Below are 144179 nucleotides of genomic sequence, written 5' to 3' on the forward strand. Positions count from 1 at the left end.
AAGAGCTGTATGGTTGGTTTTTATATATATATAAATTTATTTTATTTATTTATTTTTGGCTGTGTTGGGTCTTTGTTGCTGTGTGTGGGCTTTCTCTAGTTGCAGCGAGCGTGGGCTACTCTTCGTTGCGGTGCGCAGGCTTCTCATTGTGGTGGCTTCTCTTGTTGCGGAGCACGGGCTCTAGGCGCGCGGGCTTCAGTAGTTGTGGCGCACAGGCTTCAGTAGTTGTGGCTCGCGGGCTCTAGAGCGCAGCCTCAGTAGTTGTGGTGCACGGGCTTAGTTGCTCCGCGGCATGTGGGACCTTCCCGCATCAGGGCTCGAACCCGTGTGCCCTGCATTGGCAAACGGATTCTTATCCACTGCGCCACCAGGGAAGTCCAGGGATAAGGTTTTATTGTCCAGAATACATTGAAAACCTCACACATCAGTAACAAAAATGCAAACAACCCAGTTAAAAAAACAACGAAGGACTTGACCTGCTGGAAGTCAAAGGCACAGTCATATATTTTCAATTTCATGCATCGAAATGACATACTGATATTTTACATGAAGTTCACCAAAGATACACCGTCCAGGTAAGCATGTACAAAGCAACCCCGTAAGTAACCATGACCCCTTACAAAGTTGGGAAAGAATGCTAATCTTCTAAGAAGTTACGTTGCTAGGGTCAGAAGAAAGGAAAAAAAAAAAAAAAAGGATCTTTATGGTTGAGCAGGCATCCCATCTTTGAGGAGGTCTGGTTAATATATAAGGCAGATGCTCACTGCCCACTAAAGGGGAGGGAGGGAGGAGGCCCAAAAGGACAGAGAGAATTTTACATTTAAATTTTATTGTCCTGCCTCAAAATATACATGTATTTCATAAAATGGTTAAAATATAGCCTGTACATAGGATGGAGCAGTATTTAGCCATAAAATGGAAGAAAGCTCTGACATGCTGCAATGTGAATGAACCTTGAAATTATTACGCTGAGGAAAAAAGCCAGACACAAATGGCCAATATTGTATTATTCCATTTAGATATATAAAATGTCCAGAATAGGTAAATCCAGTGAGACAGAAAGTATTTTAGTGGTGATCAGGAGGTAGGGTTATCATGGATATAAAATAGTCTTATAATTTGTTTTTTTAAATGAAGATATATTTCACATACTCTATTTCACATACGCTCACACTTTTAAGTGTAAAACTCAGTGGCTTTTTGTACATCGCACAGCTGTGCAACCATCGCTATACAATCTGAATAAGGAAATATAGACTTCTACATTTCAAAATTCACTTGGACTGACTAAAGCTTGATCGGACACAAATTTCTTTGCAGTGTAAAATGCACACCTGAGAACGGTGACATTTCACACCTGTGTATGTGCTGAGGCTGCAGGGAGGCTGGGGCCTCGGGGTCCGACTTCCCACGGGGGAAAGGTCCCTGGCTCTTGGGTTGCTGATCTCAAGCCCCAGAGGCAGGAAGCGGGGACGAAAAGTGGGACCTCCCCGTGTCAAGGGTCACACTTCAAAACCTAGCCTGACCCTGCCTTGCACGTGTTGACGTCACTGAGAGTTTGGTTCTTAACGGGCACATTCCCCCGGTGACTTCTCCCCGGGCAGTGTCCTGACTCCGGAGTTCACGAAGCCCTATGTCTCGTCTTATCTCATCCTCGCTCCGGATATGGAGCGATCCGCGGGGAAACTGAATCTGGGCTTCCAGGTGCAGGAGGAGGACACAGGGGAGCCGCCCAGCTGCGGGCAGATGCCACAGGGACCTCCTGGCTGGGAGCGGGTTCTGCACGGAGCCCAAGTCCCGGGCTGGGGAATCAGCCACGCGTGTCCCTGTGGCCTGTCACTCGGGGCAGGAGCGGGGCCTGGTTGAACTGTCCAGTCAGCGGCGACTGGGCGGGGTCCCGACAACCAGCCAATCAGGGTAGGAAGGGACCAGGAGGACTGCACATCGGGGCGGGGGCGGGGCAAGGGTTACCGTCCAATCAGGGCGCGGGCCCCGGAGCGCCGTCCAATGAGGGCGGGCGACGGGCGCGTTCCGAGCCCCCGGAAGTTTCTCTCAGCGGTCCGCACGGTGGTGCGAACTTGTCCCGCGCGGCCTCAGGTGTCGCGTCCCCGTCGGTCTTACCTGACCAGGTCGGAGGGTCGCCCGGAGGACTCTTCAGAGAACCCGGAAGGAGGCGGAGATGGTGAGTGCGCGGCCCGGGGTCCGAACAAGGAAAAAGCTGGTTCGAACTGGTCGGACCTGCCGAAAGAGGCAGTCTGGCCAGGGTCTCCCCGCGTCCCACCCACCCCCGTGTCCAGACCCAACTCTCCCCCTCGGCCGCGGGGAGGGGACCCGGCTTCCAGTCCCGGGGTCCCTACTTGACTCTCCCCCTTGGCGGCGGATTGGGGTCCGGGCATCCGGACTGAGCCCTTGGCGGAGTGAGCTTGCGAGGGAGGAAAGGACGGTCAGGAGCTGGGGGCGAGGGAGGTCTTCCCTGGATCTGACGGGTAAAGTCAGGCCCGGACTTGGCAAGGAGACTGAATTGCAAATACTGTTGCGATAGCGCCGAGGCTCGGATCTCAGAGATATGTCAGCCTCTCCAACCGCACAGAAAAAGGCTTTTTCTCTTCTGTGTGAGGAGGGAAGCTGGGCGAGTGAGGGCGGTGCGCGGACTGGGGGTCAGTGTGGCTGGACTGGACAGGGTCCCCTGGGTCTCCTATTCTCTGGAGAAGCTGACCAGGGGCTTGTTCGGAACCTTAGTGCTGCTCAGGTGTGGGGCCGACCCAGAGTTCTCTCCTCCTGTGGGGAGGGAGCCTGATGATGTGCTTAAGAAATGGGACGGGGAAAAGTTGGTGGAGCCCAGATGTGTGAGTAGGTCAGGAGGGCCGGACCTCCTAATGTCAAAGGTCAGAGTCAAACTGGCTCTTGCTTTGTTATAAAGCAGAAACTAACACACCGTTGTAAAGCAATTATACTCTAATAAAGGTGTTAAAAAAAAAAAAACTGGCTTCTGCAGTGCCTGTAGTGGTGTCACAGTGTATTTGTTCTTAAAGGAAGGGCACAGATCCACAGTGACATTGCCCTCCATCCGTCCCCTGACCCAGGAGTTCCCCAGGTCCTCCTCTATCATGTTCAATAATAATCAGTATTGAGGCTGCAAAGAACAAAGCGGTTTATTTGGGGGTCTTAAGAATTTCAATTTGGGGTACACAGGTTCTGGTAAAACCAGAGTGTTCTGGGGAAGAGAAAGAGTCAGGGGTTTATAAAGCACAAGCCACAAGGTTGTTAAAGTTGTCTGGCAGAAATTATGATTGACTCTGACAGACGCGGAGGAAAATTCAATTAACCATCAAATTAAGAAGAAAGGGAATTTTATTCGAGCCAAACTGAGGATTATAACCCAGGAGACAGTCTCTCAGAAGCTCTGAGAACTGTTCCACCAGTTAGAAGTCGAAAACACAGTCATGTACATTTTTGAGATGAAAGATCGTACATCAAAATGACATACTGACATTTCACATAAAGTTCACCGAAGATACATAGTCCAGGTAAGCACGTACAAAAGGAGCAGTAAGACAGAAGTTACATTGCTAGCCTCAAAAGAAAGGGAAAAGTTTGATCTTTACGTTTGAGAAGGCGTTCCTATCTTTGAAGAGGTGTGGTTACCGTGTAATGCATATGCTTAAACACTAAGTGGGGAGGGAGGAGTTCCAAACAGACGGAGAGAGCGTTTTATGTTAAAATTTACTTGTGCTTTCTCAAAGTATAAATTTCATTTCATCACACAGGGAAGGAAATATTTGTCCTTAAGGGATAGGCTGTCACGAGTTATTTAGGGGAAGGGTCCAATAAGTATCTTGACTTTCTGGGTCATTGGGCAGATGTTCTGGATGCCTGCGTTAAGGCAGTAAGTGGTCAAAAGTTCAGATTCCATCTGGGCTGAGACCTGCATAAACCCCACTTCCTCAGTGGCCTCCTGGCTCCATTTTAGAGCGCTCTCTTAGCAATACTGACTCCGTTTTGATTTTCCTTTCACACCTGTCCCCTCGTATCCCAGCCCCCGGACTAAAGGGCAGGGACAGCCCTGGACAGGTGGGGATACTAGGAGGGGAGACTGAGTCAGCACTTTTCTGTTCAGGAGAAAAGGTCTGCAAGCTTTGGGCTGATGCTGTGTGGCCAGGAGCAGATTCTGCTCCTAGCCCAGGATCCTGGCGGCCAGGTGTGGCGTCCCATAGAAAGCCAGGCGGTAAAGGGCTGAAGGCACTTCCGCCCTGCTCCGGCACGTGACCTACAGCTGGCCCTTCTCTCAGAATCAAGCCTGCAACGTTGTCAATCAGGGCCTGAAGGAGGTCCGTCCAATCAGGGCGCGAGGGATGGAGCCTCATCCAATCAGAGCCGGGGGCGGACGCATCCCCTCCTGCGGGGACGTCGCTCTCCGCTTCCTGGGCGTCCAGCGCGCCTCATGGGGTCCAGGTGACCCGTCGCTGTCCCTCTCACCTGCGCGGGCGGTCGGGCCGCAGGGCCGCAGAGAGGACGCCGTGAGAACCGAGAGCGGGACTGAGATGGTGAGTGCGCAGGACATGCGCTATGGCCCGCTGGGGCTCGTTCCAACTGGCCGGAACGGGCCGCGGGCCCCGTCTCCCTGTACTCAGTCCCCACTCTACTCTCTACCCTCACCCACGACGTGGATCAGGTGTCCTGTCCCATCCACGCGCGGGGTCTGAGCGCCCTGATCTGTTCCTGGGCCGGGAGGGCAGGGGGTGGGGTCCGAGGGAGCACCAGCGGAGCGGACGCTCAGGCGCTGGTGGGGAGGGGACCCGCCCTGGACCTGACAGATGAAGTCCAGCCCAGACTTGTCAAGGAAGGAGCCTGTATTGCGAATGCTTTTGCGATAGCGCCGAGGCTGGGATCTCAGAGAGGTGCCAGCGTCTCCAACCACACAGCAAAGGGCTTTTCTCTTCTCTGTAAGGCGGGTGAGAGCAAGGCTGTTTTTCAGGATCGGGCCTCCCAATGGTCAGCGCATTCTCGGCCCAGGTCTGCAAGGGCTTGTTCTGCAGCTCAGTGTTGCTTGGGGTGGGGCTGCGGGGGGGGGGGTTGAGGTGGGGGAGAGACCCAAAATCAGGGGCCTGTGGGTGAGAAGCGTGATCAAAGGTGGGCTAAGAAATAGTCGTTGACCTTAAAAATAAAAGTCAGTTATTTACCAGCAAAAATGGGTTTATTTGGGAACAAAAAAGAATTGCAATTTGGGACAGACAACGAATAGCAAAAGCCATATGCAAGTCAAACGAGCTTATTTATTGGAGAGAAAGGATGGAGTTGAGAGAGGTTATAGTACTGAAGCAACTTCCATTGGAGAAAATGGAGAGTTCAGGGTGATGCTGGTTTCTCGTTGGCTAGTTGCTGGGGTAGCCAGTTTCTTGAGAAGATGCCATGCATGTACATCTTTTCCTATTGTGGCCTGCAATTGGTGATTCTTTCTTGTTTTCAGTTGTTCTGTTGGGGTCTCTAACTGACACTTGTTCCTGTAATTGATGTCAGGTGGTACTGGCTGAGGCTCCCCCTTCTCCCCACCAACATCTTTTTTAGTGAGTTTTCTCTGAATTTTCACATGGCCATTGAGAATACTTGGTCAAGCCTGTAGCATAAAATAATCTAAACTTCAAAACAAGAGACCTTTATCCAAATGAGTCCCTGCAGGGGGAGAAGGGTCTGTTGCACCAGGCACAGGGGCTCTGCAGGAAAGGGGACATCTGACCCTAAGATCTGCAGGCATCTCAAAGAGTTGGGCAAAGAGAGTTTTTCTCTTATACAGAGGAGTAAACAACACCAGGAGGGACCAGGTGTGATGCTTGGATAGCAGATCCCTGAGGCCAGCCTGTCCTTAGGGGTCTGTCTGCTGGTTGCGGTGAGGCCAGGTCAGGGGGAAGGAGAGGAGCTGAACCAAACTTTGGCCAACAAGCATTTGTTCTGCTTGGTCAGTGGGGGGAACAGTTCCGCTAATCACTGATGAGGTGGAGATGGGGCTTTGGGGGGACTGCGTCTGGCCTTGTCCTGGATAAACAAGGGGCCTCCGTGTGAGTCTTATCTGAGTCAGGTGGGGCACGGGGGCGGTTTCTTGCAGGCTGCTGTTTTCCAGAAGACCAAAGGGTGGGGGGTCCTTTCAGCTTCCATCGAAGTTTCCAGGAGCACAGGGCTCAGGGAGGGTTCAGCATTGTCCCCTGACACCTGTGAGCTGCCTCCTCTGGGTCCAGCTCGGCACTAATAGCTTCCCCTAATCCAGCTTCCGGTTTCAGCAAGTGTAAAATTCTGCATTCTTTCTGCCTGGTTTCTTCTCCTTAGTGAGGGTAGTAAGCATCTCAGGTCTTTGCCCTTTCCTGCTGACTTGTATTATTCTGGGCCTTTGGGCCTTAACCAGAGATGCCTCTGGGGAGAAGTGTCTCAGTACAGAAAATGTTTTCTCTTCCATTAGAATTTCAGGAAATGCAGGCAGTCCCATCCCTTCATGTGAAATGTGTGGAGAGATGGATTTAAAAGATTCATAGGAATCGTAGTGACTCTTCCATGCAGGGTGCAGAGTTCTGACACTGTCTGATTCTTGTCTACTTCCTGTTATTAGCTGGTCAATAGAGATGAATGGAAAGTCTGTGGAATGTGACCAGTGCTACTGAGACTTGCTCACTTCTTTTTAGATGAGTTACAGCTTGTCATCATGAGCATATTAGTGAACTGATGCCTGTCTTCTGAAAGGGATGAGCAGTATCCTGTTCCTCAAATCATAAAAGTGCCCCAGAATTTCCCTAGGGGAAGGAAGGTGGCCTTGGGTCCTGCTGTCCACCCTACCCCCCTCCCACGCCGGTGGCCTCCAGACCATAGAACCACCACAGAAGGAGCTGTTTATGGCATGAGCATGGGGGAGGGGATCCACCTGCAGGAATGCTAGGGGTGGTTTGTCCTCTGAGGTTCTGCTGCCCTCAGCTGTTCCCTGACCTTTACTTTTGGCTTCATCCAAGGGAGTTGATGCTCTGAGTGTGATGTGTGCAACCTGAGTGAGTCTGTGAAGGTCAGACGTGGAGAAGGCTCCTTGAGCTCAACTGCTATTGAGAGGGTTGATGAATTGGAGAGTTCCTCTGGGTCAGAACTTCAACTTGAGCATTTCCTCCTGGGTGAGAATTGAGACCCAGAAGGAGGGGGCATTTCCACACTGAGAAGGGCAGCACAGGCGTGTGGAGCTCTGAAGCTCAGTCCCTCCCCCTGCCCTGGGGGTACCCAGCCAGGCTGTGTGTCAGCAGGGGGATCCCAGCCCCCCAGCTCGGATGGCTTTGACCTTGTGACTTGGGGTTTCCTTGTGCACCATGGGCAGCAGGCTGCTGATCTGAGCGGCTCACACTTGGTTGCTCTTCCGTTTTGTTTCTTTGATGGAACCTTGTGTCATGTGACTCAGTGTGAGTACTGAAGACTTTTGTTCCATTACTGGAAGGTGTAGATTTTTATTCCCTTGGTTGGCTGGTAGCACTTCCCAGTGAGCGGCCCCCAGGGTGCCGATCATCCTGGTCTTTTTGTTATTCTTTGCAGCTTTACATCTGTCCTTCATCACCAAGCATCATTTTGTTTGATTTTGCTTCTGCTGAATCTGCAGTAAGTGAACATGACCCGTACCACACCAGTAATGGCACACAGAAGGCTTCTCTGTGGTTGTCAGCCCCAGGCTGTTTCACACGTGCTGGTGTCAGAGGTCACCTGGTTAAATCCTCCATCCAGTCGTGTGAGGCTTGAGTTGTCTCATGTTTAATTTTGATTTGTCAGCACTGCTGTTAAACTCCTTGATTTTGTCTCCAAGTGCCAATGCAATATAAATTTTTTACATGTGGAAGGAAAATTGTAGGATTGTAGATTATGGATATTTTCAAAATACTAGGAAGTGTGGATGGAGGGCTGGAAACGAGTGTTTATTCCACGTCATTTCCAGTACGTGGAGATTTGGGGATTCCAGCTTAATTTTGTTCATCTCACGTGTGTAAAATGGGATCTGCTTGTGATTGTATATTGGTCTTTACTGATAATCATTGAGTCTGAGCATTTCTTGTAAGTGGTGGTTCATCTTCTGTGAAATAGTTTTCAGTTGTTTTCTCACCTTTAATTCATTTGTATATTTATTGATTTTTTATGTGTTATTTACATACACTGGACATTCATCTCTTTTCATTTCTAGGGGTGGCAAAGATGTTCTCCCAAAGTCTGGGTTATCATTTCTTTTTTTAAATATTTATTTATTTATTTATTTGGTTGCACCTGGTCTTAGTTGTGGCAGGCGGGCTCCTTAGTTGTGGCATGCGAACTCTTAGTTGCAGCGTGCATGTGGGAACTAGTTCCCTGACCAGGGATCGAACCCGGACCCCTTGCGTTGGGAGTGCAGAGTCTTAACCACTGCACCACCAGGGAAGTCCCTATCATTTCTTTTTATTCTACACTTCATGGACAATTCTTAACTTTAATAGACTTGAACTGAATTTATCCATCTCTTCCGTTGTAGCTCTTTTTTCTTTTCATGTATAGGAAAACTTCCCCCGACTCTCAAGTCATGAGTGAGTTTGCCTGTAACTTCTCAATGTGTTCTACTTTCTTCTTTCACAGTTAAGTTCACAGTGAATTGGTTATTGCATGTGCAGTTACTAAGGAAAAAGATTTCTTATTCCCCTGTAAATACCCAGTGATCACTGCCCCTCAGGTCAAAGTGTCATCATCTGGCCCCTGCCCAGCAGCTTATGCTCTGGCGTCGATCCACTTGACAAAAACAGGTGGGCCTGTTTCAGTGCGCTGTTTTTCCATTGGTGTATTTGTCCATCCCTCTGTTAACACCATCCTGTCTTAATCACTGCAGTTTAAAACGCTTCAATGTCTGTTACGGAATATCCCACCACCTTGTTCCATAGAAAATTTTGGCTAGTTTTAGAAATTTGTTTTCCATTTCAGTTTTTAGAAGTAGTTTTTCTTTAAGTTCAAACAAAACAGAATCAAACCATCCCCAAAACAAGCCAATTTTAGATTTAATGGAATTTTCTTAAAACTCTTAACCTGTTTGGGAGAAGCTGACATCCTGGTCTCTTTTCTGTGGATATGTGCCATCCCTCCATTCATTTCCTTCTCGGATGGTGTTAGTCAATAATGTTTTGAAATTTTTCCATTAAATTGTTTTATATTTTTTATTAAACATATTTTAGAAAGAAAATTAATTTTAATGACAATTAGTTTTAATTATTTATTTATTTATTTTTGACTGCGCTATGTGTCATCTTAGTTCCCCGACCAGGGATCGAACCCATGCCCTCTGCAGTGGAAGCTCCAGTCTTAACCACTGGACAGCCAGAGAAGTCCCCTAATGACAGTTAGTTTTAAAAGTCTATGCTAAGAAAAGTCTATTTAAACTTTTACATTTCTACTGCTTGTTTCTTTTTTTAAATTAATTTTTAAAACTGAAGTATACTTGATTTACAATGTGTTAATTACTGCTGTATGACAAAGTGATTCAGTTATTTCTTTTTTAAAATATTCTTTTCCATTATTGTATGTCATAGGATATTGAATATAGTTATCTGTGCTATACAGTAGGACCTTGTTGTTTATCCATTCTGTATATAAAAGCTTACATCTGCTCACCCCAACATCCCACCCCATTCTACCCCCAACTCCCTCCCCCTTGGCAACCACCAGTCTGTTCTCGTTGTCCGTGATTCTGTTTCTGTTTCATAGACAGGTTCATTTGTGTAATATTTTAGATTCCACGTATAAGTGATATCATATGGTATTTGTCTTTCTCTGTCTGACTTACTTCACTTAGTATGATAATCTCTAGTTGCATCCATTTTGCTGCAAATGACATTATTTTATTCTTTTTTATGGCTGAGTAATATTCCATTGTGTACACATACCACATTTTCTTTATCCATTCCTCTGTTGATGGACACTTAGGTTGTTTCCATGTCTTGGCTATTGTGAACAGTGCTGCTGTGAACATAGGGGTGCATGTATCTTTTTGAATTATAGTTTTGTCTGGATATATGTCCCAGAGTGGGATTGCTGGATCATATGGCAATTCTATTTTTAGTTTTCTGAGGAATCTTCATACTGTTTTCCACAGTGGCTGTACCAATTTACATTCCCACCAACAGTGTAGGAGGGTTCTCTTTTCTTTTCTCCACACCTACTCTCCAGGGTTTGTTATTTGTAGACTTTTTAATGATGGCCATTGTGACTGGCATGAGGTGGTGCCTCACTGTAGTTTTTATTTCATTTCTCTAATAATTAGTGATGTTGAGCATCTTTTCATGTGCCTGTTGGCCATCTGTATTTCTTCTTTGGAGAAATGTCTATTTAGGTCTTCTGCCCATTTTGGATTGGGTTGTTTTTGTAGTTGTTGTTGAGTTGTATGAGATGTTTGTATATTTTGGAAATTAAGCCCTTGGTCGCATCGTTTGCAAATATTTTCTCCTGTTGTGTCGGTTGTCTTCACTTTCCTCTATTAATGATTTTAAAAACCAAACATGTACGGCAGATCAGCATTAGAGAGATTTCTGTGTCTATTATTACCAAGAGCTCAGAGTGAGAAATATGTTTGCATACTTGAAAAGACTCTGAGCAGAAACAAGACTTGAAGTGTGGTTTTATGATAAACCACTCAGAAAACCTCAGTCATCCAATACTAAAAACACAGAAGATAAACAGGCATTTACTAAACTCATTGTCTCCAGCACTGCCTTTGGTCTAGGCAGTTTATTAATCTACTTTCTTTTACTTTTTTTTTTTAAAGGGAACTTTATTTTTATTTTTTTATTTTTGGCTGCGTTGGGTCTTCGTTGCTGCGCGAGCTTTTCTCTAGTTGTGGCAAGCGGGGGCTACTCTTCGTTGCCGTGCGCAGGCTTCTCATTGCAGTGGATTATCTTGTTGCGGAGCATGGACTTTAGGTGTGCGGTCTTCAGAAGTTGTGGCACATGGGCTCAGTAGTTGCGGCACACAGGCTTAGTTGTTCCGCAGCATGTGGGATCTTCCCGGACCAGGGCTCGAACTCGTGTCCCCCTGCATTGGCAGGCGGATTCTTAACCCCTGCACCACCAGGGAAGCCCTATTAATCTACTTTCTATCTCTATAGATTTGCTCATTCTGTGCCTTTCATATAAGTGTTATGTGGAGTCTTAATGTTCTTTAAGTTTATTGGTTTTGTGCCACCGATCAGCACAACATTCCTCTTCTGGCAAATAATATTCCATTTTGAGATTATATTGTGTTTGCTTATCCAAATCACTTGATGATCTTTTGAGTTTCCACTTTTTGGCTGTCATAAGTCATGCTGCTGTGAATATCTGAGTATTAGTTTTTGTGTTGGTGTTCGCTTTCACCTCCTCTCTTGGGTAGATAGATACCTAGGGTGGAATCGCTGTGTTATATGGTGACACTGTGTTCATCATTTTGAGGATCTGCTGGACTGTCTCCCAAAGTGGCTTCACCATTTTACCTTCCCATCAGCAGTGTGTGAGGTTCCAACTTCCCCACATCCTCGCCTGCCCTGCCTTGCCTTGTTTGTCCATCTTATATCCATCCTGGTGGGTGTGAAATATCTGCCTGTAGCTTTGGCATTTCCCTGGTGAGTAACGTCCAGCATCTTTTCATGGGCTTATTGGCCACTTGTATTTATTCTTTGGAGAAATGTCTGCTCACATTATTTGCCCATTATTTATGCATTATTTGTTTTTCTCTTGTTGCCCTTTATTTTTTATTGTTGTCCTATTAGTTTTTTAAAATGTATTTAGAATACAAGTTTCTTATCAGGTGTGTGATTAGCAAACCCTAGTCGCAGCCTCAGGCGAGGCAGCCTTGCCTTCTTTGTAGCTGATGTATTTAGAATTTTTTTATAATTTAGATTGTCAGAATATATTTTGGATTAAAATTCTAATTTATAAAAATAATTGCTTGCTTTGTATTTCAGGGGTCTGGTGTCATCCATACTGTCCTAAAGATAATAATTAGGTGCTTTTTATTCTCTGTGTTAAAGTTACCTTTGGCCCTGTTGCTGTCAGATCGTTCTGCGACTCTTCTTTGTGGATCATTTTCCTTGATTTCTGGGCACATGATTATTTATCTGAAAGGCCCTGCTGGCTTGACAGATCCTTCAGGAACCAGGGCTCCTCTTACCCCACAGGTGTCCCAGGCCCTGGGCCCTGGCCTGCGTCTGTGCCCTCGGTGTCCACCTCATCCTGGCAGGGGGTCGTGTCTCTGCCTCTGTCGGATATGAGGGGAGTGGCCCAGGATTTTACATGCTGTTCAGTCCAGGCGAGAGTTCTTCAGATGCAGCGGCCCTGGAAAATCAGTGTTCACGACCTCCTGACAGTCTGCTCCTGTTCTTGGAGTTTCAAGGAAATAACTTTTGACCAAACCAAGTATTTCCTTCTTATCTGAATGATGATTTTATTTTCAGTCTTTACCATCTCAGGTTCTGCTCTCTCACTAAAAACAATTTTTTAAAAAATTGAAGTATAGTTGATTTACAATGTTATGTTAGGGGACTTCCCTGGTGGTCCAGCAGTTAAGACTCCGAGCTTCCACTTCAGGGAGCGCAGGTTCGATCCCTGGTCGGGGAACTAAGATCCCACATGCTGGATGGTGCAGCCAAAAAGTTAAAAAAGAAAATTGTGTGTTAGTTTCAAGTGTACAGCAAAGTGATTCCCTTACACACACACACACACACACACACACGTATGTATATATCTATAGTCTTTTTTTCCAATTCTTTTCCATTATAGGTTATTACAGTATATTGAATATAGTTCCCTGTGTAAATCCTTATTGTTTATCTATTTTATATTTGGTAAAAAACAGTTCTTTTTAATCATGTGTCTATAAGTCTACATCTATTGTTGCTGTTACACGTTGCTTCAGTTTCCAGCACTTACCATCACTGAATAACCTGCATTTGATTGGCTTGTGTGTGTTCATTTCCCACAAGAGTGTAAGCTCAGGAGTCCTAGGAATTGAGTCCGGTTCCTGACTGTCGGCCTCCCCATCCTCCCACACACGGGGGTGAAGAGGGAGCCTTGCTGACATGGAACCTGTGGCTGTTTCAGGACTCGGTGGTCTTTGAGGACGTGGCTGTGAACTTCACTGCGGAGGAGTGGGCTTTGCTGGACCCGGCTCAGAGGAAGCTCTACAGAGACGTGATGCTGGAGACCTTCAGGAACCTGGCCTCCGTGGGTGAGGACGGCTTCCTCCCTGCACTTAGTCTTTAGGGAAGAAATATTTCTTACAATGTTCTTTCTTACTGGAACCAAGGAATAGGAATATGTTGAAAAACAGGCAGACGTGGTCCCCACCTTTATAGAACCTACCTAGAGTCAAATAGCTTTTTCATGACAGTAAATATTTCTATATTTTTTTAAAGTTTTTTCCTTTGTGATGAGAACTCTTTTCTTTAAAATTAATTAATTAATTTATTTATTTATTTATGGCTGTGTTGGGTCTTCGTTTCTGTGCGAGGGCTTTCTCTAGTTGTGGCAAGTGGGGGCCACTCTTCATCGCGGTGCGCGGGCCTCTCACTATCGCAGGCTCTCCTGTTGCGGAGCACAGGCTGCAGACACGCAGGCTCAGTAATTGTGGCTCACGGGCCCAGCTGTTCCGCGGCATGTGGGATCCTCCCAGACCAGGGCTCGAACCCGCGTCCCCCGCACCGGCAGGCAGACTCCCAACCACTGCACCACCAGGAAAGCCCAATATTTCTATATTGAATTGATTTTTATTACTCTTGATCAGAATCCTGAGGCTCCCTAATTGTATAAATGTGAGCGTGGTCTCCAGTGTCACTTTGGGGCAGTGAGAGCAGCGTTACAGTTTCACCCTGTGAAAGTTACACTGTGACCAGTACACATTTGACCTGATAATCTTGCTGCAGTTAAACCCCAACTCACCCATCCTCAATGACATGAGGACCAGAGAATCGGCCCATCTCATGGAGGGCTTGTTGTCCTCCATCCTCCCCATGAGGAGCTTTTCTCCACGAGCAGGACAGCAGCCACGCACCATCTGATCTCCCAGTGGCAGCTGGGTCAGTGGAGATAGGCTTCCTCTAGGGCCTCTGTGCCTGCGATCACCAGGAGGGCAGACCTCTCGGGAGGAGCAGGTTCTGGATCAGGGAGAGATATTTGGACATACCTGTTAGAAACGTTAGAAACATGACTCAGTCTTTGAGAAAGTGATGTTTGTCATTAACCTGGCTTCCCTGTTGGACTTTTCATCCATCCTTGCCCACTTGAGAAGTCTTTCTGTAGCTCCTTTTATAAAGGGAGCATTTGGGAATGTGCATTTTGCCCAGTTTCTTCCTGCTTTGCTTCTCTGGTAATATTGATCTCTACATCAGTCTCCATTCTTTTTTGAGGTATTTCTTAATGGACAGGCTGCCATTTTGACTTATTTTCCCTACCATTGCCAAAGTTCCAAATAGATGAGGTCTTCAGAGTTTTTCTTTGCTTGAGTGTTAAATTAGGTTCTGGACCCATTTCCGTCATGTGTGATCTGTGTGTTTGTGTGTTTAGGCTCCTCACAACTGGTCAACTCAATTCTGACAGCATCTACCCAGTGGTAGCCTCAGATTCCACAGCTTAAGGGTTCGGTCCTACAAGACTCACCCCTGGTCTTCACCCGCCCTCATCTGATGCCAGTTTCAAGCTCAGGTTGTTACCAGTCCTTGTGACCAACTGGCTATAAATGAGTGACCCCCGTGACCCCCTCCTCAGGTTCAATTAATTTGCTAGTACACTCACAGGACTCAGAGAAACATTCACTTACTTCATCACCAGTTTATTATAAAAGGATATAACTCAGGAACAGTCACATGGAAGAGATGCATAGGGCAGTATATGTCAGAAGGGCTCGGAGCTTCCATGCTGTCTCCAGGTGTCAGTCTTCCCATTATCTCCATGTTTTCACCAACATAGATGCTCTCTGAACTTCTTTTTGCTGGGGTGGAGGAGGTTATGGAGGCTTTATTACATATGCATGATTGATTAAATCATTGGCCATTGGCAAGTGATTGAAACTCTGGCTCCTCTCCCCTCCCCAGAGGTGCTGGGGTGTCCGGGGGTGTGGGTGGGACTGAAAGTTCCACCCTTTAATCACATGGTGTCTCCATTTGCAACCAGCCCCCATCCTGGGCTGCTTTCCAACAGTCACCTTCATGAATATAAACCCAATTGTGACAGAAAGGGCTTGTTATGAATAACAGAACACTCATTTCACCCTTCTGACCCTGAAGCATTTTCTGGAACTGAGGACAGGAGATCAAATATTATTCCATTGCTTTTATCACTCAGGAAATTCCAAAGGTTTTGGGAGCTGTGAGCAGGGAACTGTGGATGAGGACCTGATTTATGTGAGAAGTGTATGTTGGTCATCTGAATGACCAAATATATATGTATATATTTCTTATAAATCACAATATCACACATATCCTTCCTTCCTTTATAAAAGTATTTTACATTTTTGAATCAGCGTATGGAAAAAAAGTACAAATGGCCTCTTTCCTTTATCCCACCATTTCTTTCCCAAGGATTTAGTTATGTTACCAATTGTTACAGGTTCTTGCCCTCAAGTTAAAACCACTAGATCAAGTGCTCACTGGGATATTTTGGAGACTGGACTATGCAGTGAAGAGAAAATAGTAAGATTCACAAGAAATGATTCCTGCTCTTTTTTGGGAGAAAATTGGGCATTTCATAACATGAGAGATCAGCGTGTAACCCAGGAGAGGCATTTGAGGTGAGTGGCACTCCCACAAGGAGAAGGGGGATCTCGGCAGAGTGTTAGACTCACTTGAAATTAAAGAAAAGGTATAAACCTAGCTAAACAATTGTGTACTCACAGAGTTTTTATAACACATTACTTTTATAAATGTGATATAGACATTGAGCATCTGAAACTTAGTTCAGTAGGAAATTTCAATGATCAGGAAACCCAATATGTAAAAAACACTGAAAGTTATGGCTCTATTTGAGCCCTCAGCTGGAGCATTAAACTTGTTCAACTTTTGTCACAATGCAGAGAGTGCCAGAAACATGCCAATTCAGTGCAAATGGCAAATACATAGTCAAAATAATCATTAACATCCATCAATAAATTATTAATAAAGAAATCATTATTATTAATCCCTAATACTGTGCTTCCTACTTTGAACAGAAATCATTTGGTGGAGAGTCTCTGTGAAGGTAAAGAAGGCCATCAATGTCTAGAAACCCAGAACCAGAGTACACATCTTACTGTGCATAAGGGTTATCTGACTGGAATTCAGCCCTGTAAATGCACTAAGTGTGGAAAAGCCTTCAGGGATTGTTCTTTCCAGAGGAATCAGCAAAGATCTCACACCGGCCACAAACCTTATCCATGTGAAGGATGTGGGCAAACCTGCAGCTGTGTCTCATACCTAAATCCTCCTGGTGGAACAGACATTGTAGAGAAAACTGATAAATGTCCGGATGATGGGAGAGCATCTAAGAGATATGTGAAAAGTCATAGTAGCAAACAGTCTTTAGAGTATAAGAAATCTAAAAAATCATTCACTTGCCCGTCATCTGTTCAGCGACATGTAAGAGGTCATTATGGACAGAAAATCCATGTGTGTGAAGTATGTGGGAAATCCTTCAGTTATTATTCCCAGATTGCACGGCATGTGAGAACTCACACTGGAGAGAAACCCTATGAATGTAAAGAATGTGGGAAAGCTTTCACTCGCATCTCACACTTCCGAGAACATGTGAGAATGCACACTGGAGAGAAACCCTATGAATGTAAGCAGTGTGGCAAAGCTTTCAGTTGGTGCACTTACCTTCGAGAACACATGAGAACACACAGTGGAGAAAAACCCTATGAATGTAAGCAGTGCGGCAAAGCCTTCCCCTATCTCAAATCCCTGCAAGGTCATGTGAGGATCCACACTGGAGAGAAACCTTATGTGTGTAAGGAATGTGGGAAATCCTACAGTTGTCCCAAATACTTTAGAAAACATGTGAAAACACACAGTGGAGTAAAACCCTATGAATGTACAGAATGTGGGAAAACGTTTATTACTTCCTCATCCCTTCGACAACATATAAAAACACACAGCGAAGAGAAGCCCTATCAGTGTCAGCAGTGTGGGAAAGCCTTCAGGTATCTGATATCCCTGCAAAGACACATGAAGACACACACTGGTGAAAATTCTGAATACAAAACTGGGGGGAAGCCTTCCTTCTCCCTTAAAACCTCATTGTAAATGGAAGCAATCACATGGAGTGAAATCTTATGAATGGAAAGAATGTGGAAAAACCTTCAGCACTTCACTTATTTTGTAAATGAAAACTCAGGGCACTACAGAAATCTTTTGCTATAAACATGGTTTTTCCTTTGTAAGTGCCTCATCCTGAATAGGGATCCCAGTGTATTAATTTCTAGTTCATGTGGCTGATCTGAACACTTAAGATAATTAACTATCCCTCCATGTCCCTTCATCTATACCTCATATAAAACTTGTCTCGTTTCCATTACAGTGTCTTTTGAACCCAGGGATGTTAAGTGGTTTTTGGTTTTGGGGTTTTTTTCATGTGCAACTTGGTATAATTTTAGATGAAAAAATTTTTGATTCTTACGTCCCATTGTTTTCCTAGTATGTGATCATGAGACCTGTATTGTTGAAATGTCTTTCCTGGTCTACTGTTACAGATACTGGAATTTTCTGGCTCAGTGTTTACCCTCCCCTGGAGTATTAAACTGAAAGGTGTGTCTTTTCCATGTTTCCTTGTTGCATATATGTCCTCACAGAAATTAGTAATTGTGCAAGGTCTTGGAGGACCTTCTGTCTCATCTGATTATGTTCATAATTTGACCGCTGTTCATGTCCGTGATCTTGGTTGGAAATTGGACATGATGCATGGAGTTAAGAAGAGTGACTTGCTGGCATGAAGATGAAAGCTCCTGTCCAGACAGTTCTACTGAATTGTGTTGTCAGTTTGGGTAAGGTGGGAAATTGTATATCCAGAGTCCTTCTGTTAGTGGTTCTGAGGTAAAGTTCATGGGAAGAAGATGCATGAGGTCTGGAAAGCAGAAGTGGGGAAGCCATGATTCTTGGGTCTTCTGTACCATCAGGAGACAGAGATGCATGGCAACCTGGTGAGCCTGAGTTCCAGCACCGTTTTCTGACTTCTGGCTCTGCCCATGTGGAACAGCCCCCAACCAGACATGTGTTTGACGTTAGTTCCCTGTTGGGCAGCAGATTCCACATTTGTCCACAAGCTCCCTCATTATGGATCTTCTTTGGTTTTCGAGTGCGCACAGATCCTTGCATGTTCCTATGGCTCTTTGGTGTCCATCAGCCTACTTCTTCAGGCTTCAGAAGATCACCTAGTGATTTACTCATATCCTGTGACCCCCCCCCCTTCATGTCTGATGATTCTCATAATTATGTGATTTCTATAAGAAGCATCTTGTTCCTTTAGTAGAAAGGCTGTTTCCTTCCCACCCAAATGCAGGAAACTTACTTCCCTGGTTGCATTGTTGAAGCTGCACTGACCCTACATTTGTTGTTTCTGGATACTTCTGTGATTGCAGTAAGCACTTTTGAATGTATTTGGCCTATTGTGAGCGTTTTCTCTCTCTCTCTCTCTCTTTTTTTGACTGTGTTGGGTCTTCGTTGCTGCGCATGGGCTTTCTCTAGTTGAGGCAAGTGGGGACTGCTCTTCTTGCTGTGCACAGGCTTCTCGCTGTCGTGGCTTCTCTTGTTGCAGAGCATGGGCTCTAGAGCACAGGCTCAGTAGTTGTGGCAATCGGGCTTAGTTGCTCCGTGGCATGTGGGATCTTCCCGGACCAGGGATCAAACCCGTGTCCCCTGCATTGGCAGGCGGATTCTTAATCACTGCACCACCAAGAAAGCCCATGTTTTCTCTTATAGCTGACTGCTCCCTAAGCCATAAACTTTCTATATTTACTTACCTTGCATATATATATATGTGATTACCCAGTGTTTAATTATTTCATTTTTTAAATGTTTTGTTTGTGTTCATACTTGATAGACCAGAGTTGTCAATAATTATACAATAATCAGAAAAACAAGCTGCAAGTTGGTGTCCAACAATCCCCTATGCATTGGTCCGTCTGTCTGCATGATGGCTCATAGTACTGAGAGAAATAGCTTCTTCACCTGTACCTTCCAAATCTCTTGCAAATTAGGCTATTGGTGAATTATAACCCGAAATTATAAAGACGATTCTGGGAAGTATACATCCCAGCCTTACCCACAATGAAATAACACAATGCAATAGAACCATATCTACCTTTCATTGACCTTTCATAAGTAGCACAGTAGCGGCTAGAGAGATATGAAGATGGAGATCGTATATATATATATGTATAAAATATAAAATATTTCTGATTCCGGGAAACAGTATAAGCAGAACAGTAAAATAACTATTTCAGATAACACTGGAAGTTGATACTTAAATGGATTATAAAATATATAAAAGTATACATATACCGAGTTCAGTAGTGTCCCCCCAAATTTTATGTCCATCTGGAACCTCAGAATATGATCTCTTTTGTAAATAAAATCTGATTAATGGGAGACAGTAGGTCCAAAATGGAGTCACTTGTGTTAGGCAGCCAACAAAGACTTAATAACGAACCAAACTGCAGCTTCAACTTTTCCCAGGAATGTGGCCTTTAACCAGTGAACCTGGCATTTCCTGATCTACAGTAGGAGGTATTCCACTGATAGACTGCCCACGCTTCTGTTCCCCTCAGAAGGGTGACCTTGCCTGAAACAATGCACTCTTTGCTAATAACTTTCCTTTTTCTGTCCCTTCTCTGTTTTTAAAAAACCATTATTTCTGCAGGTCTTTGGACGTCCTTTCTGCTTGCTAGCTGAAATGCTGCCTGATTCATGAGTCGTTTAATAAAGCCTATTAGATGTTTAAAAGTTACTCTGTTGAATTTTTGTTATTTAGCAGATTTGGTGGCAGTGATAGGATCTGAGGTGAACTTCTGATGGCATTTGGGGACAATGAGAAACACAGATGTGGTACAAGGGAACCCTTTGAGTTCACTGTCTTTCTCATTATCTCTGAGGGCTATGGGTAAGTTCCTCTTGGTTCTGATCTCTACTCTCTTTCCCTTGAGCTCTCACTCTAGTTGGCTTTTTAGTTTGCAATTTCCAGGTGTTTGAGTGGAAAACCCCAACCCTTTTTTCTGTCCCAAGATCCACATGGGGACTGTTAGTGGCAGCTTGCAGTTCCCCAACCATGTGGAGCCCCCATTCCACAGTCCCCATTTATTGAGGTTTGCTGGATCAACCCTTTCCCTACTCCACAATTCCACAGAAATTGCTGGTGGTGCACACAGGGCCTTCTCTTGGGAAGTCTGCAGTAATTAGGGTTGGCTGTGACCAACACAACCTGCTGCACCTGGATCAACATTTCTGGGAAAGTTGAAACTCAGTTACGTGAGCTCACTGAGTAAGCCCCTTGGCTGAAAGAGGTGACTCTTTTGGTGGGGTCTTTCTTTGACTTATTTGATTTTGATTGGTTTGGGCCATGGGGAACGTGGCTCTAAAGTGTACTCTGAACATTGGGCATTATCTTCTTTCCACTAATAATAATACGTTTTCTGGTGCACTGTATCCCCTTAAGAGTCTTTAATATGTGTTCATAGCTGCGAACCACCAAGCAAATGATCTAAGACTGGAATGTCAGAAAAGAAACAAGAGAATGACCAAATTTAAAATGGAAACCTAAAGCTGTGACCTGTGAATATCACAAGGATTAAGCAAAAAGTGTCATGACATATGGATACCACACAAAGGATCAACAAAATTCACAAAGCTGTGAGAACTACAGGGTAGCAGCTGAGTGGTGCTAATGCCTTAAATTTTGAACACATTTCTCAGTAAAGCTGAGACTGGTCAGAAGAGGGAAATGTTTAAAAAAGGAAACTACAGGCCCCAAATGGAGTCACTTGTGTTAGGCCCCAGCCCCACTGCAGCAAACCAAGTCTTAATACCTAACTGAATAGCAGTGTCAACTTTTCCCAGGAATGTAACCTCTAGCCAGCCAACCTGGCATTTCTTGGTCAACTGTAAGAGGTACTCCACTGGTAGACCCCTTCGGTTTCCCTTAGGAAGGTGACTTTGCCTGAAACAATGCATTCTTCGACGATAATTTCTTTTTTTCCACCTCATTCTTTCATTTTCTGTAGCTCTTTGGAGCTCCTTTCTACTTGCTAGATGAGATGTTGTCTAATTCATGAATCATTTAATAAAGACCATTAAATCTTTTAAATATGATCAATTGAATTTTTGTTTAACAGTTCTTTTCAGATATACTCAACACAAGTTCATAACAGATTGGAGTAGGTCCGGTCCAACGATGGACGTCCTTTTAGAAAGAGGGAACTTTGGACACAGAGACCTGCACAGAAGATAGATATGTCCTCACCACATGAAGTAAGAAGGAGCAAATTGGCATGATCTGTCCACAATCCAAGGAATGCAAAGGGTTTTTGGCAACCACCAGAAGCTAGGAGAGAGGCCTGGAACATTCTCCCTCACAGCATCCAGAAGGAGCCAGTGCTGCCAACAGCTTGATTTCGGAATGTCAGACTCCAATGCTTTGTTAGGGGATCCTGAGTAGACTAATATAGTTCTTAAGGCAGCAGTAGGCCTTAGGTATTTGTAGGATAGCCAGAGGCTGGTGCACCTGGAGCAGAGTGAAATGATGGAAGAATAGCAGAGGTGAGAGGAGAGTGTGAGGGTGGTAGGCACATCATGTATTGATGCACTGGCCTGCCCTGGTGCACTGACATTGGCTGTGAGTGACATGGAGCCTAAAATTGACCAGATGAGGCAGCTTCACAAGACCCTTCTGTTTCCTTGAGAACAGGCACTAGGATGATGTTGTCAATCAAGGTAGTATGTCAGACTGGGTCGGTAGCAGTGGCAGTGTTGTATGGGGTTAGAGCCCAGACATAATTTGAAATTCGGGCTATTAGAATTTCTTGATGGCTGGAAGTTTGGGTGAGAGGAAGAGTCAGTGGTTCCATTATTTTGCACAGAAAAAACAACAACGACAGCATGATTGAGGTGCTATAACTGAGATGCAGGTTGTCATCCATGGAGAATAGTGCTGGAGTGTGATGAGTCCAACTCTAAGTGTGTCGGAATGGAGATGAGATCAGGACAAGCTGAAGCAGAACATAAACCAATAAGACTTATTAGGTTTACTACAATTTAAATTTTTTTCAAAAATGTCGCTAGAAACATTGGTCCAAAGAGTGAAAGTAACTGCTAACAGTTGAATCAATACGTGAAAATGGTATTGTCCTACAAGGGTATGGATGACTAACCATTTTCAAAAGAAAGATATTTGATATAAAATTGTATATACTATTTATGTTTTCAAAGAACCAGCTGTGAATTTCATATATCTGTTCTATTGGTTTTTTTTTTTTAAAGTTATTTTATTTATGTATTATTTATCTATTCATGGCTGTGTTGGGTCTTCGTTTCTGTGCGAGGGCTTTCTCTAGTTGCGGCAAGCGGGGGCCACTCTTCATCGCGGTGCGCGGGCCTCTCACTATCGCGGCCTCTCTTGTTGCGGAGCACAGGCTCCAGACGCGCAGGCTCAGCAATTGTGGCTCACGGGCCCAGCCGCTCCGCGGCATGTGGGATCTTCCCAGACCAGGGCTCGAACCCGCGTCCCCTGCATTGGCAGGCAGACTCTCAACCACTGCGCCACCAGGGAAGTCCCGGTTTTTTTTTTTTTAAGTCTCTATTTATTTCTGCTCCAATCTTTGATTTCTTTCATTTGGCTAACTTTGGGTTTTGTTTGTTCTCCTTTTTCTAGTTCCTTTAGGTGTAAGGTTAGATTGTTTACTTGAGATTTGTTTTGTTTCCTGAGGTAGGCTTGTATCACTGTGAACTTCCCTGTTAGAACTGCTTTTGTTACATCCCATAGATTTTGGAATGTTGTGTTTCCATTTTCATATGTCTCCAGTTATTTTTTTATTTGCTCTTTGCTTTCTTCAGTCACTCATTGGTTATTTAGTAGCATATTATTTAGCCATCACATATTTTTGGGTTTTGCCTTTTTTTTTTCCTTGTAGTTGATTTCTAGTCTCCTACTGTTGAGGTCAGGAACGATACTTAATATGATTTCAATCTTCTTAAATTTATTGAGACTTATTTTGTTACCTAGCATGTGGTCTATCCTGGAGAATGTTCCATGTGCACTTGAAAAGAATGTGTATTCTGCGTTTGGGGGTGAAATGTTTGTATATATATACACACACACACATATATATATATATGTATATATATGTATATATATATGTGTATATATATATATACACACACATATATATATACATATATATATAGAGAGAGAGAGAGAGAGAGAGTCCATGTGATCTAATATGTCATTTAAGGGCAGTGTTTCCTTATTGATTTTCTGTCTGGATGATCTGCCCATTGATGCAAGTGGGGTGTTAAAGTTCCCTACTATTATTGGTTTACTGTCATTTCCTATCTTTTTGTTTGCTAATATTTATTTTATGTATTTAGGTGCTCCTATATTGGGTGCTCCAATATTTACAACTAGTATTGCTTCTTTTTTGTTTGATCCCTTGATCATTATGTTATGTCCTACTTTGTCTCCTGTTAGAGTCTTTGTTAAAGTCATTTTGTTTGATATAAGTATTCCTACCCCAGCTTTCTTTTCATTTCCATTTGCATGGAATACCTTTTTTTATCCCCTCACTTTCAGTCTGTGTGTGTTTTTAGATCTGAATTGAGTCACCTGTAGGCAGCATATATATGGGTCTTGGTTTTTTTGATCCATTCAGGCCTTCTTTTGATTGGGGCATTTACATTGAAAGTAAGTATTGATTGGTGTGTATTTATTGTCACTTTGTTTATTGTTTTCTGGTTGTTTTGTAGTTCTTTTTTGTTCCTTCTTTTTCTTTCTTCCCTTGTGATTTGATGACTATCTTCAGTGTTATGTTTGGATTCCTTTCTCATTTCTATGTGTATATCTGTTATAGATTATGGTTTATGCTACCATGAGATTTTGTGTAACACTCTATATATATGTGATTATTTTAAGTTCATATCTTAAGTTCAGATGCTTTCTAGGAACCCTGGATCTTTACCACCACTACCCTCCCCTCAACATTTAATGTTTTTTTTTTTCTTTCTCTTTCTCTCTTTTTTTTTTTTTTTTTTTTTGCTGTGCCACATGGCACATGGGATCTTAGTTCCCCAACCAGGAATCAAACCCGTGCTCCCTGCAGTGGAAGCGCCATGTCCTAACCACTGAACCACCAGGGAATTCCCACATGTAATGTTTTGACATCATATTTTGCATCTTTTATTTTGTGTGTATTCTTAAACTACTTATTGAGGATGTAGATGATTTTACTACTTTTGACTTTTAAACTTCCTACTAGCTTTATAAGTGGTTGATCTACTACCTTTACTGTATGTTGCCTTTACCAAAGAAATATTTCCTTTCCTAATTTTCACATTTCTAGTTGTGATAGTTTCTTTTCCACTTAGAGAAGTCCCTTTAATATTTCTGGTAAAGCTGGTTTAGTGGTGCTGAACTCTTTTAGCTTTTGCATGTCTCAAAAACTCTATCTCTCCTTCAAATCTGAATAATAGTTTGCTGGGTGGAGTATTCTTGGCTATGTGCTTTTCCCTTTCATAAGTTTTTATTCATTTATTTATTTTATGTTTGGCTGTGAGTCTGTTTCATAGACAGGTTCATTTGTGTCATATTTTAGATTCCACATATAAGTAATATCATATGGTATTTGTCTTTGTCTGACTTACTTCACTCAGTATGATAATCTGTACTTGCATCCATGTTGCTGCAAATGCCATTATTTCATTCTTTTTTATGGCTGAGTAGTATTCCATTGTATATGTGTACCACATCTTTATCCATTCATCTGTCAATGGACATTTAGGTGGTTTCCATGTCTTGGCTATTGTGAATAGTGCTGCTATGAACATAGAGGTGCATGTATCATTTTGAATTACAGTTTTGTCCAGGTATATGCCCAGGAGTGGGATTGCTGGATCATATGGTAATTCTGTTTTTAGTTTTCTGAGGAACCTCCATACTGTTCTCCATAGTGGCTGCACCAATTTACATTCCCACCAACAGTGTAGGAGGGTTCCCTTTTCTCCACACCCTCTCCAGCATTTGTTATTTCCTACTAGTGTATTTTTTATATAAATTCGTTTAATTTTATTTATTTTTGGCTGCCTTGCTTCTTCATTGCTGCACGCGGGCTTTCTCTAGTTGAGGCAAGCGGGGGCTACTCTTCATTGCGGTGCGCGGGCTTCTCATTGTGGTGGCTTCTCTTGTTGCAGAGCACGGGCTGTAGAGTGCAGGCTCAGTAGTTGTGGCACACAGGCTTAGTTGCTCCGCGGCATGTGGGATCCTCTTGGACCAGGGCTCGAACCCATGTCTCCTGCATTGGCAGACGGATTCTTAACCACTGCGCCACCACAGAAGCTCCCTACTACTGTATTTTAAATTTCATTTATTGTATTCTTCAGCTCTGATTGGTTCTTCTTTATATTTTCTAACTCTTCATAAACGTCCTTGCTGTGTTCGTCATTCTTCTCCCAAGTTTGTTGAACATCTTTTTTTTTTTTTAACATCTTTATTGAAGTATAATTGCTTTACAATGGTGTGTTAGTTTCTTTTGGGAGGTCTGACGTCTTCTGCCAGCGTTCAGTAGGTGTTCTGTAGGAGCAGTTCCACGTGTAGATGTGTTTCTACTGTATCTGTGGGAAGGAAGGTGATCTCCGCGTCTTACTCTTCCGCCATCTTGCCCCTCCCCCTGTTGGATTCCTGAACATCTTTATGGTCATTACCTTGAATTCTTTATTCATTTGATTGCTTATCTCCACTTCACTTAGTTCTTCTTCTGGGGTTTTGTCTTGTTCCTTCATTTGGAACATATTCCTTCTTCTCCTCATTTTGTCTAATTCTCTGTGTCTATATCTATGTATTAGGTAGGTCAGTTTCATTTCCCAATCTTGTAGATGTGACCTTAATGTACGAGACAACCTATGGTGCCCAGACACAAACTCCCTTCTGGACATCTGAGTTATATGCTCTGGGGGTGCTCCCTAGGTGGGCTTATGGGTCCTTCTGTTGTGGTGAATCTGACCACTGTGGATTCACTCATAGGTGGGACTGTTCCCTGGCCTGTTTGGCTCTCAGGCTTTGCTGACCCACTGGTGGTCTGGGGCCGGGTCCTGGAGTGACTGGTTGCTCATCCCATGGGGGACTCAGGACAGGTGCCGGCCTGCTGGTGGGCTAGTAAGCCCCCAGAGCTTATAGGCTAGATGGAGGACCCCAAAATGGTGCTTTTCAGCAATGATGTCCTTGTGGTAAAACAAACTCCCCAAAATGACTGTTGCCAGCCAGCATCGGTGTCCTGAAAGGGAATCCCAGATGCCTCCTGCCTCTCTGAGATGTTCTCCAAGATCAGCAAGTGGGACTGAACCAGTCCTGCAGGGAGGCTAGGGCCTCATGGTCCGGCTTCCCATGGTGGAGCCTTGGGTTGCTGACCTCAAGCCCCAGATGTGAGGGCGGGGATGAAGGGCGAGGTCACCCCATGTCAAAGGTCACACGTCTGACAGAGCCTGGCCCTGCCTTGAACGTGGTGACGTCACTGTCTTTGTTCTTAAACAAAGGGCATAGACCCAGGGCGACCTTAAATTGGGCAGACCACTGGCCCAGGATGTCACCAGACCCCCATACCATCCTGTCCAGTCCTGGTTCCCTGGGGAAACTGAATCAAGACACACACATTGTTAAAAAAAAAAAAAAGACACACATTTGGCTCCAGGAGGGCATGCCCATTCGGGACCAGGTTCAGCTCAGAGCCCAGGTGGGGGGTGGGCTGGTCAGCCACAGGTGTCCTGTTGACCTGTCACTGAAGAGGCAGGGGGCGGATCTTGGGAAATTGTCCAATCAGAGCCCTCCATGAGAGGGCGAGCCCAGAGCACCCTCCAATCAGAGCTGGGGGCAGGCCCGCTGGCACCCTGCGTGGACCTCGCTCTCGCCCAGCTGCTGTGCTCACCTGCCACATGTGGTCCCGGGTGTACCGTCCCCATCGTTCTCACCTGCCCGGGCCGCGGGCCGCAAGGAGAATGCCCCTGAGAGGCAGGAGGGCTGGAAGCAGCCATGGACCCGGTCCTACCCCAGGGCTCACAATCCAAGTCTCCACCCTGCGCCGCAGGGTCAGGTACCGGCGTCCTGTCCGGACCTTACGTGGGGGTCCCGCCCCAGTCCTTTGCTGGGTAGTGGTCGGAGGGAGGATGGGACGACCACTGGTTGCAGGGTGGGGGTGGGGTGCGGTTCGTGTGGCTGCAGGGGACCCGCCCTGGACCTGACGGTTCTGCGTTCACTCTGATCACAGGTTTCAGCAAAGGTAGAATAATGGATCTTTTCCCAATTTCCTTCCACTTAGTGAAAACAAGTGTTTCATTTCTGTTCTTTGCCTCCTGGTGGGGACGCTGTTGTTTTGACTTGTGCTGTTCTGGGGCTTAGTCTGGGAATGCGGCTGGGGAAGGAGTCACACCCGGCACAGGCAGAAAGTCCTGCCAGCACCCAGGAGAAAGGGGCCAGGTGGCGGGAGGACAGGCGGGGTGGAAGCCATGCTCAGCCTGGGCAAGGCTCCCCGTGCTGGGAGCTGTCCCTCCCCACCCCCAGTGTGAGTCAGGCCCTTGAGAACCTCAGACACACGGAGATCACATCAGGCCGTGCCTGGCACCTAACAGCCCCTTCCTAGCACAGGCAGCTAACCTGCAACGTGCTGACAGGGCCCTGGCCTCCTCCAGGCCTGCGGGGACAGGAGGGAAGAGGCTCAGGACTGGAGATGCACTCCTGAGGTGTGGGGCCCCCCTGATACCCTGGGGATTCCACTTCAGGTCCCACCCCCTCTGCCCCCAGCCCTCCAGGGCTCCCACCTCCCTTGGGGGGGGGAAGCCCAAGTCCTCCCCTGTGGCCCGCTAGGCCCTGCATGACCTGCCCTGTCCCCTCCCTGCCCTCACCCCCCCCTCCCCCTTTCCCCTGCCTTGCAAGGAGGGGCAGCCCTGCTCCAAGCTCCTGGTCACTCATTCACCTGCTTGTGATGTTCCTGGAGCCCCTGCCGGATCTCCTGGAACTGCAAAGGAACAACAGCGATCACACTGGGAGGTGGTCGATGGAGGTGGGCAGGAGTGCAGACTGAATGCTGTGTGTGCTTCTCCCCAGCTGTGTGACCCCGGGCAAATCATGCTACCTCTCTGGTCCCTGCTCTCATCAAATGGGATACTACCTACCATACTCAAGAGTGGGAGGTAATTAGGGAGACCCCTGGTTTTCATTCTAGGTATGAAGTGGAGGTCAAAGAGGGGCACAACCTGCCCCGGTCCCCTCCCTGCCCTCCCCTCCTCCCTCTCTCCCCCTCGCTCACTCTGCTCCAGACACACGGGCCTCCTCACTATTCCTCCAACACACCAGGCCCGGTCCTGCCCCAGGACCTTTGCACATGCTGTGCCCTCTTCCTGAAACAGCCTTCCCTGTTCTCTCTAGGGTGGCAGGAACTCCTTATCTTCCATGTCTCACTGTGAACGTCACTTCCTCCGAGAAGCCCTTCCTGACTACCTTAGCTCAAAATCTTGGCTCACTTTCACCCGTTCACCTTCTATTTTCTTTTAAGCACTTACATTTTGTGAATCTTGTTTCTCTATTTACTTATTTGTCTCTCTCCTTCCCTTAGAGCTGCCGGGTCCTGTGAGGTAACCACTAGTCAAATGTGGCTCTTTAACCTTCAATCAGTTAAAATTCAGCTCCTTACTGGAGCTCAGTAGCCACATATGGCTGGCGGGTGCCATATTGGACCCTGTTGATAGAGAACATCCGTATCATTGAGTCAGATCCTGTCTTTCCCCTGCTCAAACACCCCCCAGGGCTCTCAGTCTCCCAGAGTCAAAGCCGAAGTCCTCAGGTGGGTTTTGAAGGCCCCACGGCATCTTTAGCACCCCTCTGACTTCAGTCCCTTTATTCCAGCCACACAGGCCTCCCTGCTAGTCCTTGAACACTACCTCAGGTCCTTTGCTCAGGCTGATTCTTGCCTGAAACAATCTTTGCTGGGACAGTTGCAAAATGATCGTTTGAGCCCTGGAGAACTCCCCCAGCCTTGCCCGTGGGGCCCTTGGCTTTCGTCTCCTTAATTGTTTTAATGGTCCCATTGTCCCAGATTTGGCCAGTAGGAGCCCCTTCCAACTGGCTTCTGGGCTGTAGTGACAAGCCCACATCATTTTGTGAGCACTGCCTGGCTTTCAGGCGTAACTAGATGCTCCAGGATTACTGTCCCAGCCCTGGGATCATCTTTGTTAACATGCAGATTTCTGAGCTCAAGCCTGGTGCTTCTAGTTAGGGGATTCCTAGGAGAATGAGTAACTTTTTAACATTTTCTTTTTTTTTTTTTAAGTACATATTTTTTTAAATTAATTAATTAATTTATTTATTTTTGGCTGTGTTGGGTCTTCGCTTCTGGGCGAGAGCTTTCTCTAGTTGTGGCAAGTGGGGGCCACTCTTCATCGCGGTGCGCGGGCCTCTCACCATCGCAGCCTCTCTTGTTGCAGAGCACAGGCTCCAGACGCGCAGGCTCAGTAGTTGTGGCTCACGGGCCCAGTTGCTCCGCGGCATGTGGGATCTTCCCAGACCAGGGCTCGAACCCGTGTTCCCTGCATTGGCAGGCGGATTCTCAACCACTGCGCCACCAGGGAAGCCCTAACTTTTTAAATTAAAAAAAAAAAAAAAAACCTTCCTGGTGGGTTAGGGTGGCAGGAAAACTAGGAGGGAGGTGGGTGCGATTATAAGGGCAACACAGGAGACCCTTGTGGTGATGAACATACTCTGTATCTTGACTGTGGATAAATGAACCCACCCAGGTGTTATAATTGTATAGAACTTAATACACACACACACACACACACACACCCCTGAATAAAATAGATTGTATCAATGTTAAGATCCTGGTTGTGACATTGTACTATAGTTTTGCAAAATGTTACTACTGGGGAAAACTTGGAAAAATGTAGAAGAGATCTCTCTGAATTATTTCTTACAACTGCATGTGAATCTACAGTTCTCTCAATAAAAATTTTCAATTAAAAAAGAGACATACTGGGAATTCCCTGGCGGTCCAGTGGTTAGGGCTCTGCCCAGTCACTGCTGAGGGCGCGGGTTCGATCTCTGGTCGGGGAACTAAGATTCCCAGAAGCCGCGCAGCGTGGTAAGAAAAAAAAAAAAAGAGACATACTAACAGAAACGTAAGAAAATGGTTTCATGATGGGGATGCCAATAATATGAGAGGCCATGAAAAAAAAAAAAATAATAATACATGGGCTGCGGCTTCCAAGCAATGATCGTGTCGAGGTAAATGAATGAATTTCCCCTGTCACTGTCCAATCTGCTTTTCAGAAATAAATGTGAGATTAAAATTCAGGATGAAAAACAAAAAGAAAAAGTGTGACACAAAGAAGCAGCTTCATTTGGGACCCATTGTTTTCAACCACAAATACGCTATTATAAAATTCCTTAAAGGGATGATCTTACCAGTTATATTCGTGGAAAACACAGCAATAAAACCAGAGATACAAGAAAACAAATGAAACCAAATGGTCACAGACAATTAAAATCGATCACTGATTTCTTTGATCACTGGTTGGCTATCTATATGCTTTCTAGTACAAACTAGGAAACTATTTGCGGGGGGACCTTTTTATTTTGATATAATTTCAAGCTTACAGAAAAGTTGCAAGATCAGTACAAAGAACTCCTGAATATTCCCTTCACCCAGTTTTCCCAACATTCATAGCTGGTCCCTTTTGCTTTTTGATTTTCTCTCTGTGTATATATACATACGTATATGTAAATTATTCATATTTCCCCCCTTAACTCTGGATGTAAATTGCATTCTGTGCCCCTGTAACCAAGCAGGACCCTATGGGGACTTTGCAGGACAAACCGCCCCCCCATGTCCTCCACCTTCCTCTTGTCTGTAAAAAAACCTTCAGCTTCCTAGGCCTTCCTTGAGTTCCTAAGAATAAATTCAATCAGAGAAGGGAGAAAATGCAGAAAGAAAGTAAAACAGCCAAGCAAGACGAAATAACAATGATTTAGCCATTAAAGTCAAGGACCTTCCGTTCCTCCTCAAGGGCTATAGATAATATTCTGAGTCATGTCCTTTGAGTTGTTTTGCAGATACTGAAACCCCCACTAGGTGGATGGAGTTAACTGCACGATGCCCACAAGCAGGTAGACCCCCAGACCAATTGGAACCAGAAGGTTTATGATGTTGATGCCTGATTACCTCACCACCAACCAATCAGAAGAACGTCCACCAGCTGATCACGCACACACAACCCCCTCTCTCACCCCATCTTTAAAACCTTTTCCCTGAAAACTACTGGGGAGTGAGTCTGGGGCTTTTGAGCACTAGCTGCCTGGACTCCTGGCTTGGCGCCTGCAATAAACATTCCCCTTTCCTTCACCACAACCCGGGTCAGTAAACTGGCTTTACTGGCCGCACGTGAGCAGACCCAGTTTGGTTCGGTAACATCCCCTTTATCCTGCAATACTTCAGTGGCTGCTCCCAAACAGCCAACTAGGAGGTTTTGCTAGTGAAAGGGCGCCCTCTTGTGGTCACTATTTTTCTCCACTGAACGCTTTCTTTGTATATTGTGGATACAATTACTTTGTCAGTGTCTGTTTCACAAATATCTTCTTGTGGCTTGCCTGCTTGCTTTCTTCACAGTGCCTTTCAATGAGCAAATGTTTAAAAATTTAATGACCTACTTGATCTTTCCTTTGTGTGTATTTGCCACATTTTGTATCCTAGCTAAGAAATCTTTGCCTAACCCAAGGTCACAAAGATTGTTTTTAAATATTTATTTATTTATTTGGTTGTGCTGGGTCTTAGTTGCGGCACATGGGCTCCTTAGTTGTGGCATGCATGTGGGATCTAGTTCCCCGACCAGGAATGGAACCCGGGCCCCCTGCACTGGGAGCGCAGAGTCCCAACCACTGCGCCACCAGGGAAGTCCCAAGATTTTTCTCCTGTGTTTCTTCCAGATGTTTTAGAGTTTTATCTCTTACATTCAGTTCCATGATTCACTCTGAACTGACTTGTGTATACTATATTATGATGAAGTTATCGTTTCTGAATCGACAGACATGCCCTTAAAAAGAAGACCTATAAGAATTTTCAATTCTCCCAAAATTGAGCCTGTTAATTTAATGCAAATAAGCCAGCTGCAGCCCATCCTGGACACCATCCACTGCACATCTGAGCTTCTCCAAGTGCCTGAGATGACAGTTCACAGCCAGGAACTGCTCGCAGAGCCCCCAGGCCTGCCCCAGCCTCACCTCAGTCACCCTGGCAGCCCTCCCTGTACTAGAAGCATCCTGCCTAGAACCTGGAAAAAGGCTGGGGATGGGTCCCTAAAAGGGGAGAGGGGGCGGTTAGGGCAGGGCAGAGGCTTCTCTGTGTGTGATTGGAACCAAACAGCTGTACAGGGCCCTGGGGAGGCAGCAGAAGCAGCAGGTACTCACAGCCTCTCCCCTGTCCACATTGGGATACATTATATTTATTATATATGCTCTTTATATGGTTAATTTTTGTCCCTCCCCACTGGAATCTAAGAAGGATGAGGGCAAGGATTTTTGTGTTCGTTTACTGCTGTCTTCCCCCGTGCAGACAATAGAGTCTGGAATACAGAGATGCTTAATGAGCATTTTTTTTGAGGAATCCCCATGCATTTTTCCCGGGTACACTCAATACAAATACATACATAGGTACAAAAGTGAAAACATGAGCTAGGTCGCCATCCAGTGGCCACCATAGGATATCACAAGGCATATATTAGTAACAAAAGCAACACGTAGAGAAATGAATAAAATATGACCCCATTTCCCCAAGAAATAAGAGACTTTCAGGGGAGAAACATTCCAACAATGGGAATATCTTTTTATATGGGTGTGTTAGCATGAGGAACATGTTTGGAGAGATAAGCATTTATTGCTTATGTGAGCGGCCATTGCTTATCAGAGTAAACTGGGCGCTCAGGGATTAGCGGGAGGCCACGCCCCCAGCAGCATCCCTGGGCTCCTTAGCCGATAACCACGCCCACGTAGGCGGATCCCTCCTTAACCGCGCCCAGGAATTTCGGTTTCTGGAATGACCTAGAGGGGAGAGGCTGGACCTTGGGCCCAATCGCGTCCCGCGGGGGAGGGGAATCGCCTTTCTCTGCTCGGCTATTGGAGGATGTTGTTGGCCCGCCCCTCCTCGGGGCTCCACCAGTCCCAAGCCGAGGGCTTGCCTCCTTTTCCGCTCCCGACAGTCCTGGAGCCGGAAGCAGAAGCGGCGGTCGGGGAGTGGTCGCCGGGGACTGCGGTTTCCCTTCCGCGCCAGCCTATTTCTCGGGAGGTAGGTTTTTCCTGTGTCCACCGGAGGTCCTGGCCCCGCGTCTGCTCGTCGGCCGAGGCTGGAGGAGTGGCGGGCGGCGGTGGGAATGGGTCAGAGGGCGGGGCACAGTTCCAAGAGTAGGGGGCGGGGTCATTAAAAGCGCGAATTCCCGGGTCCCGCCCGGGTGGAGGCCGGTGGGATGGGACTGAGCCCCGGGGGTTTTGGTTGGCGCGGGACCTTCTGACCCCCTGGGCCTTAGGACCCGGATCGCACTCACTGTAGGATTTTGGGGAAGGATGGGTGTAGGTGAGATGTAAGTGCAGCCTGGTTTCCATTGGCTCAGAGCAAAACTGAGCTCCGTGCAGAGAGGTCAGCGTTGGGTCTGGACGGCGACGTGGACCCAGGCCCTGTTTCCTTGGGAACCGCAAAGATAAGGTGCCTGTGGATTGTATGTCCGGAAACTCCTTATCTGAGCCCTGCACCTGGGTGGAGATGGAGACGGATTCTTGGTATCCAAGGGAATTATGTCTGACAGGCAGGAGACGGACGTTGTCTTCCTTCTGATAGGACTTCGGTCAGAAGGTGTGCTTTTAATGGACAGAGTATTCAGCGAGGTAGACGGCAATGGCTCAAAAGGGAGCTGTTTTGACACTTTACAGCTGTAGCGTGTTCTTGGAGGATACGTTTCCTGCTAATTTTGCTGGCTTCATCCGCCCTCCCAGCATGATGAATGACAGGGCCGGTACTTTCTCAGCTGATTTTTACTCTCTCGTATCCCGTGAGACGTTCTGCTCAGCCGGGCGCCAGTCGTGAGAGCCTCAGTCAGCTCTCCGGTGATAGTAGGCAGGTTGCTAAGCCTCTCAGAGCCTCAGTTTACACATCTCTAAATTGAATGCAGGTGCGTAACAGTACCTGCATTTAGCAAGTGATGAGTGTGATGTAAATCATCTGTCTAGAGCAGTGATTTTTCAACCCTGGGGCAGTTCCCCCCCCCCCGCCCCCGGGGACTCTTGACAATATCCAGAGACATTTTTATACCACCTGGGGGGTGAAGGTGGGGTGCTACTGGCATCTAGTGGGTGGAAGCCAGGGATGCTTCTCAACACCCTGCACTGAATGGGGCCGCACTTACAACTAAAGTTATTTAATAGTGCAGATATGAAGAAACCCTGTTTAGAGTGAGTGATGCATGATGTGGAGTAGACAGTCATTAGATACCATGATATCGTTATTATTCTATTGGTAAATTTTCACAGAGAAATGATTGTCTTCCAGATCCAAAGTAATTCCTTAATCTTAACAAAACACCATTTCTATATTTGCTTTTTTTTTTTTTTTTTAACTTTGGGTTTATTTATTTATTTATTTTTATGGCTGTGTTGGGTCTTCGTTTCTGTGTGAGGGCTTTCTCTAGTTGCGGCAAGTGGGGGCCACTCTTCATCGCGGTGCGCGGGCCTCTCACCATCGCGGCCTCTCTTGTTGCGGAGCACAGGCTCCAGACGCGCAGGCTCAGTAGTTGTGGCTCACGGGCCCAGTTGCTCCGCGGCATGTGGGATCTTCCCAGACCAGGGCTCGAACCCGTATCCTCTGCATTGGCAGGCAGATTCTCAACCACTGCGCCACCAGGGAAGCCCCTATATTTGCTTTTTAATGAAATAATTCAATGAAGTGTACACAAGCAATATACAGATTTTAACACTTAGCCATATTTGCTGCACACATTTGTAAAACAGTATGGATATTTCTCCCCCTCCCTCCCCAGAGGTAGCCATTTCTAATTTGACATGTAGCCTTGTAGTTTATGTGTATATAGGCTTTTTAAAAACGTGTGTGCCCTTAAACAACACATGGTAATTTTTGTGTGTTTTTAAAAACTGCCATAACAGCATCCTACTGTTAGGATTCATCGCCAGCTTTTTTTCTTTTCCTTCAACGTTATTTTTGAGATTTAGTTTTTATACACCAGGGTTTCTGAAATTCAGCACCGCTGACGTTCAGGACCAGATCATTACTTTTTAGGCGTCTTTTCTGTGCACTGTAGGGTGTGGACCAGCATCCCTGGTCTCCTTGCACCAGATGCCAGTAGCAGCCCCTCCGCAGTCAGTCGTGAGGTTCAAAACTGTCTCCAGACACTGCCGGGGGTCCCCCCAGGGAGCAAAATTGCCCTTAGTGGAGAACAAGTTTATACAAAATGATGTAATTAGTTCCTTACATCTGCCTTGTATATACCATGACTTACTTAACCATTTTCTTGTTGATGGTGTTTTGGTCTATTTTCTCAATGTTTCACTTTTGTTACCCACTCAGGTCCTTGGAGTCTGTAGTCAATAGAAATTGATAAGAGACCAGAGGAGAAATTCAGGAAAGGCTTCTTTGGGACTCGCTGTGAGGGAGTGAAAACAAGCAACAGGTGCCCTTGCTCGCTCTCCGAGGGGGTTGGATGGTTCCGTAAATGGGGTGAGGCGGGGGCAGACCTGGGTCGGGCCGGAGGGGTGGCTGGGGTGGTCTGTCCCCCACTGCCGGTGGTGCTGTGTGCGGGGATCGTGCACAGGACCCTGCTTTTCCTCCGGCACCTCAGAAATGGCAGTTGTGTTTTGGCCTTTTCCTATCTTATGTTCTTAATTGTCCCCGCTTGGCATGTTTGCAGTTATTTTTAGTCCCTTAGAGTGAGTTTGTATCCTGTTTCAGGAGAAGATGTTTGTCCAAGGGCAAGTGCAAGCACTGCAGTAAAGGGTCCCAGCCTACCTCACTTTCACACACACCACCCATCCTTGCCCTTAAATCCTGTATGCAGCTGTGACAGTGGTCCAGAGAGGCGGTGCACAATCACAAGATCATTAACAGTTTGGTGACACAATTTTTATCGAGCCCCATGTTTAAAAATCACGACTTACATGGAACACTTGTGTGATTTGTGTCGCTAAGTGAACAAATTCTGCGTGTGAAAAATTGGGCAAAGTATGGTACCAAACGGTATACTGTGAAAAGAGGTCCCATGCCAGTCCCCATGTCACTTGGTTGGGCCCATTGAAAGCCATCAAAATTTCCAGGTGCTCGTGGGGTTTTCAGATCTCTGCCTGTATCAACGTGTGATCTTCTGTAAGCCCAAACAACCATTGACGTGTACATTTTAAATTGTAATAGAAACTGCCAGATTGTCGTTGGAATGGCTCCCAGGGTCTGAGAAGGGCTGTTTCTCGCCCATTCTGGCCAATAGCTCTGAAGTTCATGGTCACATGGAAGGGTTGAGTCAGCCCTCAGTTGTGTTAGCTGGGTTCACCTTACTCACCGAAGCTAGCTTTGCATCTTTTTGAAGTTTCCTTCTATGGCAAGATTCCCTGGCCAGGTTTTGCAGAGCTCACTTTTGCTAAGAAGATTCGATTCTTCTGTCAATTTTAGTCCACAGTTCTTTTTTTCCTACCATGTCTGACTTCTCAGAGTGAATTCTGGAAATTTTCAGTGTCCTGCACGCTGTGGTTTTTCTGTTGTTTTTCTTTCACGGAGGCACGTGCTCTCCAATATGATAGCCAGTAGCCACATATCTTGTTTTTATTTAAAGAGTTTAGTGTGTATTTTTTAAAAAACAGCTTTATTGAACTATAACTCACATACCATACAATTCACCATTTAAAGTGTACACTTTAGTGGCTTTTCGTATTCACAGAGTTGGACAACCGTCATCACAGACATTTTTAGACTATCTTCACTACCTCAAAAAGAAACCCTATACCTTTTACCTATCACCCCCTCTCTCCCCAACCCCTACCCCAGCCCTAAGCAACCACTAATCTACCTTCTTTCTCTATAGATTTCCTTCTTTGGGGTATTTCATATGAATAGAATCATATAGAATGTGGTCTTTTACGATTGGCTTCTTTCATAATGTTTTCATGGTTCATCCATGTTGTAGCCTGTGTCAGAATTTCCTTCCTTTTTAAGGCTGAATAATATTCCCGTGTAAGGATGGACCCCGTGTTTATCCATTCATCTGCTGATGGACACTTGGGTGGCTAACACCTTTTGGCCATTGTGAACATTTGTGTACAAGTATGTGTTTGAAGCTGTTCTCAACTCTTTTGCTAGATCCCTAGGAGTGGAATTGCTGGGTCATGTGGTAACTGTATGTTTACTCACTTGAGGAACTGCCAGACCTTCTTCCACAGCAGCTACACCATTTTACATTCCCACTAGCAGTGAATGAGGATTCTGATTTCTCCACATGTCACCAAGCCTCGTTGTTATTTGACTTTTTGATTCCAGCTGCCCTAGTGGGTGTGAGTGATAACCTCGTCGTGGTTTGGGTTTGCATTTCCCTGGTGGCTCATGGTGTTGAGCAGCTTTTCATGTGTTTATTGGCTCCCTGTGTATCTTTCTTGGAGAAATGTCTCCTTAGCTCCTTTGCCCACTTTTATTGGATAACTTATCTTTTTATTCTTGAGTTGTAGGAGTCTTTAAAAATCCATTCTAGATACAATTCCCTTATCAGATATATGATTTCCAATTATTTCCTCCTATTCTGTGGATTGGCTTTTCACTTTCTAGATCATGTAAACACATCCCCAGCCTTGCCCCAACCCCTGTTCAGTCACCCTGGGTGAGCCCTTCAGCACCAGAAGCATTCCTTGTAGAACCTGGAAAAGGTTGGGGCTGGCTCTCTGGGGAGGTGGGGGTCAGGGCAGAGCGGAGGCCTCCCTGTGTGTGATGGGAATCAAACAGCTGAGCTGGGCCTGGGAGAGGCAGCAGAGGGACAGGTGCTCACAGACACTCCCCTGTTCCTTACCTGTGTACTGCGCCCTTGACGTGTGCCCCCATACTGGGATATATTATATTTATTATATGTGCTATTTGTTAATATGGTTATTTCCTGTCCCTCCTCACTGGAATCTAAGAAGGGTAAAGGATTTTTGCGGTCATTTACTACCATACTGTCCAGTTCGGAGAACAGTCTGGGACATAGGAGATGCTTAACAAGTATTTATTAGAGGAATACACCGCATTTTTCTTTGTGCGCACACAAAAAGTCTCTGTAAGATTATACAAAATGCTGGTGACGGTGTTTGTCTTGAGGGAGGGCTCTTGGGGGATGCGGTATTTGGATTGAGAGGATCTTTTTATTGACAGTGAACTGCCACAAAAAGTCCTTAACCTTCAAAGAGTTAGACCCTGTGCTTTGGTTTGGGCCGATTATCATATTTATTATTTAGTAAAAGAAAAAGATATAGTTGCACAAAAGTGTGTATTAAATGATCCCACTTTTGGAAAAAATTAGAAACATCATAAGAAGAAAATCCTAAATATGGGTGTATCGTTTGACAGCCTTATAAGCATGAAGAAAAGTAAACAGGATTTCTCTGTTCTGGACGTTTCACGTAAATGGAGTCACACACTATGTGTCCTTTTGTGTCTGGCTTCTCTCGTTGAGCATCTGTTTTCAAGTTCTGTCCACATACCACGTGTCAATGCTTCATTCCTTTTCAAGACAGAATAATATTCTACTGTGTTGATGGCTCACATTGGGTTTATCCACCCATCTCTTGATGGACACTTGAGTTGTTTCCACCTTTCAGTTGTGAATAATACTGCAGTGAACACTGATACACCAGTATCTGTTTGAGTACTTGTTTTCAATTCCTTTGGATATATTCTGTTGACCTAAAACAATAAAACAGCAAAATGGGTTTATTTGGGAACAGCAAAATTGCAATCCCGGACTTGTAATTTATGGTGAGCCACAGGCAAGTCTGGAGGACAGAAGAGAGCAGGATTCTTCTATAAAGGAGAAGGGGGAGTTGGGAGGGGCCGTTATAAACAGAGTCCATTGGAGGAAACTGGGGGTTCAGAGTGCAGTGGTTTTTCCTTGGCTGAGTGCTGACGGTCTCTCATTGGCTGGGCTGTTGCCAGGCAAGGAGAAATTCTTCCTCCCCCTGCTGAGTAGTAAAGTAGTAACCTTCCTGCTAGAGATGCAAAGATATTTCTCTTCCTATTGAGTTAGAAAGGCTTAAGAGCTCCCCCTGTCTGGCCTCCCGAAATTTTAAGTGAGGATTTTGTTTATTTCCACAATACCTAGGAGTGGAATTAATGGATCATATGCTAATTCTCTGTTTAACTTTTTGAGGAACCACCAAACATTTCCACAGCACCTGCCCCATCTTACACTCTCACCAGACGTGTACAGGGGTTCCAATTTCTCCACCTCCTCACCAATGCATTACTCAAGGCTTTTTTTATTTTCTGTGTCCTGATGTTCTGACAGCTGGGGCCTCACTGACCCTAGAGGGATCTGCCCCTCCCAGGGGTGGCCAATCCCTAGACAGTAAACAGCTCACCCGTGAGTTCACCTTTCACACACAAACCAGCCAGTGCAGAGCTGCATCCCAACCCCTCCTCTACGGGGCTCCCACTCTCGGGGCCACTGTCCCCCTGTCCTAGTCACCCCAGCAGCCCCTCCTCCCCAGAGCCCTGGAATCATGCAAACTAGCTGATCCTGAGCCTGCTCACCCTGCCTGCCGGCTCCTTCCCCAGGGAACCGCAGTAAAGCTTCTTGCCCACATTCTCCCTTCATCCCCCTGCCTCCTGAGCACGCCTGGTGCTTCCCCGTCTGGCCCTGTGTGCCCCCTCCCCTGGGGGAGGTCTGTGAGAACACATTATCTTTTCAGTGGCACTCACCTCCTAGACTGCTGGCCTCGCCATAGCTGAATAATAATAATCCCTGCATCTCAAAACAGCCAAGACTTGTTCTGTTCCATTTTTTAAATGATAGCTTAATGAAATCTATTTTATCTTTTTTTTTTTTCTTTTGTAGCTCATGCTTTCTGGGTTCTATCTAATAATTCTTTGTTCCAAGAACTCAAGGATAGACCCTAATGTTTCCTTCTCAAAGGTTTGCATTTCACAGATGGGCCAACAGGCACATGAAACGATGCTCAACATCACTAATTATTAGAGAAATGAAAATCAAAAATACAATGAGGTATCACCCCACACCAGTCAGAATGGCCATCATCAAAAAATCTACAAACAATAAATGCTGGAGAGGGTGTGGAGAAAAGGGAACCCTCCTACACTGTTGGTGGGAATGTAAATTAGTACAGCCACTATGGAGAACAGTATGGAGGGTCCTTTATTATTTTTTAAAATATTTATTTATTTGTTTTTATTTTGCTGCACCAGGTCTTAGTTTCGGCACAAGGGATCTTTGTTGCGGCATGCGGGATCTTTAGTTGTGGCATGCAGACTCTTAGTTGCGGTATGCATTCGGGATCTAGTTCCCTGACAGGGGATGGAACCCGGGCCCCCTGCATTGGGAGCACGGAGTCTTAACCGCTGGACCACCAGGGAAGTCCCTGGAGGTTCCTTTAAAAATGAAAAATAGAGTTACCATATGATCCAGCAATCCCACTCCTGGGCGTATAACTGGAAAAGACAAAAAAACTCTAATTTGAAAAGATACATGCACCCCATTGTTCACAGGAGCATTATTTACAATAGCTGAGACATGGAAGCAACCAAAGTGTCCATTGACAGATGAATGGATAAAGAAGATGTGAGATTTTATATATATATATATATATATATATATATATATGATGTGGTGTGTATATATATACACACACACACACATATACATATACACCTTCACAGTGGAATACTCCTCAGCCATAAAAAAAGAATGAGATAATGCCATTTGCAGCAACATGGATGGACCTAGAGATTATCATACTAAGTGAAGTAAGCCAGACAGAGAAAGACAAATACCATATGATATCACTTGTATGTTGAATCTTAAAAAATGATATAAATGAACTTATTTACAAAACAGAAATAGCCTCACAGACATAGAAAACAAACTTATGGTTACCAAAGGGGAAAGGTGGTATAAATTAGGAGTTTGGAATTAACAGATACTACTATATATGAAATAGATAAACAACAAGGTCCTGCTCTATAGCACAGGGAATTTTATACTCAATAAATTTGTAATAACCTATAAGGAAAAAGAATCTGAAAAAGAATATAGATAGATATGTATAACTGAATCACTTTGTTGTACACCAGAAACTAAAACTATTTACAACTGTAGTTGTAAATCAACCGTACTTCAATAAATAAAAAGCTTTGTACTTTAGCTTTTACATTTAGATCTATAATCCATCTCAAAATAATTTTTGTTTATAGTGTGAAATTGGGATTAGAGTTTATTTTTATATGGATTTCCAGGTGTTCCAGAACCATTTCTACCTTGAATTGCCTTTTGGCAGAATTAATTGAGCATATATGTAGGGTCTACCACTGGATTTTTAAATTCCATTCCATTGATTGATTCAACTGTCCTTATGGCAATACAACACTGCCTTGATTACTAGATGTATTAATTTGCTTGGGCTGCCATAGCAAAATACCACAGACTGGGTGGCTTAAACAACAGAAGTTCATTTTTCTTCCAATTCTAGAGGCTTAGAAGTTCAGACTTCTAAGGTCCAGGTGTCAGCAGTGTTGGTTATTTCCGAGGCCTCTCCTTGGCTTGTAGTTGGCTGTATTCTCCCCTTCTCCCCGTGTCCTCACGTGGTTGTCCTTCTGTGTGTGTGTGTGTGTGTGTGTGTGTGTGTGTGTGTGTGTGTAACCTAATCTCTTCTTATGAGGACACCAGTCAGATTGGAGTAGTGTTGGAGTAAAATGAGGATTAGGGGAATTCCCTGGCGGTCCAGCGGTTAGGACTCAGCACTTTCACTGCCCAGGCCCCAAGTTCAATACCCAGTCGGGGAACTAAGATCCCAAATGCCTCGGGGCATGGCCAGAAAAAAAAAAAAAAAGGTTGGGAAAAGAATAAAATGAGGATTAGGATCTCATTTTAACCTAATCACCTTTTTAAAGATCCCCGTCTCCAAATATAGTCACATTCTGAGATGTTGGGGGGTCAGGGCTTTAACAAATGAATTGGGGGGCGCACAATTCAGCTCTGCTGACACTAAACACTATCCTTATACTAAAATTCATAGAACTGCACACTGAAAGAATTAAATCAATTTTACTGTTTAATACTCTAAAAATAAAAAAAAGAAGATGCAACAAACGGTTTGTGTTGGATCTTGGTTAGGACAACCAGCTATAGAGAACACTTGGGGATAATTAAAGGAAATGAAGATACAGGCTATTGTCAACTAAAAATGCACAACCTAAAAGTTGAGAGTTATATTTTATTTGGCGGACATTCGTAGGACTTCAGGCCCGGGAGACAGCATCTCAAATAACTCTGAGAGACTGCTCTGAAGAGGAAGGGGGGAAGCCAGGATATATAGGAGTTTTTAAAACAAAAGCAGGTAGAACAGAAAATGAAACAGAAAATGAATTTTTCTAATTATAAGTAAAATGGTCAACGGTATAGAAGTTTATAGTTTTTTACTTCAACTCAAGTTGGAGGGTTTTTTTTTTTAATTTCTGTGAACTTTATTGACCCTCGCATGATACAGACCCTGTGCTTAAGAACACACCTTGCAGCACTCCCCAGTTATTGCTGTATTTTATAGCAGAAATACACAAGCCATGTTTAAGGAAGAAAATATAAAAATGCTTATAAATAGACCTATGTTTTGCCGAAGGAAAGGTACAAAATGCCACATTCAAACTAAATGCTTCAAATGACCAATTGAAGGGGTTCCCTGGTGGCGCAGTGGTTAAGAATCCGCCTGCCAATGCAGAGGACACGGATTCGATCCCTGGTCTGGGAAGATCCCACATGCCGCAGAGCAACTAAGCCCATGTGCCACAACTATTAACCCTGCGCTCTAGAGCCTGCGAGCCACAACTACTGAGCCCACGTGCTGCAACTACTGAAGCCCGCGCACCTAGAGCCCGTGCTCTGCAACTAGAGAAGCCACCGCAATGAGAAGCCCCGCGCACTGCAACGAAGAGTAGCCCCCGCTCGCCGCAACTAGAGAAAGCCCGTGGGCAACCAAAAATAAATAAATAAATTTTTTAAAAAAATCAGCTGATTTTCTTTGTCTACAGAAAGTAACAAACCAGGAGAGATTGTAGGGGGAGGTGACCCACTTTCAAAAGCCTGTCAAAGCACATCTTCCCCCAGAAGCTTCATCAACAGAAGACGTTTCCAATAAACTCAAAAGAGTAATTTGCCGCTTTACCTGGGAGACAGCGCTGTGTTGTTACCGTCCAGTGACTGCAGGGCATCTACTAACTATTCACACCACCTCACTTAGCTGGGATCCCACCTACCAATGAGCGTAACCATCACTCATATTAGACTCTGGCGTCAGCGTCAAGTCTTGAAACCACTGTCCATTTGCAAATCTGAAGAACTCTAGATCAGAAAGCTGCTGTCTACTCTGGCACTCTCAAGATCAGACAAGCAGCACGCCTTGGGGAACACTGCTCCATTTCGTTGATTCTTTCTCCAGCAGTGGACAAAACTGATCTTTGGCTTATGCCTCACATAGGGAAACAAACAGCTCCCTCATACAGAATACTCTCCGAAACACAAAATGAAATATTCTCAATTTTTATTGTTCAAGTTAAACTTGCACACTAGCAATTCGGTTCTATTTCCCCTAACAAAAATGTACCCCTTATAGAAATTAATAACAACCCAAATCTACTTTTCATTAAAAAAATCACGACAATTTTAAGAGTTTAAAAACTAGCTCCATTCCATTAACAAACCAAAACAATAACCACCCCTCAGACGTCTCTAGCTCAGGCCTCTGTCCTCTCCCTGTAACTCCCAGGCCAGTAGGCCAGCAGATAACTGACCTTCCATCCTCAAGTTTACCCAGTAACTTTGCTTCCAAAAAGTCTTTGTATTCCACCTCAAGAACTGCTACTCCAACAAGAGATGACAACGATTCGTATCAACAAATAAAAAAAAGTCACACGTAGTCAAATCAGTCAAGAATCGCTGCAAGAACTATTTCCCATTCCAGAAACCCAGAGGTTATTAACCACCTTGGCAAGCAAGACCCTGCCACAAGCCAAGAAGAATACAGACACCTGGCTGACAAACTGGCGGACACCAGCTCCTTTAAGAAAACCAAACAACCTTCCCTCGAGGTCCCCGGGAAGACAACAGTTTTACCAATCAGCAATATTCATGAAGGGTATTTTCTGAAATGAGCAGTCATATGAAATGCTATTAAGTGTTTTGGCCTAATGTAATCAGAATATTAAGAGTTTTCAGGTCCAGTGAAAACTTATTTAAGCTTTTCTTGCTTTTTCTTATGTCAGTTAAAATAGTTCAGTTGCTTTAGGGATATCACATTTTTTGTATTTCAGAATTTTCCAGCGACACACTAAAAAACGGATCTAAAAAACATTTCCTTGCAGTGTAAAATGCACACCTGAGAATTGTGGCATCTCACAACTGTGGATGTGCTGAGACGAGTTCTGCACGCCCGTTGGGGCCTCGGGGTCCGACTTCCCACGGGGGAAAGGTCCCTGGCCCTTGGGTTGCTGATCTCAAGCCCCAGAGGCGGGGGAGGGGACGAAGCGAGGGGCTTTCCCGTGTCAAAGGTGAACCTGCTTTGCACGTGGTGATGTTAACTGCGAGTCTTTGTTTTTAAAGGGAACATTTCCACAGTGACCTCGGCCCTTGCAGTGTCCCGCCTTTTCTCATCCTCACTCCGGATATGGAGCGATCCGCGGGAAAACTGAGTCTGGACTTCCAGGTGCAGGAGAACACAAGGGAGCCGCCCAGCTGTGGGCAGATGCCACAGGGTCTGCCAAGCAGGGAGCCCAAGTCCCAGGCGAGCGGATCAGCTGTGCGCGTCCCTGTGGCCTGTCACTCAGGAGTAGGGGCGGGGTCTGGTTGAAATGTCCAATCAGCGGCGACTGGGCGGGGTCAGGCCAACCAGCAATCAGAGTAGGATGGGGCGAGGAGGATTGAGCGTGGGGGCGGGGCAAGGATTACCGTCCAATCAGGGCCGGGGGCGGGCGCAATTTCGGCTCCTAGGGAGAGGCTGTCCGCCCTCTGCTGCGCTTGTGCGCACGCCGAGCTCGTGCGCGCCTGCCCCACGCAGCCGCAGGTGTACGTTCCCCATCGCTCTCACCTGCCCAAGTCTCGGGGCCGCTTGCAGGACGCCGGGCAGAGCTCAGAGCGAGGCGGAGATGGTGAGTGCCCGAGCCGGGGCTGGAGACCAGGAGGGGCTGGTTCGAACCGGCAAGGAGCCCACTGGAAGCTGACGGGGTCCCAGGTCTCCCTCCCCACTCCCCCTGCTAGTCTCCACCTCAATAAGCCCTCCGCCCCGGGGTGAGGTCTTGGCGTCTTGTACCGTCCCCACGCGAGGGTCCCTCCCCGAGTCCTTTGCTGGGTGGGGTCGGAGGGAGGACAGGACTTGGGGAGGGCGGTTGGGGTGGCTGTAGGGGACCTGCCCTGGACCTGACGGTTCTGCTTTCACTCTGGCCTCAGTTTTCAGTAAAGGTAAAATAACGGATCCTTTCCCCCTCTCCTTCCACTTAGATAGTAAGTTCCTCAGGTCTGTTCTTGGTCTCCTGGCGCGGAGCGTGTTTTCGACTCGTGTTGTTCTGGGAAGGGTCTCAGGAATGTCCTGTCTTCCACTGCAGTTGTGGGGAAAATGCAGAAAGTTCTCTGGAATTAATTGAAGAAACCTCAGCTAAAGTTGGAGTGGAAATGGGCCTATAGGGAGAGCTCTCGGCGTCCCCTTCCCTCTCCCCAAGCTTCATCAATTACTCCAAACAGGTAGAGACCGCCCTCTACATCTCCAACCGGAAGGCGCATCTTACTACCCAGCAGAAAGAAGAAAACCTCTCTGGGCCAGGACAGCCCAGCCACTGAGAAGCCCCCATATTTTGGACGCCCAGCTCCTCCAATGGACTCCTCGGTTATTACAGCCCCTCCAAACTACTCCTTCTCCCTTAATAGTAAGCGCCCCTTCATTATTCTCTGGATTTGCCGGTGGTCCGTCATAGATTGCAATTACTCCCTCTATTCCTGAACTCACTTTTGCTGGTAAGATAAATGGCTATTACGTTGTTAAACTTGACAGTACACTGAAATAAGGTCGACAAAGAGGCGGATTCATGTCTTTATAAAAATAATAGTGACTCTTCCATACAGGGTACAGAGTTCCTGACGCTCTGGTCCTGTTCCATTTCCTGTTAACGCATGGCATTCAGATTAATGAAAATTCTGTAAAATGTGACCTGTAAAAGCAACTAGTGTTCAATTCTGATTAATTTACAAACGGTGTGTTACCGTGAGGGTATTAGCTGATAACTGTTACCAACCTGGGTTCTTGGAGCCCTTAATCAGTAGAAATTGATCAGGCCAGGTGAGGAGTTTAGTCAAGGCTTTATTGAGGTTCCTGCTACAGCACGAGGGAGCGAGAACAAGTAACTGGTGTCTTTGCTGGATCCAGGAGGAGGGGCGGGCTGGTCCCTTAAACCGGGTGAGGGTGAGGGTGAGGGTAGGTGGGTGGGTCGGGCCGGAGGGGTGGCTTAGATGGTCTGGCCACCCCCTTGGTGGTGCCGTGTGCGGGGGTCATGCACAGGACCCTGCTTTTGCTCCCGTACCTCGGAAGTGGCAGTTGGGTTTTGGCCTTTTTGTATCTTGTTCTTAATTTGCCCCCAATGCGCATGCGTGCAGTTATTTTTAAGTCCCTTAGAGTTTTTTTGCATCTGTTGCTGGAGGAGATGGTTGTCCAGGTGCAAGCACTGCAGCAAAGGGTCCCAGTTCCCAGCCTGTCTCAATACCTGTCTTCTGAAAGGAATAAGCAGGATCCAGTTATTAAAACCGTAAAAGTGCCCTAGAATTTCCCTCCTCTACGTTATCCGTGAACACAGGTGGAAGCAGGGATCCTGCAGGCTCCCATTCACACTCTGGGGGGAGGGTCTTTGTCTCCTGTAAATGACCCACGGAGCTTGAAGCAGGGGCATCACCTGGGGTGGGGGACAAGCTGAGTGCAAAGCTGAGCCTTCGAGGGAGGTGAAGGGAGGTGCCCTGGGGTCTTGCTGCCCCCCTCACCCCATGCAGGTGGCCTCCAGACCATGAACTACCACAGGAGGAGCTGTCGATGCCATGATCACGAGGGGAGGGGATCCAGTAGTGCTGGGGGTAGTGTGTCCTCTCTGAGGTGTCCTGTGCTTGCCGTGGGGCTGTTCTTAAATCGTGTGACTTTTGCATTAAGTTAATGATGCCAAAATAATCTTGGCTCTCTGTGTACCGATGCGGAACAGAAATATGGAGACAGAGTTTTAAGGAAAAGAAAGAATAGCTTGATTCTTTGCCAGGCAAAGGGGGGAACACAGTAGGCTAGCGCCTCAAGAACTGTGCCCCCCTCGAGAGGGTAGAGAGAAGTTTTTTATACTCAGGACTCTCGGTCTGGGGTAGGTGATAAGGATCAAAGTTGTGAAGGTCTTGCATTTTTTTCTTGCATTATTTCAAAATGGTCACAGCTGGCGTTAGGCAGCCTGGCAACCGGGTCTGGTATCCCTGCAGTTATAGGCCTGTGACCTTCTTTCTGAAATAAAGAGCTCTACAAGGGAGTGTAGGGGGAGAAGAGTGCCAGGTGCAGAGTGTAATTCATGTGGATTCCTAGAGTAATCAGCTTTGTGAAGGACAAGTCTAGCTACAAGTGTTTGTTAGTAGTAACAGCTGAAAAATAACCAAGGTTGCTTATCTCTTTCATGCCCGTTTGGCTGGTCTGTGCCTAAGCCCGTTTGCTTGTTTCTGTTTTGCTGCAACATTAATAATAACAATATAAACACCTGTGGACTCAGGTGTACACGTAGGCCCTGGTACCTGTTGGCATCTCCGCATCTCCTGTGCTTCTCCCACATCTTCTCTCCCTCCTGTTGGCAAGGTGACCTCTGTCTTGATTCTTTGTTATTATTCATACCTTTACCATCTCTTATCACCAAGCAGTGTGTCGTCTGATTTTGCCCCTTCAGTTTCCAAGAAGTGAACGTTAGTTCGTAAATCACCAGTAATGTCACACAGAAGTTTCTCTGGGGTTTCTCAGCCCCAGTCTGTTTCACACGTGCTGGTGTCTGAGGCTCAGCTCTCCCCATTGACTCATGTGTTCCAGTGCCTTTGCGGCCTGGGTTCTTCGAGGTGTATTTTTTTCATTTTGGCTGCACCGTGGCTTGTGGGATCTTAGTTCCTGGGCCCCCTGCAGTAGAAGCGCAGAGCCCTAACCTCTGGATTGCCAGGGAATTCCCCAAGTGCATTTTTTGATTAGTTAGCAATGCTGCGACAGTCATTCTTGTTTTTATCTCCAAGTGCGAGATGTGACTTGAGTTTCTGCGCTTCAGAGAAAAAAGCGTGGCTTCGTAGCTTATGGATAAGTTTAAATTTACTAAGAAAATGCTGTTCGTGTCTGGAGTGTATTCTTGCCCGCCTGTTTATTTCTTCCTTGTGGTCCCCATCGCTGAGTGACCTCGATAAATGTTTGTCCACCTCAAGTGGGAGCCAGGGTCTCTTCGTGGTTACGTAGGGTTCTTACCGGACGAGGGTGTGGGGGTTCATCTTCTGTGTGATGTGTGTATTTGTATGTTTATTGATTTCTTCAGTTTTCTTTAGATGCTCTGGGCATGAATCCTTTTTCGTTTGCAGGCACTGCCAATATTGTCTCCCCGTGTGTGGTTTATCTTTTCATCCCCTTTATTCTGTGCTGGTGAATGGACTCAAGGTTAACAGAAATGAATTGGTCAATCTCCTCCTTTGTAGCTTCTTTTCTATTTTCCTTATATAAGAAAAATCTGTATACAGAAGTGATGGGACACTTGCCTTTAACTTCTTCTGAAAGTACTTCCCTGGCGGTCCAGTGGTTAAGACTCCGCGCTTCCACTGCAGGGGGTGCGGGTTCGATCTCTGGTCAGGAAACTAGGATCCCTCATGCCTCGGGGCTTGGCCAAAAAACCCCCCAAAAATCTGCATTAAATAGATTATTATACATGACATTGACAATGTTACCCACCCTCCTACCCCACCCGCCCGTGCTTTGATGTGTTTTAGGGAAAGTTCTTCCACCTTGTTCTGTAGGAAACTTGGCTATTCTTAGACATTTGGCTCTCATTTCAGTTTTTAGAAGTAGTTTTTCATAAACAAACCAAAAAACCCGACCTGGTGTTGGATGTAATGGAATTTTGTGAACACTCTGCATCTGTTTGGGAGAGTTGCTATCATGATGGCATTGCGTCTCTTTTCCGAGAACACGCGCTCTCTCTTTCTTTCTACTTTGATGTTGTTCGGTAACACTTTATAATTTTCCCATTAAGATCGTTTCAGAGACTTCCCTGGCGGTCCAGCGGTTAAGACTCTGAGCTTCCACTGCAGGGGGCCCGGGTTTGATCTCTGGTTGGGGAACTAAGATCCCTCAAGCCAAGTGGTGCGGCCGAAAAGAAAAAAAAGGTCATTTTATGTCCTTCATTAGAGATTGCCTTGAAACAAACTACAGCTCTCCGCACTGTGTCTGTCTGTTTTACTTTCACACAGAACATTTCACTTCTGCTACTTCTGGTCACCAGAGCTATAGGGGTTTCCCAGACCCAGCAGTTCTGTGACACCAACCAGGTGTCCTACAACCCAACTCAGTTCTGACACCGTCCACCTGGAGACAGTGTCAGACCCCACAGGTTAAGGGCTCAGTCCCTAAGGACCGTCCCCCCACTTCAGATGCTAATCTAAAGTAGTTGGTCCCTAGGTTGCCCACAACTTCTGTCTGACTTGGCTACAGATCAGAGTTTCCCATAACCCCCTTCTCAGGTTCAGTTAATTTGCCAGAGTGGCTCTCAGAACTCAGGGAAACATTTGCTTATGTTTACCAGTTTAGTGAAGGATATGATAAAAGATACACACGGATTTCCAGATGAAGAGATACACAGGGCGAGGTCTGGGAGGGTCCCGAGTGCAGGAGCTTCTGTGCCCGCGGACTTGGCGTGTGTCACGCTCCTGGTGTGGATGTGTTCACCTTGAAGCTCTCAGAACCCCCTGCTATTGGGATTTTATGGAGGCTTCTTCACACAGGCGTGATCACTTATTCACTCCGTTTCCAGCCCCTGGCCCCTCTCTGGAGGTTGGGGGGTGGGGCTGAAAAGCCCAAGCTTCCAATCATGGCGCGGTCTTTCTGGTGACCAGCCCCATCCAGGAGCCCACCCAGTTGCCTCCACAGAACAAAAGACGCTCCTGGTGCTCTTATCGCTTAGGAATTTGCAAGGGTTTTAAGAGCTCTGTGCTAGGAACCAGGGGTAGAGATCAATATATAAATTTTGTATTATTTCGCAGGCATACTTTAGGACTTAGAGTTTCTAACAAATTGAAAAAGTGCCATTAAAGTTAGTTTTAATAGTCTAGGTTATCTTCTAAAAATGTCTTTTAGCTGCTGTTACTAGTGATTCACAGTGCACAAGATCTGTTTTTGTGTTGCATTTCTGGAAACTTACCAAAAACCCTATACTCTGATTATAAGCTTATTCTCTGATTCAACTTCTTTGTAGATCTTCCATGTGTAATACTTTGAGTTATTTCATGTTGGACTGTATTTGATTTACAATGTGATAGTTTCAGATGTACAGCAAAGTGATTCAGTTATACATATACATATATCTATTCTTTTTCAATTTCTTTTCCCATTTAGGTTATTATGGATTATATATATATATTTTTTAATAAATTTATTTGTTTTTATTTTTGGCTGTGTTGGGTCTTCGTTGCTGTGCGTGGGCTTTCTCTAGGTGCAGCGAGCGGGGGCTCCTCTTCATTGTGGTGTGTGGCCTTCTCATTGCGGTGGCTTCTCTTGTTGCAGAGCACGGGCTTTAGGCGCGTGGGCTTCAGTAGTTGTGGCTCACAGGCTCTAGAGCACAGGCTCAGTAGTTGTGGCACACGGGCTTAGTTGCTCTGCGGCATGTGGGATCTTCCCGGGCAGGGATCGAACCCGTGTCCCCTGCATTGGCAGGCGGATTCTTAACCACTGCGCCACCAGGGAAGCCCTGGATTATATATTTTAAAATTTTATTTATTTATTTTTGGCTGCGTTGGGTCTTCATTGCTCCGCGGCATGTGGGATCTTCCTGGAGCAGGGCTCGAACCCGTGTCCCCTGCATTGGCAAGTGAATTCTTAACCACTGCACCACCAGGGAAGCCCTATTATGGAATATTGAGTAGAGTTCCCAGTGGTCTTGTTCGTTCTTGTTTGTTATATATTTTATATATAGTAGTGTGTGTATTTTTTTAAATTAATTAATTTTTATTGGAGTATACTTGCTTTACATTGTTGTGTTAGAGTACTGTGTGTATGTTAGTCCCAAGCTCCTAATTTATCCCACCCCCCAGGTTTACCCTTTGGTAACCTTAAGTTTGTTTTTGAAATCTGTGAGTCTGTTTCTGTTTTGTAAATAAGTTCATCTGTATCATTTTTTCAAATAAGATCCAACATATGAGTGTTATCATATATTTGTCTTTCTCTGTCTGACTTACTTCACTTAGTATGACAATCTCTAGATCCATCCATGTTGCTGCAAATGGCATTATTTCATTCTTTTTAATGGTTGAAAAATTCCATTGTATATAGGTACCACATCTTTATCCATGCATCTGTTGACGGACATTTAGGTTGCTTGCATGTCCTGGCTATTGTAAACAGCACTGCAGTGAACACTGGGGTGATGTCTTCTTTCAAAGCACGGTTTTCTCCAGATACATGCCCAAGAGTAGGACTGCTGGGTCATATGGTAGCTCTATTTTAAGTTTTTTAAGGAACCTCCATACTGTTCTCCATAGTGGCTGTACAAATTTACATTAATACCAACAGGGTAGGAGGGTTCCCTTTTTTCCACACCCTCTCCAGCATTTATTATTTGTAGACTTTTTGATGATGGCTCTTCTGACTGGTGTGAGGTGGTATCTTTGCATTTCTCTAATAATTAGCAGTGTTGAGCATCTTTTCATGTGCCTCTTGGCCATCTGTAAGTCTTCTTTGGAGAAATGTCTATTTAGGTCTTCTATTTTTTTTTTTAAGATTTTTTTTTTTGATGTGATCCATTTTTAAAGTCTTTATTGAATTTGTTACAATATTGCTTCTGTCTTGTGCCTTGGTTTTTTTGGCCACGAGGCCTGTGGGATCTTAGCTCCCCGACCAGGGATCGAACCCACCCCCCTGCATTGGAAGGCAAGGTTTTAACCACTGGACTGCCAGGGAAGTCCCTTTCTGCCTATTTTTTGATTGGGTGTTTGTTTTTTTGATATTGAGCTGCATGAGCTGTCTGTAAATATTGGAGATTAATCCCTTGTTGGTTGCATCGCTTCTAAATATTTTCTCCCATTCTGTGGGTTGTCTTTTTGTTTTGTTTATGGTTTCCTTTGCTGTGCAAAAGCTTTTGAGTTTAATGAGGTCCCATTTGTTTATTTTTGTCTTTATTTTCATTACTGTAGGAGATGGATCAAAAAAGATACTGCTGCGATTTATGTCAAAGAGTGTTCTGCCTATGTCTTCCTCTAAGAATTTTATAGTGTCCGGTCTTACATTTAGGTCTTTAATCCATTTTGAGTTTATTTTTGTGTATGTTGTTAAAGAATGTTCTAATTTCATTCTTTTACATGCAGCTGTCCAGTTTTCCCAGCACCACTTACTGAAGAGACTGTTTTCTCCATTAAACTTCCTTCTTAGAACTGTTTTTGATGCGTCCTGTAGGTTTTGAATCGTGTTTTCGTTTTCATTTGTCTCTAGGTAGTTTTGATTTCTGCTTTGATTTCTTCAGTGATCCATTGGTTGTTTAGTAGCATATTGTTTAGCCTGTATGTGTTTGTGTTTTTTACAGTTTTTCCTTGTTGAATTAAAATCTCATAGCATTGTGATCAGAAAAGATGCTTGATATGATTTCAGTTTCATAAATTTACCGAGGCTTGCTTTGTGGCTCAGCATGTGTTCTATTTTGGAGAATGTTCCATGTGCACTTGAGAAGAATGTGTATTCTGCTGCTTCTGGTTGGAATGCTCTATAAATATCAATTAAGTCCATCTGATCTAGGGACTTCCATGGTGGTGCAGTGGTTAAGAATCTGCCTGCCAATGCAGGGGACACGGGTTTGAGCCCTGATCTGGGAATATCCCACATGCTGCGGAGCAACTAAGCCCATGCGCCACAACTACTGAGCATGTGCTCTAGAGCCTGTGAGCCACAACTACTGAGCCCGCGTGCCACAACTACTGAAGCCCCCACGCCTACAGCCCATGCTCCACAGCAAGAGAAGCCACTGCAGTGAGAAGCCTGTGCACCACAATCAAGAGTAACCCCCGCTTGCTGCAACTGAAGAAAGCCCACGCACAGCAATGAAGACCCATTGCAGCGAAAAATAAATAAATAAGCATTAAAAAGACTCAATGTATAAATAAATAAAAAATAAGTCCATCTGGTCTCATATGTCATTTAAGGCCTATGTTTCCATATTGGTTTTCTGTCTGGATGATCTGTCCATTGATGAAAGTGGAGTGTTAAAGTTCCCCACTATTATTGAGTTACTGTTAATTTCTCCTTTGATGGCTGTTAGCATTTGCCTTATATATTGAGGTGCTCCTCTGTTGTATGCATATATATTTACAATTGTTATATCTTCTTGTTAGATTGATCCCTTGATTAAGTAGTGTCCATTTTTGTCTCTTGTAACAGCCTTTATTTTAATGTCTGTTCTGTCCGATACGAGTATTGCTACTCCAGCTTTCATTTGATTTCCATTTGTGTGGAATACCTTTTTCCATTCCTTCACTTTCAGTCTGTATGTGTCCCTAGATATGAAGTGGGTGTTTTGTAGACAGCATATGTATGGGTCTTGTTTTTGTATCCATTAAGCCAGTCTATGTCTTTTGGTTAGAGTATTTAATCCATTTACGTTTAAGGTAATTATCGATTTGTATGTTCTTATTGCCATTTTCTTAATTGTTTTGGATTTGTTTTTGTAGGATTTTTTTCTCTTGTGATTTGATGACTAACTTTAGTGTTCTGTTTGGATTTCTTATTCTTTTGTGTGTGTATATCTATTGTAGATTTTTTGTTTGAGGTTACCATGGAGTTTTGATATAGCAGTCTATATACATACAAGATTGTTTTCAGTTGCTGGTCTTTTAATTTCAAATGCATTTTCAGTATCCTGTAGTTGTACTTTCCTTTTCTCACGATTGCTGGTTTTGATATTATATTTGTATGTGGATGATTTCCTACCTCTGCTGTATGTTTGCCTTTAGTGGTGAGCTTTCCCATTTGTAATTTTCTTGTTTGTAGTTTTGGCCTTTTCTTTTCCACCTAGAGAATTTCCTTTAGCATTTGTCGTAAAGCTGGTTTGGTGGTGCTGAATTCTCTTAGCTTTTGCTTGTTTGCAAAGCTTTTGATTTCTCCGTTGAATCTGAATGAGAGTCTTGCTGAGTAGAGTATTCTTGGTTGTAGGTTTTTCCCTTTCATAACTTTAAATATATTTTGCCACTTTCTTTGGGCCTGTAGTGTTTCTGCTGGAAAATCACCCTATCACCTTCTGCAGATTCCCTTGTATGTTATTTGTTGCTTTTCCCTTGTTGCTTTTAATATTTTCTTTTTGTCTTTAATTTTTGTAAGTTAAAAAAAAATTATTTATTTGGCTCTGCTGGGTCTTATTTGTGGCACGCAGGACCTTTGATCTTTGTTGCGGCATGTGGAATCTTGAGTTGCAGCATGCAGGATCTTTAGTTGCGGCATACGAACTCTTAGTTGTGGCATGCAAACCCTTACTGCGGCATGTGAACTCTGAGTTGTGGCATGTGGGATCTAGTTCCCCGACGAGGGATCAAACTTGGGCCCCCTGCATTGGGAGCGTGGAGTCTTAGCCATTGGACCACCAGGGAAGTCCCAGTTTTTGTAAATTTGATTAATATGTGCCTTGGCCTGTTCCTCCTTGGGTTTATCCTGCCTGGGACTCTCTGTGCTTCCTTTCCTGTGATAAGGAAGTTTTCAGCTATTATTTCTTCAAATATTTCCTCAGGTCCTTTCTCTCTTATCCTTCTGGGACCCCTATAATGCGAACGAATTTTGGTGTTTAATGTTGTTCTAGAGGGTCTCTTAGACTGTCATTATTTCTTTTCATTCTTTTTTCTTTATTCCGTTCCAGGGTAGTGATTTCCATTATTCTGTCTTCCAGCTCACTTATCTGTTTTTCTGCCTCATTTATTCTGCTATTGTTTCCTTCTAGTGTATTTTTCATTTCAGTTATTGTATTGTTCATCTCTGTTTGTTTGTTCTTTAGATCTTCTAGGTCTTTGTTAAACATTTCTTGTATCTTCTTGGTCTGTGCCTCCATTCTTTTCCCCAGATCGTGGATCATCTTTACTGTCATCACTCTGAATTCTTTTTTGGGTAAATTGCTTATCTCCATTTCACTTAGTTCTTCTGGGCTTTTATCTTGTTCCTTCGTCTGGGACCTATTCCTCTGCTGTCTCATTTTGTCTAACTTTCTGTGATTGTGGTTTCCGTTCCACAGGCTGCAGGATTGTAGTTCTTTTTTAAAATTAATTAATTAATTTTATTTTTGGCTGCGTTGAGTCTTTGTTGCTGCACGTGGGTTTTCTCTAGTTGTGGCGAGCGGGGGCTACTCTTCGTTGTGGTGCGTGGGCTTCTCATAGCGGTGGCTCCTCTTGTTGTGGAGCATGGGCTCTAGGTGCGCGAGCTTCAGTAGTTGTGGCACTCGGGCTCAGTAGGCTTGCAGGCTCTAGAGCGCAGGCTCAGCAGTTGTGGCACACGGGCTTAGTTGCTCCACGGCATGTGGGATCTTCCCGGACCAGGGCTCCAACCTGTGTCCCCTGCATTGGCAGGCGGACTCTTAACCAGTGCGCCACCAGGGAAGCCCGGGATTGTAGTTCTTGATTCAGGTGTCTGCCCCCTGGTGGGTGAGGCTGGCGAAGGGCTTGTCCTGGCTTCCTAGTAGGAGGGACCGGTTCCTGCCCACTGGTGGGTATAACTGGGTCTTGTCCCTCTGGTGGGTAGGGCCGTGTCAAGGGGTGTGTTTAGTGGGAAGCTGTAGGCTCAGGAAGATGTTAGGCAGCCTGTCTTCCGACGGGCAGGGCTGTGTTCCCACCCTGTTGGTTTTTTGGCCTGAGGCATCCCAGCACTGGAGCCTACAGCCTGTTGGGGGGGCCGTGTCTTGGTGAGAAAATCTCGGCCTCCAGGCAGGCTCACGCCAATGAGCACTCCCCAGAACTTACACTGCCAGTGTCTCTGTCCCCACAGTGAGCCACAGCCACCCCCCGCCTCCACGGGAGATCCTCCAACATCAGCAGGTAGGTCTGGCCAGGCCCTTACGAGGTCACTGCTTTTTCCCCCGGGTCCTGGTGTGCTCAAGACCTTGTGTGCATCCTCCAAGAGTAGAGCTTCTGTTTCCCCCAGTCGTCTGGAATTTTGGTGATCAAACCCCAGTGGCCTTCAAGCCCAGCTGGTTTGGGCACTCACCCTCCCGATGCCAGACTCCCAGGCTGGGGAGACGGATGTGGGGCTCAGAACTTTCACTCCTGTGTGCGAACCTTTCCAGTGTAAATATTTTCTAGTTTGTGGGTCGCCCAGCCGGTGGGTATGGAATTTGATTTTATCGTGATTGCACCCCTCCTACTGTCTCTTTGTGGCTTCTTCTTTGTCTTTAGATGTAGGGTAACTTTTTTGGTAGGTGCCGGTGGTTTTTGGTCAATGGTTGTTCAGCAGTTAGTTGTGATTTTGGTATTTTCATGAGGGGGGCGAGCTCACGTCCTACTCTGCCATCTTGTCTCCAAGCCCCGACTTCATAGAATTTAATTGTAAAATATAGTGTTTGTAGAAAATGCATAAGCCATTGCAGGACCCACCTAAACTTACGAAAGTGGACATCCACGGAAGGACGGCCAGGCCAAGACCTGGATGAATTCATCACACCAGCCCCCGCTCCACATGACTCCCAGACAGGCCTCCCCTGTCGGGTGAGTGACAAGTGTGTGCCTCCCTGGGTCACTGTGTTTTAATTCTGTGTGCTTTCTTTGCAGTGCAAACGGCATTCTGTCAGTTGTCCGTTACTCAGTGCTGTTAGCTGCCCATGGGATGGCAGTCTGGTCATCTTTGCTAGTCTGTAGGGCCCTGTGATGGGGCTGCACCCTGTTCATTTCTTGATTCTACTGCTAGTAGCCACTTGGGTGGCCTCGAGGGTTTTCTGTTATGACATGTGCTTCTGAAAACTTTGGAAATCTTATACACTTAGATGTCTTGGCCTCATCTTCTCCAAATCGCCCATACTAGACCCCTGTTTCTCAGCCCCCAAACATTTCCTCTTCTGTTTTATGGTTGCCCTTTAGGAGGATCAACCCTGCCCCCCACCCAAGATGGGCTTGGTTGTCAAGATGATGCCACTTGCACCAAGAGGATCAGAAGATAGTTGGTAATCTGGGGAGATGGACGCAAGTGTACGCTCTTGCAGGTGGCCAGAGGAAGAGCTGGTGGGGCCTCCGTCATGGCTGGGCATTTGTGAGGTTTGATCTTCCCACCCACAGGACGCATGGCACTCGTGGGCCTCCTTATCCATTCGCATAGACTGGGCCAGGCAGGGAAGAGGGTGGGGCTCTGAAAGCTCTTCCTAGTCAGACCACAGATTAAATCACGAGTGGATCCAGCCTCTTTATTGTAATTCACCTCCGATGTTTGGTTCATGACTGACACACCTCATCTCATCTAATCGAATATGAACTTGTCTGAGTGTGAAGTTTAGAAGCCTAGTGCCCAAGCAGTGTATTTTAGTTAAGACAAGCAGACGTTGGAAGAGCATTGGAATCCGCTTAATCCCAGGGCATTGGAGAGGGGCGGGAGACACAGTGGGGGATTCCGGGCTCTGTTCAACTATTTCTGCCATGTTTTTGTGCAGCCTTGCCAGGGCTGTCTACCCACATGCAATGAAAGGCCCCTTCAGGGAAACTGCCCCTTCCCTGGCTGGTCAACGAATAGTCCTCAGCCAAGCGGTCAGCAGCTCCATGGAAAGCATCTAAGTACAAGCCATCTGCTGCATGTGGCAAGAGTATTTGGGGTATTTCCTGAGTGCCATGTGTGTTGTGGGTCCACAAGACCATCATCACGTGGGAGGTGCCAGGGGCACTGGTTCACCTCTGTTCTGCCAGCACCAGTTCATTTCAGGAAGGAAGCCTCTGGAGGGGTGAGCCTGTGTGGTGCTGCATGCACAACCCAAGGCATCAGGGCAGCTGGGTGCCCGCAGCCCGGGCTCAGGGACTGGGAGGGCCTCGGCTCCAGCAGGGTCCAGGGAGTGGCCGTCGTGGCGCGCTACTGCTCTGGAGCGCTAGGAGGGCTACCAGATGCCCGTGGGCAGTTAACGGCGCATGGTAAATTGAGCCTGCCGGCCTACAGACCCCTGGACGTATGAGATGGTGGTGTGTTTGTTCCAACGGATGAACCTACACTGACATGTCGTAATCACGCACAGTCCGCAGTTGACTTTGCATGTATGTTCTGTGGGTTTAGACAAAGATGCATCCACCTTTATAGTATCCTACGAAACATGTTCACTGCCCTAAAATATCCCCTGGGCTCCTCCTACTCACCCCTACCCCAGCCCCAATCCCCGGCAACCACTGGTCCTTTTACTACCATCTCCATAGTTTTGCCTTTTCAAATAGATTTAGAAAAATCTTTTGATATGCTGTGATTTTTCTTCTTTAGACAGCTGAAGTGATTTTTAAAAAGTATTTATTATTATTTTTGGCTGTGTTGGGTATTAGTTGCTGCACGTGGGATCTTCGTTGTGACATGTGGGATCTTTCGTTGCAGAGCATGGGCTTCTCTCTAGTTGTGGCCCGCGGGCTCTCTAGTTGTGGTGCACGGGCTCCAGAGCACATGGGCTCTGTTGTTTGCAGCATGCTGGCTCTCTAGTTGAGGCGCACGGGCTCAGTAGTTGTGGCGCGTTGTCTTAGTTGCCCTGTGGCATGTGGGATCTTAGTTCCCTAACGAGGGATCAAACCCACGTCCCCTGAATTGGAAGGTGGATTCTTAACCACTGGACCACCAGGGAAGTCCTCTGAAGTGATTTTTGAATGTTGAGCCAGCCTTGCATACCTGGGATAAATACCAGTTGGTTATGGTGTATAATTCTTCTATATTGTTGGATTCCGTTAATATTTTTTTAAAATATTTATTTATTTATTTATTTAGACTGCGCTGGGTCTTAGTTGTGGCTTGCGGGATCTTCCTTGAGGCATGCAGGCTTCTTAGTTGCAGCATCCAAACTCTTAGTTGCGGCATGTGGGATCTAGTTCCCTGACCAGGGATCAAACCTGGGCCCCCTACATTGGGAGCATGGAGTCTTAACCTCTGGACTCCAGGGAAGTCCCCAGTTTGGTAATATTTTGTTTGGGAATTTTACATCACTGTTCATGAGAGAGATTGACCTATAGTTTCCTTGTAATGTCTGTGTCTGGTTTTGTTATTAGGGAAATGCTTACCTCATAGAATGAGTTAGTGCACATTCCCTCTGCCTCTGTCCTCTGAAACTAATTGTAGAGAATTAATTTCTTCCTTAAACGTTTGGTAGAATTCACCAGTGAACCCATCTGGATCTGGTGTTTTCTGTTTTGGAAGGTTAGTAATTATATTATTTTTTACTTTACTTTTTTATTGAAGTATAGTTGATTTACAATAGTGTGTTAGTTTCAGGTGTACAGCACAGCAGTTCAGTTTTATACACACACACGCACACATACATATCTTTTTCGGATTCTTTACTCTTATAGGTTATTACAAAATATTGAGTATAGTTCCCTGTGCTATACAGTAGGTCCTTGTTGGTTATCTATTTTATATATAGTAGTGTGTATATGTTAATCCCAACTTCCTAATATAACCCTCTGTACACGCCCCTTTCCCCTTTGGTAACCATAAGTTTGTTTCCTATGTCTGTGAGTCTCTTTCTATTTTGGAAATAAGTTCATTTGTATATTTTATTTTCTTTTACTTATTTATTGTTTTAGATTCTACATATAAGCGATATATATTTGTCTTTCTCTGTCTGGTTTACTTCACTTAGTATGACTATCTCTAGGTCCATCCATGTTGCTGCAAATGGCATTATTTCATTCTTTTTTATGGCTAAGTAATATTCCATTGTATATGTACCACATCTTTTTTATCCACTCATCTGTCAATGGAAATTTAGGTTGCTTCCATGTCTTGGCTATTGTAAATAGTGCTGCTGTGAACATTGGGATGTATGTATCTTTTTGAATTACAGTTTTGTCCAGATATATGCCCAGTAGTGGGATTGCTGGATCATATGGTAATTCCGTTTTTAGTGTTTTAAGGACCCTCCATACTGTTTTCCATAGTGGCTGCACCAATTTACATTCCCACCAACAGTGTAGCAAGGTTCCTGAAAGGTTACTGATTGTTCATTCAGTTTCTTTCATAGATATAGGACTATTCAGATTATCTATTTCTTCTTGTGTGAGTTCTTGCAGGCTATGTCTTTCAAGGAATAGGGCCATTCCATCAAGGTTATTAAATTTGTGGGTATAGTTATTCATAGTATTCCATTATTACCCTTTCAACATCCATAAGACGTGTAATGATACCCCCTAGTTCTTTGCTGATAGTAATAATTTCTGTCTTCTCTATTTTTTTCCTAGTTAGCGTATGATTTTATTGATCTTTTCAGAGAGCCAGCTTTTGGTTTAGTTGATGTTCTCTACCAATTTCCTGTTTTAAATTTTATTGATTTCTGCTCAAAATTTTAGTATTTTTTTCTTATGATTACTTTAGATTTAATTTGCCCTTTTTCTGGTTTCTTAAGGTAGAGGTTTAGATTATTGATTTTTGATCTTGCTTCTTTTTATTTTATTTTATTTTTTTTTTAGAAAGTTGTTTTTTGTTTTTTTTTTGGTTTTTTTGTTTTTTTAAGTTTTTATTTATTTATGGCTGTGTTGGGTCTTCGTTTCTGTGCTAGGGCTTTCTCTAGTTGCGGCAAGCGGGGGCCACTCTTCATCGCGGTGCGCGGGCCTCTCACTATCGCGGCCTCTCTTGTTGCGGAGCACAGGCTCCAGACGCGCAGGCTCAGTAATTGTGGCTCACAGGCCCAGTTGCTCCGCGGCATGTGGGATCCTCCCAGACCAGGGCTCGAACCCGTGTCCCCTGCATTGGCAGGCAGACTCTCAACCACTGCGCCACCAGGGAAGCCCGATCTTGCTTCTTTTTTAATACATCTTTTCAGCGCTTTCTCCCTCTAAGCATTGCTTTCACTGCATCCCTCGCATTTTTTTTAAAATTTATTTTATTTATTTTATTTTTGGCTGCATTGGGTCTTCGTTGCTTCGTGCGGGCTTTCCTCTAGTTGTGGCGAGCAGGGGCTACTCTTTGTTGCGGTGCACAGGCTTCTCATTGTGGTGGCTTCTCTTGTTGCAGAGCACGGGCTCTAGGCATGCGGGCTTCAGTAGTTGTGGCTCGCAGGCTCATTAGTTGTGGCGCATGGGCTTAGTTGCTCCATGGCTCATGGGATCTTCTTGTACCAGGGCTTGAACCCGTGTCCCCTGCATTGCCAGGCAGATTCTTAACCACTGGGCAGGCGGTTCTTAACCACTGTGCCACCAGGGAAGCCCCGCATCCTCAAATTTTGATAAGTGTTATTTTCATTTTCATTAAGTTCAAAATATTTTTTATTTCTCTGGAGATTTCTTCTTTGATCCATTTGTTATTTGGAAGTTTGTTCTTTACAAGTACCTGGGGGACTTTCCAGCTACCTTTATGTTATTTCCAATTTAATTCCACTGTGGCCTAAGAGCATCCATTGTGATTTCTATTCTTTTAAATTCATTAAGGTTTGTTTTATGGCCCAAGATACGGTCTTTGTTGGTGACGGTCCCATGTGCACTTGAGAGGAATCTGTGTGCTGCTGTCTTTGGATGGTGTCGTCCATAGTTGTGAATTATATCCAGTTATGGATGGTGCTGTTGAGTTCATTTATGTTCTTACTCACTTTTTGCCTCTAGGATCTGTCATTTCTGATAGAGATATATTGAAGTCTCTAACTTTAATAGTGGATTCATCCATTTTTCCTTGCACTCGTATCAGTTTTTGTCTCTAGCATGTGGACTCTGTTGTTAGGCGCACACGCACTAAGGTTGTTATGTCTTCTTGGAGAATCGATGCCTTTATCATCATATCATGCCTGTCTTTATCTCTGAGAATTTTCCTTCCTCTGAAATGTGCTCTGTGTGAAATACAGCTACTCAAGTTTTGTGTTTTTTTGTTTTTCTTTTTTGGCTGCGTTGGGTCTTCATTGCTGTGTGCGGGCTTTCTCTAGTTGCGGCGAGCAGGGCCTGCTCTTTGTTGTGGTGCACGGGCTTCTTATTGCGGTGGCTTCTCTTGTAGTGGAGCACGGGCTCTAGGCATGTGGGCTTCAGTAGTTGTGGCATGCGGGCTCTAGAGCGCAGGCTCAGTAGTTGTGGCGCACAGGCTTAGCTGCTCCATGGCATGTGGGATCTTCCCGAACCAGGGCTCAAACCCGTGTCCCCTGCATTGGCAGGAGGATTCTTAACCACTGGGCCACCAGGGAAGTCCCTCCAGTTTTCTTTTTTTTTTTTTTTTTTTTTCCAGTTTTCTTTTGATTGGTGTTCGCATGGTATGTCTTTCTCCATCTATTTTCTGTTATTTGCATCTTTATATTTAAAGTGAGTTTCTTGTAGACAACCTATGGTTGGGTCTTGTTTCCTTGATCCACTCTGACAGTCTCTGTGGTAAGCTCCACAGGGGTCTTATGTAAGGGGTGCACAAGGGGAAGCAGGGGAGACTGTTGATCACAAGGGCTGCTGGTGAAGTCATATGAGGAACTTATGTTTGTTCATGACTCTGGGGGCTGCCGTCTAGGGCATGCACTCATGCAAGGGGCTAGTGTCAATTCAAGGACGCTGAAGCCTGCTTGGCCCAACAGAATAGATGCCAAAGCAGCGGTACCACGGAGCAGCTTAGCTAAACCCTCGATGATCCATCGTGTGATGCCTTGGCATCAGGAATAGCAATCCTCTGAGTAGCAGATATGTCCAAGGACATAGATACTGAGGCCACTGTAGCACACATTTAACCAGGGCAACAATGATGAAGCCTGTGATGAAGACTCCATAGAGTCTGAAACCCTTTTCTCAGCCACTGCCTTGAGTTGTTAGGGTTCCTACAGCAAGAGGTGCCCTGCAAGGAACAGACTCACTTGGTTAATCATCACTGTTTGTGCTAGTGAGTCATGCTGTTGCTGCATCAGACTCTGAGCACGGTGGAGCGTCTGCATGTGGTTGTTTAGGGTGGTTGGTCATTGCTGGGTGGCTTTTTTTTAATTAATTTATTTTTGGCTGCGTTGGGTCTTCGTTGCTGCACGCGGGCTCTTTCTAGTTGCAGCGAGCGGGGGCTCCTCTTCGTTGCGGTGCACGGGCTTCTCACTGCGGTGGCTTCTCTTGTTGAGGAGCATGGTCTCTAGGCACACGGGCTTCAGTAGTTGTGGCACAGAGGCTCAATAGTTGTGGCTGACGGGCTCTAGAGCGCAGGCTCGGTAGTTGTGGTGCACGGGCTTAGTTGCTCCACAGCATGTGGGATCTTCTGGGACCAGGGCTCGAACCCATGTCCCCTGCATTGGCAGGTGGATTCCCAACCACTGCGCCACCAGGGAATTCCCTGCTGGGTGGCTTTTAACATTTGATGTTGTTCCTACGCCCCCGAGTCCCCCTGGTGATGGCCAGTCCCAGCAGGACAGGGACAGGAATGGCCCTCTCTGTATGTGAGCAGGACAGCTCTAGTGGAAAAGTGTCAGAAGAGTGAAGGGTGCCGGGATCTTAAAAGTAACACTGTTGTAACCATAGGGGTTATCTCTGTGGATATGCTGCAGACTGGGCAGGGTCCAGCGGGCTTGCTCCTGACTGCTCGAGTCAGGTCCAGAGTAGAATCTGAATGAGGTGTCAGTTATCATTTGGGGGCAGTGAGTGTACAGGGTGAGGGGCAGTGTCTGTGCTTGCATGTAGTTAGTAGCCTTTAGAAAGTACCACCACGAGCGGGGGTGGTTAGTTATGCTGGTTATCCTGATGCTTACCCTCAGGTTGTCCCGTATGGGGTCCTGATTAGGGGTTTTGTTTAGCCCAAGTGAGGTTCAAGGTATTTTGGAGGGAATTAGCACATAGCTGATCACTGCAGGTGATGACTGCAGGTTAGTGACCTGGGGATGTAGGTCTGGCCCCGCGTAGAGACAGAGACAGCGTTGTTTTTGCTTGTAAGGCCGAGGCTGCTGTCAGAGGTTTGCACAAATACATTTGTCCTGGCAGGTGTGGCCTACTTGGTCGTGGTGTTGGAGGGGATTCTGGCGTGTAGCGGGGAGCGGCTTGTGCCTACGATGTGGGTACAAAGGAGGGCAGCAGCTTTGAGTACGGAAGGTGGTGGTGGGAATAACGAGGGAGTCGGATCTGTTGTGGGTACATCGGGTGGGGAGCAAACGCTGTCATCAGCGCATCAGCTGGCACACGGCAGCAAGAGGTCCCTGATTATAGGCTCTAGGTAGGTCAAGGTAGGAGCGCTGTGAGGAGGTGCCCCCAGTGGCTGATGGGGGTTAGAATACACGGCTTGACTTGTCATGAAGGCAAAATGACGTTACTGGTGCCATGCAGTTGGTAGGGGACCTACTGTTTTTTGGGGGGGTTTTTTGCTATTTTTTCTTATTGGGGTAGAGTTTTACAGTGTTGTGTTAGTTTCTACTGTAAAGTGGAGTTCCCTGTGCTGTACAGCAGGTTATCAGTTACCTATATAGTAGTGCCTAGTAAGTATTGTGATAGCGGCAAGAAATTAGCGATTTCACAAAAACAGTCTTCCAGAGGGCCCTCAGCGTCCATCACCTGGAGGCACTGGTGCAGCTCGACCTTGAGGTTGACCATCACCAGTCTCTTCCCTGCTGATGTGAAGGTAGTCTGGGAGGGGAAGTTCCCACTGTCCCACGAGCTTGGGGAGCATGATTTCCCTCGTAATTCTCTTGGGTTGAGACGTCACCCACTGAGACACTGGTGTGCTTGGGGTGGCCTTCCCAGGGGGAGACCCGTGAAGGGCAGAGTGGCTAAGAGGTGTTAAGTTCTGAGCAGATCTGCTGGCGGCCTGTGCAGGGCACAACTACAAGCGCAGGCTCTGCTGGTGGTTGAGCGGATCGGTAAGCTCCATCAGAGCAGTAGGGGTGCATCTTGGGAAGGGCATGGCCGTGTCCAAGACCGAGCCTTGTGGGGACCCCATCCGTGATGCACACAGATTCCGGGCACGTTGATGGGCTAATTGTAGGCACACCTTGTGGCCTACAGCTTCAGAATCCAGAGTTCACCCTGTTAAACCATGGTAGGATCACGACAGCCCAAAACTGCCAGCCATCTGGGTCTGATTCAGTTAACACTGGGAAGGCCGTTTTGCCTGGGATATAACTTGAGGTTTTGTAAGAGGAGGGAGCAGCTTGTTTCAGCATCGTTTCTGCTGGCACCACTTAACGTGGAGAGAGGTGAGCTCTGGTTAGAATCTACACCGTCGTGTGCCAGCCGAAGCTCTTCTCACAGGGCCTGCTGCCCTGGCACTCAGCCACCCCGTGGTGCAGTCATGCACGTGGCTCGTGTGTTCCCGCACAGCTCCTGGGGCAGCACCAGGCTCCAGGGGTCCGCTAGCAACCCTGCCATCCAGGCTGTACACATTAAGGGCCACAACCAAGGAGAGTCAGATGTGCACTTGGCTTGCTGGGGCCTCCTTCGAGTTGAGAAGTGTGGATACTGTGTGTAGCTGCTTTGGGGCAAGAGTCCGTTTGTCTCTTTGTCTAAAGTCGGGTAGGGACCTGGCCCATGTCTGCTGATAGTGACGCTGGATTCCGGGCTTCCCTTGTGGATTTCATTTCCTAACGACACCATCATCCACTAGGTGGGGAGCCTCTTGTCTTTTCTCTGAGATCCACGCAAGTTGCACTAGTGGGTCCTGGAGCTATAACTTCAATCTCCTGCAAAACTTTTGATGAATATGGTTTAATAAACCAGCTGTTCAGAAGTGAGGCGAAGCCAGTGGCCTTAAGATTTGCGGCTAGTCCTGGGCCATCATGTGGGCCAATAAAATCTGTCTAATCATGATCTCTAAGCAGTTGGGTAGGGGCTTGTCCCCTTGGGGGCTCTCTCTCTGTATCACGTTGCACAACCAGCCCTTGATCGACCTGATCAGGTGTGCGGTAGACAGTGAGATGATGGGCAAGGGGAGCATTCATCTGCTGAGCAGATGTGAACGATGCCTGACGTCAGAGGGCTGAGGGTTCCCTTTACGTGCTCCCGGAGGAGTCCGTGGAGAAGACTGGCAGCTGGTGCGTGTATGGCGGGGTGTGGAGATCTGAGGGCCGGGGGTTAGGCAGTGTTAGAGCTTGTGGTAATGTCTTTTTGTCCATTTTGGAGACCACCTTTGTTTAAAAGCTTGGGGGAGCCTGCCTTTGAGTAGACCATGGTATCTCTCTTTAAGTTTAGCCACTGAGGGCTGTTAAGTTAGTTGGAAATTTTACAAGAGTCCATGTGCCAGAGCCCATGACTGAACAGACTGGGAGGTGAAATGGGTACCTTGGTCTGAATCCATGATGCCTGGTTGGCCGAAAGGGACGGGCACATACCTGGTCAAGAAGGAGATCACAGCATTTCTGGAGGGAGTGGCCAGCAGAAGTCCAGGGGAGGAATCAATGAGGTTGAATACCCACTACCTCCAGCAGAGGGCAGCAGTGGCCTGATAAAGTCAATTTCTCACCGGAAGTAGGGTCTGTCAGCCCGGGGTGTATATGCATGTGCCTACCTGGGAGGCTTCCAGAGCTTTGTTTGAGAGCAGAGGGGGCAACTATCTACCACCACTTAGGCTGGAGCCAAGGCAAGGGGCCTGTATACCCCACCAGTGAGCACTGTCACTTCCCCGTGCCCCACCAGTGAGCACTGTCACTTCCCCGTGGACCCACTGTGTTAGCAGGTGTGCATCTCTGGAGGAATAGCTGTGTCTGGACCTGTGTCATACTGTGAGAGGTGGCTTACGTCGGGCTCTGGAACAGCTGAGTATCTCCTTCTGGTGTTGGCACGTGTATGCAGAGCCACAAGTATCCATAATCGGTGTGTGTGTTGCCATTTCTTTCCAAGTGGAGGTGCCCCAAGGAGGTCACTGTCCAGACCAGACTGTGAGCCCATTGGCTACTGCTCGGGAGTCAGAGAAAATCTGTGTCCTTGGGAGTCTCATTCTGGTGGCCAGTGGTAGAGCCAGGCACACCACCATCAACTCTGCCAGTCGGGCTGAGCCAGGCAAGCCCTCCTAGACGGGGGATATGCCACTGGCAGGAAAGCACGGCACGGCTGTCCAGCGGGCGGCCCTGTGTACAGTGGTGGTGGTCCTGTCAGTGAAGAACACCAGCTCCCTTTCCACGTCAGACAGTTGGTCCCAAGGGGCTTCGCAACTGTTAGGCCGACACTAACTGTATCTTCATGTCAGAGGGCAAGGGGCTGAGCATGGGGGAAGCCACATCCTCCTGTATTCTGGAAAGGCCCCTGACATCAGGTATAGCCCTTTCCTGAAGGTGTAATTTCCATTTCAACAGTGAGGCCTGCTGACAAAAAATCAAATAACAATCAAGCTAAGAAAAAAGAAAAGAGAATTTTATTCGAGTCAAACTGAGGATTATAACCCAGGAAACATCCTCAGAAAGTCTGAAAACTGCTCCATTGATCAGGAGTCAGAGATGCAGTTTTATACATTTTTGAGACGAATTATGTCTCATATTGACAGATTAGCACTGTGTACATAGTTCAATCAACAAGTTGTGGGTTTTTTCCCCCTTAATATTGCATGTACAGACAAGCCTTTGGTCAGTGCGACCCCCTGTACCCTTGTATGAGATGAAAAAGAAATATATTAGTCATAGAATTACAATATTGAAATGCTGGCGTCTAAAGAAAGGGTCATCTTTTTCTCAAAGGTTGACTTCATCCTGCTGCTTTGAGGAGGTCTGGTTAATGTATCATATAGATATGCACATGGAACACCGGGAAAAGCTTGCCACAAAGGGAGCATGTCACTTGTTTTTTTGTTTTCTTTCTTAGTTTGATTGTCCTGCCATAGAATATTTATGATTTCCCTCATCATCTTCCCCCTTTTGATCATAAATCTTTTGATAGAAAGCATTAGATGATCAACTATTTGGTCCCTTGGTGCCGAGGTGGTTGCTTACCTGCCTCCGATTCATCATGTCCCTCCATGCTGGGTCTTGACAGCCCGGTCCTTTTTTTTTCTTTTGTGGGGGGGGGGATGCACTAGTAGGGTGCTTGGCAAGGACTGGTAGCCAATTCTAAGGTGTCCAATAGGACTTATGCCAGTTGTACTTTATGTGCATTGCATATGTCCATTACCTTATACAGAATTATAGAAATGACCAGCAGTTTCAATTTGTTTAAGCATCATTATATATTTTATCATAGTAATTTAATGCAGTAATCATAGAAATACATTGATGAAGGCAAGTTTTATAGACTACACATTTGATCAGTCATCTCAGTTTGTTGTACGATCACTGTACGTGTGCTTTTGGCCGTAGACTTAGAACAAGCAGTGATACATGTCATGAGTAATTTGATAGCCAGGAAAAGAATGGTAGTGCATATAATGAAAATAACAATTGTCTGTAAAGCAAAGCGGAAAATGTTGCCTAGTCCCGAGGGTAGCCGACTAAAACGGTCACTTAAAGCAGGGGTCCCCAACCCTTGGGACGCAGACCACTACCAGTCCTCGGCGTGTTAGGAACCAGGCCACACAGCAGGAGGTGAGCGGCGGGCAGGCGAGCGAAGCTTCATCTGTGGCTCCGCATCGCTCACATCACTGCCTGAACCATACCTCCCTGCCCCCGCCCCGGTCCACGGAAAAACTGTCTTCCATTAAACCGGTCCCTGGTGCCAAAAAGATTGGGGACCGCTGACTTAAAGGATCACTCTTCCTTACATCTTGTAACCATTTTGCTCTTCGGAAAATTTTTTTCGGGCGTGTCTCAACCTCTCCGGACGTGTTAACATAAGTGTAACACGTGTGACCAATAGCACAAACACCTCCTTGTTTGGGCAGTAGGAGATCTAAGGCAATTCTGTTATCTAACACAACTTGGGCTAAGGAATCTAAGGATTTCTGCTGTGCTGCAGTGCTTTTTGCAGTTTCTTCAACCATTTGACCAATGGTGGCTGATAGGTTTCTAAGCGTATCCCTGTTTACATATACTCCTGCGCTAGGAACCAAGATTCCAAAAAGTCTGTGCCACCAGGTTTCTTTGGTATCCTGCTCGCATGGATCTCCTGACTCTGTAATGGGGAGAAAAAGGAGGTCCATCTGTCTCTTTTTTGGATAGACAATGGGGTAACATAACATCCCGATAAAATAAACCTTCTACTTGCCAGCTCTTCAGACATTTATGTGAATACCCTTGGGAAGGTGGGTCAGTTCCAATACCATATACGAAGACAAAACCTGGGGGAGCACAAGTGACTCCTCCCAGAGAGCTTTTGTTGATGGCTTCGTTAACTGGAAGTTCTCTTAATATTAAACGATGGGCCATTTCTTTTGCAGGCTTTCCAAAAGCTATCCGTATGATATTGGAGGTGGGGGAGTTGCTGGCATACGTGACTCGTATTTTTCTCTTTAAGACATCTGTTAATTAAGTCGGGACATGGGGACCTCCCCGGCGGTCCAGTGGTTACGACTCCACGCTTCCACCGCAGGGGGCTCGGGTCTGATCCCTGGTCAGGGAACTAAGATCCCGCATGCCGTGCGGCACAGCCCAAAAAAAGTAAGGGACAGAGTGAGGGGGGCCTAGGGTAAGTTGTGTGCCATCTCTAAGAACCGAAGATAATGTCAGTCAAGGGGTGGACATATTAGTGTTTTGGAGAATTTGAACCTGAAAAGTTAGGCCAGAGGGAGGTGTGTCTGAGTAAGTGGTAACATTAGGAACATCTGAAAAGTCAGTGACAGGAATTACAAGGGGTTTAATCGGCCTTGTACTGACGGAGGAATCTGATGACAAACCGACAATCAGTTAACCTCCCCCAGTATACCTATACTTCGTGATAGTTTTTACTAAAAGAGTTTTCTTTCCACCCTAAACATTGGCCTAAGAACATAGCCAGAAATAGAACAATAACTTTCAATTTCTTTTTCTATTTTTTTGGCTGTGCCACGCGGCATGCGGGATCTTAGTTCCCTGATCAGGGATGGAACCCGTGCCCCCCTGCAGGGAAAGTGGGGTGTCTTAACCACTGGACCGCCAGGGAAGTCCCATAACTTTCAATTTTGATAGAGAGGAAGACGTTTTGATGGAGAGAGGCAGTTTCTTACAGGTCTGGTCTGGACTCTTGGGTTAGCTGTCTACCACTGTTGTCGTGTTCTTCTCATCCTGGTTTGATGGAGCCTCTCTTAGCGGAAGTGGGGTGTCAGAAATAGGAGTTGCAGTGGATTCAGGAGGGGAGGCCCTCTTGAGGTGAGAGATGTGAGTCCTAGAGATTAGTCCTTTAAGTTTTGCCCCACAGGGATTTGTTAAGAGTAGCTGGTATGGTCCTTTCCAACGTGGTTGTAAGGAGTCCTTTTTTTGCAGTCTTTTCCAATAGACGACATCTCCAGGCTGTAACCCTGGATCCTTAGTAAGGTCTTTGTCTCCCAGGAGCTCACTGTGGAAGGAATCAGTTAATTTTTCATTTTCTTTAAGCACTTTGATGAGTCCCTGACAGTAATGTAGAATGTGACCTTTAAGCAGCGCTGGTTCATACGTACCTTCATCTAAAGGCACAGGTCGCCGCCCAGTAATTATTTCAAAAAGAGACAACTGATGTTTACCAGAGCGGGTAGAACTAAGGTTGAGGAGTTACCAAGGGAAGAGCTTTTGGCCGTGGAAGATGAAAAGCCTCTGAAAATTTAGCCAATTGTGTTTTAATAGTGCTCTTGGTCCTTTCTACTACCACTGAGGATTGAGGTGATAGGTGCGGTGAAAATATTGCATTAGCGGCCAAATCTTACCAGTGGAGTTAATAATCTGTCCAGTAAAATGGGTTCCCTGGTCGCTATGCAACTCAGAAGGAATTCCCCAAAGTGGAATTATTTTTTTTCCAATAGTAAAATTGCCTACTATTAAGGCTACTGGCCTTCTGCAAGGAAATGCTTCCACCCAGTGTGAAAACATGCAGACCACGACCAGGATGCACTTATAGCCTTCAGAGGAAGGCAGGTGGATGAAGTCCAGTTGCCAAACCTACAAGGGTTCCTCAGGGAGGGGGAAGTGGCCTTGCGAGCCATGAAGGGGTTTACCAGGATTATATTTAGGACAGATAGAACATAGGTCATAAACCTTATGAGCTATAGTGGGAGAAGGTTTCCAGATACATTGTTTTCCCTATCATACCATTTTCTCGGGTGCCCGTGGGCCAGGGAATGTCCTTGCTGGAGTAAAGGCAACCAAGAATAACTAAATTAAAAAAAAAACCACCCAGCAATGACCAGCCACGCCTAAACAACCACATGCAGATACTCCATATTTGTGAGATGAGATCCAAGTAGCCCCCCTTTTTTTCTTCCAGGCCTGCTCTTCATTTTCTGAAGCCAGTTCCTGAGCCTGCAAAAGAAATTTCTTACGTTTCGTCAGAGTTATGATCAAGCAGAGGAGAGCCCTGAAATTGGGCAGGGACAAGACTTCAGGCAGATTGTTTAGCTGCAGCATCAGCCGATCGATGTCCTTTGGCTTCTGTTGAGACAGATTTGGAATGCCCAGGTATCTTCATGAGCACAAGCTGTCTGGGCAATTGAGTGGAGTCTAATAGTTGTGAGATGAGGTGTCCATTCTTTACAGGCTGACCAGAAGAGGTGAGAAATCCTGTTTCCACAGCACTGTAAAATCACGAGCCACTCCAAAGGCATGGCACCTATCAGTATAGACATTGTTTATTTGACCTTTGGCTAATTGACAAGCCCTAGTCATGCAATCAGTTCACCTTGTTGGGCCGATTTGGTGTCTGGTAAGAACTTTCACTTATTTCTACTGTTGAAGTTATTGCAAACCCAGCTCAATAATGTCCTTTTAAGTAGGATCCACCTGTAAACCAAATTAAATCAGAATTATCAATGGGAACTTCTTGCAAATCAGTCCTTGGAGTTAGAAGATAGTCAGTATAATGCAGTCATCTTGAGATGCTGGAAACAGAGTTGCAGGGTTAAGACTGTTACACCAGCAAGCGGAAGTAATACTGGGTGATGAGAGTAACAATACTTCGTAAGAGGCCAAGCGACTCACAGAATAGTGTTGAGTATTATGGGAACTTAAGAGAGATTCAGCTGAGTGAGGAACACAGACAGCCAGAGGAGACCCCATGACAAGTTCTTCAGTAGCTTTGCATAAAGAGGGCAGTCGCCGAAATAGCTCTCATACAGGGTGGGAGCCCTTCTGCCACCAAATCTAACTGGTGACTATAACATCCTGTGGTCACAGTGCCTCTGAGTGAATGCACCCAGGGCGTGTCCTCTGTCTTCAGGCACAAAGAGGGAAAATGGTAGTTTATAGTTAGGATGACCCGAAGCTGGAGCCCGGGCTAGTGTAGATTCCAGGGCATTTATAGCTTTCTCTCCTTCTGTTCGTCCATTCAATTGGGTCTGGCTGATCAGATTTTTTTTTTAAGTATTTTTTAAATTAATTAATTGTTTTGGCCATGCCGCGCAGCATGTGGGATCTTAGTTCCCGGACTAGGGATCAAATCCATGCCCCCTGCAGTGGAAGCGTGGAGTCTTAAGCACCGGACCACCAGGGAAGTCCCTCTGGCTGATGAGACTTGAGTAACGCATAGAGGTTAGGCCACGAGGGAGAAACTCGGTACCCAATTCCTGCAATACCCAGTTAGACCTAGAAATCCTCTCAGCTGTTTCTTTGTCTGGGGGAGTGAGAAAGCTAGGATTCCCTTAATCCTTTCAGAATCAATCAACAATCCTTCCTTAGATATTTAAATGACCTAATTATCGCACAGTTGGTGAGCAGAATTGTAGTTTGTCTTCGGACACTTTATGCCTCTCTGACACTAATTGTTGCAGGAAGTGGACAGTGTCTCCTGGCAATCCTGCCCGGTTCTAGAACACAAAGGTAAATTATCTACGTACTGAATCAGAGCAGAGTCATTAGGAAAGTGTACATCCGCCAAGTCAGCTTTAAGTATTTGAGAAAAATAAGTTGGGCTTTCAGTATAGCCTTGTGGCAGAACTGTCCCAAGTTAGACTGGTGATCTTCCCATGTAAAGGTGAAGAGGTACTGACTTTCTTTTTCTACTGGAATACTCAAGAATGTGCTCCGCAAGTCAACTACTGGGAAATAACAGGTGTCTGATGGGATGGCTGAGAGCAGTGTGGGAGGATTAGGAACCACAGGGTGGTGGGGAATCACAAGAGCACTTAGAGCTCTCAGTCCTGAACCAACCTCCGGGCCTTTCCATTTGGTTTCTTACTGGTAAAATGGGAATATTGCAGGGACTGGTGCAAGGGATTATAAGTCTTTTCTTAAGGAATTCCTGAATAATAGGTCTTATTCCTTTTAATGCCTCCGGTCTGCGTGGCTATTGTCGGATATTAGGTAGAGGCTTGGAATTATCCATAGTTACTTTAATAGGAGTAGCCATTTAAATTTTCCCAATATCTGAGGATAGATGATGACCATAATTCCTTAGGCACTTGTAACAGCAAATCATTTTATTTTTTTACTGAAGCATAGTTGTGTGCCAGTCTCTGCTGTACAGCAAAGTGACTCAGTTTTACACGTACAGACATTCTTTTTAAACTATTCTTTTTCCATTATGGTTTATCCCAGGAGATTGGATATGGTTCCCTGTGCTCTACAGTAAAACCTTGTCGTTTATCCATTCTAAAATGTAATTGTTTGCACCTACCAACCCTTAATTCCCATTCCATCCCTCTCCCTTCTCCCCCCACCGCTTGGCAACCACCAGTCTGTTCTCCATGTCTGTGAGTCTGTTTCTGTTTTGTAGATACGTTCATGTGTGCCATATTTAATTTCCACACTTAGGGTATTTGTCTTTCTCTCTCTGACTTACTCCACTTAGTATGATAATCTCTAGTTGCATCCATGTTGCTGCAAATGGCATTATTTCGTTCTTTTTTATGGCTAATATTCCATTGTATATATGTACCACATCTTCTTTATCCATTCCTCTGTCCGTGGACATTTAGGTTGTTTCCATGTCTTGGCTGTTGTGAATAGTGCTACTATGAACATTGGGGTGCATGTATCTTTTTGAATTATAATTTTGTCTGGATATATGCCCAGGACTGGGATTGCTGGATAATATGGTAACTCTATTTTTAGTTTTCTGAGGAATCTCCATACTGTTCTCCATACTGGCTGCACCAACTTACATTCCCACCAACAGTGTAGGAGGGTTCCCTTTTGTCCACACCCTCTCCAGCATTTGTTATTTGTAGACTTTTTAATGATGGCCATTCTGACTGGTGTGAGGTGGTTACCTCATTGTAGTTGTGATTTGCACTTTTCTAATAACTAGTGATGTTGAGCATCTTTTCTCGTGCCTATTGGCCATTTGTGTCTTCTTTGGAGAAACGTCTATTTAGGTCTTCTGCCCATTTTTCGATTGGGTTTGTTGTTGAGTTGTATGAGCTGTTTGTATTGGGTTGGCCAATAAGATATTATGGAAAAACCCAAACTTTTTGGCCCGCCCAATATATTTTGGAAATTAAGCCCTTGTCAGTCACATCATTTGCAGGTATTTTCTCCTATTCCGTAGGTTGTCTTTTAGGTTTTTTTTGTTTATGGTTTCCTTTGCTGTGCAAAAAGCTTGTAAGTTTGATTAGGTCCCATTTGTTTATTTTTGTTTTCGTTTCTATTGCCTTGGGAGACTGACTTAAGGGAACATTGGTACAGTTTATGTCAGAATGTTTTGCCTATGCTCTCTTCTAGGAGTTTCATGGTGTCATGTCTTATGTTTAAGTCTTTAAGCCATTGTGAGGTTATTTACGTGCATGGTGTGAGGGTTTGTTCTAACTCCATTGATTTACATGCAGCTGTCCTGTAACAACAAATCATTAATTTCCTCTTGATTTGTCTGAATTTTGATTTTCAAAACCATTCACTTTTCAGTAATTATGTTCTGATCAGCATCTACAGCTTCTAAATCTAAAATCATTTCACCTATAGGTGAAAAGGCAATACGGGCATTATATGCCTCTAAAAGGTCTCATCCAATCAGATGAATTGGAGCACATTTCACCACAAGGAATACATGTCTTCCTGTGACAGTTCCTAGCTGAACAATTATTGTTTCTGATTTAAAAACCTGCACAGGAAAGTTTGAAACCCCTACCATTAGAATCGATTGTTTACCCCGAGCGAGAGGGCAGTGAATAAGGGTTGGGTTAAGGACAGAGAATGTAGCCCCCGTGTCCACAGGGCCTTAGAAGTTTCCCCTCTGATAGTTATTTCAGTCTCCCCTAAGGTATTCGTGAGGAGGAGGGGAAAATGCCCTCTCGTAACCCTCAGAGCACCCCTCTTCCTTTTAATTTTACCTTGTTCCAAGTCTTGCTTGAATTTGTGGCAATCCCTTTTAAAATGTACATGTTTTTTTGCAATACAAGCAGGTGTGGTCCTTTCAAGCCTGGCTGGAATTTGGGCAGGTGAGTTTTGGAGGGCTGCCAAACTGCTGTAGCTGCACAGTCATAATCTCGGCAGCTTTTTCCTTCTCTCCTTTCCATAAGGTTTTAGAAAGCTTATCAGCAGTAGTGACAAGGGCATTAGTATGCATAGTAGCCCAATCAAGTTCATGCCTTTTAACCAGGCGTACCAATTCTTCATCTAATCCTTCGAGAAAAATAGAATGTAATACTGAATCATTCTTGATGGTTTACAAAACTCTCTGGATCCATGCCAGAGTGTTGTTTGAATGTTTTTTCAAATCTTTCAAAATAATCAAATAGTTTCTCCTGGCCTCTATTTACACTGATGGATCTTTGCCCAATCTGTTTTCTTTTCTCTTTTATTTTTAAAAAATACTTGTTTTATTTATTTATTTGGCTGCGTTGGGTCTTCGTTGTGGCATGCAGGATCTTTCAGTTGCGGCATGTGGGATCTAGTTCCCTGAACAGGGGTCGAACCCGGGCCCCCTGCATTGGGAGCGTGGTGTCTTAGCCACTGGACTGCCAGGGAAGTCCCATGCCCAATCTGTTTACTGTGGGAAGATTTTTGGAATAGCCTGATAAAAGTTGTGGGCAACTTCTCTACATTTCTGGCGATCTGTAGCCTCACACTTAATGAAAATCCTCCATAGGTGCTTTCCAATTTATGTCTTAGAGCCATTCTTTTGCTTTACTTTCAGAGACTAGTCAATGGACGAGCTGGTACAAGTCTGAATATCCAGGTTCGTAAGTTCTTATTGTAAGATCAAATTCCTTAGCAAAAGCTAAAGGGTCTTTGTAAGGGATCTGGAAAATCCTTAGTCAAGTTCCTAAGTTCTGCCCTAGTCCAAGGGCAAGGGCTGTAGATAGAGCAGGTTCCCCTCTGCTCATGGGCTTCTCCTTAAACTTGGTGTTGCTTTTCATTTTCTATCTCGCATTCAATATATTTTTCTTTTGGTGTTGGAGGAGGGAGAGCAGGAAGGGCAGGGCAGCTCAGAAAGAAGAGAACATAAAGAAGCTGGAGACGGAGGTTGAGGCTTTCTCTAATTCAGCCACCACCGTTTCTAATCATTTTTGGTTTGTTTCTTACAATGAAGCCATTTTATTATTTCCTCATTTGTGAGGCTTCCAGGTCCCAATTAAAATATGCCTCCCTGTATACACTACCGAATGTAAAATAGCTAGCTAGTGGGAACCAGCCGCATAGCACAGGGAGATCGGCTCGGTGCTTTGTGACCACCTAGAGGGGTGGGATAGGGAGGGTGGGAGGGAGACGCAAGAGGGAGGGGATATGGGGACACGTGCATGCATATGGCGGATTCGCTTTGGTGTACAACAGAATAGAATTAAAATATGCCTCCCATTCTGGTTGATTTTGTAGCTGCTTTTTCTAATTAAACATGCAAATTAAACCAATGTAGGTAAATCAAAAGTACCCCATTTTGGCCATTTCAGGGAAAAGTTATCTTTGGTCAGGTTTTCCCATTTGGTTAAATACTTGCAAGTATCAGTTCCATGGGTATCATACATAAACTCAGCTGGTGTTACCGTAGGTGGCTGTCTGTCCAGGAGCTGTTCAGCCTTCAAGGCACGGTTTCCCATTGTTAATTTGCTAGCCTGATTCAGATACGAGACATGATCTGAACAGTTTTCTAAGGGCATGTGACAGGATCAGATGTGTGCGGCTTCTGAGTCTAGCTCGTCAGGGAGCAGCCCTTGGGTCGGTTTGACTCTGTTAAGTGCCTCGGTTTCTCCTTCCGACAGCCCAAAACTGCTGTGGGTGCTCAGGGCATCGGGGGATCAGCCTTTATTATGCCCCCCGTGGCGAGCAGAACTGACTTAATGGTTGCAGTGGGATCCCCTGTGGGACCGCAACACATCACGAGGATCGATCCTCAGACAGACAATAAAAAAATTAAATTAAAAAAAAAAAAGTGGAGGCAAGTTGAGGTTGTGAGTCTTCAATCATTGGGGCCAAGTAAAACCTGTTGGCCGGATCCTGGACAGCTAAATAGGAGCCTTGAGCCTTTGAGATTATCAGTATCATCTCTGTAATACTGGGGATGGGAACCGTTGTGGCAGGAGCTGTGCGTCTCAGTTTCAGCAGCACTGGCACAGGGGAGATGTGCTGATGACCTCTCTCTGATGATGGGCTGAAGGCCCCCTGCACGTTGCTCCAGGTGATACAGATACCAATTCACGTTGCATTTCCTGGTGGCACCGCAGGTGGTGCTTGGCCTGGTTCCTATTCCCTGAGGTCAGCTGCAAGCATGACTCCATCCATCCTGTTCGTGATGCCAGTTGTTTTTTTTTTCTTTGTTGTTTATTTACTTAGTTATTTAATTTTTAAAAATTAATTTATTTCGGCTGCATTGGGTCTTCGTTGCTGTGCGTGGCTTTCTCTAGTTGCGGCAAGCGGGGGCCACTCTTCGTTGTGGTACACGGGCTTCCCATTGCGGTGGCTTCTCTTCATATTCATAACTTTGAATGTGTTATCCCATTACCTGTAACCTCCCTGGTTTCGGCTGAGAAGCCAGCTCGTGGTCTTACAGTGGTTCCCTTTTAGGGGACAAGGTGTTTTTCTTGCTGCTTTCAAGCTTTTCTCCTTGTCTTTGACTTTCACCATTTTCACTGTGACATATCTGTGTGTGGATCACTTTGCAAGTTTATTCTTCAGAGTCCATTGGACATCTGTATGTGTAGTTTGGTGATTTTCAATAAATTTAGCACGTTTTCAGCCAGTACTTCTTTGAGTATTTGTCCTGCTTCTTTCTCTCCTGCTGCCATCACCCAGGTATTGGTGCACTAAACGCTGCCCCACATTTCTCTGAGGCTCTTCCACCTTCATTCATTATTCTGTGTCCTTCAGATTGTACCATCTGTCAGTCAGTGTTCAAGTTCACTAATCCTCTGCCAGTTTCAACTGACTGTGAAGCCCCTCTAGTGAATTACTTATCATATTGTGGGGTGTCAGGGGTGTCCAAGACCAGCCCCAGGTCTGGGGATTCACTACAGAGCTCACAGGAGGACCTGTTTCAGAAAAGCAGTTATACACAGTTTATATTACAGGGAAAGGACACGTATTTAAATTAGTGAATTAGTACTTAGGGCAGAATCCAGGAGAAACTAGGCTCAGAGTTTGTTATCCTCTCTCAGTGGAGTTGCATGGGCAGAGCTTAATTTGCGACAACAGGTATGAAATATTACTAACAGGAGAGCTCACCCTAGCCTTGGAGTCAACGAGCCTGGGTTGTTTTCTGTTTTTCTTTTTGTTTTTATTATTTTTGGCTGTGTTGGATCTTTGTTGCTGTGCACAGGCTTTCTCTAGTTGCGGAGAGCGGGAGGTACTCTTTGTTGTGGTGCTTGGGCTTCTCATCGCAGTGGCTTCTCTCGTTGCGGAGCACAGGCTCTAGGCACGCAAGCTTCAGTAGTTGTGGCACGTGGGCTCAGTAGTTGTGGTGCTCGGGCTTAGTTGCTTCACAGCATGTGGGATGTTCCCAGACCAGGGCTCGAACCCATGTCCCCTGCATTGGCAGGCGGTTTCTTAACCACTGTGCCAACAGGGAAGTCACCCACTCTCACCACTTTTATTCAACATAGTTTTGGAAGTCCTAGCTATGGCAATCAGAGAATAAAAAGAAATAATAGGAATCCAACTTGGAAAAGAAGAAGTAAAACTCACTGTTTGCAGATGACATGATACTATATGTAGAAAATTGTAAAGATGCTACCAGAAAACTACTAGAGCTCATCAGTGAATCTGGTAAAGTTGCAGGATACAAAATTAATACAGAGAAATCTGTTGCATGTCTATATACTAACAACGAAAGATTAGAAAGAGAAATTAAGGAATCCCATTTACTACTGCATCAAAATAAAATACCTAGGAATAAACTTACCTAAGGAGGCAAAAGACCCGTACTCCGAAAACTATAAGACACTGATGAAAGAAATCAAAGATGACACAAACAGACAGAAAGGTATACCATGTTTTTGGACTGAAAGAATCAATATTTCCAAAATGACTATAACTACCCCAGGCAATCTATAGATTCAATGCAATCCCTATCAAATCACCAATGTCATTCACAGAACAAAAAAATTTTTAATTCGGATGGAGACACAAAAGACCCCAAATAGACAAAGCAATTTTGAGAAAGAAAATCAGAGCTGGAGGAATCAGGCTCCCTGACTTCAGACTATACTACAAAGCTGCAGTCATCAAAACAGTATGGAACTGGCACAAAAAACAGAAATATAGATCAATGGAACAGGATAGAAAGCCCAGAAGTAAACCCATGCACTTATGGCCAAGTAATATAAGAAAAGGATGCAAGAATATACAATGGAGAAAAGACAGTCTCTTCAACAAGTGGTGCTGGGAAAACTGGACTTCTACACATAACACCATATACAAAATAAACTCAAAATGGATTAAAGACCTGAACACAGGAAGAATACTCTTTCACATAAATTGCAGCAATATCTTTTTTGATGTCTCCTAGAGTAATGGAAATAAAAACAAAATTAAACAAATGGAACCTTAATTAAACTCAAAAGCTTTTGCACAGCAAAGGAAACCATAAAGAAATAAAAAGACAACCCACAGAATGGGAGAAAATATTTGCAAATGATGCTAGAGACAAGGGATTAATCCCCAAAATCTACAAACAGCTCATGCAACTGAATATCAAAAAAACAAACAACCCAATCAAAAAATGGGCAGAAGACCTAAAAAGACATTTCTCCAAAGAAGACATACAGATGGCCAAGAGGCACATGAAAAGATGCTCAACATCGCCAATTATTAGAGAAATGCAAATCAAAACTGCAAAGAGATACCACCTCACACCAGTCAGAATGGCCATCATCAAAAAGTCTACACATAATAAATGCTGGAGGGGGTGTGGAGAAAAGGGAACCCTCCTACACTGTTGGTATGACTGTAAATTTGTACAGCCACTATGGAGAACAGTATGGAGGTTCCTTAAAAAACTTAAAATAGAGCTACCATACGATCCGGCAATCCCACTCCTGGGTATATATCTGGAGAAAACCATGGTTTGAAAGGATACATGCACCCCAATGTTCACTGCAGCACTGTTTCACTGTTTATGATAGCCAAGACATGAAAGCAACCTAAATGTCTGTCAACAGAGGAATGGATAAAGAAGATGTGGTGCATATATACAATGGAGTGTTACTCGGCCATTAAAAAGAAATAATGCCATTTGCAGCAACATGGATGGACCTGGAGATTATCATACTAAGTGAAGTAAGTCGGAGAAAGACAGATGTCATATGATATCACTTACATGAGGAATCTTTAAAAAAATGATACCAGTGAACTTATTTACAAAACAGAAATACACAGACTTAGAAAACAAACGTATGGTTACCAAAAGGGAAAGATGTGGGGGGAGGGATATATTGGCAGTTTGGGATTGACATATACACACTACTATATTTAAAATAGGACCTACTGTATAGCACAGGACACTCTGCTCAATATTCTGTAATAACCTAAATGGGAAAATAATTTGAAAAAGAATAGATACGTGTATAACTGAATCACTTTACTGTACACCTGAAAGTAACACAATATTGTTAATCAACTATATACCCCCATATAAAATAATTTTTTAAAAATCAATGAATTTTTTGCAGAAGGAGAAACCCATCATAAAATTCAAATCAGAATCTCAAGGGGTCTTGAAAAGCCGAAACAATATTGATAAAGAAGAATAAAACTGGACAACTCCTGTATCCTGATTTCAAAAATTATTATGGAGCTATAGTACTCAAAACAGTGTGGTACTGGTATAAAGACAGATATATAGACCAAGGGAATAGAATAGGGAGCCCAGAAACAAACCGTTTCCTATACAATCAAGTGATTTTTTACCAAGAGTGAAAAGACCATCCAATGGGGAAAGGACGGCATTTTCAACAGACAATGCTGGGAAATGCGATATCCACATGGAAAAGAATGAAGGTGGACCCTTACCTAACATGATATACAAAAATTAACTCTGAATAGCTCAAGGACCTAAATGTAAGACCTACAACAATAAAACTCTTAGAAGAAAACAGGACAAAAGTTTCGTAACAATGGATTTGGCAATAATTTCCTGGATATGACACCTGGATATGATACCAAAAGCCCAGGTAACAAAACAAAACAGTAAGGACAAATTGGACTGCTTGAGATTAAATTTGTGCATCTAAAGACATTATCATCAGAGTAAAAAGGCAACACATAGAATGTGAGAAAACATTTGCAAATCATATATCTGATAAGGGATTAATATCCAGAATATATAGAGAACTCCTAAAACTCAACAACAAAAAACACAAACCACCAAATCCAAAATGGGCAATGAACGTGAATAGACATTTCTCCAAAGAAACACAAGAGAGAAAGCAGTGGGCGGGGCCGGTAGGGCGGTAAGCAATGCCTGCACCAAATGCCACCAGCGCTTCCCCTTCGAGGCGCTGTCTCAGGGGCAGCAGCTGTGCAAGGAATGTCGGATTGTACACCCTGTTGTGAAGTGCACCTGCTGTAGGACTGAGTACCAGCAGGAGAGTAAAACCAATACAGTATGCAAGAAATGTGCTCAGACTGTGCAGTTGTATGGAACACCCAGACCTCATCAGCACTGCAACGTAACTGCAGCATTTATTGGCAACAAATGCCAGCGCTGCACAAATTCAGAGAAGTATGGACCACCATGTTCTTGTGAACAGTGCAAGCAGCAGTGTGCATTTGACAGGAAAGATGATAGAAAAAAGGTAGACGGGAAATTGTTATGCTGGCTGTGCACACTTTCATACAAACGGGTCCTTCAGAAGACCAAAGAGCAGAGGAAGCACCTGAGCAGTTGTTCCCGTGTCGGCCACCAGGAGAAGGAGCAGTGCAGTGGACTGAGTGGTGGCAGCCATTATAACAGTCAGAAAATTCAAAATGAAATCCCAAAAGAAGAAAAATCCAGGTTTGAGTTGATCACAACCAATGGCGATAGCCTGTCCTCAGACCTGGCTCTGGACTCACCAGGCACGGACCACTCTGTCATCATTGCCCAACTGAAGGAAGAAGTAGCCACTCAGAAGAAGATGCTGCATCAAAAGGATGAAATGATTTTAGAGAAAGAGAAGAAGGTCACGGAGTTGAAGGCTGATTTTCAATACCAAGAATCTCAGATGAGAGCCAAAATGAACCAGATGGAGAAAACCCACAAAGAAGTTACAAAACAACCGCAGGCCAAAAACCAAGAGCTCCTGAAGCAAGCAGCTGCCTTGTCCAAGAACAAGAAGTCAGAGAAGTCAGGAGCTATAACCTCTCCATGAGAGACCACGAGGACGCTCCTGACAATAGCAACGGATTCCTGGGTTAGGGTGGCAACGTAGCTGTTCTCTGGGAATTGCAAGCTTTAAATCTCTATTTCACTATAGTTATCCTTTTTATGACTGCAGTGGGCTGAATGGAAACACCTGGTTTGTGCTGTATTGAATGTTTGGGGTTTCAGGCTCTCTCTTTCTCTCTCATACTCTCCCTCACTCCCCTCTATCCCAAACCCTTCTCTCAGTACTACTGTCTCTCTTTTGTTACTTGTGTGTGTGTGTGTGCTGGTCACTGCTCAGTGTTATGTGCAGAATGGTTTTTTGGTTTTATTGGTCCATCATTGCATCCTGCCATACCCAGGAGCAAATAGTTTGGCATTGATTACATATCACTGCCACCCTCTGAACTTTAAAAACTGCCACCTTAAGACTTGGTATAGTGGAAGAGACTTATTCTCTCCAATAAACCTTTTCTTCAGGGTATACTCTTGGGTTTTTTTCCAGGTATATTATGTATGCACTTTGTACTACGTATAGCCAGAGTTTTATTTACTTTTTTAAAAAAGAAACTTTTTCTTGATAAAGGAATAATGGTAGCCTAGCTCATTCTTCCTGTAACAGTGATGCCTCTTAAAAAAAAGTCCTACTCTCTAGCGTTTAGTAAAAGAATCAGATCTTTTCTTTCTTGTTACCTTGGAGTCTTAAAAACTAATTGCTGGGCTTCCCTGGTGGCACAGTGGTTGAGAATCTGCCTGCCAATGCATGGGACACGGGTTCGCGCCCTGGTCTGGGAAGATCCCGCATGCCGCAGAGTAACTGGGCCCGTGAGCCACAATTACTGAGCCTGCGCGTCTGGAGCCTGTGCTCCGCAACAAGAGAGGCCGCGATAGTGAGAGGCCCGCGCACCGCGATGAAGAGTGGCCCCCGCTTGCCGCAACTAGAGAAAGGCCTTGCACAGAAACGAAGACCCAACACAGCCATAAATAAATAAATAAAATAAATTTATAAAAAAAAAAAACTGATTGCTAAGGTGAAACAATTCAATATATAAGTGTGGAGTTAAGTATCTTCTTACATGCTCTTCCAAGAAATCCTCCAAAAGGCACTTAAGGGCAGAAGGAAAGGCTGTCCAGGTTGTACTGGACACGTCTCTCCCCTGCCCCTTTCTTGATTGTTTTATGTGACTGATTTTAAATTCTCACACTGCCACCTCTTTTTTAAAAAATACCTTTTACTTATATCCGCTGTCATACTGGGCCAAATTCAGGTAACTTTTTTTTTTTTTTACCTGATTCAAAATGGGATAATATTTGGACTCCAGAGCATTTTGGAGGTTAGTATGAGCTGCTGTAGTAGTGGCTGTAAGTCTGACTGGGGCAGTGATATCACTCTACCTCTTACCCCCTCCTCCTCACCCACCCCAGCCTGTACACTCCCTGCTTTTAATGGAAATGTGTTGAAAACAGGTGCTTCTCTCTCAAAAGCAGCTTGGCCCCAGCCTGAATTTTGTCCTGTTTTCCCTTCAGGCACATGGATTTCCTTTTCCAGGTGAGAGGACAGACTGGCATTTCTAGCCATTGTCTCAGGTCCTCTATATGATGTTTGTGAAAGGAACTAGAGATGTGTAGTGTGCCATGAAACAGTAAAACCAGCTACCTTGGAATCATTAATGCAGGGGGCGGTACTAGAGTTAGAGGTAATCATAAGGGCAGGTGACATTTGTACCTCAGTCTTAACCAAAAGTGTAGCAGCAGTAAGTTTAACTTGCTAGGCATTTCCTAGGAGCAAATGCTTCTAACTGGTGAGCATTCTCACAAGGGGAGCCGTGCACATAATTGGACAGAGATGTGGAAATGAGCGACTTCCTTCTGGTAAGAGGAACAATGGACCATGTTACTTATATATCACTCTAGTAGAGGATGTAATTTTCCCTTCAAAGCAAGGGAAATGGCAGTGCTAAATAGTTTGGTAACTTTCTGAATGAGAAACTTTTAGGAGGTAAAGATAAACTGTGTGAAAAAAGTTAAGTCATTTTTTTTTTTTTATATTTTAAAGACTTGAGAAATTCTGCTACATGAAGTGACAATGTAAAAATACATTTAGTTTTATACTAAATCTTTTTTTAAGGTCTTGGCATTTAATATAAAGCAAATCCACACATTTTCTAACTTTCTACAAGTTCCAAAAAGGGAAGGAAGAAACCTCAGTCTTGAAATTTTGGTTCTTAAAAATCATGACACTGTTTTACCATGAAATTGTGTAGCTAACTTTTGGTAACACCTTTTGTTTATTTGTAAGTTTGTAATAATGGACTTTTTAAAACACAGGAATGTTTTGCTTTGTACAGACTTTGAAAAATGTGTGTTAATAAAAATTCATACTGACTCAAGTATAAAAAAAAGAAACAAAAAAGAAACATACGAGTGGCCAATAAGCACATGAAAATATGCTCAAAATCACTAATCATTAGGGAAATGCAAATCAAAACTACAATGAAATACCACCCCACACACATCAGGACAGCTATTATCAAAAAAAAAAAAAAAAACCCCAGAAAGCAAGTATGGACAAGGATGTGGAAAAACTGGAATCCTTGTGCACTGTTGGTAGGGATGTAAGATGTAAAGCAGTTGTGGAAACAGTATGGTAGTTCCTCAGAGAACTGAAAGAATTACCATATTCTCCCGCAATTCTACTTCTGGGTATATACGCTAAAGTACTGAAAGTAGGGTCTCAAAGAGATGCTTGTTTACCCACGTTCATGGTAGCATGATTCACAATTGTTAAAATATGCAAAGCAACGTAAGTGTTCATCAAAGAATGAATGGATACACAAAGTGTGGTCCATCCATACACTGGAATAAAAGGAAGGAAATTCTTTAATACGCTACAACATGCATGAACCTTGAGGGCATTATGTTCATTGGAATCAGCTAATCACGAATGACAAATACTGTATGATTCTACTTATAGGAGGTATGGAGTCAAATCTCATAAAGACAAAGCAGGATGGCGGTTGCCAGGGGCTGGGGGGAGGAAGTATGAGGAGTTATGTTTTTATTGTTTCCGTTTTACAAGATGAAAAGAGTTATGGGCTTGGGTTATGGTGATGGTTGCACAACAATGTGAATGTAATACCACTTAAAATGGTTAAGATGGTAAATTTTATGTTATGTGTATCTAACCACGATTTTAAAAAATGGTTTTTAGGGCGTCCCTGGTGGCGCAGTGGTTGAGAATCTGCCTGCCGATGCAGGGGACACGGGTTCGAGCCCTGGTCTGGGAAGATCCCACATGCCGTGGAGCTACTAGGCCTGTGAGCCACAACTACTGACCCTGCGCGTCTGGAGCCTGTGCTCTGCAACGGGAGAGGCCGCGATAGTGAGAGGCCCGCGCACCGCGATGAAGAGTGGCCCCCGCTCGCCGCAACTAGAGAAAGCCCTCGCACAGAAACGAAGACCCAACACAGCCAAAAATAAATTAATTAATTAAAAAATTAATTTTTTTTAAAAATGGTTTTTAGAGGGATATGAAAAGACACAATAAAACTGTATATATCCATTACTTTCCTATAACACTTTTCAATTTTTATTTCTACTCCACTCATTTCTCCACATAATTTTGAAGAAACTCTCAGATATACCATTTAATCCATGAATATTTTGGAATATATGTTTTTTTTTAAAAACATAATCCAAAGTCCATTATCACACCTAAAAATAAACAACTTGCGTTTACCATATTCAAATAAACACGAGCAGCAGTCAGCTTCCCTAATGATCACCACAGGGGTATAACAAGATCCATACATTGCATTTTGTTCAAATGTCCTTTATCTGATAAGGGTTTAGTACCCAGAATATAAAGAACTCTTTCAGCAAGGCAACCTAGTTTTTAAAAATGGGCAATAGACTTGAACAGACATTTCTCTAATGAAGATACAGAGTCAGCAAATACACGAGTAGAAGTTCAACATCATTGGTCACTTAGGATATCACGGCACACCCACTATGGGAACTATAATTTTTAAAAAATAAAACACAGGTTTTCCCAAAAGATGTGGAGAAATAGGAGACCTTGTACACTGCTGATGGGAATGTAAATGGTGCAGGTGCAGCCACTATGGAAAACAGTTTGGCAGTCCCTCAAAAAGTCAAAGAATCACCACATGACCCAGCAACTCCACTCACGGGTATCCGCCTAACAGAGATGAATACTCAGGTGCACACAGAAGCTTGTACACGGATGCTCAGAGCAGCAGGGGTTTTTTTCCACAACCGAAAGGTGGAAACAACCCCAATGTCTATCGACATACGAATGGATAGGCAAACTGTGGTGTACACACACACAGTGGAACCACACTCTGCCATGAAAAGGAAAGAGGTTCTGCACATGCTGCAACGTGGATGATCCGCAAAAACATTATGCTGAGTGAACACTAGACCCAAATGATCACATGTTGTGCGACTGTTTTTTTGGGGGGGGGCGTGGCCACGCAGCGTGGCATGTGGGAGGAACCAACCTGCCCCCCCTGCAGGGAGAGTCTTAACCACTGGACCACCAGGGAAGTCCCCCTGTGACTGCTTTTATATGAAATCACCAGAATGGGCAAATCCATACAGGCAGAAAGTAGACGAGCGCTTGCCGGGAAGGGTACAGGGGAAATAGGGAGCCACTGCTTAAAGGGCACGGGGTGTCCTGGCGTGAGGAAGAGGCTTTCACATTAGAGATGGTTGCACAACACAGTGTACGGACCAAATTGTATATTATTAAATGGTTAGCTGTAGGTGTTGTGAATTTCATCTCGATTTTTTTACAAAGCCACGCAGATCTTTGCAAAAGACCATCTAGATTTGGGGATATTTCCATTGACTGTGTTTGGTAACCTAGGACCCTGTCTTCGGGGAAAAAACATTTTTATTTCTAGTAAATTTCTGTGTTACAGTTGCCCTACTCTCTTTAGAGGTTTAAATGCCACTGCAGGGACTTCCCTGGTGGTCCAGTGGTTAAGACTCCACACTCCCAATGCAGGGGGCCCGGGTTCGATCCCTGGTCAGGGAACTAGGTCCCGCATGCCGCAACTAAGAGCCCACATGCCGCAACTAAAGATCCCGTGTGCCGCAACTAAGACCCAGTGCAGCCAAATAAATAAATATTTTAGAAAAATAAATGCAACTGCACAACCATGGTCGCATCAGAGGATTCATCTGATCATTTTGCATCAAAAAAAAAAAAAAAAAGAAAGGCAGGCGAGACTTATCCTATTCCAAGTACAGCCATTCTCTGGAAAACATCCAGATTACAAAATCTGTAATAAAGATCCGGGTACCATACAGCAGGGTCTTGAAGCTGGACTCCATCCGCTTGTGGACAAGAGAAGGGGCTGACAAAAGACAGCTGCCCGACAGCCCAGCAGCTGGCCTGGCACGAACTGCTGGCACTCACAGAATGGTCGGCGGGTTCTGCTAAACAATCCGTGGAGCATAAAACCACACCGTCGCTCTGATGGGGATGGAGAACACCCATAAGGCCACTGTACAGTCATGTCTAGAAACACAAAAGTATTGTCCAAACCAAAAACAAGACCAGCTCTCAAACCTATTCTATCAATAGTTGGAGGAACTTTTTCCACGTTCCCCAATTACAAGTTAGCGCCACTCCATTTTTCCAGCTCTGTAGGTAAGAATTACTAAAATTCTTTCCATATGCTACCCCATGAGTACATCCAATCCACAAATCCTGCTTCCCTGCTCCTTCCACAAACCTGGCGAACACGAGGCGAGACCTCCTGATAAGGTCTCTCACTCCATCCTCCTGAGCTAACACATGGTTCCTCGTGAACTCACTGCAGTCAGTAAGCGGATGTTATTCAACCATAATCGTGTTGCTGGGCGTGAGGAATGAATAAAGGCTCTCCCACATCTCACACTTACAAGGTGAGTGCTTTTATGTCGTGTAATGACGACGAAAGCCTTTCCCACATTCCATATATTCCCAAGACTTTATTCCATTATGAGTAGTCCCGGTTCTTCTAAGGGCAGAGCAATAAACAAGAACCTTGCCATGTTCTTTCCCTTCATAGGTTTTCTGCTCGCTTGTGACCACTCCCATGTCTGAAAAGATGAGTGACGATAGAGTTCCGCCACATTCCTCACGTGGCATTTACCAGGGAGACATGTTTCTGAAGAAGGGAGAAAAGGAAAGGCCGTCCCACATTCCTGACACGGATAGGTTTTGCCTACAGTGTGAGATCTCACATCAACGCTTAGATATGAGACCCGTCTGCCCAGCCTCACACTGAAGGCTGGGGTCTAGACGTGGGTTTCCACGGAAGCCTCCCCGCACTCGGTACATCTGTAGGATTCGACTCCAGCAGGGTGTCTTTGTTTCACAGTAAGACTGTAGTCTCGCTTTAGGTTTCTCCTCACTTATCTTCTTCACGGTTGTTTCACATATGGACGAAGTACATTAACGATTCATAATCGGGCTTCCCTGGTGGCGCAGGGGTTAAGCATCCGCCTGCCAATGCAGGGGACACGGGTTCCAGCCCTAGTCTGGGAAGATCCCACATGCCACGGAGCAACTGAGCCTGTGCGCCACAACTACTGAACCTGCGCTCTAGAGCCCGTGAGCCACAACTACTGAGCCCACAAGCCACAACTACTGAAGCCCACGCGCCTAGAGTCCATGCTCCACAACAAGAGAAGCCACTGCAATGAGAAGCCCGCGCACCACAACAAAGATCCAATGCAGCCAAAAATAAATAAATAAACAAATAATATTAAAAAAAATTCGTAATCATTAATGATGTAAGGACTGATAGTTTTTCACGATTATTATAACTACACATTTCCCAATATTGGTGACTGTTTATGCTTTTGATGCTGCAGTGTGTTTTAAGCATAGTATTCCTCGGATAAGGGTGCCCCAACCCAACATTTGAAAACTATGCTCGCTTACCAGTTTAAGGAGCCTCAAGAGAGAAATAAAAGTCAGCTTAGGGGGCTTCCCTGGTGGCGCAGTGGTTGAGAATCTGCCTGCCAATGCAGGGGACACGGGTTCGAGCCCTGGTCTGGGAAGATCCCACATGCCGCGGAGCAACTAGGCCCGTGAGCCACAACTACTGAGACTGCGTGTCTGGAGCCTGTGCTCCGCAACGGGAGAGGCCGCGACAGTGAGAGGCCCGCGCACCGCGATGAAGAGTAGCCCCCGCTTGCCGCAACTAGAGAAAGCCCTCGCACAGAAACTAAGACCCAACACAGCCAAAAATAAATAAATTAATTTTAAAAAAAAAAGCCTTTAAAAAAAAAAAGTCAGCTTAGGGACTTCCCTGGTGGTCCAGTGGTTAAGGCTCCATGCTCCCAATGCAGGGGGGGCCTGGGTTCGATCCCTGGTGGGGGAACTAGATAACCACATGCTGCAAGGAAAATTTCGCACGTGGCAATGAAGATCCCGCGTGCCGCAACTAAGACCCAGTGCAGCCAAATAAATATTTTTTTAAAAAGTCAGCTTAAAATATCTTAAAAGATGTTTAAGCAGATCTTTGTTTTCAAAGTAAAGCTGTTCATTAGTCTCAAGACTCCATGAGGCCTCTGACCACGTCTGTGTGTTTGCTAACGTGTGCCCGTTTCTCAGCCCAAATCTTGGAACGAGGTCAACAGAGTAAGATAGGTTGTTCTCTAAAAGGACAAGTGAAGGAGTGATGCCGCCCCCACCTGCTGAGGCCAAGCTCCCGAAGGTTCGAAGCACCACATCTCTGTAGAGTTCCTCTGAACAGGACTTAGCAAAGCCCACTCTGCCCAGGTGAAGCCCGTAGCCGCATCCTCAAAGACCACTGAGTCCCGAAACATAACACATATTTTAGAGCAACAAACCCACGTCCTCCAGTACGAGCAGGAAGGCTGGTGCAGCTCACAGCCCAGGGGAACTGGACTCAATCATACTATGTTCGCCCAAGGCTCTGTCGTCCTCCAGCTTCAAATCTAAGCCTTAGGAGTCAGACCTTTCCACTCTATCCAGAGTCCTCTTGTTCACTGATCTCATCACATCCCATACATCTAACAGCACCTGTGACATCTTTTTTTTTTTGCCAAGCAATGGCAGCATGCAAGATCCTAGTTCCCCGACCACAGATTGAACCCACGCCCCCTAAAGCGGAAGCATGGAGTCTTAAGCACTGGACCGCCAGGGAATTCCCCAAGCACCTCTGACATCTTGAACTTATTTCCCCAGCAGTTAGACTTTGACCATTCCTGGTTTATTTCGTTCCCATGTGCAGTATGAAGAAATGACAGAAATGCTCTAGAAATGAACCATGTCTGCATCAAGATCACCCATTTCAAATGACAACAACTATTTTATCTCCCTTTTCCTTGCCCAACACAGCTACCAGTACATGAAACAAGCATCAGATCTGCAGAGGTGGTTAACAATGGGAAAACACTGAAGGAACGGGGAGGTGGTATTCTTTTTAATGCACCTTCCAAACTGTCAGAAACCCAGAGGGAAATTAGAACGGCCACCACCAGTCTTGAATGGCCATCTTTCTGGAAGAACACTAGGCCATTAAGAGAACACAGGCCTACCGTGAACCGCAACAAAGAGTAGCCCCCGCTCGCCACAACTAGAGAAAACCTGCGCACAGCGACAAAGACTCAACGCAGCCAAAAATAAATAAAAAATAATAAATTAAAAAATAAAACAGAACACAGGCCTATTTTTCCAATCGGAATACTACTTTGGAGAATTTTTAGTTTGGACTTAAGTGTGAAGTTTTGTGCAAATTAACTGTGAGGGAGAAGTGCAAAGCTCTTGACACTGAACCCAAGGCCCAAAAGAAGTAAACAACAGGATTCTACGAATTGAAGTCCATCAAATATTGATAGGAATATGAAAATACCAAACACCTGTCAAGGCAAAGTTCATAATCTCTGGCATCTGATCAAATATAAGGCATTCGAAAAACTTGAAATGTAGGGACTTCCCTGGCGGTCCAGTGGTTAAGACTCCGCGCTTCTACTGCAGGGGGCATGGTTTCCATCCCTCATCGGGAAACTAAGATCTCACGTGCCTCGAGGTGTGGCCAAAAAGTAAATAAAATTTTTTAAAAGGTTGAAATGCAAGACTCATGATGATCAGAGAAATCAATCTACTGAAACACCCCAGCACTGACACCATGTTAAAATTAGAGAAGGTACTCTTATAATTGTTTTCTATATCAGTGATCCCCAACCTTTTTGGCACCAGGGACCGGTTTTGTGGAAGACAATTTTTCCACGGATGTGGGAGGGGGGAGGGTTCAGGCGGTGATGTGAGCAATGGGGACGGGCAGATGACGCTTCGTGTGCTTGCCCACCGCTCGCCTCCTGCTGTGCGGCCTGGTTCCTAACAGGCCCGGGGGTTGGGGACCCCTGTTCTATATGACAAAAACCTTATATAGAGAAATGGAGATATTATTTTAAAAGACCCAAATCAAACTTCAGGACACGGAAACTACAACATCATAGATGAAAAATATACTGAATGGAGGGACTTCCCTGGTGGTGCAGTGGTTAAGAATCCGCCTGCCAATGCAGGGGACCGGGTTCGAGCCCTGGTCCGGGAAGATCCCACATGCCGCAGAGCAACTAAGCCCGTGCGCCACAACTACTGAGCCCGCACGCCTAGAGCCTGTGCTCTACAACAAGAGAAGCCACCGCAATGAGAAGCCTGCGCACCGCGACGAAGAGTAGCCCCCGCTCGCCACAACTAGAGAAAGCCCGCGTGCAGCAACAAAGACCTAACGCAACCAAAATAACTAAATAAATAAAATAAATTAAAACTATACACACACACACACACACACACACACACACACACTGCATGGCATTAAAAGCAGATAAAATATTGCAGAAAAAAGAGATGTGAACGTAAGGATGGGTCTTTACTGCAAAGATGTGAACTTTGCAATAAAGTATCAAAAAATGTAAAGAGCATCTGTGAGCTGTGAAAGGATCCCTAACAACCAACTACACATGTAACTGGATTCCCAAATGAGAGAAGGAAGCTAGAAGAAAATCTTCTAGCTATAATGATCAAAATTATTGCTGAGAATTTTTCAAAGTGAATGAAAAATATAAAGCCTATATCTAAGAAGGTTGACAATCACCAAGCACAGGAAACAAAGAAATCTACACCAAGGCTTGTCATAATTATATTTCTCAAAACCAGAGATGAGGGAATTCCCCAGCTGTACAGCGGTTAGGACTCCACGCTTTCACTGCCCAGGGCCTGGGTTCCATCCCTGGTCAGGGAACTAAGATCCCACGAGCCATGCAGTGAGGCAAAACAAAACAAAAACCAGAGATGAAGAGAATACCTTCAAAGCACCCATAGAAAAACAACACATAATACACAGATAAACAAACATAAGGTTGACACATGAGTTCTCACTGGAAATAATGCCAGTGCAAATACATTGCAGTAACATATTTAAAATGCTCAGAGCAAAATTGTGTGTCACAGAAAATGTCTATACTAAGAGGAAACACCTTTCTACACTATGGAAACTGAGTCAGACACACAAATGCTGAAAGAATCCATCCCCAGCAAACTGGCACTACCAGAAAAGGGAAAGGAAGTCTTTCAGGCAGAAGAGACAGGACGTCAGCTAGAATTGGAGATCTGTACAAAAGCTTGGAAGGTTCTCGATGTGTGGCTACATGGACATAGATATAAGATGGGGGACTTCCCTGGTGGTGCAGTGGTTAAGAATCTTCCTTCCAATGCAGGGGACGCAGGTTTGATCCCTGGTCAGGGAACTAGGATCCCGGATGCCGCAGGGCAACTAAGCCCGTGCACCACAACTACTGAGCCTAAGCTCTAGAGCCCGCGAGCCACAACTACTGAGCCCACGAGCCACAACTACTGAAGCCTGTGTGCCTAGAGCCCGTGCTCTGCGACAAGAGAAGCCACCACAGTGAGAAGCCTGCGCACGGCAACAAAAAGTAGCCCCTGCTCGCCACAACTAAAGAAAGGTCACGCGCAGCTATGAAGACCCAACGCAGCCAAAAAAAAAAAAAAAAAAAGATTAGATGGTTTTCCTTTTTTTTTGTCATTTCAGTCTTAAGAAATACTTGATTATTTCAACAAAACACCAATTTATTAGAGGGCTAGTATATATCTAGAAGTAAAACACATGACGACCGTTGCAGGAAGACCAAGAGAGTGGAAATGACGTCTTTTCTGTAACGTTAGTTTTTTTCACTTCCTTTCCCGGTGGTTTACTTCCTTTTAAAGTTAGAACCGGTAATATCCTTTTTCCTCGTTTTCTCTAGTGCTGTTCATTTGCTGTGAAGCCAGGTTAAGTGGCCCCTCATCTTGGAGAATGTCAGCATGGGTGAGGGTCAGTCCTTTGACCCCAGGCTTCTGGCCCCAATGTCAAGGCCAACAGGTAGGAGCACCACATCTCTGCCATGAAGGTCAAGCTCAATTCGGGTGTCTACTCCCCAGGTGGCACTGCCACAGTGTGAAATCCTTGAGGGACCTGTAGAGGCATAATGTACAATGCACCGATTTCTCTCCAATGTGAAGAAAATTTCTCATGTATTTGCAGTTAAGGAAAGAAACAATTGGGACTTCCCTGGTGGTCCAGTGGTTAAGATTCCACGCTTCCACTGCAGGGGGCCCGGGTTTGATCCCCGGTCGGGGAACTAAGATCCCACAAGCTGCGCAGCACAGCCAAAAAAAAAAAAGGATAAAAACAAGACTGCAGTTGCACTGTTGAACACACACACACTCTTGAAACAACAGAGGCCCCAAGAGCAAATGGATGAGTTAATCAGATGACTTACAGGTTCAGATACCAGCTTGTGTGGAACAGACTGGGCTAAGACAGAAAACATTTTCAATATAATATCAATAGTGTATTACTGGGAATACCCATTGATTAAAAGTTCGAAAGAAGCAAAATTAAACCAAACACTCTTTGGTGATAAATATGAGAGGGCAGGGGCTTCCCTGGTGGCACAGTGGTTAAGAATCCACCTGCCAATGCAGGGGACACGGGTTCGAGCCCTGGTCCGGGAAGATCCCACATGCCACGGAGCAACTAAGCCCATGCGCCACAACTACTGAGCCTGCACTCTAGAGCCCATGAGCCACAACTACTGAGCCCAGGTGCCACAACTACCGAGCCTGCGCTCTAGAGCCTGTGTGCCACAATTATTGAGGCTGCATGCCACAACTACTGAAGCCCACGTGCCTAGAGCCCATGCTCCACAACAAGAGAAGCCACCACAATGAGAAGCCTGCGCATAGCAATGAAGACCCAACGCAGCCAAAAATAAATTAATTAAAAGAAAAAAAAGCCACCCAGCAATGACCAACCACCCTAAACAACCACATGCAGACGCTCCACCGTGCTCAGAGCCTGATGCAGCAACAGCATGACTCACTAGCACAAACAGGGATGATTAACCAAGTGAGTCTGTTCCTTGCAGGGCACCTCTTGCTGCAGGAACCCTAACAACTCAAGGCAGCATAGGCCAACCTCCAGAAGACATCTTAAGATACACAGGCCATGTAGAATAGAACTAAAATATTGCAGCTTCACACTCCGTGAGGTCCCTGATGTGTTCTCGTGGGTCTTGCCAGCCACTGGAGGAGTAGAGGCTGAGAAAAGGGTTTCAAACTCTATGGAGTCTTCATCACAGCCTTCATCACTGTTGCCCTGGTTAAGTGTGTGCTACAGTGGCCTCAGTATCTATGTCCTTGGACATATCTGCTACTCAGAGGATTGCTATTCCTGATGCCGAGGCATCACAGAACGGATCATCGAGGGTTTAGCTAAGCTGCTCCGTGGTACCGCTGCTTTGGCATCCGTTCTGTTGGGCCAAGCAGCCTTCAGGGTCCTTGAATTCTGTTGGGCCAAGCAGCCTTCAGCGTCCTTGAACTGACACTAGCCCCTTGCATGAGTGCATGCCCTAGACGGCAGCCCCCAGAGTCATGAACAAACATAAGTTCCTCGTATGACTTCCCCAGCAGCCCTTGTGATCAACAGTGTCCCCTGCTTCCTCTTGTGCACCCCTTACATAAGACCCCTGTGGAGCTTACCACAGAGATTGTCAGAGTGGATCAAGGGAACAAGACCCAAACATAGGGTGTCTACAAGAAACTCACTTTAAAGATGCAAATAACAGAAAATGGATGGAGAAAGACATACCATGCTAACACCAATCAAAAGAAAACTGGAGGGACTTCCCTGGTGGCACAGTGGTTAAGAATCCTCCTGCCAATACAGGGGCCATGGGTTCGCGCCCTGGACCGGGAAGATCCCACATGCTGTGGAGCAGCTAAGCCTGTGCGCCACAACTACTGAACCTGTGCTCTAGAGCCCGCATGCCACAACTACTGAAGCCCACATGCCTAGAGCCCATGCTCCGCTACAAGAGAAGCCACCGCAATGAGAAGCCCGCGCACCACAACAAAGAGCAGCCCCCGCTCGCCGCAACTAGAGAAAGCCCGCGCACAACAACAATGACCTAACGCAGCCAAAAAAGAAAAAAAAAAGCGAAAAACAAAAAAAAACACAAAACTTGAGTAGCTGTATTTCACACAGAGCAGATTTCAGAGGAAGGAAAATTCTCAGAGATAAAGAGAGGCATGACATGATGATAAAGGCATCGATTCTCCAAGAAGACATAACAACCCTTAGTGCGTGTGTGCCTAACAACAGAGTCCACATGCTAGAGACAAAAACTGATACGACTGCAAGGAAACATGGATGAATCCACTATTAAAGTTAGAGACTTCAATATGTCTCTATCGGAAATGACAGATCCTGGAGGCAAAAAGTGAGTAAGAACATAAATGAACTCAACAGCACCATCCATAACTGGATATAATTCACAACTACGGACGATGTCATCCAAAGACAGCAGCACACAGATTCCTCTCAAGTGCACATGGGACCGTCACCAACAAAGACCATATCTTGGGCCATAAAACAAACCTTAATGAATTTAAAAGAATAGAAATCGGGCTTCCCTGGTGGTGCAGTGGTTAGGAATCTGCCTGCCAATGCAGGGGACATGGGTTCGAGCCCTGGTCTGGGAAGATCCCACATGCCGCGGAGCGACTACGCCCGTGCGCCATAACTACTGAGCCTGCGCGTCTGGAGCCTGTGCTCCGCAACAAGAGAGGCCGCGACAGTGAGAGACCCGCGCACCGCGATGAGGAGTGGCCCCCGCTCGCCGCAACTAGAGAAAGCCCTCGCACAGAAACGAAGACCCAACGCAGCCAAAAAATAAATATAAATAAATAAATAAATTTATATTTTTAAAAAAAAGAGTTGGGGGTTCTAATTTAAATAAGTAATTAAAGCTACTAAAAAAAAAAAAAAAAAAAAAAGGAATAGAAATCACAATGGATGCTCTTAGGCCACAGTGGAATTAAATTGGAAATAACATAAAGGTAGCTGGAAAGTCCCCCAAGTACTTCCAAATAACAAATGGATCAAAGAAGAAATCTCCAGAGAAATAAAAAATATTTTGAACTTAATGAAAACAAAAATAACACTTATCAAAATGTGAGGGATGCAGGGCTTGACTGGTGGCACAGTGGTTAAGAACCGCCTGCCCAGTGGTTAAGAATCTGCCTGGCAATGCAGGGGACACGGGTTCAAGCCCTGGTACAGGAAGATCCCACGAGCCATGGAGCAACTAAGCCCATGCGCCACAACTAATGAGCCTGCGAGCCACAACTACTGAAGCCCGCATGCCTAGAGCCCATGCTCTGCAACAAGAGAAGCCTCCGCAATGAGAAGCCCGTGCACCGCAACGAAGAGTAGCCCCTGCTCGCCACAACTAGAGAAAAGCCCACACGAAGCAACGAAGACCCGACACAACCAAAAATAAAATAAATAAATAAATTTTTTTAAAAATGCAAAGGATGCAGTGAAAACAATGCTTAGAGGGAGAAAGCGCTGAAAAGATATATTAAAAAAGAAGCAAGATCAAAAATCAATAATCTAAACCTCTACCTTAAGAAACTAGAAAAAGGGCAAATTAAATCTAAAGTAATCAGAAGAAAAAAATACTAAAATTTGGAGCAGAAATCAATAAAATTTAAAACAGGAAATTGGTAGAGAACATCAACTAAACCAAAAGCTGGCTCTCTGAAAAGATCAATAAAATCATACGCTAACTAGGAAAAAAATACAGAAGACAGAAATTATTACTATCAGCAAAGAACTAGGGGATATCATTACACGTCTTATGGATGTTGAAAGGGTAATAATGGAATACTATGAATAACTATACCCACAAATTTAATAATCTCGATGGAATGGCCCTATTCCTTGAAAGACATAGCCTGCAAGAACTCACACAAGAAGAAATAGATCATCTGAATAGTCCTGTATCTATGAAAGAAACTGAATGAACAATCAGTAACCTTCCAGGAACCTTGCTACACTGTTGGTGGGAATGTAAATTGGTGCAGCCACTATGGAAAACAGTATGGAGGGTCCTTAAAACACTAAAAACAGAATTACCATATGATCCAGCAATCCCACTACTGGGCATATATCTGGACAAAACTGTAATTCAAAAAGATACATACATCCCAATGTTTACACCAGCACTATTTACAATAGCCAAGACATGGAAGCAACTTAAATTTCCATCGACAGATGAGTGGATAAAGAAGATGTGGTACATATACAATGGGATATTACTTAGCCATAAAAAAGAATGAAATAATGCCATTTGCAGCAACATGGATGGACCTAGAGACATTCACACTAAGTGAAGTAAACCAGACAGAGAAAGACAAATATATCGCTTATATGTAGAATCTAAAACAATAAATAAGTAAAAGAAAATAAAATATACAAATGAACTCATTTCCAAAATAGAAAGAGACTCACAGACATAGGAAACAAACTTATGGTTACCAAAGGGGAAAGGGGCGTGGACAGAGGAATATATTAGGAAGTTGGGATTAACATATACACACTACTATATATAAAATAGATAACCAACAAGGACCTACTGTATAGCATACTCAATATTTTGTAATAACCTGTAAGAGTAAAGAATCCGAAAAAGATATGTATGTGTGCGTGTGTGTGTATAAAACTGAATCGCTGTGCTGTACACCTGAAACTAACACACTATTGTAAATCAACTATACTTCAATAAAAAAGTAAAGTAAAAAATAATATAATTACTAACCTTCCAAAACAGAAAACACCAGATCCAGATGGGTTCACTGGTGAATTCTACCAAACATTTAAGGAAGAAATTAATTCTCTACAATTAGTTTCAGAGGATAGAGGCAGAGGGAATGTACACTAACTCATTCTATGAGGTAAGCGTTACCCTAATAACAAAACCAGACACAGACATTACAAGGAAACTATACATCAGTCTCTCTCGTGAACAGTGATGTAAAAATCCCAAACAAAATATTAACAAACTGGGGACTTCCCTGGTAGTCCGGTGGGTAAGACTCCATGCTCCCAATGTAGGGCCCAGGTTTGATCCCTGGTCGGGGAACTAGATCCCACATGCCACAACTAAGAGTTTGCATGCCGCAACTAAGAAGCCAACATGCCTCAAGGAGGATCCCGCAAGCCACAACTAAGACCCAGTGCAATCAAAATAAATAAATAAATAAATATTCTTAAAAAATATTAACAAACGGAATCCAATAATATAGAAGAATTATACACCATAACCAAGCGGTATTTATCCCAGGTATGCAAGGTTGGCTCAACATTCAAAAATCACTTCAGGGGACTTCCATGGTGGTCCAGTGGTTAAAAATCCACCTTCCAATGCAGGGGACGTGGGTTTGATCCCTGGTCAGGGAACTAAGATCCCACATGCCACAGGGCAACTAAGCCCATGCGCCACAACTACTGAGCCCGCGCGCCTCAACTAGAGAGCCAGCATGCTGCAAACAACAGAGCCCATGTGCTCTGGAGCCCGTGCACCACAACTAGAGAGCCCGTGGGCCACAACTAGAGAGCCCGCGGGCCACTAGAGAGAAGCCCATGCTCTGCAATGAAAGATCCCACATGTCACAACGAAGATCCCACGTGCAGCAACTAATACCCAACACAGCCAAAAATAATAATAAATACTTTTTAAAAATCACTTCAGCTGTCTAAAGAAGAAAAATCACAGCATATCAAAAGATTTTTCTAAATCTATTTGAAAAGGCAAAACTATGGAGATGGTAGTAAAAGGACCAGTGGTTGCCGGGGATTGGGGCTGGGGTAGGGGTGAGTAGGAGGAGCCCAGGGGATATTTTAGGGCAGTGAACATGTTTCGTAGGATACTATAAAGGTGGATGCATCTTTGTCTAAACCCACAGAACATACATGCAAAGTCAACTGCGGACTGTGCGTGATTACAACATGTCAGTGTAGGTTCATCCACTGGAACAAACACACCACCATCTCATACGTCCAGGGGTCTATAGACCGGCAGGCCCAATTTACCATGCACCGTTAACTGCCCACGGGCATCTGGTAGCCCTCCTAGCGCTCCAGAGCAGTAGCGCACCACGACGGCCACTCCCTGGGCCCTGCTGGAGCTGAGGCCTTCCCAGGCCCTGAGCCCGTGCTGCGGGCACCCAGCTGCCCTGACGCCTTGGGTTGTGCATGCAGCACCACACAGGCTCACCCTTCCAGAGGCCTCCTTCCTGAAATGAACTGGTGCTGGCAGGACAGAGGTGAACCAGTGCCCCTGGCACCTCTCATGTGACGATGGTCTTGCGGACCCACAACACACATGGCACTCAGGAAATACCCCAAATACTCTTGCCACATGCAGCTGATGGCTTGTACTTAGATGCTTTCCATGGAGCTGCTGACCGCCTGGCTGAGGACTATTCGTTGACCAGCCAGGGAAGGGGCAGTTTCCCTGAAGGGGCCTTTCATTGCATGTGGGTAGACAGCCCTGGCAAGGCGGCACAAAAGCATGGCAGAAATAGTTGAACAGAGCCCGGAATCCCCCAGTGTGTCTCCCGCCCCTCTCCAATGCCCTGGGATTAAGCAGATTCCAATGCTCTTCCAACGTCTGCTTGTCTTAACTAAAATACACTGCTTGGGCACTAGGCTTCTAAACTTCACACTCAGACAAGTTCATATTCGATTAGATGAGATGAGGTGTGTCAGTCATGAACCAAACATCGGAGGTGAATTACAATGAAGAGGCTGGATCCATTCGTGCCTTGACCTGTGGTCTGACTAGCAAGAGCTTTCAGAGCCCCACCCTCTTCCCTGGCTGGCTCAATCTATGCGAATGGATAAGGAGGCCCACGAGTGCCATGCGTCCTGTGGGTGGGAAGATCAAACCTCACAAACGTGCAGCCACGACGGAGGCCCCACCAGCTCTTCCTCTGGCCACCTGCAAGAGCGTACATCTGCGTCCATCTCCCCAGATTGCCAACTGTCTTCTGATCCTCTTGGTGCAAGTGGCATCATCTTGACAACCAAGCCCATCTTGGGTGCGGGGCAGGGTTGATCCCCCTCCTAAAGGGCAACCATAAAACAGAAGAGGAAATGTTTGGGGGCTGAGAAACAGGGGTCTAGTATGGGCAATTTGGAGAAGATGAGGCCGAGACATCCAAGTGTATAAGAATTCCAAAGTTTTCAGAAGCACATGTCATAACAGAAAACCCTCCAGGCCACCCAAGTGGCTACTAGCAGTAGAATCAAGAAATGAACAGGGTGCAGCCCCATCACAGGGCCCTACAGACTAGCAAAGGTGACCAGACTGCCATCCCATGGGCAGCTAACAGCACTGAGTAACGGGAAGCTGACAGAATGCCGTTTGCACTCCAAAGAAAGCACACAGAATTAAAACACAGTGACCCAGGGAGGCACACACTTGTCACTCACCCGACAGGGGAGGCCTGTCTGGGAGTCATGTGGAGCGGGGGCTGGTGTGACGGATTCATCCAGGTCTTGGCCTGGCCGTCCTTCCGTGCATGTCCACTTTAGTAGGTTTAGGTGGGTGCTGCAATGGCTTATGCATTTTCTACAGACACTATATTTTACAATTAAATCCTATGAAGTGGGGGCTTGGAGACAAGATGGCAGAGTAGAAGGACGTGAGCTCGCCCCCCTCATGAAAATACCAAAATCACAACTAACTGCTGAACAACCATTGACCAAAAAACGCCGGAACCTACCAGAAAAGTTACCCTACATCTAAAGACAAAGAAGAAGCCACAAAGAGACAGTAGGAGGGGCGCAATCACGATAAAATCAAATTCCATACCCACCGGCCAGGCAACCCACAAACTAGAAAATATTTACATTGGAAAGGTCCGCACACAGGAGTGAAAGTTCTGAGCCCCACATCCGTCTCCCCAGCCTGGGAGTCTGGCATTGGGAGGGTGAGTTCCCAAACCAGCTGGGCTTGAAGGCCACTGGGGTTTGATCACCGAAATTCCACACGACTGGGGGAAACAGAAGCTCTACTCTTGGAGGATGCACACAAGGTCTCGAGCACACCAGGACCCGGGGGGAATAGCAGTGACCTCATAAGGGCCTGGGCCAGACCTACCTGCTGATGTTGGAGGATCTCCCGTGGAGGCGGGGGGTGGCTGTGGCTCACTGTGGGGACAGAGACACTGGCAGTATAAGTTCTGGGGAGTGCTCATTGGCACGAGCCCACCTGGAGACGGAGATTTTCTCACCAAGACGCAGCCCCACCCAACAGCCTGTAGACTCCAGTGCTGGGATGCCTCAGGCCAAAAAACCAACAGGGCAGGAACACAGCCCTGCCCATCGGAAGACAGGCTGCCTAACATCTTCCTGAGCCTACAGCTTCCCACTAAACACATCCCTTGACACGGCCCTGCCCACCAGAGACACAAGACCCAGCTATACCCACCAGAGGGCAGGAACCAGTCCCTCCTACCAGGAAGCCAGCACAAGCCTTTCGCCAGCCTCACCCACCAGGGGGCAGAAACCTGAATCAAGAACTACAATCCCGGGCTTCCCTGGTGGCGCAGTGGTTGAGAATCCAACTGCCAGTGCAGGGGACACAGGTTGGAGCCCTGGTCCGGGAAGATCCCACATGCCGTGGAGCAACTAAGCCCGTGTGCCACAACTGCTGAGCCTGCGCTCTAGAGCCTGCAAGCCTACTGAGCCCGAGTGCCACAACTACTGAAGCTCGCGCACCTAGAGCCCATGCTCCGCAACAAGAGGAGCCACCGCTATAAGAAGCCCACGCACCACAACGAAGAGTAGCCCCCGCTCGCCACAACTAGAGAAAACCCACGTGCAGCAACAAAGACTCAACGCAGCCAAAAATAAAATTAATTAATTAATTTTAAAAAAGAACTACAATCCTGCAGCCTGTGGAACGGAAACCACAATCACAGAAAGTTAGACAAAATGAGACAGCAGAGGAATAGGTCCCAGACGAAGGAACAAGATAAAAGCCCAGAAGAACTAAGTGAAATGGAGATAAGCAATTTACCCAAAAAAGAATTCAGAGTGATGACAGTAAAGATGATCCACGATCTGGGGAAAAGAATGGAGGCACAGACCAAGAAGATACAAGAAATGTTTAACAAAGACCTAGAAGATCTAAAGAACAAACAAACAGAGATGAACAATACAATAACTGAAATGAAAAATACACTAGAAGGAAACAATAGCAGAATAAATGAGGCAGAAAAACAGATAAGTGAGCTGGAAGACAGAATAATGGAAATCACTACCCTGGAACGGAATAAAGAAAAAAGAATGAAAAGAAATAATGACAGTCTAAGAGACCCTCTAGAACAACATTAAACACCAAAATTCGTTCGCATTATAGGGGTCCCAGAAGGATAAGAGAGAAAGGACCTGAGGAAATATTTGAAGAAATAATAGCTGAAAAGTTCCTTATCACAGGAAAGGAAGCAAAGAGAGTCCCAGGCAGGATAAACCCAAGGAGGAACAGGCCAAGGCACATATTAATCAAATTTACAAAAACTGGGACTTCCCTGGTGGTCCAATGACTAAGACTCCACGCTCCCAATGCAGGGGGCCCAAGTTCGATCCCTCGTCGGGGAACTAGATCCCACATGCCACAACTGAGAGTTCACATGCCGCACTAAGGGTTTGCACGCCACAACTAAGAGTTCGTATGCCGCAACTAAAGATCCTGCATGCTGCAACTCAAGATTCCACATGCCGCAACAAAGATCAAAGGTCCTGCGTGCCACAAATAAGACCCAGCAGAGCCAAATAAATAAATTTTTTTTAACTTACAAAAATTAAAAACAAAAAGAAAATACTAAAAGCAACAAGGGAAAAGCAACAAATAACATAAAAGGGAATCTGCAGAAGTTGATAGGGTGATTTTCCAGCAGAAACACTACAGGCCCAAAGAAAGTGGCAAAATATATTTAAAGTTATGAAAAGGAAAAACCTACAACCAAGAATACTCTACTCAGCAAGGCTCTCATTCAGATTCAACGGAGAAATCAAAAGCTTTGCAAACAAGCAAAAGCTAAGAGAATTCAGCATCACCAAACCAGCTTTACAACAAATGCTAAAGGAAATTCTCTAGGTGGAAAAGAAAAGGCCAAAACTACAAACAAGAAAATTACAAATGGGAAAGCTCACCACTAAAGGCAAACATACAGCAGAGGTAGGAAATCATCCACATACAAATATAATATCAAAACCAGCAATCGGGGCTTCCCTGGTGGCGCAGTGGTTGAGAGTCTGCCTGCCAATGCAGGGGACACGGGTTCGAGCCCTGGTCTGGGAGGATCCCACATGCCGCGGAGCAACCAGGCCCATGAGCCACAACTACTGAGCTTGTGCGTCTGGAGCCTGTGCTCCGCAACAAGAGAGGCCGCGACGGTGAGAGGCCCGCGCACCGCGATGAAGAGTGGCCCCCGCTCGCCACAACTGGAGAAAGCCCTCGCGCAGAAACGAAGACCCAACATACCCAAAAATAAATAAGTAAATAAATACATTAAAAAAAAAAAACCAGCAATCGTGAGAAAAGGAAAGTACAACTACAGGATACTGAAAATGCATTTGAAATTAAAAGACCAGCAACTGAAAACAATCTTGTATGTATATAGACTGCTATATCAAAACTCCATGGTAACCTCAAACAAAAAATCTACAATAGATATACACACACAAAAGAATAAGAAATCCAAACAGAACACTAAAGTTAGTCATCAAATCACAAGAGAAAAAAATCTTACAAAAACAAATCCAAAACAATTAACAAAATGGCAATAAGAACATACAAATCGATAACTACCTTAAACGTATATGGATTAAATACTCTAACCAAAAGACAGAGACTGGCTGAATGGATACAAAAACAAGACCCGTACATATGCTGTCTACAAGAGACCCACTTCATATCTAGGGACACATACAGACTGAAAGTGAAGGGATGGAAAAAGGTATTCCACACAAATGGAAATCAAATGAAAGCTGGAGTAGCAATACTCGTATCGGATGGAACAGACATTAAAATAAAGTCTGTTACAAGAGACAAAAAAGTACACTACATAATCAAGGGATCACTCTAAGAAGATATAACAATTGTAAATATATATGCATACAACAGAGGAGCACCTCAATATATAAGGCAAATGCTAACAGCCATCAAAGGAGAAATTAACAGTAACTGAATAATAGTGGGGAACTTTAACACCCCACTTTCATCAATGGACAGATCATCCAGACAGAAAACCAATATGGAAACATAGGCCTTAAATGACATATTAGACCAGATGGACTTATTTATTTTTTATTTATTTATACATTGAGTCTCTTTAATGCTTATTTATTTATTTATTTTTGGCTGCAATGGGTCTTCATTGCTGTGCGTGGGCTTTCTTTAGTTGCGGCGAGCGGGGGTTACTCTCGACTGTGGTGCACAGGCTTCTCACTGCAGTGGCTTCTCTTGTTGTGGAGCATGGGCTCTAGGCACAGGGGCTTCAGTAGTTGTGGCACGTGGGCTCAGTAGTTGTGGCTCACAGCCTCTAGAGCACAGGCTCAGCAGTTGTGGCGCATGGGCTTAGTTGCTCCACAGCATGTGGGATCTTCCCAGACTAGGGCTCAAACCTGTGTCCCCTGCATTGGCAGGTGGATTCTTAACCACTGCGCCACCATGGAAGTCCCTAGATCAGATGGACTTAATTGATATTTATAGAGCATTCCAACCAGAAGGAGCAGAATACACATTCTTCTCAAGTGCACATGGAACATTCTCCAAAATAGAACACATGCTGAGCCACAAAGCAAGCCTCGGTAAATTTATGAAACTGAAATCATATCAAGCATCTTTTCCGATCACAATGCTATGAGATTTTAATTCAACAAGAAAAAACTGTAAAAAGCACAAACGCATACAGGCTAAACAATATGCTACTAAACAACCAATGGATCACTAAAGAAATCAAAGCAGAAATCAAAACTACCTAGAGACAAATGAAAACGAAAACACGATTCAAAACCTACAGGACGCAGCAAAAACAGTTCTAAGAAGGAAGTTTACAGCAATACAGTTGTACCTCAGGAAACAAGAAAAATATCAAATAAACAACCTAACCTTACACCTAAAGCAACTAGAGAAAGAAGAACAAACAAAACCCAAAGTTAGTAGAAGGAAAGAAATCATCAAGATCAGAGCAAAATGAATGAAATTAGAGACAAAGAAAGTAATAGAAAAGATCAATGAAACTAAAAGCTGATTCTTTCAAAAGATAAACAACAAAACTGATAAACCTTTAGCCAGACTCATCCAGAAAAAAATGGAGAGGGCTCAAATCAAAAAAATTAGAAATGAAAATGGAGAAGTTACAACAGACACCACAGAAATACAAAGGATCATAAGAGACTACTACAAGCAACTATATGCCAATAAAATGGACAACCTAGAAGAAATGGACAAATTCTTAGAAAAGTACAATCTCCCAAGACTGAACTAGGAAGAAATAGAAAATATGAACAGGAAAATCACAAGTACTGAAATTGAAACTGTGATTTAAAAATTCCCAACAAACAAAAGTCCAGGACAAGATTGTTTCACAGGTGAATTCTATCAAACATTTAGAGAAGAGTTAATGCCTACGCTTCTGTAACTATTCCAAAACACTGCAAAGGAAGGAACACTCCCAAACTCATTTTATGAGGCCACCATCACTCTGATACCAAAACCAGACAAAGATACCACAACAAAAAGAAAATTGCAGGCCAATATCACTGGTGAACACACACGCAAAAATCCTCAACAAAATACTAGCAAACCATGGGAATTCCCTGGCGGTCCAGGTGTTAGGACTCCATGCTCTCACTGCTGAGGGTCTGGGTTCGATCTCTGGTCAGGGAACTAAAACCCCATAAGCCACGCAGCATGACCAAAAAAAAAAAAAAAAAAAAAGGCAAACCAAATCCAACAATACATTAAAAGGATCATACACCATGATCAAGTGGGATTTACCCCGGGGATATAAGGATTCTTCAATATCTGCAGATCAATCACTGTGATACACCACTTTAACCATCTGATCATCTCAATAGATACAGAAAAGGTTTTTGACAAAATTCAAAACCGATTTATGATAAAAACTCTCCAGAGAGTGGGCACAGAGGGAACATACCTCAACATAATGAAGTCCATATATGACAAATCCACAACTAACATCACACTCAATGGTGAAAAGCTGAAAACATTTCCTCTAAAATCAGGAACAAGACAAGGATGTCCACTCTTGCCACTTTTATTCAGCATAGTTTTGGAAGTTCTGGCCATGGCAATCAGAGAAGAAAAAGAAGTAAAAGGAAAAAAAGAAGTAAAACTGTCACTCTTTGCAGATGACATGATACTATACATAGAAAACCATAAAGATGGTACAGAAAACTACTAGAGCTCACGAAGGAATTCCGTAAAGTTGCAGGATACAAAATTAATACACAGAAACCTGTTGCATTTCTATACACTAAACAAAAGATCAGAAAGAGAAATTAAGGAAACAATTCCATTTACCATCGCATCAAAAAGAATAAAATACCTAGGAATAAACCCACCTAAGGAGGCAAAGACCTGTATTCTGAAAACTATAAGATGCTGATGAAAGAAACTGAACATGACACAAACAGATGGAAAGATATACCATTTTCTTGGATTGACAGAATCAATATTGTCAAAATGACTATACTACCCAAGGCAATCTACAGATTCAATGCAATCCCTATCAAATTACCAATGGCATTTTTCACAGAACTAGAACAAAATTTTTTTTAATTTGTATGGAAACACAAAACACCCCAAATAGCCAAAGCAATCTTTGGGTCAACAAAAAATGGGGCTGGAGGAATCAGGCTCCCTAACTTCAGACTATACTACGGAGCTACTGTGATCAAGACGGTGTGGTACTGACGCAAAAACAGAAATATAGATCAATGGAACGGGATAGAAAGCCCAGAGATAAACCCACGCACTTACGGTCAATTAATGTACAACAAAGGAGGCAAGAATATATAATGGAGAAAACAGTCTCTTCAGTAAGTGGTGCTGGGAAAACTGGACAGCTGCATGTAAAAGAATGAAATTAGAACATTCTTTAACAACATACACAAAAATAAACTCAAAATGGATTAAAGACCTAAATGTAAGACCGGACACTATAAAATTCTTAGAGGAAGACATAGGCAGAACACTCTCTGACATAAATCGCAGCAGTATCTTTTTTGATCCATCTCCTACAGTAATGAAAATAAAGACAAAAATAAACAAATGGGACCTCATTAAACTCAAAAGCTTTTGCACAGCAAAGGAAACCATAAACAAAACAAAAAAGACAACCCACAGAATGGGAGAAAATATTTAGAAATGATGCAACCAACAAGGGATTAATCTCCAATATTTACAAACAGCTCATGCAGCTCAATATCAAAAAAACAAACAACCAATCAAAAAATAGGCAGAAAGGGACTTCCCTGGCAGTCCAGTGGTTAAGACCTCGCCTTCCAGTGCAGGGGGGTGGGTTCGATCCCTGGTCGGGAAGCTAAGATCCCACAAGCCTCGTGGCCAAAAAAACCAAGGCACAAAACAGAAGCAATATTGTAACAAATTCAATAAAGACTTTAAAAATGGTTCACATCAAAAAAAAAAAAAAAAAAATCTTAAAAAAAAAAAAATAGGCAGAAGACCTAAATAGACATTTCTCCAAAGAAGACACACAGATGGCCAAGAGGCACATGAAAAGATGCTCAACACTGCTAATTATTAGAGAAATGCAAAGATACCACCTCACACCAGTCAGAAGAGCCATCATCAAAAAGTCTACAAATAATAAATGCTGGAGAGGGTGTGGAAAAAAGGGAACCCTCCTACCCTGTTGGTATTAATGTAAATTTGTACAGCTACTATGGAGGACAGTATGGAGGTTCCTTAAAAAACTTAAAATAGAGCTACCATATGACCCAGCAGTCCTCCTCTTGGGCATGTATCTGGAGAAAACCGTGCTTTGAAAGAAGACATCAGCCCAGTGTTCACTGCAGTGCTGTTTACAATAGCCAGGACATGCAAGCAACCTAAATGTCCGTCAACAGATGCATGGATAAAGATGTGGTACCTATATACAATGGAATTTTCCAGCCATTAAAAAGAATGAAATAATGCCATTTGCAGCAACATGGATGGACCTAGAGATCGTCATACTAAGTGAAGTAAGTCAGACAGAGAAAGACAAATATATGATAACACTCATATGTTGGATCTTATTTGAAAAAATGATACACATGAACTTATTTACAAAGCAGAAACAGACTCACAGATTTCGAAAACAAACTTAAGGTTACCAAAGGGTAAACCTGGGGGATGGGATAAATTAGGAGCTTGGGATTAACATACACATAGTACTCTCACACAACAATGTAAAGCAACTATACTCCAACAAAAATTAATTAATTTTAAAAAATACACACACTAGTATATATAAAATAGATAACCAACAAGAACGAACAAGACCACTGGGAACTCTACTCAATATTCCATAATAGGGCTTCCCTGGTGGTGCAGTGGTTAAGAATCCACTTGCCAATGCAGGGGACACGGGTTCGAGCGCTGCTCTGGGAAGATCCCACATGCCGCGGAGCAACGAAGACCCAACGCAGCCAAAAATAAATAAAATATAAAAATATATATTCCATAATAACCTAAATGGGAAAACAAATTGAAAAAGAATAGATATATGTATTTGTATAACTGAATCACTTTGTTGTACATCTGAAACTATCACATTGTAAATCAAATACAGTCCAACATGAAATAACTCTAAGTATTACATATGGAAGATCCACAAAGAAGTTGAATCAGAGAATAAGCTTATAATCAGAGTGCAGGGTTTTTGGTAAGTTTCCAGAAATGCAACACAAAAACAGATCTTGGTGCATTGTGAATCACTAGTAACAGCGGCTAAAAGACATTTTTAGAAGATAACCTAGACTATTAAAACTAACTTTAATGGCACCTTTTCAATTTGTTAGAAACTTTAAGTCCTAAAGTATGCCTGCGAAATAATACAAAATTTATATATTGATCTCTACCCCTGGTTCCTGGCACAGAGCTCTTAAAACCCTTGCAAATTCCTAAGCGATAAGAGGACCAGGAGCATCTTTTGTTCTGTGGAGGCAACTGGGTGGGCTCCTGGATGGGGCTGGTCACCAGAAAGACCGCGCCATGATTGGAAGCTTGGGCTTTTCAGCCCCACCCCCCAACCTCCAGAGAGGGGCGAGGGGCTGGGAACGGAGTGAATAAGTGATCATGCCTGTGTGAAGAAGCCTCCATAAAATCCCAATAGCAGGGGGTTCTGAGAGCTTCAAGATGAACACATCCACACCAGGAGGGTGACACACCCCAAGTCCGCGGGCACAGAAGCTCCTGCACTCGGGACCCTCCCAGACCTCGCCCTGTGTATCTCTTCATCTGGACGTCCGTGTGTATCTTTTATCATATCCTTCACTAAACTGGTAAACATAAGCAAATGTTTCCCTGAGTTCTGAGAGCCACTCTAGCAAATTAACTGAACCTGAGAAGGGGGTTATGGGAAACTCTGATCTGTAACCAAGTCAGACAAAAGTTGTGGGCAACCTAGGGACCAACTACTTTCGATTAGCATCTAAAGGGGGGGGGGGGGGGGCGGTCCTTAGGGACTGAGCCCTTAAGCTGTGGGGTCTGACACTGTCTCCAAGTGGACGGTGTCAGAACTGAGTTGGGTTGTAGGACACCTGGTTGGTGTCACAGAACTGCTGGGTCTGGGAAACCCCTATAGCTCTGGTGACCAGAAGTAGCAGAAGTGAAATCTTCTGTGTGAAAGTAAAACAGACAGACACAGTGCGGAGAGCTGTAGTTTGTTCCAAGGCAATCTCTAATGAAGGACGTAAAATGATCTTTTTTTTCTTTTCGGCTGCACCACTTGGCTTGCGGGATCTTCGTTCCCCGACCAGAGATCAAACCCTGGCCCCCTGCAGTGGAAGCTAGGAGTCTTAACCGCTGGACCGCCAGGGAAGTCCCTGAAGCGATCTTAATGGGAAAATTATAGTGTTACCGAACGACATCAAAGTAGAAAGAAAGAGAGCGTGTGTTTTCGGAAAAGAGACGCAATGCCATCATGATAGCAACTCTCCCAAACAGATGCAGAGTGTTCACAAAATTCCATTACATCCAACACCAGGTCGGGTTTTTTGGTTTGTTTATGAAAAACTACTTCTAAAAACTGAAATGAGAGCCAAATGTCGAAGAATAGCCAAGTTTCCTACAGAACAAGGTGGAAAAACTTTCCCTAAAACACATCAAAGCATTTAAGTCCGGACAGTAGTTGGGGCCACACAGCATTAGCAGGAGGAGGGACTCACAGACCTGGGGAAAGAATGGACATGGGGCAGGAATCTCCTCCAGGGCAGGCACTGGCCCAAGGGCGATGAAAAATGGCTGTCTACGGGCGGGTGGGGTAGGGGGGTGGGTAACACTGTCAATGTCATGTATAATAATCCATTTAATGCAGATTTTGGGGGGTTTTTTTGGCCGAGCCCCGAGGCATGAGGGATCCTAGTTTCCTGACGAGGGATCGAACCCACACCCCCTGCAGTGGAAGCACAGAGTCTTAACCACTGGACCGACAGGGAAGTACTTTCAGAAGAAGTTAAAGGCAAGTGTCCCACGACTTCTGTATACAGATTTTTCTTATATAAGGAAAATAAAAAAGAAGCTACAAAGGAGGAGATTGACCAATTCATTTCTGTTAACCTTGAGTCCATTCACCAGCACAGAATAAAGGGGATGAAAAGATAAACCACACATGGGGAGACAATATTGGCAGTGCCTGCAAACGAAAAAGGATTCATGCCCAGAGCATCTAAAGAAAACTGAAGAAATCAAGAAACATACAAATACACACATCACAGAAGATGAACCACCACACCCTCGTCTGGTAAGAACCGTACATAACCACGAAGAGACCCTGGCTCCCACTCGAGGTGGACAAGCATTTATCGAGGTCACTCAGCGATGGGGACCACAAGGAAGAAATAAACAGGCGGGCAAGAATACACTCCAGACACGACCAGCATTTTCTGAGTAAATTTAAACTTATCCATAAGGTACAAAGCCACGCTTTTTTCTCTGAAGTGCAGAAACTCAAGTCACATCTCGCACTTGGAGATAAAAACAAGAATGACTGTCGCAGCATTGCTAACTAATCAAAAAATGCACTTGGGGAATTCCCTGGCAATCCAGAGGTTAGGGCTCTGCGCTTCTACTGCAGGGGCCCGGGAACTAAGATCCCACAAGCCATGGTGCAGCCAAAATAAAAACCAAAACATTTGGAAGAACCCAGGCAGCAAAGGCACTGGAACACATGAGTCAATGGGGAAAGGTGAGCCTCAGACACCAGCACGTGTGAAACAGACTGGGGCTGAGAAACCCCAGAGAAACTTCTGTGTGACATTACTGGTGATTTACGAACTAACGTTCACTTCTTGGAAACTGAAGGGGCAAAATCAGACGACACACTGCTTAGTGATAAGAGATGGTAAAGGTATGAATAATAACAAAGAATCAGGACAGAGGTCACCTTGGCAACAGGAGGGAGAGAAGACGTGGGAGAAGCACAGGAGATGCGGAGATGCCAACAGGTACCAGGGCCTACCTGTACACCTGAGTCCACAGGTGTTTATATTGTTATTATTAATGTTGCAGCAAAACAGAAACAAGCAAATGGGCTTAGGCACAGACCAGCCAAATGGGCCTGAAAGAGATAAGCAACCTTGGTTATTCTTCAGCTGTTACTACTAACAAACACTTGTAGCTAGACTTGTCCTTCACAAAGCTGATTACTCTAGGAATCCACATGAATTACACTCTGCACCTGGCACTCTTCTCCCCCTACACTCCCTTGTAGAGCTCTTTATTTCAGAAAGAAGGTCACAGGCCTATAACTTCAGGGATACCAGACCCGGTTGCCAGGCTGCCTAATGCCAGCTGAGACCATTTTGAAATAATGCAAGGAAAAAATGCAAGACCTTCACAGCTTTGATCCTTATCACCTACCCCAGACCGAGAGTCCTGAGTATAAAAAACTTCTCTCTATCCTCTCGAAGGGGGCACAGTTCTTGAGGCGCTAGCCTACTGTGTTCCCCACTTTGCCTGGCAAAGAATCAAGCTATTCTTTCTTTTCCTAAAAACTCTTTGTCTCCATATTTCTGTTCCGCATCGGTGCACAGGAAGCCAAGATTATTTTGGCATCATTAACTTAATGCAAAAGTCACACGATTTAAGAACAGCCCCACGGCAAGCACAGGACACCTCAGAGAGGACACACTACCCCCAGCACTACTGGAAGCGGATCCCCTCCCCTCGTGATCGTGGCATCGACAGCTCCTCCTGTGGTAGTTCCATGGTCTGGAGGCCACCTGCATGGGGTGAGGGGGGCAGCAAGACCCCAGGGCACCTCCCTTCACCTCCCTCGAAGGCTCAGCTTTGCACTCAGCTTGTCCCCCACCCCAGGTGATGCCCCTGCTTCAAGCTCCATGGGTCATTTACAGGAGACAAAGACCCTCCCCCCAGAGTGTGAATGGGAGCCTGCAGGATCCCTGCTTCCACCTGTGTTCACGGATAACGTAAAGGAGGGAAATTCTAGGGCACTTTTACGGCTTTAATAACTGGATTCTGCTTATTCCTTTCAGAAGACAGGTATTGAGACAGGCTGGGACCTGGGACCCTTTGCTGCAGTGCTTGCACCTGGACAACCATCTCCTCCAGCAACAGATGCAAAGAAACTCTAAGGGACTAAAAATAACTGCACGCATGCGCAGTGGGGGCAAATTAAGACCAACAAGATACAAAAAGGCCAAAACCCAACTGCCACTTCCGAGGTACGGGAGCAAAAGCAGCGTCCTGTGCATGATCCCCGCACACGGCACCACCAAGGGGGTGGCCAGACCATCTAAGCCACCCCTCCGGCCCGACCCACCCACCTACCCTCACCCTCACCCCGTTTACCAGCCCGCCCCTCCTCCTGGATCCAGCAAAGGCACCAGTTACTTGTTCTCGCTCTCTCGTGCTGTAGCAGGAACCTCAATAAAGCCTTGCCTGAACTCCTCACCTGGCCTGATCAATTTCTACTGATTAAGGGCTCCAAGAACCCAGGTTGGTAACAGTTATCAGCTAATAACCTCATGGTAACACACCGTTTGTAAATTAATCAGAATTGAACACTAGTTGCTTTTACAGGTCACATTTTACAGAATTTTCATTAATCTGAACGCCACATGTGTTAACAGGAAATGGAACAGGACCAGAGCGTCAGGAACTCTGTACCTTGTATGGAAGAGTCACTATTATTTTTATAAAGACATGAATCCGCCTCTTTGTCGACCTTATTTCAGTGTACTGTCAAGTTTAACAATGTAATAGCCATTTATCTTACCAGCAAAAGTGAGTTCAGGAATAGAGGGAGTAATTGCAATCTATGACGGACCACCGGCAAATCCAGAGAATAATGAAGGGGCGCTTACTATTACAGGAAAAAGGAGTAGTCTGGAGCGGCTGTAATAACCGAGGAGTCCATTGGAGGAGCTGGGCGTCCAAAATATGGAGGCTTCTCAGTGGCTGGGTTGTCCTGGCCCAGAGAGGTTTTCTTCTTTCTGCTGGGTAGTAAGATGCGCCTTCCGGTTGGCGATGTAGAGGGCGGTCTCCACCTGTTTGGAGTAATTGATGAAGCTTGGGGAGAGGGAGGGGGACGCCGAGAGCTCTCCCTATAGGCCCATTTCCACTCCAACTTTAGCTGAGGTTTCTTCAATTAATTCCAGAGAACTTTCTGCATTTTCCCCACAACTGCAGTGGAAGACAGGACATTCCTGAGACCCTTCCCAGAACAACACGAGTCGAAACAACACGCTCCGTGCCAGGAGACCAAGAACAGACCTGAGGAACTTACTACTCTAAGTGGAAGGAGAGGGGGAAGGGATCCGTTATTTTACCTTTACTGAAAACTGAGGCCAGAGTGAAAGCAGAACCGTCAGGTCCAGGGCGGGTCCCCTGCAGCCACCCCAACCGCCCTCCCCAAGTCCTGTCCTCCCTCCGACCCCACCCAGCAAAGGACTCGGGGAGGGACCCCCGCGTGGGGACGGTACAGGACGCCAAGACCGCACCCCAGAGCGGAGAGCTTATTGGGGTGGAGACTAGCAGGGGAAGCGGGGAGGGAGACCCGGGACCCCGTCAGCTTCCAGCGGGTTCCTTGCCGGTTCGAACCAGCCCCTCCTGGTCTCCGGCCCCGGCTCGGGCACTCACCATCTCCGCCTCGCTCTGAGCTCTCCCCGGCGTCCTGCAAGCGGCCCCGAGACTTGTGCAGGTGAGAGCGATGGGGAGCGTACACCTGAGACTGCGTGGTTCAGGCGCGCACGAGCTCGGCGTGCGCACGAACGCGGCGTGCGCACCAGCGCAGCAGAGGTACAAGAGCCCCGACAACGCGGGCCGAAATTGCGCCCGCCCCCGACCCTAATTGGACGGTGCTCTTGGGACCCGCGCCCTGATTGGACGGAGTTCCGGGACTCCACGCCCTGATTGGCGGGTTTCCAAATTCTCCCCTGACCCTTGATTGGGCAGCTCTCCAGCCCCTACTTTCAGATGAGAGGTTAGTCCTCCAGGCGCCGCCCCCGCCATCCCTAATTGGACAGCATCACGGACTCCCTGGGAACCGGAGCAAAAGGCCGGCTGAGGTCACGTGTTGTCGACCTCAGCCCGTACCTACATGGCCTCCTTCCCGGGACCTAGAATCGCCAGACCGGGACGTGTCTCCGAGTGGAAACCCCTCCCAGCAAGGCGGACTCGCCGTCCGCCCGCCACTCGGCGGCCCCTCGTCGTCCTCCTGCTGGACCTGGATGTCCTAAGTTTCCTTGCGGAGCGCCCCATGTCCGGAGCGGAGACTGGAAGGACGAGAATGGGATAGGGCAGGGGGTGCTGTTCTGGTGACCCTCGGGGTCAGGGGTCGGCCCGATGCGAGGTCATCCTGGGTCTGTGCCCTTTGTTTAAGAACAAAAACTCAGTGACGTCACCGCGTGCAACGAAGGGTCAGGCTCCGTCCCACAGGTGACCTTTGACACGGGGAGGGCCCACCTTCCATCCTCTTCCCCATCTCTTGGGCTGGAGGTCAGCAGCCCTCAGCCAGGGTCCTTTGCCCCGTGGGAATTCGGACCCCCAGGCCCCAGACTCCGTGCAGGACTGGTCTCAGCACAGCCACAGGTGTGAGAGGCCACAGACCTCAGGTGTGCATTTTACACTACAAGGAAATTTATGTCAGATCAGGCTTTAATCAGTCCATGTGAAATGTGAAACGTTAAAAGCTATTATTTCCTTTTTCAGATTATAGAGTGATGGTTGCACAGGTGAGCAACATACAAAAAACAGTGAGTTTTACACTTAAAAGAGTGAACGTTACGGTATGTGAGTTATATCGCCATTGAAAAAGAATTAAAAGCAGTATTAGCCATGATAACTCTACCACCTGGTCACCACTAAAATGTTTTCTGACTCTAGATTTGCCTATTCTGGATCTTATATATGTATATAAATCATACAATATTGGCCTTTTCTGCCTGATTTTTTCCTCAGCATGTTTTCAAGGTTCATCCACGTTGCAGCATGTATCAGAGCTTCCTTCCTTTTTGTGACTATTATTCTCATCTTATGTACAGGTTACACTTTATCCATTCATCCACTGAGAGACATTTGGAATGTTTCACCCTTTAGCTATTTTAAGTAGTACTGCAACCAGCATTCATGTACACGTATTTGAGCATCTGTTTCAGTAAAGGCAGGAGTGTAATAGTTGGGTCATAGGCTAATTCTATGTTTAACTTTCTGAGGAACTACCAACATCTTACCTGCAGTGGCTGCACCATTTTACATTCCCACCAGCAGTGTACAGGGTTCTAATTTCTCCATATCCTTGACATTTCTGATTTTTTGATTCTACCCATCCTGGTGGTTGCAAAGTGGTTATCTCATTGTGGTTTTGACTTGCATTTCCCTGATGATTAGTGATGAATATTTTCATGTCTTTATTGGCTATTAGTATGTTATCCTTGGATAAATGTCTGTTTAACTCCTTGGCCCGTTTTTTAATTGAGTTGTTTGCATTTTTGTGATTGACATGTTAGGCTTTTTAATGTGCTCTGGACAATAAAACCTTATCACATTTATGTTTTGCAAATATGTTCTTCTATTCTGTAGGGATGTCTTTCCAGTATCCTTTGATGCACAAGAGATTTTAATTTTGATGATGTCCAATTTATTTTTTCTTGTGTTGCTTGTGCCTTTGGTGTCATATTAAGAAATCATTATGAAATCCAAGTTCATAGATTTATCCCTGTGTTTCCTTCATTCACTGGGTTACCCAGGATAGCCCGCGGGCTGGGGATGGGATTCTCATCAGACACTTTCAACTCCTAGAACTGGAAAGAAGCTCCTGGTAAAGCAGGTGTCCCTAGGTAAATTTTTAATGCAAAAGCCCATGAAGTTTAAGGTATATCACTCTTTTAAATGGTAGTCATCGATTCCTATGGGAACATACTTTCATATTTTCATAATTAAGCTACCAACATAAGTTTTTAATCCTTGATCATTTTAATTAACCACCCCCCAACGTTGTTTAGAAAAACACTGCTACTACTAAACATTTGTTCTTATTTGTAAAGCTTAGAAGTGAGATTTGTGAAGTTCTAAGAAACACTGATTGTAGAAAAAAGGGATTTTATGAAGACACTATAGCCATTTGTGAAGAATTGACATCACGGTGATACTGCTCTCTCCTTTCTTAGAACATGCTTTACCTTTCCATTTATTTAGTTTGATGTCATTCAATATAATCCTACATTTTTTACATTAGGTTCAATCTTTCATTAAACTTATTTTGACACGAGTGTCATTTCTACTTTTGGACACATTATCTTTTAAATTAAATCCTCAACCTCTTTTCCATAGTGATTAGAAATGTAATGACATTTTTTTTGTTGTTTTTGTCTGTGTTGGGTCTTCGTTGCTGCGCGGGCTTTCTCTAGTTGCGGTGAGCGGGGGCTACTCTTCGTTGTGGTGCGCGGGCTTCTCATTGCAGTGGCTTCTTTTGTTGCAGAGCACGGGCTCTAGGCACGTGGGCTTCAGTAGTTGTGGCACGTGGGCTCAGTAGTTGTGGCTCACGTGCTCTAGAGCTCAGGCTCAGTAATTGTGGTGCACGGGCTTAGTTGCTCCGTGGCATGTGGTATCTTCCCGGGCCAGGGCTTGAACCCGTGTCCCTTGCATCGGCAGGCAGATTCTTAACCACTGCACCACCAGGGAAGCCCATGATGTTTATTTTTATATTGAGTTTGCATCCAGAAAACCTGTTAATCGTCTTTTTTCCTATGGTTCCCTTATATACTTTTGAGGTTCTATATACACAATTGTTTCAGCTATGAAACAAGATAAGTTACTTTTTTTTGCTTTATAATTCTTGTACCTATTTCTTATGGCACCGGCTAGGATATCCAGTAGACTGCTGATGGGGGCAGGACTATGGGTTTTCTTGGTTTGTGTGTAATTTTATTAGACAAGTGACCTTTTGCCAACTGGCAGTTCTCATCTATTCCTTACTAACCAATATTTCAGAAACAGAGGCCTGATTAAAATACAGAGGCATTGATTTGGGATTTGTTAGGACTGCAGCCTGGGAGATGCAGATTCAAGAAGCGCTTGAGGGACTTCCCTGGTGGCGCAGTGGTTAAGCATCCACCTGCCAATGCAGGGGACATGGATTCGAGCCCTAGTCCGGGAAGATCCTACATGCCGCAGAGCAACTAAGCCTGTGTGCCACAACTACTGAGCCTGCGCTCTAGAGCCCACAAGCTACTACTACTGAGCCCGCGTGCCACAACTACTGAAGCCCGTGTACCTAGAGGCCGTGCTCCACAAGCCACCGCAATGAGAAGCCCGCGCACCGCAACGAAGAGTAGCCCCTGCTCGCCGCAACTAGAGAAAGCCCACACGTAGCAATGAAGACCCAACGCAGCCATAAATAAATAAATAAATAAATAAACAAACACACATTTGTTTATTTTTTTAACAAAAGCCTCTGCACTCCCAGTGCTGGGGGCTCGGGTTTGATCCCTGGTCAGGGAACTAGATGCCACATGCATGCCACAACTAAGGACCCAGTGAGCTGCAACTAAGACCCAGCACACCCAAATAAATAAATAAATATTAAAAAAAAAAAAAGAAGCACTTGGATTGGATTTTGCCTGACTACAAAATGGAGGAAGCTTATAAAGGCAAAACTGCAAGGCCACACTTAGTTACATAAGTTGTTTGTCAAAAATTAGAATTAGATCCGGCAAGAAGTAAGGGTGCTTCTTGTCTGAAATTGTTACATAGTTCCAAAGGGGGACCTTGAGAACATAAGGTCTCAGATTGGTGGATTGTGTTCTGAATAAAACTGGTCGTGTTCTTGGGTCTGGTCATGTTCAAAGAAAGTTCAAGTTAACAGTGGAGCAGAGACCTATCTAAGACCAGATTCTCGATGGCTGCCTGACCCCATTTTTGTATGCCTGAACTAAGACTATTTCCCTATAATTACAACTTGCCTTCATCATAAATTATTAAGAAATTAGTCATTCATAAATGTTGACTAGTATAAAATGTTTTTCCACATCTATTGAGAAAACTTGAGAGAGTGGGTTTTTTTTATATGGGTTATGATGCTACTGTGGTGAGTTATATTAATTGACATCATAGTATTTTACTAAAACACACATGAATAAAAATGCAAAAAGTATACATTTGGGGTTTCCCTGGTGGCGCAGTGGTTGGGAATCTGCCTGCCAATGCAGGGGACACGGGTTCGAGCCCTGGTCTGGGAAGATCCCACATGCCGCGGAGCAACTAGGCCCGTGAGCCACAATTACTGAGCCTGCGCGTCTGGAGCCTGTGCTCCGCAACAAGAGAGGCCGCGATAGTGAGAGGCCCGCGCACCGCGATGAAGAGTGGCCCCCACTTGCCGCAACTAGAGAAAGCCCTCGCACAGAAACGAAGACCCAACACAGCCATAAATAAATAAATAAATAAATAAATAAAACTTTTAAAAAAAGTATACATTTGACAGAAATATTATAAGCATCCATGACATCACAAACCAGACAATGTACATGTGACATCCCACTTGGGTTGGCGCCCTGTCAGAAGCCCCACCCTGCTCACAGCCACCAATACCACACTTTTTAAAAAAAAACTGCATTAATTAGTTCAGGGAAGAAATCTTCACTCTTTTTTTTTTTTTTCCGTGACCCGCACCACATAGCTTGCAGGATCTTAGTTCCCCAACTAGGGGTAGAACCCAGGCCCTCAGCAGTGAAAGTGTGGAGTCCTGACCACTGGACTGCCAGGGAATTCCCACCATACAATATGACTGACTCTATAAATGCTGTATATTACATCCCTGTGACTGACTGACTTTAAAAGGACTGGAAGTTTGTTTCATCTCCCTCACCTATTTCACTCATTCTCCTTACTACCCTCCGTTCTGACGACCACTTGTTTCTCTGTATCTGTGAGTCTATTTCTGTTTTGTTATGACTCTCCATGTTTTGTTTTCTTCATTCCACATGAGTGAAACCACATAGTCTTTGCCTTTCTCTGCCTGAGTTATTTCACTTAGAATACCCTCTAGTTCCATATATGTTGTCCCAAATGCTAAAATTTCATTCTTTTCTATGGCTGAGTACTATTCCATTGTACATACATGCACCGTCTTCTTTATCCACGCTTCTGTTGAGAGACATTGAGGTTGCCTCTGTACCTTGGCCATTGTAAATAATGCTGCAATGAACATAGGGGTGCATATGTATTTTTGAATTACTGTTTTTGTTTTCTTCAAAAAATGCCCAGAAGTGGGATTGCTGGATCGTACAGTAGTTCTATTTTTAAGAAACTCCATGTTGTTTTCCATAATGGCTGCAGCAATTGATATTCCCAGCAACAGTGCACTAGGTTACACTTTTCTCCAAATGCTTCAGAACACTTGTTATTGGTGGTCTTTTTGATAATAGCCATTCTGACAGGTGTCATTGACAGGTGTTATCTCACGGTGGTTATGATGTGCATCTCCCTGATTAGTGATGTTGAGCAGCTTTTCATGTGTCTGTTGGCCATCTGTATGTCTTCTTTGGAAAAATGTCTATTTAGGTCTTGTGCACATTTTTTAAGTGGGTTTTTTTTGTTCATATTGAGTTGTACAAAGTCTTTACATATATATGTGTGTGTGCATATGTATGTATGTGTGTGTGTGTATATATATATATATGTGTGTGTATATATATATATATATATATATATATATATATATATATGGCGTGAGAAAAAAGTCCAGTTTGATTCTCTTACATGTAGGTGCCAGTTTTCCCAACACTATTTATTGAAGAGGCTGTCTTTTCCCCATTGTATATTCTTTTGCCTTTTTTCCTACATTAATTGACCGTACATTGTATTTATTCCTGAGCTCTCTATTCTGTTCCATTTATGTATGTGTCTGTTTTTCTGCCAGTATGGTTATTGACCTGGGTCCTTGGACTCTCTAATCAATAGAAATTGAAACGAGGCCAGACGAGAAATTCAGGCAAGGCTTTATGGGGACTCACACTGCTCATCAAATATATGTGTAATTGGAGCTCTTCCCTATGGGCAGAGCCAGAAGTCAGAAAACTGTGCTAGAACTCAGGGCCAGTAGGCTGCCATGCATCTCTGTCTCCTGATGGTACAGAAGACCCAAGAATCATGGTTTCCTTGGGGACTTCCCTGGTGGTCCAGTGGTTAAGACTCCATGCTTCCACTGAAGGGGGCGAGGGTTCAATCCCTGGTCAGGGAACTAAGATCCTGCATGCCAAGTGGTGCAGCCAAAAAAAAAATAATAATGATATTGGTTTGGCCAAAAAGTTCATTCAGTTAGTGAATACATTGTTCAATGAAATTCTTGGTGAAAATGAAAAATGTGATACTTTCTATTTTCACTTAAAACAGAATGAACTTTTTGGCCAATACAATAAAATTTTAAAAAAGAATCATGGCTTCCTCACTTCTGCTTTCCAGACCTCATGCATCTTCCTCTTCTCAAGAACTTTAACTCAGAACCACTAACAGAAGGACTCTGGATATAGTTTCCCACCTTACCCAAGATGACAACACAGTTCAGTAGAACAATCTGGACAGGAGCTTTCATCTTCACACCACCAGGTCGCTCTTATTTTTTTTTTACTTTTTTTTTTGTCGGGGGGTGGTGGCCACACAGCATGTGGGATCCTAGTTCCCCGACCAGGGACCGAACCCGCATCCCCTGCATTGGAAGCTCGGAGTCTTAACCACTGGACCGCCAGGGAAGTCCCTCAGGTCGCTCTTCTTAACTCGATGTATTGTGTTCAATTTGCAACCAAGATCATGGACATGAACAGAGGTCAGATTAGGAACATAATCAGATAAGCCTGTCATCTTCCATGACCTTCCACAATTACTAATTTCTGGGAGGAACACATATACGGTATCTGCTAGCAACAAACAACTTGGAAGACACACCTTTCAGTAATGAAGACTCAAGGAGAGGGTAAATATTGATTCAGGAGATTCCAGTATCTCTTAACAGTGGACAAGGAAAGACATTTAATTAATGCCAGCCTCATATCATGATCACATATTAGGAACATAATGGAACATAATGGAAAGTAAGAATCAAAAATCTGTTCATCAAAAATGAAAGAAATCACAAGTTTCACATGAAAAAAATCACAAACCAAAAGCCACTTAGCACCCCCGGTATCAAAGACATTCTAATGGAAATGAGACAAGTTTTATATGATTGTACAATGATATAAACTCAGAGATAACAAAATGTAAGTGGTAGAGACGAACATGGAGGGATACTTAGTACGTGTTCAGATCAGCAACATGAAGTACAAATTAATATACTGAGATCAGTATTGAGGATAAGGTACTTACAAAGGAAAAAAATTTTTCCAACATTTTTTCCATTCATAAGATTGCTCAGCAATTCCCTGGTGGTCCAGTGCTTAGGACTCCATGCTTCCACTGCAGGGGGCCTGGGTTCAATCCCTGGTTGAGGAACTAAGATCCCACAAGCCATGTGGTGCAAAAAAACAAATTCTTGACACTGTTTTGCTCCCACTTCTAAGTTTTAAGAAAGAATTATGGCTTTCCCACTATTCTTGGATTCAAGTTTTCCCACAGTGTGTGTCTTCATGTGTCTTTGCTGGGATATGAAATAACAGTAGGCTTTTTCACACTGCTGACATTCACACGGTTTCTTTTTACTGTGTGTTTTCATGTGTCCTTTCAGAGATATGGTATATTTGAAGGCTTTCCCACACTGCTGACACTGATGGGGTTTCTCATCACTGTGAGTAATCATGTGTCCTTGCAGAGATCTCTGAAGCCTGAAGACTTTTCCACAATGCTGACACTGATAGGGCTACTGTGTGCTCTCATATGTTCTCGAAGGGATGAGGGAGTAATGAACGCTTTCCCACATTCTGTACATTCATAGGGTTTTATTCCACTGTGTCTTTTTATGTGCCTTCTAATGTACCTGGGACAATGGAAGGCTTTTCCACATTCATTACACACATGAGAAGGCTTCTCTCTAGTGTGCATTCCCATGTGTCCTTGCAGGGGTTTGCAATATGGGAAGGCTTTCCCACACTGCTTACGTTCATAGGGTTTCTCTCCAGTGTGCATTCTCACATGTTCTCGAAACTGTGTGCTGCAAGCGAAAGCTTCCCCACATTCTTTACATTCATAGGGTTTCTCTCCAGTGTGAGTTCTCACATGCCGTGCAATCTGGGAATAATAACTGAAGGATTTCCCACATACTTCACACACGTGGATTTCCGTCCATAATGACCTCTCTTACGTCGCTGAACAGATGGCAGGCAAGTGAGAGCTTTTCCAGATTTCTTACGCTCTAAAGACTGTTTACTACTGTCACTCTTCATGTACCTCTTAGATGCTCTCCCAGCATCCTGATGTTTATCACATTTCTCTACAATGTCTGTTTCCCCAGGAGGATTTAGGCACGAGACAGAGCTGCAGGCTTGCCCACATCCTTCACATGGCTAAGGTTTGTGTCCAGGGTGAGATCTTTGCTGATTCCTCTGGAAAGAATGATCCCTGAAGGTTTTTCCACACTTAGTGCATTTATAGAGCTGAACTGCAGTGGGATAACCCTTATGCACAGTAAGATTTGTAATCTGGTTCAGGGTTTCTCCACATTGGTGATCTTCTTTACCTTCACAGAGACTCTCCACCAAATGATTTCTGTTCAAAATGGGAAGCACACTATTAGGAATTAATACTTATCAGTAATTTACTAATTAATGATTTACCGATGATTGTTAGTATTTGTGTTGACTAAGTGTTTGCCATTGGCATGTTTCCAGCATGCTCTTCAACTGTTACAAGGTGCAACAAATTTAATACTCTGGCTGAAGGCTCAAATAGAACCGTAACTTTCAGTGTTTTCCAGATGAGGTTTCCTGACCATTGTTTCCTACTGAATTATGTTTCAGATGCTTAATATCGACATCACATTTATGAAAGTACTGTCTTGTGAAAATACTCTGAATACACAATTGTTTAACTAGGTTTCTATTCAATTTCAAGTGAGTCTAACACTCTGATGACACCCGCCCCACCACCACCCCCGTGGGAGTGCCACTCACCTCAAACGCCTCTCCTGGGTTACATGCTGATCACACATGTTATGAAATGCCCAGTTTTCTCCAAAAACAGACTAGGAATCATTTCTTCTGAATCTTACTATTTTCTCTTCACTGCATAGTTCATTCTCCGAAATATCCCACTGAAGACTTGATCCACTGGTTTTAACTTGAGGGCAAGACCCTGCAACAATTAGTAGCATAACTAAATCCTTGGGGAAGAAATGGTGGGGAAAAGGAAAGAAAAGAGACCATATGTAGATGTCTTTCCACAGACTGATTCAAAAATGTAAAACTAACTTTATAAGGAAGGATGGTCATGTGCAACATTGTGGTTTATAAGAAATACATACATATATTTTTGGTCATTCCAATGAATGACATATATTTCTCAGATAGATCAGGTCCTCATCCACAGTTTCCTGCTCAAGCGTCCCAAAACTCTTGGAATTTCCTGAGCAATAAAAGCAGTGGAATAATATTTGGTCTCCTGTCCTCAGTTCCTGAAAATGCTTCAGGGTCAGAAGGGTGAAATGAGTGTTTTGTTACTCATAACAAGCCCTTTCCATCACAATTGTATTTATATTCATGAAGGTGACTGTTGGAAAGCACCACAGGATGGGGGCTGGTTGCAAATGGAGACACCATGTGATTAAAGGGTGGAACTTTCAGTCCCACTCACACCCCTGGACACAGCACCAGCAATGGGGAAGGGAGAGAGGCTGTAGGTTGAATCACTTGCCAATGGACAGTGATTCCATCAATCATGCCTAGGGAATGAAGCCTCCACACAATAAAAGGGGGGTTCAGAGAGCTTCTGGGTTGGAGAACACAGGGAGATGTGGGGAGAGTGGCACCTGGACAGGGCGTGGAAACTCCGTGCCCTCCTGACATAGCTTCCCCTATGAATCTCTTCTATCCAGCTATTCTTCAGTAATATCTGTTTATATTAAACTGGCAGTGAAGTAAGTAAAATGTTCCCCTGAGTCCTGTGAGTGTGGTAGCAAAATAACTGGACCTGAGGAGGGGGCGATGGAAAGCTCTCATTCACAGCCAGTCGGTCAGAAGTCAAGGTTAACAACCTGGGCTTACAAATGGAGTCTGACGTCTAAAAGGAGGTCACTGGAATCTCCAATGTTAACTGGTTGGTCAGAAGCACTGGCAACAGCCTGGCCTTGTGATCCACATGTGACGTGGGGCGTGAAGATGGGTGGGGGGGTGAGTCTTGTAGGACTGAATCTTTCAGCCATGTAATCTGTGGCTACTGCTGGATAGATAATCTGAGCATTGAGCTGAATTCTATGATGCCCTGCTGGTGTCCAAAAATTGTTTGTTGGTGTGTGGTGCCTTAACACATGCCCACAACACGTTGGAACTGGGTCCACACCTAATTAAACACTCAAGCCAAGAAAACCTTATGAGGACCTTGGCTATTTGGAACTTCCACCATGGTAGGGAAACTGAGTCAAAGTGGCAGCCTGATCATTAAGAAATACTTCAAAAGAGATGGAGATTGAGGAATTCCCTGCCGGTCCAGTGGTTAAGACTCCACTTCTATTGCAGGGGGCACAGGTTTGATCTCTGGTCGGCGAACTAAGATCCCGTATGCTGCAATGCGCAGCCAAAAGAATTAAAAAATAATACAATGTTGCTTCTTTGAAAAAAAAAAAAAAGAGAGAGAAAGATGGAGACTGATATTGAGATCAATATTATCAGAGAAGTAAAGTAGGAAGGAACTGGGTAAAATGCACATTCCCAAATGCTCCCTTTGTAAGAGGAGCTACAGAAAGACTTCCCAAGTGGGCAAGGATGGATGAAAACTCCAAGAGGGAAGCCAGGTTAATGGCAAACGTCACCTTCTCAAAGACCGAGTCATGTTTCTAACAGGTATGTCCAAATATCTCTCCCTGATCCAGAACCTGTTCCTCCCGAGAGGTATGCCCTCCTGGTGATCGCAGGCACAGAGGCCCTAGAAGAAGCCTATCTCCACTGACCCAGCTGCCACTGGGAGATCAGATGGTGCGTGGCTGCTGTCCTGCTTGTGGAGAAAAGCTCCTCAGGGGGAGGATGGAGGACCACAAGCCGTCCATCAGATGGGCCGCTTCTCTGGTCCTCAAGTCACTGAGGATGGGTGAGTGTGAGTTTAACTACAGCAAGATTATCATGTCAAATGTGTACTGATCACAGTGTAACGTTCACAGGGTGAAAACCGTAACGCCGCTCTCACTGCCCCAAAGTGACATTGGAGACCATGCTCACATTTATACAATTAGGGAGACTCAGGATTCTGATCAAGAGTAACAAAGAGTCAATCAATACAGTAAACTTCGTTTTCATGGAAAAGCTACCTGACCCTAAGTAGGTATCATGAAAGCTTGGACTGTGTCTGTCTTTTCTCCAACATATTCCCATCCTTGTCTCTAATAAGAAAGGACAATTGTTAAGAAATATTTGTTCCCTAAAGACCAAGTACAGGGAGGAAGCCATCCTCACCCACGGACGCCAGGTTCCTGAAGGTCTCCAGCATCACGTCTCTGTAGAGCTTCCTCTGAACCGGGCCCAGCAAAGCCCACTCCTCTGCGGTGAAGTTCACAGCCACGTCCTCAAAGACCACCGAGTCCTGAAACAGCCACAGGTTCCATGTCAGCAAGGCTCCCTCTTCACCCCCGTGTGTGGGAGGATGGGGAGGCCGACAGTCAGGAACCGGACTCAAGTCCTAGGACTCCTGAGCTTACACTCTTGTGGGAAATGAACACACACAAGCCAATCAAATGCATTTTACTCAGTGATGGTAAGTGCTGGAAACTGAAGCAAAGTGTAAGAGCAATATTTGATAAACACTCATGCACACATAATGAAAAAGAACTGTTTTTTTTACCAAATATAAAATAGATAAACAGGGACTTCCCTGGCGGTCCAGTGGTTAAGACTCCATGCTTCCACTGCAGGGGGCATGGGTTTGATCCCTGGTCGGGGAACTAAGTTCCCACGTGCCATGCAGCATGGCCGCACAAAAAATAAATAAATTTTAAAAATTAAATGTGTTTTAAAAAATAGATAAACAAGGATTTACTATATACCACAGGGAACTATATTCAAATCTTTTAATAATCTATAATGAAAAAAACCTGAAAAAAAGAATATATATATATATACACACACACACACACACACACACACACACACACACATGCATGACCAAATCACTTTGCTGTATACCTAAAAGTAACACAATATTGTAAATCAACTATACTTCAATTTTTTTAAAAAATTGTTTTTAGTGAGAGAGCAGAACCTGAGGTGGTAAAGACTGAAAATAAAATCATCATTCAGATAAGAAGGAAATGAATACTTGGTTTGGTCAAAAGTTATTTCCTTGAAACTCCAAGAACAGGAGCAGACTGTCAGGAGGTCGTGAACACTGATTTTCCAGGGCCGCTGCATCTGAAGAACTCTCGCCTGGACTGAACAGCATGTAAAATCCTGGGCCAGTCCCCTCATATCCGACAGAGGCAGAGACACGACCCCCTGCCAGGATGAGGTGGACACCGAGGGCACAGACGCAGGCCAGGGCCCAGGGCCTGGGACACCTGTGGGGTAAGAGGAGCCCTGGTTCCTGAGGGATCTGTCAAGCCAGCAGGGCCTCTCAGATAAATAACCATGTGCCCAGAAATCAAGGAAAATGATCCACAAAGAAGAATCGCAGAACGATCTGACAGCAACAGGGCCAAAGGTAACTTTAACACAGAGAAAAAAAAACACCTAATTATTATCTTTAGGACAATATGGATGACAACAGACCCCTGAAATACAAAGCAAGCAATTATTTTTATAAATTAGAATTTTAATCCAAAATATATTCTGACAATCTAAATTATAAAAAATTCCAAATACATTAGCTACAAAGAAGGCAAGGCTGCCTCACCCGAGGCTGCAACTGGGGTTTGCTAATCACACACCTGATAAGAAACTTGTATTTTAAATACATTTTTAGGTACTTCTCTAGTGGCGAAGTGGTTAAGAATCCACCTGCCAATGCAGGGGACACAGGTTCGATCCCTGGTCCGGGATGATCCCACATGCTTTGGAGCAACTAAGCCCGTGCACCACAACTACTGAGCCTGTGCTCTAGAGCCCGTGAGCCACAACTACCAAGCCCACGTGCCTAGAGCCCGTGCTCCGAAACAAGAGAAGCCACTGCAATGAAAAGCCCGTGCACCACAATGATGAGTAGCCCCCGCTCGCCACAACTAGAGAAAGACCGCACGCAGCAACGAAGACCCAACGCAGCCAAAAATAAATAAATAAAATAAATATATTTATTTAAAAAAAATTTTTTTTTAATTAAAAAAAAAGAATGAATACAACTGGCCAATAAGCTCATGAAAAGATGCTGGACATTACTCATCAGGGAAATGCCAATCAAAGCTACAAGCAGACATGTCTTCACACCCACCAAGAGGGATATAAAGACAGAGAAACAAGTGCTGGCGAGGACATGAGGAACTTGGAACCCTCACCCACTGCTGGAGGGAAGGTAAGATGGTGAAGCCACTTCGGAAGACAGTCTGGTAGTTCCTCAAAATGATGAACACTGAGTCACCAATTTCACCCTAGGTATCTATCTACTTGAGAGAAGCGAAAGCAAACACCAACATGAAAGCTAATAGACAGGGGTTTCCCTGGTGGCGCCGTGGTTAAGAATCCGCCTGCCAAGGCAAGGGACACGGGTCCGATCCCTGGTCCATGAAGATTCCACATGCCGTGGAGCAACTAAGCCCGTGAGCCACAACTACTGAGCCTGCGCTCTAGAGCCCGTGAACCACAACTACTGAGCCCACATGACACAACTGCTGAAGCTGCTGCAATGAGAAGCCCACGCACCGCAACAAAGAGTAGCCCCCACTGGCCGCAACTTGCGAAAGCCTGCGCGCAGCAACGAAGACCCAACACAGCCAAGAATAAATAAAATAAATAAATTTATAAGAAAAAAATTTTTAAAAAGGGTGCATAGATGTATACGTATAACTGATTCACTTCGCTGTACACCTGAAACTAATGTAACATTGTAATCAACTATACTCCAACAAAGATTTTTTTAAAAATTAAAGATAATGAGCAGAATAAAAACAAACAAAGAAACAAAAACAATAGAACTTGGGCAAATAAAAGACAATGTGAATTGCATAAGGAGCAAAATTACAGATGTTTCAGAAATCCAGCAGGTTAAGGAGATACTGACAAACCAATTATTTAGGATGCGCATGTCCCCACAAGGCAAAACTGCTTGCCAGCAACTGAAATACCAGTCTTGGGAATCTATATATCATCTGCTTTGTAGTTCCTTCCTATTATTCAACAGGGAACTGCTCCTCTTTAGTGAATAGGTATCTGTGTACACCGCTGGGCTGCTTTGGGTCAAGATGTGATTGACCATGAGAGCTTTCAGGGTATGCAGAACTGGAAAATATATTTTTAAAAATCTGCCCAATGCATTTGAGCAGAAGTGCTGGTTTCTATTTAAAACCTGTTTTTCTGCTGTATATACCGGGATGGGAGCAAAAGATGCCTTAATACGTGTCACGTGCTGGAGACAAGGAGCTTGGTAAATGGATGTTTATCTTCTGTGTTTTTAGTATTGGGTGACTGAGGTTTTCTGAGTGGTTTATCATAAAACCACACTTCAAGTCTTGTTTCTGCTCACAGTCTTTTCAAATATCCAAATGTATTTCTCATCCTGAGCTCTTGGTAATAATAGATATAGAAAGCTCTCTAATGGTGATCAGTAGTACATGTTTGATTTTTTAAAATCATTAATAGAAGATCAATGATGTGGTTTTACCAGGAAAAAAATACAGGCAGACCTCAGAGACATCAGTTTTTACTCCAGACCACCCAGATAAAGTGAATATCGAAATTAAGAGTTACACAAATTTTTTTGTTTCCTGGTGCATAAAGTCATGTTCACACTATACAGTAGTCTACTAAGTGTGCAAGAGCATTGTGACTAAAACCTTGTACGTACCTTAATTTTTTAAAAGAGTTTATTGCTAAACCATTAGTTTAGCCATTAGTAAGCAAATGCTCTTGGGAAAAAATGTCACCCAAAGACTCGCTGGATGCAGGGTTGCCACATACCTGCAATCTGTAAAAATCAAAGTATTTGCAAAGTGCAATAGTCATAACAGGATAAAACATGTGCCTTTATTCATAGCTCAAATGACTGTCTATGTCTACCCAAAAAGAATATTAAGATAATCACAGATGGGAGGGAGACGCAAGAGGGAAGAGATATGGGGATATATGTATATGTATAGCTGATTCACTTTGTTATAAAGCAGAAACTAAAACACCATTGTAAAGCAATTATACTCCAATAAAGATGTTAAAAAAAAAAAACATAGGGCTTCCCTGGTGGCGCAGTGGTTGAGAATCTGCTTGCCAATGCAGGGGACACGGGTTCGAGCCCTGGTCTGGGAAGATCCCACATGCCACGGAGCAACTGGGCCCATGAGCCACAACTACTGAGCCTGCGCATCTGGAGCCTGTGCTCCGCAACAAGAGAGGCCACAATAGTGAGAGGCCCGCGCACCGCGATGAAGAGTGGCTCCCGCTCGCCGCAACTAGAACTTTTTTTAGAAAAAAAAAATTACTTATAAAAAAAAAAAAAGATAATCACAGAATCAGATTTTTAGTACATTTCCAGAATGCAAACTCATAAATATAAATCTCAGTGTACTCTGATCGTTAGAAACAAGCAGTTGAAAAGTAAATTTTTTTTTATAAGCAAAGACTTTTAAAACTACTTGGGGGAATTCCCTGATGGTCCAGTGATTAGGACTCTGTGCTTCCACTGCAGGGGGCACAGCTTGGACCCCCGGTCAAGGAACTAAGATCCCGCAAGCCGCATAGCTCAGCCAAAAAAAAACCTACTTGGTATTAAAACTAATTTTCTTTCAAGATGCTCAACATTGCTAATTATTAGAGAAATGCAAATCAAAACTACAATGAGGTACCACCTCACGCTGGTCAGAATGGCCATCGTTAAAAAGTCTACAAATAGGGTTTCCCTGGTGGCGCAGTCAGTGGTTGAGAGTCTGCCTGCCAATGCAGGGGACACGGGTTCGAGCCCTGGTCTGGGAAGAGCCCACATGCCGCGGAGCAACTAGGCCCGTGAGCCACAACTACTGAGCCTGCACATCTGGAGCCTGGGCCCCGCAACAAGAGAGGCCGCGATAGTGAAAGGTCCGCGCACCGCGATGAAGAGTGGCCCCCGCTTGCCGCAACTAGAGAAAGCCCTCGCACGAAACGAAGACCCAACACAGCCTAAATAAATAAATAAATAAAATCCATGATTGTCTGCTTTCATGCTCTTGACCATCTCTCCATTAAAAAAAAAAAGAGATGTTTTAAAAAAAAAAAGTCTACAAATAACAAATGCTGGAGAGGGTTTGGACAAAAGGGAACCCTCCTACACTGTTGGTGGGAATGTAAATTGGTGCAGTCACTATGGAGAATAGTATGGAGGTTCCTTAAAAAACTGAAAGTAGAGCTACCGTTATGATCCAGCAATCCAACTCCTGGGCATATATCTGGAGAAAACCATAATTTAAAAAGATACATGCACCCCAATGTTCATTGCAACACTATTTAGGATAGCCAGGACATGGAACCAACCTAAATGTCCATTGACAGATGAATGCATAAAAAGATACACACACACACACACACACACACACACACACACACACAAAAGAATATTACTCAGCCATAAAAAAGAATGAAATAATACAATTTGCAGCAACACGAATGGACTTAGAGATTATCATACTACGTGAAGTAAGTCAGACAGACTAATATCATATGATATCACTTATATGTGGAAACTAAAAAAATGATACAAATGAACTTATTTACAAAACAGAAACAGATTCACAGACTTAGAAAACAAATTTATGGTTACCAAGGGGGAAAGGTGGGGGGAGGGATAAATTAGGAGTTTGGGATTAACAGATACACACTACCGTATATAAAACAGATAATCAACAAGGACCTACTGTATAGCACAGGGAACTCTACTCAATATTCTGTAATAACCTAAATGAGAAAAGAATCTGAAAAAAAAATATATATATATATATGTATAACTGAATCACTTTGCTGTACACCTGAAATTAATACAACATTGTAAATCAACTATACTCCAATATAAAATGAAAATTTAAAAAAAGAAATGCTGAACACCAATGGGTTATCAGTAAAAACCAATATACCATCACAAGGAGATCCCGTTTCAGACACTTGAGATGGACAAAATTAAGGTGGATTCTCCACGTGCTGGAAATGGCATGGAATAAACACTCGACTCCAGCCCAACGTCCACACTTCCTAGTATTTTTAAAACATCCATAATCTACAACCTGGCAATTTTTGCCCACGAGTAAAAAATTTGTGATACATTTGACCCAGGAGACAAAAAGGAGTGTAACAGCATTGGTGACAGACCAAAAATTAACATGAGACAGGACTTCCCAGGTGGCGCAGGGGTTAAGAATCCGCCTTCCAATGCAGGGGACGAGGGTTTGATCCCTGGTGGGGGAACTAAGATCCCAAACTAAGATCCCACATGCCTGGGGGCAATTAAGCCTGCGCACCACAACTAGAGAAGCCTGCGTGCCGCATCGAAGAGCCTCGCAGGCCAAAACAAAAAATTTCTGAATTTAGGGGCTTCCCTGGTGGCGCAGTGGTTGAGAATCTGCCTGCCAATGCAGGGGACACGGGTTCAAGCCCTGGTCTGGGAAGATCCCACATGCCGCGGAGCAACTAGGCCCGTGAGCCACAATTACTGAGCCTGCGCGTCTGGAGCCTGTGCTCCGAAACAAGAGAGGCCGCGATAGTGAGAGGCCCGCGCACCGCGATGAAGAGTGGCCCCCACTTGTCGCAACTAGAGAAAGCCCTCGCACAGAAACGAAGACCCAACACAGCCATAAATAAATAAATAAATAAATAAATAAATAAATAAAAATTGTATAACTTAAAAAAAAAAAAACCCAAAAAAAAAAAAAAAAAAAAAAATTTCTGAATTTAAAAAATAATAAATAAATAAATTAACATGAGACAACCATGAGCAAAATCCACAAGGGCTGGATGGAGGAGTTAACCGGGGGACCCCCTTCCTCTGACTGCAGCACGTGTGAAACAGACTGCGACTGAGAGCCACACAGAAGCCTTCCATGTGATGTCACTGGTGTAGCACTGCTCATATTCACTTATCGCAAATTCAGCAGAAGCAAAATCAAATAAAACACTGCTCGGTGATGAAGGACAGAGATAAAGCTGCAAAGAACACCAAAAAGACCAGGACAGCTGTCACCCCGGGGGCTGCCCACTGGGAGATAAATAAGTTTATTGGACTTGTCTGTGGCTTTTGCTATACCTTGTCTATCTGAGTTACAATTCTTTGCCGTTCGCCAAAGAAAAGAAAATTTTTTTTGCTGGTAAATAACTGACTCATTTTTAAGGTCAACAGCCATTTCTTACCCAAACTTTGCTCAGCCTTCTCCCCCGGAGGCCCCTGACTTTGCGCCCCTCCTCAGCCCCCCGCACCCCGACCCTGAGCAACACTGAGCTGCAGAACAAGCCCCTGCAGACCTGGGTCCAGAATGCACTGACCACAGGGGGCCCGGACCCGACAAACAGCCTTGCTCTCAAGTCCTCACAAAGAAGAGATAAGCCCTTGGCAGTGGGTTAGAGGTGGTGGCACGTTTTTGCACAAACATGTCTCCCAAATTGCGATTCTTAAGACCCCAAACAAAGTTCTTTGTTCTTTGCAGCCTAAATACAGATTTTCTACATGCGACAGGAGGGCCTGGGGACCTCTTGAGTCAGGGGTCAGTCCAGTGGGCAAGGTCACTGTGGATCGGTGCCTGTTTTTTTTTTTTTGGCGGTGGGGCATGCCAGATTGAGATCCCCGAGCAGGGATAGAACCCATTCCCCTGCAGTGGAAGCGCAGTCTTAACCAATTGACGGCCAGAGAAGTCCCTGGGTCGGTGCCCTTTGTTTAAGCACAAAGACACTCTGCGATGTCACTGCGTGCAAGGAAGGGGCGGGCCTCGTGGGTTCTCCCTTGATACCCTCCCCCCATATCTGGCCTTGCCAGCTTCTCCGCATCCCATTTCTTCCCCCACATCATCAGGCTCACCCCCGCAAGCCCCTGAACTTTGGGTAGCACCCAGGGAACAATGAGGTTCAGAACAAGCCCCTGGTCAGCTTCTCAAGAGAATGGGCCCACCCAGGGGACCCTGTCCAGTCCAGCCTCGCTGGTCCCGCAGTCCGTGCACCGCCCTCACTCGCCCAACTTTCCTCCTCACACAGAAAAGCCCTTTTCTGTGCGGTTGGAGACGCTGGCACATCTCTGGGATCTGAACCTCGGCCCTATCGCAACAGTATCTGCAGTATTTGCAGTCTCCTTCACCATCTCTGGACTTGACTTGATGTGTCAGATCCAGGGCGGATATCCCACAGAGCCTGACCATCCTTTCCCGCCTCGGACCCCCACTCAGCCGAGGACTCAGTCAAGACGGCTGGACCACAACCAGCGGCTGAGGGCTGAAACTTAAGTCCGGACCTGAGGACAACACGCCGGGTCCCCACCCCGCGGCCGAGGGGGAGACTCGGGTCTCGACACGGGACAGGACGCCGGGTCCCCACCCCGAGGCCGAGGGGGAGACTCGGGTCGGGACCCCGGGATGGGTGGGACGTGGGGAGATGCTGGCCCGCCGCCGCTTTCGATAGGTTCTGGTCTATTCTACGCAGCCTCTTCCAAGTTCGGGCCCCGGGCCGCGCACTCACCATCTCACCGACTCCTTCCGGCTTCTCCGAAGCGTCCTCACCGCGGCCCTGCGACCTGGGCAGGTGAGAGCGATGGGAACGGAACACCTGAGGCCGCGCGGGTTCGCACAAGAGGCGGGGCTGCTGAGAGAAACTTCCGCGGGCTGGGAACGCGCCCGCCGCGCGTCCTCATTGGACGGCTCTCCGGTGCCCGGGCTCTGATTGGATAGTAATCCGTGCCCCGCCCCTGCCCTAACGGACAGCCCTCCTGGTCCCATTCGGCCCAGATTGCTGTTTGTCCGGACCCCGCCCAGTCGCCGCTGATTGGACAGTTCAACCAGACCCCGCCCCTGCTCCTAAGTGACAGGCCACAGGCACACGCGTGTCTGATCCGCCCGCCTGGGACTTGGGCTCCGTGCAGAACGGGCTCTGGGTGCGGCGCACCCTGTGGCATCTGCCCACAGCTGGGCGGCTCCCCTGTGTCCTCCTTCTGCACCTGGAAGTCCAGACTAAGTTTCCCCGCGGATCGCTCCATATCCGGAGTGAAGATGAGAAAAGGCGGGACACGGCAAGGGCCGAGGTCACCGTGGAAATGTTCCCTTTAAGAACAGACTCGCAGTTACATCACCACATGCAAGGCAGGTTCACTTTAGGTTTTGAAGTGTTACCTTTGACACGGGAAAGCCCCGCCCTTCGTCCCCTCCCCCGCCTCTGGGGCTTGAGATCAGCAACTCAAGCGATCTGCCAAGTGACTTTCCCCCCGTGGGAAGTCGGACCCTGAGGCCCCAGCCACCGAACAGGACTGGTCTCAGCACATCCACAGGTGTGAGACGCCACAGTTCTCAGGTGTACATTTTACACTGCAAGGAAATGTTTTTTAGATCTGTTTTTGAGTGTTGCTAGAAAATTTTGAAATATGAAAAGGCTGTGATATCCCTAAAACAATTGAACTCCTATTTTAACTGATTGAAAAAAAAAAGCAATAAAAGCTTAATTAAGTTTGCGTTGGACCTGAAAATTCTTAAGGTTCTGATTAAATTAGCCCAAAACAATCCCACATGCCGCGGGGCAACTAAGCCCATGCGCCACAACTACTGAGCTCGCATGCCTCAAGAGAGAGCCCGCCTGCAGCAAACTACTGAGCCCACGTGCCACAGTTACTGAAGCCCGCGCGCCTAGAGCCTGTGCTCTGCAACAAGAGAAGCCTGCGCACCGCAACGAAGAGTAGCCCCCCCCCCATTCACAACTAGAGAAAGCCCGCGGGCAGCAACGAAGACCCAACGCAGCCAAAATAAATAAATTAATTAAAATAATAATAATAATGAATGCTGTTTCGAAAAACTTAGCCTGAGATTTAGAAATCTAAGAGTTATGGAGGAAGAATGTCAGCTGCCATATCAGTAAACAAAGGAAGTTGCCGCCATTAAGTCAGCTTCCACTGCAGCCGCCCTCAGCGGTGCACCCCAGGGGATTCAGGATGGAGAAAAGCAGGATACTGGCCCTAGATACTTAAGGTGCCTATCAAAGGAATGATTTCGATCAGCCCAGACTCTTGCATCTTCCCATACCTAGAAAAGCACTAAATTCATTAACTTGAGATGTCTGGTTTTCTTTAATTAACAGTAATCTTTCGATGTTCCTACTACCTGATTTTTTGTTGCAAAATTCCTATCCATCCTGGTTCCTCCCTTACCTCTTCAGAGAGGTCCCTCAGGGCGATCTGAGAAGCCGTCTTCTGACTTTCAATCCTCAGAAAGTCTGCCAAGTATAACATAATTCTCCACTTTTAGGTTGTGCATTTTTTTTTCAGTCCACAATTGTGAATCGCTATGTTGTACACCTGAAAATTCTATAATATTATACATCAACTATACCTCAATTTTTAAAAAATTAAATAAAAATGATTTTAGAATTTTAACTTTTTTAAAATTCTTAAAACAAAAATAATGCGGTTGGGAAAATGATGCTGAGAAATAAAATACTGTCTGCCATATCAGTAAACAAAGGATGTCACAGTCATCAGCGATTGCACCCACCTCCTACAGTGAGCCAGTGAGCCCTGAAGGAACTCAGGAAGGAAATAAAGAATACCTGCCATCTAGCAGCCATCAGACTGCAGCCATTCCCTGCAGTGAGCCCTGAGGAAACTCAGGATGTTTCAGGATACTGGCCCCAGAGAGCTGAAGTGCATATCAAAGGAATGATTTCAGTGAGCCAAGACTCTTGCAACTTCCCATACATAGAAAAGTGCCAAATTCCTTAACTCAAGATATCTGGTTTTCTTTAATTAACAATAATCTTTGGACGACTACCTGCCCTTTATTGCAAAACTTCTATATAAGCTGGCTTCTCGCCTCGCCTCGCCTCCTTGGAGCAGTTTCTCAGAGTTATCTGTAATGCTGTCTCCCGGGCTGCAGTCCTCATTGTGCCCCAAATAAAACTTAACTCGCAGCTCTCATGTTGTGCATATATTTCTTTTAAGTCAACACGAGGTTCGGCTGCTCACTGCTCATATGCCAATAATTCAAGAGGCAAGTGTCGGTAGGAAAGAAAGGGGCTTTAATCAGAAAAGCTGGCAATCTGGGGAGAAGGTGGACTTGTGTCCAGAGACCAACTCCAAAGATTCTGCTTAGCCATGACAGTTTTTAAAGGGGGAAAAGGGGGGTGGGAGAGAATCTCAGTGAATCATGGAGGCAGGAGGTTGAGTTCTGCATCCTTCTCCATTGCGAGCAGACTGGCTGACTCTCTTCAGATGTTATCTTGCCTGTGTGATCTGCCTGCAGGATTGCTAAGGGGGCTGTTGGGGATAGAGAGCTAGTCATTTTTTACCTGCTTTATTCTTCATTCTTCCTTTCCATCTAGGAAAAGAACCACCAGGTTAGACAAGCCATGGTGTACATTCAGGAGAACATAAGTCAGGAGTTAGTATCAACTGCTTAGTGATCTCATTCCTATAATTAGGTCTTTTAAGGTTAGTGGGGGACAGAAATGGGTAACAGGAAAGGGGCAGAAGAGCTGCTTTCAATCCCTATTATATGCACCTCAGCTATCTAGAGCCAGTTTCCTGTGCTTTCTCATCCTGAGTCTCCTCAGGGTGCACCTCGGGAGCAGCTGTAATGTGATGGCTTGACGGCTGCAACATCCTTTGTTTACTGATATGGCAGGCAACATTTTTCATTCAGAGTGTTTCTCATTGGTCGTAAATCCCACCAATGTTTGGGAGATATCTCATGACCAATTTTGTCCCATGGTGCTAGGAAAGCTCATTCCTAGATCAGGTAAAGATTCTGTTGATATGCCAATTTTTGGATTAGGCCTTGTTTTTTAAAAAAAATATTTATTTATTTATTTATGGCTGCATTGGGTCTTCATTGCTGTGCGCAGGCTTTCTCTAGTTGCAGCAAGCGGGGGCTACTCTTTGTTGCAGTGCACGGGCTTCTCATTTCGGTGGCTTCTCTTGTTGTGGAGCACAGGCTCTAGGCGCATGGGCTTCAGTAGTTGTGGCACGCAGGCTCAGTAGTTGTGGCGCACGGACTTAGTTGCTCCGTGGCATGTGGGATCTTCCTGGACCAGGGATCAAACCTGTGTCCCCTGCATTGGCAGGCGAATTCTTAACCACTGTGCCACCAGGGAAGTCCCGGATGGGGCCCTGTTGATAATTTAAAATTCTCTGGATCACCTGTCCTACTAGTTTACTATGATCCAGGAAATGTTTTCCCCTGTTGCTTTTTCCCATACCTAGAATTACACTATTACAATTGTTCTGTCTAGAGTTATAAACGAGATCTATTTCCTGAAGATGTTTAGCCATCATCAATTTTGTTGGAGGCCTGGTTACATACTGGGTAATGTAAGAGACAACAATCTTATAAAATAGACAGGATATAAGTAATATACCTAGTAACATTAATGAAGTCAAAAGTAGGGATTTAAGCCATAAGCTTCCAGAACAAAACCAGCTTCCCAAAAGATCACCAAGGCTAGGAAGTAGGTCATCTAAGGCAGCAATCTGATTTTTCAGGTAGCTTATTAAATGTATTATGTTGGAGTATTCATCTTGTATGAAAACACAGGATTCAGTTTGAATTATGGCACAGGTGCCTCCTTGAGATGCTGTAAGGATATCAAGGACCATATGATTTTGTAACACAGATTTCCTCATCATAGAGACCTCAGAATTCAGTAGACTAATAGCCTGGTTACTATCATTTAAGGCCTTATGGTGAATTCTGTTAAGGCTTCACTGTGGGAAATTACATCTTCCAGTCCTACTGAAGGCACAATATAGCTGCTAAGTGATCCTACCAGTGAAACACAGATCTTTTGGTCCATCGGGCTCATATTGATGGTAAATTTGCTGGGGTTGCGTCTAAGGGAATCCTAAAATACATCTTCCTATCCATCCTGGTAGAAGTCAGGGCCATAGGTTGAACCCACAAAGCCATCGAGTCTCATTAGGTGCGACCCATTATATTCCTGGTCACCTGACCCAAAATGTTCCATACCAATCACTATGTTTTTTTTTTTTTTTGGCCACAGCAAACGGCTTGTGGGATCTTAGTTCCCCGACCAGGGATCGAACCCGCACACTCAGCAGTGAAAGCACAGAGTCCTAACCACCGGACCAACAGGGAATTCCCCAGTCACTATCTTGAAGGGAAATGAAATGACATATTGGCATTTTTTATAAGGTACCCAGCCTAATTTCCTAGTGTTGTTAGGCTGATTATCTTTAGTATGATTTAATTGTTCACAACACATGGCGGGGGCCTTTAAACTTAGACGACCATCGCCTGGTGTTAGCCAAATAAGTCCATCCCATAACTGAGGGAAGGTCCCTCCTAGTAATCAAGAGGTGACTTTTTTTTATTTTATTTTATTTATTTATTTTTGGCTGTGTTAGGTCTTCATTGCTGCGCGTGGGCTTTCTCTAGTTGCGGCGAGCGGGGGCTACTCTTCGTTGCGGTGCGCGGGCTTCTCATTGCAGTGGCTTCTCTTGTTGCGGAGCACGGGCTCTGGGCGTGCAAGCTTCAGTAGTTGCAGCACGGGGGCTCAGTACTTGTGGCTCATGGACTCTAGAGTGCAGTCTCAGTAGTTGTGGCGCTTGGGCTTAGTTGCTATGCGGCATGTGGGATCTTCCTGGGCCAGGGATTGAACTCGTGTCCATTCCCTGCATTGGCAGGTGGATTCTTAACCATGCGCCACCAGGGAAGTCCCAAGAGGTGACATTTTTTAATTGAAATTTAGCTCATTGTTCTGACTGAGCTTCAGTAACCTTAAGGGAAAACTCATATTTATGGCCAGGGTCAGAATAAATATGTTGGATTGCCCAAGTCCAATCTGGTAATATCAGGAGTGGCCCGGACAGAACTATAGCTTCTTTCTTTTAAAATAAATTTTTTAAGGCCCATCCAATAAGAGCCTTGGAGAGGAGAAACCCACCAAGGTAAAAGAGAAGTACTGGATGCAGGTAATTGACCACAAACCCAACAACTGGATTGATTTCTAAAATTCACATAGGATCAAGCCCATGATAGAAAAACATTTGATTTGTGGGCAAAAGCCCAAGAAATCAAGAAGAAAACATTATAAATAATCTTATGGGTCAGGTCCAGCCTCTTGGGATAGCTGTCTACTTCTGATGTTGCCTCTTCTGGTCCTGGCATTGGTGTTTCTTTCTTTTTAGAGCATCATTAGAGTATCACTTTAAGGTGAGTTTGAGGTCAGCAGTTCTCTCTATAGACAAGTCCAGTGCAAGGGCCCTTTTTAGGTGGGAAATGTAAATCCAAGAGTCAATTCCTTTCAGTGCGGTTTTATTTTTAATATTTATTTATTTATTTATTTATTTATTTAGGCTGCGCCGGGTCTTCGTTGCGGCACGCGGGATCTTCATTGCGGCACGTGGGATCTTCATTGCGGCACGTGGGATCTTTTAGTTGCAGCATGCGGACTTCTTTAGTTGCAGTATGTGTACTCTTGGTTGTGGCATGCATACAGGATCTAGTTCCCCAACCAGGGATCAAACCTGGGCCCCCTGCATTGGGAGCACGGAGTCTTACCCATTGGGCCACCAGGGAAGTCCCAATTCCTTTCAGTTTTAATGCACTTGAGTTAGTTAAAAGAACCTGATAAGGGCCCTTCCATCTAAGGTTGGAGGGAGGCTTTTAAATGATGGCTTTTCCATTATACATAATCTCCTGTTTGTAAGTCATGGGGCATCTGATCTTCATCTGAGGATCAATTACTGTGATAAGCTTCAGATACAAGATTAGAATGTCCTGTTAAAGTATGAAGGTTCCTTAAAAAACTAAAAATAGAGCTACCATATGATCCTGCAATCCCACTCCTGCGTACATATCTGGAGAAAACCATAATTCGAAAACATACATGCGCCCCAATGTTCACAGCAGCACTATTCACAATAGCCAAGACATGGAAACAACCTAAATGTCCATCAACAGATGAATGGATAAAGAAGATGTGGTACGTATGTATAATATAATAAAATATTATTCAGCCATAAAAAAGAATGAAATAATACCATTTGCAGCAACACGAACGGACCTAGAGATTATCATACTAAGTGAAGTAAGACAGAGAAATATCATATGATATCATTTATATGCGGATCTAAAAAACAAAAAAGATACAAATGAACTTATATACAAAACAGAAACAGACCCACAGACATATAAAACAAGACTTATGGTTACCAAAGGGGAAATGGGGTAGAGGAGGGATAAATTAGGAGTTTGGGATTAACATATACAGACTACTATATATAAAATAGATAACCAACAAGGACCTACTGTATAGCACAGGGAAATATACTCAAAATTTTGTAATAACCTCTAAGGGAAAAGAATCTGAATCACTTTCCTGTACACATGAAACTAACACGACATTATAAATCTACTATGCTTCAATAAAAAAAAAGAATGTCCTGTTGATAATTCCATTAAGCCTTTGCAATAATGTAATATATCTCCCTTCAATAATCTAGGTTCATATAATCCTTCATCCAATCTCATTGGTCTCCCCATGATAATCTCAAAGGGAGACAAATGATGTTTGCCAAAAGGGGTGGATCTGAGGTTGAGGAGAACCAATGAAAGGGCCTTAGGCCAGGGTGAGGAATAAGCATTCATAATGTTAGCCAATTGAGGGTTTTAAAAAATATTTATTTATTTATTCATTTATTTATTTAGGCTCCACCAGGTCTTAGCTGCAGCATGCGGACTCTTAGTTAGTTGTGGTATGCAGATTTCTTTAGTTGGGGGATGCATGCAGGATCTAGCTCCCCACCAGGGATCGAACCCAGGCCCCCTAGCCAACTGAGTTTTAATTGTTCCGTGTGTCTTTCTACAAACCCAGAAGACTGGGGTTGATTGGCACAATGGAACTCTTGCATAATCAGCCAAATCTTACAAATTTCTTTAACAATTTGTCCCATAAAATGAGTTCCTCTATCGTGATGTAGTTCTGTGGGGATTCCACAAGTGGGAATCACTCTTTCTAAAATCAGT

At 44.8% G+C, this 144179-nt stretch overlaps 2 protein-coding genes, 1 long non-coding RNA gene and 1 pseudogene across 3 annotated transcripts; 3 read left to right on the forward strand and 1 right to left on the reverse strand.

Moving 5' to 3' along the window:
* The first annotated feature begins 581 nt into the window (after nt 1-581).
* Nucleotides 582-87121, forward strand: LOC132363494 (zinc finger protein 28 homolog). The gene is made up of 5 exons (XM_059919182.1): nt 582-598; nt 1605-1794; nt 4290-4544; nt 13092-13218; nt 86757-87121. Exons 1-5 carry the CDS (start codon nt 582-584, stop codon nt 86780-86782), a joined length of 615 nt encoding a protein of 204 aa, XP_059775165.1. The 3' UTR covers nt 86783-87121.
* On the forward strand, nt 33448-76947 carry LOC132363204 (uncharacterized). The gene is made up of 3 exons (XR_009502569.1): nt 33448-33534; nt 72107-72297; nt 76907-76947. It is a non-coding gene; the product is annotated as an uncharacterized LOC132363204 (long non-coding RNA).
* Nucleotides 78476-83754, forward strand: LOC132362083 (protein FAM76A-like). The gene is made up of 2 exons (XM_059916035.1): nt 78476-78492; nt 82613-83754. The coding sequence occupies exons 1-2, from the start codon at nt 78476-78478 to the stop codon at nt 83550-83552; spliced, it is 957 nt and encodes a 318-aa protein (XP_059772018.1). The 3' UTR covers nt 83553-83754.
* A 36751-nt stretch (nt 87122-123872) lies between the features above and the next one.
* On the reverse strand, nt 123873-136787 carry LOC132363201 (zinc finger protein 77-like; annotated as a pseudogene).
* Between the last annotated feature and the right edge of the window lie 7392 nt (nt 136788-144179).

The sequence above is a fragment of the Balaenoptera ricei genome, chromosome 3 (genome assembly GCF_028023285.1).
Source record: "Balaenoptera ricei isolate mBalRic1 chromosome 3, mBalRic1.hap2, whole genome shotgun sequence".
Lineage (NCBI taxonomy): Eukaryota > Metazoa > Chordata > Mammalia > Artiodactyla > Balaenopteridae > Balaenoptera > Balaenoptera ricei.

What these genes read in the sequence shown, in the direction of transcription:
- LOC132363494 (XM_059919182.1), top strand. An exon ending in GGGTTCTGCACGGAGCCCAA is followed by an intron (nt 1,795 to 4,289) that starts GTCCCGGGCTGG and finishes CCCTTCTCTCAG; the next exon opens with AATCAAGCCTGCAACGTTGT. An exon ending in CAGGAACCTGGCCTCCGTGG is followed by an intron (nt 13,219 to 86,756) that starts GTGAGGACGGCT and finishes AATGGTTTTTAG; the next exon opens with GGCGTCCCTGGTGGCGCAGT.